The 144179-nt window shown below is 42.3% G+C and overlaps 3 protein-coding genes and 1 long non-coding RNA gene across 4 annotated transcripts; 2 read left to right on the forward strand and 2 right to left on the reverse strand.

The window, feature by feature from the left end:
* Positions 1-23096: 23096 nt before the first annotated feature.
* On the reverse strand, positions 23097-24441 carry LOC109197409 (uncharacterized). Its single transcript, XR_002058523.2, has 2 exons — positions 23543-24441; positions 23097-23456 (listed from the first exon to the last, which is right to left on the reverse strand). It is a non-coding gene; the product is annotated as an uncharacterized LOC109197409 (long non-coding RNA).
* Positions 24442-30433: 5992 nt separating this feature from the next.
* LOC109196963 (uncharacterized) lies at positions 30434-75890 on the forward strand. The gene is made up of 7 exons (XM_025905226.1): positions 30434-30976; positions 43146-43493; positions 47408-47740; positions 47836-47946; positions 48652-48659; positions 75017-75272; positions 75883-75890. Exons 1-7 carry the CDS (start codon positions 30946-30948, stop codon positions 75888-75890), a joined length of 1095 nt encoding a protein of 364 aa, XP_025761011.1. The 5' UTR covers positions 30434-30945.
* On the forward strand, positions 48945-56381 carry LOC109201217 (butyrophilin-like protein 2). The gene is made up of 3 exons (XM_019356833.2): positions 48945-48978; positions 55679-56005; positions 56080-56381. The coding sequence occupies exons 1-3, from the start codon at positions 48948-48950 to the stop codon at positions 56169-56171; spliced, it is 450 nt and encodes a 149-aa protein (XP_019212378.1). The 5' UTR covers positions 48945-48947; the 3' UTR covers positions 56172-56381.
* A 40010-nt stretch (positions 75891-115900) lies between the features above and the next one.
* LOC109196964 (NACHT, LRR and PYD domains-containing protein 12-like) lies at positions 115901-128439 on the reverse strand. The gene is made up of 6 exons (XM_019351678.2): positions 128363-128439; positions 128058-128234; positions 124453-124629; positions 118912-119085; positions 116631-116807; positions 115901-116051 (listed from the first exon to the last, which is right to left on the reverse strand). The coding sequence occupies exons 1-6, from the start codon at positions 128437-128439 to the stop codon at positions 116036-116038; spliced, it is 798 nt and encodes a 265-aa protein (XP_019207223.1). The 3' UTR covers positions 115901-116035.
* Positions 128440-144179: the final 15740 nt, after the last annotated feature.

The following is a 144179-nucleotide window of genomic DNA, read 5'->3' on the forward strand; positions in this document are numbered from 1 at the left end:
TTTTGTCAACGCCGTCCGTTCGCTCTCTTCCAGGCCTGCTTAGAACAAAAATGAAAAAAGAGAGCTGATTATTAGCTCATCAAAGTACAAAACAAAATCACCTGACAGGTTTTTTCTAAGTGCACTGTTATAAAAACTATGGGCCCTTTTAGACATGTCCATGTTTATCAAAACTCCCTCTATTAAAAATAAAACAACAACCTCAAAAATCTTCAACAATCTGAAATTTCACCCGTTCGACACACTGAAAACCTCGCCAAAAGCTGCACCGTTTCGTACACAACAATAACCCCGGTTAGGCACTTTACCATACTCAGATTCAGCCTAACACCTTATAACAATGTGTCCACACTAATTTATAAACCTCTTAATCAAATTTGCACCTCTGAACAATCTACCCCTCCTTTAAGGCCTCAATCACACCCACACAGCAAGCTCCTCTGTCCACATTCACACGAGCTCTCAAACTTTTTCCATACTCAGCCATATCTCAACAATTTAACTTGGCAAAAGAAATACCTTTTTAAACCTCATGCCACTATTCAATTATTTTCATTTTCTTTCTATACTAATCACTTGTTTTGATCACTCAGTGCAAAAGCACTGCTAAGTCACCCTTTTAAACCAGTTTAATCAGTTTATTCAACATTCACACCATTCTCTCACTCATACAAGCAGCAAGCAGATCTTCATTGCATATGCTTATGTTCTTAGCCAGGTTTTTAATCAATATCTGTTCATTAAGCTTCAGGAGCTTGTCTTTATAAGGTTAATGCATTTTCTGTTTGTGTGTGTATGGGTATATGTTATTTTGCATCTATGACTTCACAGTCTCCCAGACTTCTTCCCAACTCTCCAGTTAAGCAGTCAGTTTTCTTTTTCCCCGAGTTACTAACCCACATTTTGATTTCCCACCTTAAATCACCGCCCTCCTGGTCTTCAGCCAGGAGCTGGGGCTTGCTTTTCAGGTTCCTGGACACATCATGCTGTGAACAATTCAACCAGAAACTTGCCTTAACTTATCCATAGATGTTAACCTCTAACTTTCTTCCGACTGCTGGATCTGGAGAGCCGGTCCAAGTCTGCTTTACTCCTGAAAATAACAAAACTAAGACATTTTCATTATTATCACCAGTGGTTAAATAACCCATTTCTCTTTTTCTAGTCAAAATACCAATTATGCCATGTATGTAAGCGTGTTCTTCCTTGCGTTATGTGGTCATGTAAATGCAGTGTAAGCTGTTTTCTTCATTGCATCCTTATATATTCATTGCATTTTCATGTATTCATATTTAATTTATGCATCTTTTCACTGAGCTCTAGATTCAAACTATCTCACTTCTGATTCGTTTCAAAAATAATCTCACATGTAACAATTGGTATATGTGTGTTTTCTGTTCATTAATATAATTGTCAGTTATTTTGATTATCTTTACCTTTTGTATTGTTTACCTCTTTGTTGTGATATGGTGGACATCCCTAAACTATCACGAGTTCAGGGTTCAATTTCAATCCAATCATCTCCTATCTTCTCGCAGTCAAACTCGTCCAGCTTCATCTCTCACTGGTCCTTTTTCATTCACAGTGTCCTGTTCGGGCTTCAGAGCCCCAGCAAACACAGTCTGTTTCTCCTCTGTTTTGATCTTTCAGTATTTCCTCTTCCTTCAGTCTTATTTTCATTTGCTCTGTTTTCTTCTGCATCCATCTTTTCAGTCTTTTCTTCCAAGATTGCTCCAAGCTTGGCAAATATGACAGTCAGTGCCTTCAAGCAGACATATCACGCTGTTCTTCACCAGCATGCATGTTGCATCTCGTGCTTTCTGTCATGCTGCTGGACTCATCAGTCGTTGTCAGTGTTACTGCTTTCGCGTGCACTGTCTTTTAGCTTCCGTTACTTCTTCACGTCCACGATGTTCTATCGATCTTCATCAGGAAATTGACTGTCCTTTGCGTTTCTTCTCGGGTCAAGGACAAAGTAAGAGCTCAAGCTGCACAATTTCGAGCCAAAGACTGGCTTATTTTCTCCCAATTCTTTTAATCTACTTTTCTGCTGCTGAACTCAAAGTTGCAAAGTTGAAAGACGCCCACCTGTATTGACACACTAAACCATATAATTAGTATCATATTCATTTTTATCTTAAAACCTCCCTTTTGCTTCATCTGCCCAGAGTTAAATCTCTCTCTCTACTCTGGGTGCACACTTGTCACCGTGAGCTTCCCTTTTTATGGGCATGCATTTCCTGTCCCACACACACACACACTTCCTGTTGCAGCAGCCTCGGTACACAGAGCCATATTTCCTGTTCCTCAAACTAATCTAACTCCTTTGTTTTTTGTTTTCTTGAATTAAAAGCACTTTCAAACTTTAGCACATCCTACTTTTCATCACACAAGAAATATATTTCACACTCCTTTATTCCATACACACCTTTTAAATGCTCTAACCTCTTTCAGACGCCATAAATCGTCTCACACGCACTGCCTTTCTCTCTCTCAAACTTCCCCTTTTCACTTACTCAGACAAATCACCCAGTCACTCAAATCAAATACTGACAGCATTCACACAGTTAAAATCACACAAAATACGCTTTCATACGAGTATTTTGGACATGCCTTCCATGATCAGAAAGAGCAAGTCAAAAGAAAAAAGAAAAAGAAAACTGAAACCTCTCATAACATCACTGAAGGTCAAATATCTTCATAGACCCAAAAGTAAGCATATTATTTCCCTAGTCAAAAGTCAAACCGTTCCTCACAAAGTAATTTTTAATCTAACAGCCTTTGTGTTTTGAAACTAAAAAGAGGAAGGAACAGCGCCCAATTTAAACTGCGCATGTTGTCACTCAACAACACACACACAGAAAATGTAACTGTATATATCATCTCAAACTGAAACAAAACCCATCTAAAAATCCTAAAACATCTTACTTCGACACCCCAAAACACACATCGCTTACAGACATCTTTTTTAATTAAATTATCTCAAATTCAATTTCAGTTCTTAGAACCCAGATAACGGTCTTAAGTATCAACAGTTTATGTATCCTATCTCAAAACCCCTCAAAAAGTCATACAGTCATGGCAAGAAATAAAACTTTACTTACATATTGTAATAAACAAAACCAGCGTCTTAAGTACATGCATCAGCAATGTCTAGCAGTCCCTATTAACTTCCTCATACTCTATGGACCTCTCAGCTGCCTTATTTGCATTCTCACACACACACACAATCTAAAAATAATACCAGCCTGACTCTCAGACTCAGACAAGTCTCTTAATCTATTTACACAGACGTCCTATGATTACAACTGCACAGATTTTAGGCCTCTCATTTCAAAACCTACACAATTTAGACAATTTTTAAATTAACGGTCCGACCGATAAACTCCCTGAGTTTTTTGTCATCAATTATAACCAGTCTCGGCCCCGGGCCGTGGCCAAATATCTAAGACCCTACACAATTTAAAAGCATCAATCAACTCAACCCGAAAAGCCCTGTTATGTGGACACCCCACATCCCAGGCTTCCCCGAAGTTTTAAGTTAAAAGGTAGACGCCCGAAACCCGGTTTCTACTGACCAAAAAAGTGCAAACCACCGCCCCGGACGGTAAACTGACCCAGTCAGTGGCTATTTTGGAGTGTCGTAGTTCTCCACACTTGCCAAGTGAACTATCCCTCCCCGAGGCAGCTGTCGATCGTCACCGACAACTTGGAAGCGTCACCTTCCGACAAATGCACTTGTTAGACTCCCAGAGTCCCGCTCTATACCATTTAATTATTTTGAAGACACCCCAAAAATCACAAACCCACCATATCGGTGTCCAAGCCCGGCTTTATATTCAATTATAACTGTATGACCATATACAGATTTCAAATGACCTATATCCTAAATTCAGTAGTCCAACTACTTTAAATTCTCTTTCCTTAGCAGTCCAACTGCATTTCCTTTAATCAGTACTGTCACTTAACCTTACATTATCATTACTTCAACTTCAATTCTCATGAGATTTTCACCAAAATCAAAACAGACCTTTACCAGTAATTTTCAGTGAGTAGACTTTCAATTTTGTCAGAACCAATTCAGCACTGTTTGGAAATAATTCAACAGGTAGTGCCTTACCTTTGAATAAGCCGGCTTATGTCCACTCACTTCGACCACTGACTCGTGTCTGCCTGTTTGAGCACCTTGGACCCTCTCGGTCTCAACCTCCACCTTTTCTCCCTCAACCCTCGGCCAATGCACCAAATGTTACGGGTTCGAAATTGAGGATGAGAGTAAAACAATGATGGTCCAGAAGAGGTCAATCAAACAATTGATTTTAATGAATGCACGCAGCGTGGAGAGGTGTAAACTGCCAAACAGTTGTACATCTCTACCCAAAATACACTCTAGATTGCTTTTATAACATCAGGGTATTGTAACGCCCCTTCTTGCGTTTACAAGCACATAATTTGCATGTACAGAACATTCATGTATTTTAAGAATTAAATGCAAACACAGAGGTTCCTCCTTGTGGCATACTCTTCCGAACATGGTGATGACCTAAGGCCTTTGAGGTCACCATGGACTGGACATCCTTCCGTCACCTGTAACTAAGCAAACTCAAATGCAACAAGAAGCTGAATACATTCAGGCCTTTGCTCAGCTACTTTTTTACTATACCAATATACTCAGTGTTAGGTCTAATTGTTGAATGTTGCCATTGTGTTTCTTAAATTTGTACAGTCTTAGTTCAAGCAGTATTATCAAAGCTATTCCTTTGATCCTGAGCACCTCTAACCACTTTGTGTTGGGGGAGGTTTTATAGCAGATACATCCTATCTGGAAGATCTACTTCCTTTGATGTAAGCTTCCTGCGTTTACGACCCTTTGGTCAGCAGGAGGACACACACACACACACACACCTGCATGCATATACATACAGTGCCTTGTCTTTGTAACCAAAGGGGGTTGCGAGGGGAGGTGTTTTGTAAACTATTGTTTGAAGTTTGTCAATAAAAGCCAGCGAGAGGAGGCCCTCATCGGGGTCACTTCCATGCTGGACATAGACGAGGCCTCCCTTGCGCAAGTAATCGATCGATCGCTGACTGTCTTGTTTTCATTCATGATGAATAAGTCTCTAGAATTAGCGGGGTTTGTGGGAACAGACCCAACACTCAGCATATGAGTTATGATACATATATATTTAACTCAATCATTTTAAAGTAGTTATAACTGCACCTGTAATAAAAATGTTAATATTTGATTATGATAACCCCTATAATATAAATTATAACATAATGCCAGCAACTTCAATAAACACTTTGATGAAATGATAATTACTGCAATGATAAGATGATGGTTATGTAAAATAATCCCTGTAATTCCACAAGCTGAAAGTCAGAGGTCAGTGCTGTAGATACTGGTGAAAGGTCAGAGGTCATGTAGGAGTTTATTCTCTAAAAGCTTTTAGTTTGAATCTATTTTCAGTTCATTCAAATTAAATAAATTCTTTGATGTTTTGATCTAGAAGCCAAAAATGTCAGGCGGAGCAACTGTGTGTTTAAATGAACAGACTAAGAAGACCATTAAAAATGATCCTAACTTCAAAATATCCGCTAGCATGATTTGAGTTTGGATGAAATCAATTAGAAAAAAAAAAGTTCACCTTAACGTCAAAGGTGTGTGTGTGTGTGTGTGTGTGTGTGTGTGTGTGTGTGTGTGTGTGTCTGACTGTCTTGTGTCTCCTCTGCAGGGAGAGTTCAGGTCCAGGATCAAACAGGGGACATCAGGAACAGAAGCAGCTCCATTGATCCGACTCCTCTGATGGCTGATCAATCAGTTTGATCTGTTTGTTCTTTGGTTATTGATCAGTGATGTCAGAGTTGAGTCAGTGTGATGTTGTTGTTGTGTGTTAAAATAACTCAGTTGTTTGGTGGTGGCAATGGTGGAGCTTCCACAGAGGCCAGCAGCTTAATGAGGGAGAGGGGAGGCAGGAGGAGGAGAGACCCGAGGCAGATATAAACAAAGTTTAGGTGAAGTTTATTTTCGTTGTGCTGACTTTGCAGACAGTTACAATAACTCATACTGCGTACTAGCTAGCATAACGGTGTTTCTATACTGCTGGGTGGGTGGTATGATGTTACTGATAGTGAACTTTATTTCATTCATAAGGTTAGTTAGTAGATTTGTCAACTGTCCCCTAAAAAACGGAATTGTCTCGTATTCAGAGAAAATATTTCGTATTGAGGTGAAAAGGAACACAGTTTGTCCCGTACGTCAACCACAATAAAAAAAGACACAAAGCTGGAGTTATTCTTCGTTTTTATGCTGTCAGCTGCCACCTCTTCTTTCATTCTCTCACCCTCCCTCTCCTGTTTCTACTTCAATCATGAAACTGATCAATGAACAGCTGATCGGCTTTTTTCTCGCCCACTTTGCGCCAGAAAGAAGAAACCAAACGTGCTGCTGTGCTAAACAACAGCAGCACGTTTAAGCGTGATAAACTGTTAGAATTTATTTAATATTTCTAGTATCAGTTTATGTTTGCTGGAGCCACAGCCATAAACGCCGCTGGTCACCTTAAAAAGTGAACAATATAGTTCTTTAAATGAATTAAAGGATAAACTTCATTGTCATATTTCATATTTTTTGCAGTCAAATGGCGGCTCTGCTTTTGCCACGGTTTGTCACAACCTGTAGTGTGCATCATATATGGTTAAGAATACATCAAATGCAGCAAGTATACACATGTTTCATATGAATATCACCTGTAATTTTCTTTAGCCCACATAATTGAACATTTAAGTTACATAAAACTTTATAGTTTATATAATAAATATGTAGCCCAATAAATATAAACTTTTAATAGCAAAATTTGTTGTGTTAATGTGGGGTCCAAAAGCTGGCATTTTTTGACTACTTTTGATTTTACATGTGTATTTCACCTTTAAAAACTTTTTTCCTTGCTTGCTATCATTCTTTTCAGCACGACCTAACGTTTCTGAATTTACAGTTATTTTTTTATTGACATACCGTATGAACACAACTGATCTGAAATCACAAGAAACCATAAAATCCTAGTAGTACATATATATTTTTACTGTAAAATCTAGAAATATGTTTAGTGAATAATTTTCATAATTTGAAATGCAAATATCAATGTAAAAAATATGCATTTGTAAACAATAAAATTATATATAAATATTTATCTAAAAATGCAGCCAATGCATCTTGCATTTTTTGTAGAGTAGTTTAAAAATACTACTAAAACTATAATCGGAGAACAATCAGGTGTCACAATAACATGCCCCACAAATTATTTGTGCCAGTGCAAAAAATGCAGATGTAGCCAAAAGTTTTCAGAATGATACAAATATTGGTTTTTGCAAAACTTGCTGCTTCAGTTTTTATCTTGGTAATGAAAAGTTATGTTAGGAAGAGCGGTATGATTAATTAAAGGATTATGATTCTTAAAAAAAAAATTACTGTTTCTTTGTGCACTAAATGTGATGATAGTTTTTAGAGAAAAGATATTTCTTATGATTATTCTGGTTTTAGTGGCCTATCAACATATTTTAAAAACAGGTATGTAGATTTTAAGGTGTGGGCATGTCTGTCAACCCCAAAGGGTTAATAACACTCAGCTTCACTCCATTTTCAGAGTGAAACAATCATCTGTGTTAAAATTTGAACATAGCAGAGGTGTTGATTCAAAATGTGCTCTGAACAGTGCTCAGTTCTGTGTTTTCATGTTGGGCGAGTGCTGAGTATTTGTACATGTGTGCATGAGGGTGGGAATGCATGTTTGTGTCTGAAATAAACAATCCAGTTTTCCCTTTTGGTGTGTCCTTTTTTTCATTTCAAGAGAAACATTTTCTTTCAAGCAGCACGAATAAAAAAAAAAAAAAAAAAAAAAAAAAAAAAAAATGTGCAAATGTTATTTAAGTATTCATGTGTGAGATTGTATGCTAACAGTACTTAGTTCACATTTTACATTTTACCAGTCCTGGCCTCACAGATTCTGCTTTTACTGAACTATAATGGCTCCTTTTGAACTCTATGCCATCAGGTAATTTTTTTATGCAAGCTCTTCTTCACCTTTCTCTTTTGGCATCTCACCAATCTGCCACACTCCTCATCTCCTCTGTCCTGGTTATAGGAAGAATTTTTAAAATATTTAACACATTAGCTCCTCACTCCAGATGGCTTGGTTGGAAGAGGTGACACAGCGCAGGGCTGCCTCCAACTCCTGGTTCACTCGTTCGGATTGCCCGCTGCTCTGAGGATGATATCCAGAGGACAGACTGACCTTAGGGCTCAAAGAGGCGCAGAACTCCTTCCACATGCGGGATGTAAATTGGGGACCCCGGTCGGACACAATGTCATCAGGGATACCATGCAGGTGAAAGACGTGGTTGGTGAGCAGCCGTACAGTCTCTAAAGCTGTGGGCAGCTTGGGCAGAGCAACAAAGTGAGCAGCCTTAGAGAAGCGGTCAACGATTGTGAGTATTACAGTATTACCTGTAGAAGGTGGGAGGCCGGTCACAAAATCCAGAGATACATGGGACCAAAGTCTGGTGGGCGTGGACAAGGGATGAAGGGGGCCCGTGGGTGGCTGGTTTGAAGGTTTGTTTCGGGCACAGACTGTACAGGCGAAGACGTATTCTCGGGCGTCCCGGCTCAGGGTGGGCCACCAGAAGTAGTGCTGCAGGAAGGTAATGATGCGGTGTATTCGTGGGTGACAGGAGAAACGAGCTGTGTGTGCCCATTGTAATACCTGAGACCTGATGGATTGGGGAACGAACAGTCATCTAGATGGCCCTCCTCCTGGATCAGGTTCCGTTCTCTGAGCCTCTCGAATGGCCGACTCAATCTCCCAGGAGATGGCTCCCACTATGCAGGTGGCCGGGAGGATGGGCACAGGATCCGCCTAGTCCTCAGAGGTGGAGAACTGTCGGGACAGGGCGTCTGGTTTGACGTTGCGGGACCCTGGTCTGTAGATGATTGAAAAATGGAAACGTATGAAAAACAGAGCCCACCTTGCTTGCCTGGCGTTAAGTCTTTTTGCGGATTGCAGATATACTAGATTTTTATGGTCTGTCCAGAAGATGAACGGCTGAGCCGTGCCCTCCAACCAGTGCCTCCACTCTTCCAAGACGAGTTTGATTGCCAGAAGTTCCGGATGTCTTAGTTGCATTCTGCGGAGGTTGAGACGACTAGAGAAAAAAGCGCAAGGGTGAAGTTTACCATCCTTCTGTTGTGAGAGGATAGCTCCCACTCCTGTGTCAGATGCGTCCACCTCTACCACAAATTGCCACGTTAGATCGGGCTGGACCACAATGGGAGCTGAAGCAAACCGCTTCTTCAGTTTCAGGAAGGCTGACTGGGCAGCGTCATCCCACAGGAAAGGAATCTTGGGAGAGGTTAGTTGTGTTAGAGGCAGAGCTACCTTGCTATACTCCCAGATGAATCTCCAATAGACGTTAGCGAAGCCGAGGAACCGTTGTAGCTGCCGTCGGTTCTGGCCAGTCCACCACAGCTATTACCTTAGCCGGGTCAGGGCGTAGGTCTCCTCGCTTGATGATGTAACATAAGAAGGCAACTGTGGGCACGTGAAACTCACAATTGTCGCTCTTAACAAACAACCAGTTCTCCAGCAGGCATTGCAGGACCTGTCTGACCTGGATTTCATGCTTTGACAGAGATTTGGAGAAGATCAGGATGTCGTCAAGGTAGACGAAGACAAACCGGTTGATAAAATCCCTCAAAACATCATTCACGAGTGCCTGAAAAACTGCAGGAGCATTAGTGAGGCTGAAAGGCATAACCAACTACTTAAAGTGCCCAAGATGAGTATTGGAAGCGGTCTTCCACTCATCGCCCTCCCGGATCCAAACCAAATGATAAGCATTCCTCAAGTCCAATTTGCTGAAAACAGTCGCTGCCTGGAGCAGTTCAAAAGCGGAGGTAAGAAGAGGGAGCGGGTATTTGTTTTTGATTGTGATGTTGTTTAACCCAAGGTAGTCAATGCAAGAACAGAGAATCTTGTCTTTCTTCCCCACGAAGAAAAACCCTGCTGGTATAGGTGATGAGGAAGAGCAGATTGTGCCAGCAGCGAGAGACTCAGTTATGTATTTCTCCATAGCCTCTCGTTCAGGTAGAGAGAGGCTGTAGAGACGGCTCGTGTGGCAGTTGTATGGCCGATGCGGAGGTAAAGACTGAGCCCGATCTCTCATCTTTTGCGGCTGAAAGATGGGAGACTTCTTATCTGCATTGGTTGCTCTCCCCCATCAGCGCCCTCTGGGGGCCGGGTAGGACTGTGCTCCGACAAGGAGACAGCCCCTAGCTGCCCCATGGCCTCCTGGGAACTGTAGTGCCACGGCAAACGACGAGCCCGCAGTCGTTCACCCACCTTAATGCATAAAGTCATGAGATCATTAAGAGAGTCAGGGAGATCGCGCATAGTGAGCTCATCTTTCACTTCTTCGTGAACATTGTTAAGTAATGCACTTCTTAGGGCCTTCTGTCCCCAGCCTGTCTCTTCAGCCAAAATCCAAAAATCAATGGAATAATCAGACATGCTCTGCTTACCTTGGTTGAAGTTAAGCAGGTCCAGGGCTCCAGGGTTCGTGAGGGAAGGAAGGGGATCAAATGCGCTCCAAAATGGTCTCCAAATCCCTCTCTTCTCTCTGAAACTGGGTTACACACATCCACACACTCCTTCACAGGATTACATGCAAGCAGGGAAAGGTCCAGGCTAGATCTGCACGCAAAAAACTCTAGTTAGAAGCGAACTGACCAAACCAACTCACGAATTCAGATTCTCAAATTACTGAGCGACTGACGCTGTTAGCTCAACGATCCAGCGACGAGTAACACACTGCTGCCATCTTAAATAGGGCTCGGGATTGTGAAGATAGGCAGCAGGTGTGGAGGTGGCAGGTGCGTGGGCCAGGAGCGGGAGCCCATAATGAGCACCGCCCCAGCAGGAGAGAGAGAGAGAGAGAGAGAGAGAGAGCAAAACAACAAAAACACATGTTGCCTAATTCGGGATCAGCTGGTGAGGCACAGGGACCATGACAGGAGGTCTTTCTTTCTTTTACCTTTCTTTGTCAGACAACGCAGAAACACACTTGTTACACAAAATTTAAAGGAAAACAAATTAAAAAAGGAAGTGACATGACTGATGTTATAAGTCTGGTCTACTAGCCATGAGGGTCTGTTATTTTTAGAAGGCTGGAGTAACCTGTAAAGTCATATATAAGATGTAAACTAGTACTCAGATTTTTACCTTTACTATTTTGTAGAAGGTTAAAAAGGACCACAATTTAGAATTTTGAATGCAGGATATTTTATTAAAGCAATTTAACAGGAGCAAAGCAAACAAATGCAAAGCAACAATCAAATCAAGCTTAAGTTCAATAAGGTCTATGGTCTAACATCTGTCTGCTCCCAGGTTGTCATGAACTGGCTGTGTGGAGGCAGGTGAGGACACAAATGCAAAATTCATGGAAACAGAACTGAGCTCAAAACTCACTGCTTTATTGCAGGCTTAACAATGATACAGAACTATACTGGGAATGCTAAACTGAGGACCGAGGAAACACAGGGAAAATCATACAGCTTCAGGAATGAGACATTGCCGACACGACACAGAACTGAGGGAGACACGGACATAAATAAACAGAGGGTTAATGAGGGAAGTGGGATAATCATAACAAGACACGGCAGGAGTAACACAACACTGACTCATACTGACGGGAAACTGTCAAAATAAAACAGGAAGTATAGAGACAGAGACCAGAGGGGGGGAGAGAGAACACAGACATAGCGGGCTGGGGAAAACATGAAATAAAACACAAGGAAGAGAAACAAGGATTCACAGATACACAGAGGGGGGTACACAGGGGGTAAAGTCACGAGGGGAAAACTAATAAGCAACGTCTTAACAGAACAACCTAGGGACCTTAACAATACAAGGAACACAAAATACCGGGTAGAAGTCCCAGGACCATGACACTGGTGTTGCCAGCTAAACCTAGGCTTCACATCACTTCACTTTCCCACGTTGTCAAGCTGTTTGTGACATCACTGGTCTAGACCAATCATCTTTCTCCCAGTCTTCTTTAAGCCATTTAACATTCATGCCGCATACTTTAAATCTGACTGTCATTCTCCCTTGCAGATGCTTTCGTGCAACCCACCTCCTCTCCATCGCCGTCTTTTTCTTGTCACTAAGGCTCTATTCCAGCTACCATCTCTTTATCTTCACTACCAAGTCTAGACTCTGGGGGGTGGTGCTCTACTTGCTATCACAGCTGGGGTTTGGTTGAACCAAAACGGGCCATCAGAGTCTAAGCACCAAATACCTCTGTCTTAATCTGTACATCAATAAAGCATGTCATTTTCTTCCTAATGATCTCTCCTTATTAAAACAATAATGTTCACATAATCAATTCACATGAATTAAACTTATCTAATTAACCTACTCTGAGCTAATGGTGATTATGTTCTGATCTTTGAGAGGGGAAATCGAGAACAGAATGGGAACATCCGAACCAGAAGATGCACTTATGTCTTTGATCTGTGTTGATAATAATAATCCAACAAGAAAAGCAGAATTCCTTGGAAATTCAGTTCCACGGGAATACAGTGGAAATTATTGGCAGTTTTAATGTGACAGGAAAACAAGTGAATGAAAATCAAAAATGGAAATGCAAAAATGAGCAGAGACACAGCCGGAAAATACAAAATCAATTAGTTGGCCCAGAACATTTAGACATCGGTTGCTCAGGGTTGGATCTTCAGATGATGTCGTCTGCGCATCGCAAAAACAGACAACCCCAAATGATCCTAGGTGCTCTTCTTTATACTCATTGCATGTTGTTCTTGCAACACACAACTTTACCCTTTCTGTGTAGAAACAGCAGAGGCAACAAGACATTGCTGGGGAGATTAAACCAGACACTCCATGACAATAATACACATCCATTAAATTTTCCTGTAACATACACTACAGACCAATTCAGATCCCAAACAAACGTCAACACCAGCATTCCCAGTATGGTCACAATGGTGTAAAATGCCCTCTTCTTTGATTGGTCAACCCTGTCCCTGTTCCTGCCGTCTTTTCCAGGGCCCGGATGAATTAAGACACGGAGAACAGAAAGGCTGCAGAAGGAGGAGACGGTTAAAGACAATGTCAAGAGGCAAAAATTCAAAATGGCGATGATCCTATCATCTATCATTGCAAAACCTGTTATTGCAAAGCAAAGCAGCCAAATGCAGCCTATACTGATCTTTCTGATTCTGACACCTCTTTCTCTCCTTAAACTCCGATAAGTGATGGGATGAACAGCAGCCATGTAGTGCTCCACACAAGTCAGCATGTGAAAGAAAATCACTCCAAAAAAGCTGACAGAGTAAAGATAGAACCCCCAGGATAACATGTTTAAATTATTCATGACGATACCACAATAAGTGAAGATCCACGCTAAGACAGCAAACAGGTCCATGATGACGATGTTGTAGGTGAAGCAGTCAGAGTGACTCAGTACTTCCATGAAGGTGGAGCCTTTTTTCCTCCATTCTTGCAGACCATGTTGGAGGATGAGGATGCAGACAGGGAGGACAAGGAAGATGGCGGTGATGCTGAATGCACAATTGATGTAGGAGCTGGGTTTAGAGATGAGACAGTACATGTACAAAGAAAGAGAGGTGTTCATGGAGGAAAGGTGCAGATCGAAAGAGGAGTTAGTGAAGAACGATGAGTTTCGTGACATCTGGAAAAAAATAATTTAAGAAATCAGACACTTATGTTTCTGAAAGATTTGACTACTTTAATACAGATTTTAAAAATCCAAAAGAGAGATTTCTTTATCAACTTTTTATTTCAATTCCATTTCATGTATGATTTTTTTTTCTTCATGAAAAGTAGAGTACCAACTGTCCAGCCCAAACTGTGACAATGACAAACTGGGAAATACAGTTCAGCAATGGAAATTATTTTGACATAAACATGCGTCATATAGACATACACTTATTCACGTATGTCATGCATTTCTTTATTGACTACCACACACTGTACAAAATACACTATGTGCCTCAGTGTGTTTGATCCACCTGCTGCTGTTTTTTTTTTGTCCTTTCATTAGGACAATAAGTGTAAAGCATTTAAATGATGTGCAGAGTTTTGTATATTCAAATAAACCAGAGGCATTAACTGCATCATCTGTCACTGTCTTACCTCAGCTCTGATCTTAGTTTTGCATTACATGTTTCCTTAGTGGCAGGAAATATGTAAAGCTGCTTCTCTGTTAAGCACTTCAAAATCTCCCTCAAGAATTATTTGTATGTTTTTTATTTTCTTTCACAATATGCTGTTGAAAATACGCTGACTTAGAGGTTCAACACATTAAAAATTTGTGTTTCCTCTACTGATGACCTTCTTTGTTTCTTCCTAAATTTATTTAATGAATAACTGCAGTATATTACCACATGAAGCCCAGCAGAAAGATGAGAAGGTATCTACAAATGTTTGATATATAAACTGTCTATCCCCAGTGTTCAAGGTGCTTTTTTTCATGTATAGTCTCAAAACCCTTATGATATTATAATTCTGAAAATATAAAACAACTTTGACATAGTTGCAATGAACGCCAGGACCGCCACCTACAACGCGGGTCTCGCCACTGGCGATATGAGCGCCTACAAAGTGGCCTCATACGGCGCACGGTGAGAGATGCCAAACGCCGGTACCGGGAGCGTGTGGAGTCCCACTTCCACCAGGGCAACACACGGAGTATGTGGCACGGACTACGCACCATTACGGACTACAAAGCCAGGGACACTGCGCCGATCAACGCCGACTCTGCATTCACCAACGAGCTGAATCAGTTCTACGCTTGTTTCGAGGTTAGCCAGGCGGCTAATGCTATCTACCGTCTGACTACCGAGGACAGTGACGTCATCAGCGAGAGACCGGTGACCAGCATCGCGGAGCATGACGTCCGAGCGGCATTGAGGAGAGTGAACACAAGGAAAGCAGCGGGACCAGACGGCATCACCGGCCGTCTGCTGCGCTGCTGTGCTGACCAGCTAGCAGGTGTGTTCACTTCCATCTTCAACGAGTCCCTGGCGAAGTCTGTGGTCCCCACATGCTTCAAAAGATCCACCATCATCCCGGTGCCCAAGAACAGCAAACCCTCATCCCTGAACGATTACTGGCCAGTTGCACTGACCTCGGTAGTAATGAAGGTGTTTGAGAGGCTGCTGAAGAACATCATCTCCTCCTCCATCCCAGACACCACAGATCCGCTCCAGTTCGCCTACCAACCCAACAGATCCACTGAGGACGCCATCGCCCACGTCCTGCACACCACCCTCAGCCACGTGGACAAGAAACAGGGTAACTATGTGAGAATGCTGTTTGTTGATTACAGTTCAGCGTTTAACACAATAGTGCCCAGCAGACTGTTCACAAAGCTCAGGGATCTGGGACTCAACAGCCGTCTGTGTGCATGGGTGTTGGACTTCCTCACTGGCAGAACTCAGGTGGTGAGGGTGGGTAGATGCGTCTCTAACAGCATCACCATCAACACAGGAGCACCACAGGGATGCGTCCTCTCGCCACTGCTCTACTCCCTCTACACTTCAGACTGTGTGGCCACCCACGGCTCCAACACCATTGTGAAGTTTGCTGATGACACAGTGGTGTTGGGCGCCATCTCCAACAACGATGAGGCGGCCTACATGGACGAAGTGAAGAATCTGGCATCATGGTGCCAGGACAAACATCTCCAGCTGAACGTCGCCAAGACCAAGGAGCTGGTGGTGGACTTCAGAAGGAGTCAGCACAGAGACTACAAGCCCATTATCATCAATGGAGCTCCAGTGGAGAGAGTGCAGTCCTTCAAGTATCTCGTTGTCCACATCTCCTCAGACCTGACATGGGCTGCCCACATTCAGGGCCAGACCAAAAAGGCTAGGCAGCGCCTGTACCACCTACGACAACTGAGGAAGTTCAGGGTCTCTCCAAAGATCCTCAGGATTTTCTATACGGGCGCTGTGGAGAGCATCCTCACACAGAACATCACATCGTGGTTTGGGAACAGCTGTCTTAAGGACCAGAAAGCTCTCCAGAGAATGATCCATACAGCAGAACGCTGCTGCAGGATTGCTCTCCCCCCGCTTCAGGACACCTACACCAGGAGATGCCGGACTAGAGCAACGCAGATACTGAAGGACCCGTCCCATGCTGGCAACAAACTGTTCCAACTTCTGCAATCCGGTAGAAGCTTCCATATCATCCGGGCAAGGACAGAGAGACTGAAGAGGAGCTTCTATCCCCAAGCCATCCGGGCCCTAAACACCCCCCCACACACACCCCCCACACACACACACCCGCCCTCTCACATCATCTATAATTGACTGAGACAGGACTCTCTTCCAGACACTCTAAACCCACCGGCACAATGTACATTTCAAATTCCTTTAATTTTAAATATGTTTATATTGTCTATTCTGTAAAATAGTCAGATTGTCTATTCTTATTTAATTCACTTAATGTACAGAATTCACCTGCTTGCTGCAACTACTGCACATTCACCTAATGTATATACTATATATATAATGTTCTTCCTCTACCCCCCCCCCCCCCCCCATTTTTGCACATGTCGAGGAGTGTGTCAGGTTACATTTCACTGTGTGTGAAAATGCATGTGACAAATAAAGAACCTTGAACATAGTTAGTCAGAAAACTGCAAAATTTTAAAATAATAATAATAATTAAAAATAAATATTGTTTTTGTATGTCATTTAATTTTATAAACTCAAAAGGAACACCAACCTTATGGGTCCTCTCTTCTCTTCTCTTCTCTTCTCTGTTGACTCCCGTTCATGTGATTATTTGCTCAAAACATATTAGAGCTGCACTCCACCCCACCTTGTCTCTCCAAGTATAATTCAAATAAAGTTTATTTGCATTCAAATAAAACCATGTGACAATGATGAATTAACAAATGAATTAACTGATCAATGAACTATTACTTGTCTGCACAGCTGTTTCATATGTAATCTGTGTAGTGTTGCCAAGCTAGCCTGAGTATCATAGCACAAATACCTATTCGTACTCCACATACAGAACTTTATGTTTATCTGTAATACTAGAGTGAGTAATATTCTACATTCATTTGATTCAATAATGTATCAGCACATACGGTGCTCTTGTGTATTAAGATGAACACTGCAAAAAATTCAAATTCAAACAGCTTCATCATCTCTGTGGTTTGTGAGTGTTGATGTGTGTAGTTTTGCTTTTCTAAATCACACCTGTGACTGCAAACAAAAACATGTTTGATAAGGACGGTAAACAAATGTAAGGTTATATTAATATCCTTTTCAAGACTCTTCAAACTTTGCTTCATACAATAACTTTACTTAAGCATTCCACTTATTAATTTTGATGTTGATCCGTTACAAAAAAGTGATCATTTCAAGCACTGGAGTAGACCTGGTGTAGAACTGAATGTTAATACCTAACGAGAGGTATTAACATAATGAAAACAGCAGTTTTCAGATCTTGCCACAGATTTTCTTTTTCCTAATGAAGTCAGCAGTGGGTGGGTGAAAGCCGTTCATCAGAGCATAGCTTAACTGCTGCTGATGTGGGCTGGCCTTCTCTGCACGCTCTTCAAGGCCGCTATGTTTTCTGCCAACATTTGACATTTTCCAACAATACAGTGTGTTACTATAACCAACAAACAGCCAGTAAAAACAGTCTCTTTCACACATAATCAGTAAAACAGAAAAGTAGCAGCTAAAGGGTTAAGTCTGCAAGGCCCGCCCACACTCATGTAAACCTACAGTCTCCCCTCCTCTGGTCTCCGTCATCCTTCTGCTCCTGCAAAAACAAGCAAACAAACAAACAAACAAACAAAAAAAACCCCACATACATCCACCCTTTTTTCACTGTTTAGGGTGGATTAGGCATTAGAAAGGACTAATCCTAAAATAGTTACCGTCTTCTCAATTTCAAGTCAGTCACACTTAGTCCACATCATCAGTCCAGTCACAGTCCAGTCATATGCATTCATACCAGTCATTGCTGATAGTGGAAAACCGCACACAAATGTAAGTATCCACTGGCAGCAATGTTACAAAAATAAGAACAATTCTTATTGCTTTTGAAATGGATTGAATCGCTACAATCCTTTTAAACACAGGACTTACCATCTAATATGGTCAGCATCCTAGGTAGGTGAATTTCCTCAGAAGCCCATTGTAATCTAGAGAAGCTCACCTTATATTTGCTCTCAATGAAAGTATTTTATAGCGCTTTTACTCCTAATCTTGCAGGCCAGCTTTTAAATCGTCAACACACAAAATATCACCCCCAGAGGGATGGTACCTGGCAGGTTTTTTACTAAGTGCACCGTTACAAAAAAAAACATATTAGGCCCGGTCCTGAACATGTCTAAGTGTAAAAAAACCACACAAAAAAACCCAGTCTTTCTCTTAGAAAAAAAAAACAAAAAAACGACCCAAACCTAACTGGCAGAATCAGCCTGGTACTAAAACAAAACCCCAAAATCTGCCGGAAAAATCACAGGAAAAGTTTTGCTTTCAGGTGAAACAACACGCAGTAGGGATTAGAACCTGCCATGCAGTGCTGCAGTCACTGATTCTGGCTTTAATTAATAACTGATGCTTACATGGTCTGAAATCAGACTTAAGAGTCACTACCTTTGTTCATTTTCCCCACATCATATTTACTGGTTGCCCACAAGTGCTCCAGAATATCACACAATTCTGGAAAGTCTGGGGCCAACCAACAAAGTTCCACCTGCTAAATACACAGAGAAATTTTCCCCCTTTTTTTATTAGCAGCTGCACAGTTCACACAACACTAATGTTCACCATTATAAGCTTCCTAAACACTTCATATCAATGTTTTATCACTGGAATGTGAATTTCTTCCCCAGGTCTGTGCTTTTCTTTTTTTTCCTTATTTTTCATTTTCACAGACCCAATCATTTATTTAACTTTTCTTTCTTTTTGTTTCCCCCCAAACATAAAACGTGTAACATGCTGTCATGTATTTCACAAAACAAGTTTGTTCTCATGTAATCAGAGTGTATATCTGAATGCAAGCTTCACCCATACATCAGAAACAGGAAACTAATTTCAACCCTCTGCTACATCTTATTCACTTGTTTTATAATCCGGTCATCCTTCCCTGATCTAACAATCAACTAATTTGCATATCAGCTATTAACCCACCAAGTTGACAGGACAACAGAAATGCATGCTGAAAATATTATCACAAAAGAGAATTTCCTTCATACAGTAAATTACTTGTGCTGCACGAATCAAGCAGAAAGCATTTCACAATTTACTATATTTACAACTAAATTTATTGTCTGAGCACTGGTCGGTCATACCAGAATCTCTCTTTTTTTTTCCCTTTACAAAAGTTAAACTCTTGTCCTGCAACCTAGAGAGTTAATTGTCAGCGTTTGATAACAAGTGTCTGTTAAATTTACGCTGATGGGAGATAACAAGCTGATCTTCTTTGCATGTGTGTGTGTTAGTAGGCAGGTTTAATGGATGTGTGTGCAGTGGAGCTGCAGATTCAGCAGGGCATGTCCTTAAAGCTGCCTTTCCCTTCACATTTCTCTGTTTATGTGTGTTTGTGTGTGTTTTATTTTTACCTTTGTTGCGATCCTACGGACTCTTTATCAGCCTCCACAAGACAGCCGGCCACAGTTTTCCAACCCAATTTTCATGTGTTTTCACATTAACAATAGGCTTCATTTTTCCTCCATGTTCTCTTCTCCCCACTTCTCACAGCTTCTGTCTCTCTCCTGCATCTGCAGCAGTTCACAGTTGTGGCGTGTCAGGGGCCCAGTGGGCCGTTCTTCTTCAGCTTTGCCTTTTGTCTTTCACTCTTTTCAGTCTCTTCCTTTGCCATTTCAGCTCCCAGTATAGCAAATGTGAAACTCGGACAGTCTTCTCAAGTCCATTCACACACAGTGATGTCGCTGGTGAACCTCCCAGCTTGTGATTGGGAGCACATGCTTCCATCCACGATAGCGTTTGTACATGCTGCTGAACCCTTTAGGGTTTAGGGTTTACGGCAGTGTTGCTGTGTGTTCACATTCTTGACTCCTGAAGTCGACGCTGTTGCTCTCGAACTGCATTTTGTCTTCAGGGAAAGATTGATTGTCCTCGAAGCTTGTTCAGGTTATGGTGTACATGGAGTGAAGCTGTGTAATATTTAGCCAAAACACGGGCTGGGTGTGGTTCCAATTATGTTAATCTTACATTTTGCTCCAGCCGCTGTGCTTGTGGAGGGCGCTGATCCAGTTCCGTAGCCACCTGTACTAACACACTAAAACATTTATTTAATATCATTTTCATCACTTAAAACTTTCCCTCTCTTATTCTTCTATCCACATTTTAACACATCTCTTTCCATCACTCTCGGTTATACACTGTGAGTACAAGAAAATAATTATTACTATATGATGTGTTAAAGTTGCTTAGATGAGAGGGTCCAGCAGTAGATCGGAGGAATAGGGAAGGATTTGTCTGTGTTTCAGTTGGCTTAGCTGTAGGCTTGAGAGTGTGTGTAATTGTGTAGAGGGAAATGAATTTATGGACACTGGGGGTCAGCCTGTCATAAAAGGAGACAGGAAGCTACAGTTGGGAGATGCTGATGCTGATGTTTGTACCTTTAATAAAAGCTCATAATTGTCATAACTTAGAAGCAGGTTTGCAGGAGACTCTCCACATGCTTATCTCTAAATGTAAGACAACAAGAGGCCAACAGCCCAGTGGATGCAGAGTGGGGGTCTCAGTGTTTGTAATCTGTTAACTCTGTTTTGTATGTTGTCTAAAGGAATTTGGGGTAGCTTGGGTGAGGAGATTACTTTTATGACCGTCAGGAAGTCACATACACAGAGACACACACACAGTGCTTTAACTGTTACGCACCCACACCGACATGCACACTCACTCACGTGCACTCACACATACACACAGGTATGCGCACACACAGGCACTCACGTGCTTGTGCATACACACACAGACACAGAGTTTGCAGCACACCATGGGGGTTTTATGATGGGGTCGCTTCTATAAAGCTGACTGTAACAAACAAAGGAGTGGAAGATCTACAGAGGGACACCGGCCTTGCACATCTCTCCTTGTAGAAGATGCATGCTTAAATGAAGATGAATAAAGGTTTTTGTGAAATGACTACTGAGTCCGGTGCCGTCTCTGGATGCCTGAGGAATAAAAAAGAACTGGGGTGAAACTGATTTCGTAACAACACACACCCACAGCACTTCTTACACACTCTTTACTGCATTCCTCAGTTTCTACACACTTCACACTGCATGTATTCTTTCCCATATTTCTGAAAGAGGGGGGGGGGGGAAATCATCCAATCAAAACATGGATTTGCCCGGACAACCTGGAGGGATGTCCCTTATGGCCCCCTTACTGGCCGTTTTACTGATCTCAGCTTTGCGGACAAGCGCGTTCACCGTCCAGCCTTTTCCTTCTGGTGCAAAGTGCTAAACACCGTAAACTAAGGACAGAGTCCTTCCCATGACAGTCCTGAAATCAGGCGTCGCATTCCTATGGTTTCCCTCCCAGTGGTCCGTCCAAAAAACAAAACAAAAAAACCCTCTTCTCTCTGTTGAAAAGAGGGTTTTGAACAGACTTGGATTTTTTTTTTTAACCAGACCAAACTCTATGGCCAAAGAATTAAAATAAAACAAGATAAAAAATTAAAATTGGGTTTTCACCCAGACCACCTGTAGGGACGCCCCCATTTGCTGGGCCCAGCTTCCATTGTACGAACAAGCGCGTCCACTGTCTGGCCTTTCTGCCTTTTTTCGCTGGTGCAAAAGTGCTAAAAAACCATACACTAGAAGGCCTGCACTTACTACTGCAACAAGGCGCAATTTCTCACACTAGAATACCCAAACTGAGTGTCTAGGAACCTGCAACCAATAATTGCAGCTGTAAGGAAGCGAGGCTTTCCCTGTTGGTCCAATTGAAAATTCTCCCAAATCAAAACAGCTCACTGTTGCAGATCCTTTGCAGTGCATCTCTTGGTTTTTTTTTAAAAGTTCCTGCATGTGTGAGTCGCTGAAGCACACCCCGCGGTTCCCCCTTTTTGAAAACAACGGTGGGACTGAGGCAAATTTACCTCCGGATGGCCAGTCACCGCGTGCCTGTGATTCAGCGAAACTCACTGGAGGAATCCTGCCCGACAACGCTAAACGCTGTCTCTACTGTTTCAACTGTAACTGTCAGGATATATATTTATTCCAGCTCTCATAGGGCAAAGAAATGACTCAGACTTGTCAAATGTTCTTTAATTAGATACACAATATGAACTTCACAATTTTCTTACAAATAAAACTATGACAAACATGAACAGCTGTGCTTATTTCTGAGACATGATTTTTTTGAACGTGTTCATATTTAACAGTGTGCATTTGTATGCTGAAACTGTAATGGTGAACCTGAGGTGATGGTCAACAGAAGGCAAATATACATAAATATAAAACAATATTGAAGTAATGTCTTTACCCTTTGCAGCGTGTGGACGCTGTGCACGCAATCACCTTATTCACTGTAGTAAACGTGCACCGCTAGCTCACGTGACTGACTGTCTCCATGGTTACATCGTATATTATTAGCTATGTAAACAGCTTCCAAAGATACCGCCATAGCTCTCTGCAGCTGTAACACTTTCACACTTTACAAATCATTTCACGTTTTTGATAGTTATGGATAAAGAATGTGTTTTAAAGACATGTTAGGCGGTTGCTATGGTGGTTGCTGTGGACTAGGGTGGACCGCGTCCGATTCCTGTTGTTAGCTGTCCGCCGTAGGAAGGCTGCGTTCTGTTTAGAAGTAGCGACAGTCTGCCGTAACTCGAACTCAAACCCCGCTTTGTTCTGTAATTAAGGGGCTTTTATAGCCGTTCATGACACGCACGCACACACATAAAGCACTTTGCCTCACCATGAGAATGCAACTTTACTAAAACCTTTAAAGTATCTGATATAGGATAGAAAAATGAAGCAACCAGAGATTTAATGATGAAGACTGTTGCTGTTTAATTTTTTACATTACTTACTGTTACTGTGTTATGTCATGATAAGGTTTACCTGCTGGGGGTTTGATGGATCAGCTGGACAATACAGTCAAAGACAGACTTCATCCATCATATGTGTCACGGTCTGGCAGGCAGACCGTGGGGATGTGAGGAATGAGGACCCAAAATGCAGGACTTGATGACGAAGGCAGTGCGTTTATTTACAGTGGTGAAAATCCAAACAACAATAAATCCCCCGTGCGATCCCGACTCCTGTTCCGTGTCTTGTCCCTTATCCCGTGCTCCGTGCTCTGTCTCCGTTCCCTGTGTACTGCCTCCTGGTCGCCACAATTCCTCCTGGGGAAACGCGCATACAAAAGGCAGCCGTGAGTACAAAACCTAACGGCAGACTGCACTAAGCTTGCACATTGACTAAGACTGACGGGAAGTCACTCAACGATCCAGCGTCGAGGAGCTCTCAGCCACACTGTTTTGAAGCTCCTCTGACGAGGCTTGATCGGCGCCATGTGTGCGTGGATTCCTGGGTGTGACCGGTCAGCTGGCAGGGCCACACCCACCAGGCCTAAAAGTGCCTGCCACGACCGCACCCTCACACACATGCACACACCCATAAACACCTGACAGTACACAAACATGGAACACAGGACAGCAGACACAACCATAATAACAATAATAACAATAATAATAATAAAAATAATAATAACTACAATAGTAGTCCACACTGCTCACGGACCCCGAATCCCTGGAGCTGGGTCCGTGACAGTACCCCCCCTCTACGGGTCGAATCCTAGTTGGATTTTTGTTTTCACTCATATTTTAGAACCAAATATTGAAAACAACTGTGACAGACTGGATACCTGGTCAGGGTGTACATTAGCTTTCACTCAAGGATCCCAGGACAGAGCCCTGCCCCACCATGAGCCTGGGTGGATACGTGGTTATAATATAAAACGACTGATACTAAATATGAATATTTCATGAATTATAATACAAATTCCTAGGCGTTTGTTCCAGCAAGAGTAAAATTGATTACATATGTCTGAATTGCTAACCCTAACCCTAGCTCAACAGACCACAATGCCCTGGACTGTCACTATTATTACATGCTGTGAACATAAGTAGCTTTGATCACAGTTTATGTTGTAAAACGAATATTAAAAAAAGATCAACATTGTGATATTATTTCTTCCAAACTGACCAGAAACATGCTTGTCAGACTCTCACAGCACAGGATCAGACTCACTGTGCATGACGGCTCAGGCCAGTAATGTTTGTTAGATTGTCAGTTGTTTAGTGCTTCTGTACAGTTATGGTCACCATCTCTATTTCAGAATAATTAATATGTAGAAAACAATTGATTTTCTTCCAATATTCTAGCATAATTAAAAAACTTTGACTTTGTAAGTACATATTGTTACAGTCCTAATGCCAGTATGATTCTTCATAACGCCTGCTTTGAAATACTGAACTTTAAAATTGACCTGATGAAAGATAATTTACAGTGGCAGTCTGTCAGGATAATTCTGACTATAAGATCACTGTATTAATCTGAATCCTTCTGACATGTGCTGTGAATGAATGCTGATGCAACTCACTGTGGGAAAGCTGTTAATAAAATGAATCTGTGACACATGCAACACATTCACAGAGGAAGAGGACACAAAGGGAGGACACGCAGAGGCTGTGTTAAAGTCAGAAATCAAATCTTTAGTCAAAAACAGGCGGCGGTTACAAACAGGAAGACAAGCAGTCCATTAAACAGTCTACAGGGTCAAACATGCAGAGAATTCGAACAACAGTAAAAAATAACTGGACACTGAAAAACTTAAAGCAATGTGAGACGCAATAAAAGGAAGCGGCGCAGTATATTCACTGAATTATCATCAATTACAAAAGAGAAAAAATATATATATATACATATATATACGTATATATATATAAAGGTACAATACCTTTGGCCAGGGATTAATCTGGTACATCTCTTCACTGTAATCTTACGTATTTTCCCCACACCTGAATTAAAAAATACTGATATTTACATATAACAGATTCAGCTGATGCAGCCTGACTCAATCTGATTCTAGATGTTCAGCACACACAGAGACACAGAGGTACTGTTTGAAGTTTAGTGTTAACCTGAGTCACTGATCATTTACAGTATTACAGAGTCTGGCAGTCTTTGCATGATGTCCACCTTACTGTAACTTTCTAGCTGACTCTCAGGTGTGACAGGTGTGCCAGCAGGAAAGAGTAATAATAACCTGCATCCTGAGGTTTGTCATGCAGGATTAAAGGAGCCAGGCTTTGTTCACACAGCTAGGATTGTATTTTACACTGACCCTGGGTCAGTATAAGTATCATACAGTTTAAACGAAGCACTGAAACTTGCACATATTTATTACAGATGCATTGAAGCTAATCGGGATATTTACTGTCAATCTGTGGCTGCGATTAATCACTTTACTGGAAACTTTATTAACTAGTAACTTCATCAGTCATGACAGAAGCTAATATTTCTGTGCTAACATCGTTTCAACAGTAACAGCTTTACTACAATATAAGCTAACGTTTACACCGTAACTTTAAGCTAGCACCATAAAGACGGTAAAACACGTAATAATATCTGCAAATGCATCTTAAAGCTGTTATATTAGCACTCGGTGTATTACTAACATAACCACATTAACATTATTGACACTCGCTGACTTTTAATAATCCTTCTATAAATGCTGTCCGTTTAAATGGTCTTACCTGTAAACACTGCTGTATCCACCGGATTCCAGCCAGAGTGGATTCTGGAGTCTTCCCACGCTCCTGTTACTGATCCTCCATCTGGATGGATGATAACAACCTTCTGAACAATCTAGCAGGTGGATGGCCCATATCTATGGGACTGATTTCTGCTAATAACGGTGAAATGGCAAATGGTAAGCGCTTTCTAGTCCCTAAGGACCCCAAAGCGCTTTACATAACCTGTCATCCACCCATTCACACACTGGTGATGGCAAGCTACATTGTAGCCACAGCCACCCTGGGGCGCACTGACAGAGGCGAGGCTGCCGGACACTGGCGCCACCGGGCCCTCTGACCACCACCAGTAGGCAACGGGTGAAGTGTCTTGCCCAAGGACACAACGAACGAGACTGTCCAAGCCGGGGATCGAACCGGCAACCTTCCGATTACAAGGCGAACTCCCAACTCTTGAGCCCCGATCGCCCCGGTCGATCGAACGGTGAATAAAGTCACCCAGTCGCTAGCTATGCCATTACCCAGCATACACCACTCCCTCCATAAATGCAATAAACGATCCAACAGTAATAGCCTATAATTAATTTATCTGCTGTATCTGCTGTTTGTCAGGTAGTTGTTTACATTATATAATATGTATATGTATATGTATATAATAATTGTGTTCAGTACACGTCACTACAATGTGATTTCGGAAATATATAAATATACGGACAACAGGCTCTTCCGCGGCAATCTCTTGTCGTCAATAAACAACGTTTAAGGAGATCTATAGTATTCAATAAGAGGGGGGTACCCTGCGCGTCGATAAGTGAAGCAGAGGGAGCCTGACCATGCGTCACACATTTGACGAGTTGGGAGTGAGAATGTGTTGGATTTGTCCATGACCAGTTTTTAACCTGTGCCTTAAAGAAGTTGAATGTAGAGCATTTTCTAATGGACTGAGGAAGACTGTTGCACAGATGGCCACCCTGGACAGAAAGGACGTTCTGCCCAAATGCTGTCCGTCTGTGGGGTATAAACAAGTCGTCTTGGGTTGTAGCTCGAGTGGTCCTGTCTAAGCTTTCACTTCCTGTCACTGTGAGCATCAAACACTTTACAGTAAGATGAGTTTAATGTGACATCATCACATCTCAAACCATAAAGCATTTAGATTCTTTTATTTCTGAAACTCTAATCTTTGAAGCCACTGCTGCTTTCACAAACATTTAACTAAACCTGCAACTTTACTCTTCCACCAGCAGAGGGCTCTAGTGTTCTGCTCACAGCACTGAACAGCCTGTAAATAATGGACAGAAGCAGCAGTCTCCACTTCAGGCTGTTAGGCAGCATCTATGGCTGTATCCCAATTCAGGGTCTGCAGCCTTAAAGTACGCAGCCTTAACGCTCCTCAAGGGCCGCGTACTCAAAGACCGCTAAGGTCGGAAGTGCAAGACTTGTAGGCTTGTGAAATGGGACCGTCTAGCCTCTGTCGCGCTGCCCAGGTTGCCTAGCAACCATGATACTAACCGCTGGAAAAGATTCATACAGCTTTGTTTGACAGAAATGAAGGAGAACATATTTTGTTCATTTGTTTCTACATGAGCTCTGTGTGATTTGATAAGTATCTGAGGCTGAGACCACAGGACTGTAAAACATGATTGTTGGACTTCGTTTCTGTACTGAACAGTCATTTTAAGATTAGCTAGTAAATAACAATAAGCAATTGTTGTTCATGAGACTAAAGTCGTCTCACCTTGGTAATGTAAATATAATATGGCCAATATTATAGTTATTACATTAATCGTTATTAGTTATTACAGCAGTGAGTTTGAACTCTGTGTCAAATACTGAGTTTCAGTAAAGGTTCAAGTTGCAGTTATTTATATTTCCTATCATGTTAAATCTTCACTCAAAGACAAGTATCTTTGACAGTGTATATATAGATGTATTATATATAAGAGACACATATTGTTCTTTTAATATGCTGGCATTACTAAATTTGGCTCAATGTTTACATATATGTGTAAAAAGAAAATGTACGAGCTGTGATAACTGTTTCTGATAAAATGAAGATCAGACTGATATATTAAATATTTCTTTATTGGGTGAGAAAATCAGAGCATGTCATAACTGCTTTAAGTCATACAGAATAGATATCAGAGCCTTAAACAGGCTGACTTCTGCTAAATGGGTCAAACTGGGCAGAAAGTCTACAAACACATAACATCCTTATAGAATATGATGTAACACTATAGATCAACTTACCTCAGAATATATAAAGCATATAAACAATTACAGCAATATGATGCAACAAACACAGCAGTGCTACTAATCCAAAATACTCAAAGCTTCATAGAACTGCAACTAGCAGTCCTTCACAAACAGGGAACAGTCTGTCTGTTCTCTCCATCTGTCAGCTGCTGCTGGCTCTTCCTCCTCCTCTTCCTCACACACTGCTGAGTTTGTCCTGGTGGATCATCAGGGGTGCAAAGCCTCACAGATGATGTGCAGCAGTGGGTCCCTCAGTCTGTCCTCACTCTGGACACTTGCAGTCGTCACACATGGAAATCAAATGTGTGATAAGCTGCAGGATTCAAACACAAGTGTAACTTATAAATACATGTTCATACTTTTATTCCACAATCAGAGAGAAAGAAACAGAGAGAGAGTGCAGGACAGACAGACAGGTGACAGTCTCAGGTGTACACACTGCTACAAAACAGCACAAGAGAAGGAGGATTTAGTGTTTGTGTTATTACGAGTGCTAAACAAGAAGAGTTCCAGATGGTCCAGTGGACACATGTGTGACTCCTGTGATTAAAGCATCTTTCTTTCAGCTTAACGAGTGAACCGTCAGCTCGTTCAAACACACGTTAAAGTCCGTTTGGCTCGACACCACCGAACAGAGGCAGCAATATAACATAGCTAACATTAACAGTGCAGTGAATCCTGCTTGTGCCGTCATATTCAGGACTGCAAACCGAGCAGCATCACTGACTTTCAGCTTGTTGTGTTTGTGGATATATGACTGACTTTAATTATCCATAAAATCATCACATTCTCTGTAATGAATTTAATAATGTAATGTTTTAATGTTCTTCATTATTCAACATTTGCACATAAATAAGTGACATAATATTCAGTACTTACTTTTGAAAGTTTACTCTTCGGCTGCTCCACTTCCACCGTTTTTTTCGGCAAAATTATCCACACCCACCGCCGCGCACTACAGCAATTTAAAGCAGTGCCATCAGCAAATAAGGTCAATGTTAACCATTTAGACACATTGTGCATCATTTGTGTACAACACAAACAAATTAGGGACCAACTCTGTACATAATGATGTAATTCCATTTAATATTGTATCTCTCAAGCTTTTCCCTCAGTAATCTGGGCTCTATTTGACCAAATCAAAGAACAGAGCAACCTGTCTGCTTTAAATTCACACTTGTGACAACTCAATAAAATTTAGTTTCCAATGAAATGATGATGCCTTGATCTGTGACTGTAGAATAGATGTTTATCTATTATACCAATTCTGCTTTATAGATCTTTAAGCTCATTCTGGACACACTGCGGTCCAGAGAAAATAACTAAATGTTGCCAAGATAGTATCAACACTTAAAGCATTTTGTACATAGAGTGAGTTTCTGTTCTTTCTGAGCTTGTAGTCTGAAGAAAACTGGGTTTTTGCCCTGAAGTCAAGTTTCTCAGTTCTCAAACTATACATATGCCTTCATGGGGATGATGGAGTCATCTCCATGCATCATCAGGATCCAGTTATCTGTCTGTTATTACTGATACATGCTGCAGTAAAGCACACAGGCACAGAGGTGAACCATGTGCTGTATATCAGGGTTTTAGGAACCAGCTGAGTTTTAAGTGTTTAGCATTTGTTTGAAGGCCTGGCTGTCTTACAAAATTTAAACACACATCTTTAGGAGAAATATCAACAATAATGATAATCATGAAGTCCAAAGTGTATTTCTTAAACTAAAAAACATGAAACAAACTCATACATCTGTCTCTGTTTATTTCCTGTGAATGCGAACTTTAAGATGTTAAACTGTCTGCCCTTTATTATTATTGTGGTTAATAAATTGTAACAAAGAACAGGAACTGTGACTAAAAAAGCAGGACTTTAAAGCTACCGGCAGTGTTTCTATCTTTTATTGCAAAGCAGTGAAACACCAAGGCTTTAATGAAAGGCAGATTAAAGTGGGTGAGGGTTTGATTAAAGGGTCCATGTGGTGTATTGTTCTTCACAGCTGGATTCTCAGTCTTTAGCTGCTGTTTGTTGCTGCAGCACATGTTCTAACAGACAAGCTTTAATTTTTGTTTTTCAACCAAAAAGTCAGAAGACAGCACACAAACCTTAAAATGTCTGGTAACAAGTATCTTCTCTGAAATGAGCTCCATGCTGGCTGGATGTCCTCACTCACAGTGTGAGATCTCTGCAGGCTCCCACAGATGCAGCAGAATCTGGATGTTCTTCAGTCACTGCTGTGAGTGTTATAACTGTGGTATGAGAACAATAATGAACGTGAAATAAAAGAGCACGTACTGAAGAACTGAAAACTGCATCTCTTAGATTTCTTAATAAGTCTGTGGATGATTTTTAATTTGACTTCAGATGAATGTACAGATCAATGCCAGCCTAATTACTGATAATTAGATCAATAATATCAGGAGACTCAGTGGAGATGTGAGGCAGGTCACGTGGTTCAGTCCTAATGTAAATGTATATAGAATATGTTATGGTGTGGTGCCAGATTCAGTGACCATGTGACCCGGTAACAAACAGCCCCATCAGTAACACTGACACAGCACCAACAGGCTTACCAGGTGTGCCTAATAAAGTGGCAGGTGAGCGTAGATAACAGAAGCAGAGGGGAGGCCAGAGCAGCTGAAGCTTCATGTTTCTGTGAGCTCCACAAACTTTAACAGCTGACACAGACCATCAGCATCACTGACCGTCTGACTCACACCGACACTTCCGGTGAAACCGAAACTAACCTGCGGTCAGAGTCACAGCTGGAGGAGGAGCAGTGTGTGGGAGCGGCTCCGTGGGAATTTCACGGGACTTTAAAGGAGGATGAAGATGCTGCTGCTGCTCCTCGTCAGCGGTAAGAACCTCTCTGTTTAACCCGCAGTTTGAACCTCTTCATAAGGATACACGCAGTTTTTTTTAAAACTCCCCCGACATCGTGCGAGCGCATTTTGGGGACTGCATGGGAACCGATCGGGTTTCTGTTGCCCATTTGTGGCCAGTAAGGGCGCCCTCCGTTTGCGAGGTGCGCCTGCTGCTTGCCGCAGAGTGACGAGACGGGCGGGGCGGCGGCGGGGGAATGAGGGTGGGGTTTGGGCGGTTTCTCTGGTTGGAGTGGCATCTAATAAAATTAAAGAAAAGAAACAAACACAGAAGCAGCAGACATCATGATACAGAGTTATAAACTAGGGCTGGGTATCGTCACTGATTTCTAGAATCAATTCGTTTCTGATTCACAAGGTCCCGAATCGATTTGAACCAAGATTCGATTCAATTCGATTTGAATCTGGGAAATTTTGACAGTCAGAAATATTATAATTCAGATCAGTACATTTACATATTGTTGTATCTATAAAAAGGAAGCTGACACACGCAAGACTTTATCAAAGGTGTGAGCGTCACAGCAGATGCCTTTGTGTCAAAGTAGCTGAAGATAAAACACAGAAAAACATGAGGGTGATTTTTCTGGCCTGGGATTTTATAAAAATATTCTGCAGTACATCAAAAACGAAAGAAAACCATCTGACGTTACAGCGGTTTTATTAGAGACACGGCTAAGCGTTTTGCATTTTGCATAATTTTAAAAAGTTTAAATTTGTTCAGTATTGAACGGCAGAAATTAGGTTTTCTTTTTGGAAGTATGTAAAACGAAAAAAAAAAAAGAAACAGCGGCCGACAGCGCTGTAAACAACGGTAGACTTGTGCGTAACAAGCAAGCGAATAATGCAGAAAACAGATTTTTAGACGGGAAACTTCTTGAAGTATGAGAGAGAGAGAGAGAGAGAGAGAGAGCTGTGCATGAAGTGTGATTTTATCATGGTGGAAGCAAAACAGTAAAAGTCAGAGTGATTTCATGACGATGTTTATGTGAAGCGTAGTTTGGATCTTCTTTTGCTGCTGGTTCGGTCAATATTGTTTGGAGAGAAATAAAACCTGCAGCTTCAGAATCAGCGCAAAAAGGGTGTGAACACAAAGCGTGGACGCGCCGACAGATCAGAATCAGCGAGCTGTCGGCTTTCAGCCCCGACCGTGTCCGTGCCGTCGTTTGAGAAAGGCGACATCTCACTGATTCTGATCCGCGGGTCCGCGCTGTGTGTTTACGTCTTTGTGCAGAATCCGTGTTCCTGCTCTCATTTACTGTCTTAGCTGTTTGGTGGTTGTTGAAATTTTGTGAGGTTTCACCTGAGATTCTGGCATTTTGGGCAAAATAAATTTATATTAAAAAATCGATTCAGGATTTTAATGAATTGATTTCAGGTTATCCAAGCCAGAATCGATTTTAATCGATAAATCGATTACAAAAACCCACCCCTATTATAAACCCACATATACGTGAGCGCGAGGGCCCTCAGAGCACCTCCGTGCTGCTCACACACAAACACCCTGTAGAAACGGGTGTTTGTTTTAGACTTTGCGAAATTGCAGAAAAAACCTAATACAAACCGAATCTGTGCAGTAAGGCGGAGGTCTTTTAATTGGTGCTGATTCTCGAGTTGGGGTTGGGTGTTGATATTGGAGAGCTGTTTCTTACACTATTAGGCTGTATTACCTAGGAAACTTATCTTACTGTAATTACTAAGTAATGCATGACTTCCGAACAATGACGTTGTCATATTCATTAAATGCTTTTTATACATATAATTCTGAGTATTTGATAAACTGTGCAAAATGATATGTTTGTTTTAATTATTTGCATGTTTAATTAATTGCATGTTTCAGAGTTTTATACTGGGTTTCTATTCAGGAGCACTTCTGAAATATTTTGGAGCACCCTCTGCTACTTCCCATGATGAGGGGCCGTCCACCTCCTCAGCCACATCTGTGTGTCCACAAATGTCTGATCCCGAGGATGGCGACCCAATTACGGGATCCCTTTCCAGACGCCTTAACGCCCAGTCACATCCTGGGCCTTTTGACCTCAGGAAATCACATGATACGGTGGGGCTCGGTTCACAATGAGTTCACCCGAAACCCTGCTGATTGCAACCTATACCCGTTTTTACATCTTTACTCGTGTGATTAAGTAGAGGATGAATAGGGGGTCCATGTCCCTTTTGGGGGACCCTCCCATGGCTTAAATCTGGGACTCTCCACCAAGTGAGCTTAGAGCTGAAGAAGAGAGATGAGATGAGAGTTGAAATGTCTTTAAGCAACTTAAAGAAGTCCAGACGCTTTTCTTTCCAAGCTCCATAGACTAAACACACAGAACATGGAACACAAGACTTTCACAATAAAACAGGAAACAATGGAACACAAGACTGACACATGAGCTTGACACAGGAGTGGAAGAACGCCAGACAAGAGGGAGCCAGGGAACACAAGAGAGAAACACAGTGGACTGGGAAACATGGATAAATATGATAGGAGAACATGGAACAAAACACAAGGAAAGGAAACCAGACACAACGACACACACAACCCACATAAACTCAGATTCACAGAGAGCGACACAGAGGACAAAGACAAAAAGGGAACCTAAATCAAGGAACTAAAAGGGAATTAGGGGTGTGTGATATGATGAAATATATTGGATGACGCAAGGAAAACATCTGTTGTTTCATATTATACGCTATCATTTGTTTAGTGGTGTCGCAAAATACACTGTTTAAAGTAGAGATGGACCGATCCAATATTACGTATCGGTATCGGTCCGATACTGACCTAAATTACTGGATCGGATATTGGTGAGAAATAAAAAATGTAATCCGATCCATTAAATATCAAAAAAGCACCTCACAAAACTTGCGACACGGCGTAACTCGGCTCATAACCGTAGCATGTCGGAGCAGTATGCATGACGTGATAGAGCGGCTGTGTGTATTTGTAGCCTCGCTACCAAACCAGCATTTCATCTCCGAGGAAGTTATCCCAGAGAGAAGTAAAGCAAGTGTGTAAGTTCATCTCTGAATGTTTATAAAGCATTCCCATGTTAAGCTTAACAACCGATATATGGAGCGACTGCCTCTCTCTCTCCCCCTACCTCTCCTGCTGCTACTTCAATCGATGATCAGCTGATTGGCTTTTCTGTCGCGAGTCCGTCTCTCTTCTTTGTTTTTGGCCCACTTTGCACCAGAAAGAGGAAACCAGCAGCTGAACAACAGCAGCACCTTTAAGCTTGATAAGCTGTTGTTAGAATTTATTTAATATTACTTTCTACACCAGGATCCTTTTCTACGTAGCTGACGGCTGGTAACTGTGCAGGGGCGGATCTAGCAAAGTTTAGCCAGGGGGGTCGATAGGGCATTAACAGGGAAAAGGGGGCACAAAGACATACTTTTCTTTCTTATTCTCATTTAAAATGTCTAGCTTTTAATAAATAATTATCTGAATCTTACACCCAGAGTTTTAATCTGATGTAAAATGTATAGAAGTCCATTACTGTATACAGTAACTGTTAAGTCTAATATACCCTAGTAAGCTATAGTACTTTTTCCTTTGGGAAGATACCATCTGTGCAGTCTGCAATTCTGTTGAAGAAAGATGTTGAATCTATTTAATCATTCTTGAAAAATAATTTGTTTCTGTGCATTTTTTTTTCACCCTGCATCAAATTAAAGTTGATTACATCGATTAAGCATCATGAGGTGGAGGGTGGGGTGTGGTTCCCTATTTTTTTTTTTGCTGGGAGTTTGCAACCCTATTAGTTAGGTTGCTTAATATTTCTGCTAAGTACTCTTTAAAATACCAGAATAGGAAGGATGGAGCAGGTTTAAGTTTATTAGATTGATCAGTATTGCTGAACTATGAAATATTTTGGGCGCAGTGTATTTTTTACATACAGGTATAACAGAATAGCTTTAGTGTTATTGTTTATTTAAACTTGAGTATGAACTTATACAAAATGCAGCAAGATATAAAAAAAAACAGTTTTATTGATTAAAAAACACACTATATCGGATTCATATCGGTATCGGCAGATATCCAAATTTATGATATCGGTATCGGTATCAGACATAAAAAAGTGGTATCGTGCCATCTCTAGTTTAAAGCAATATTTTTTCAATGTTTGGATGGTCACATTGTGGATGCAGGCACAGAGAGTACCAGCTGAAAGAGTATGCGGAGAGTTTGGGGATGAGAAGCAAAAAATGCTATCAGGTGCTCAAAATAAATCTTAGACTCAAATGTTAGAACAGGATTTTCCTTGCAGCATGCCATCTCATAAATACTCACAAAGAAAACTTCATTTAAATGTGTATAGTTTCATGCATCGATCAAAACACTTGACTCCAGGTACACATTGCACAGCTGAAAACACTTCACACAAGTTGAGTTGCCTGAGATTCACAGAATTTACAGAAAATGTATAATATATATCGTTATATATGTATATATATATATATATATATATATAAAAACACCCAGCACGCCCCTGCGGGCGGTTTATCCTTCAAGCTCGGGTCCTCTACCAGAGGCCTGGGAGCTTGAGGGTCCTGCGCAGTATCTTAGCTGTTCCCAGGACTGCGCTCTTCTGGACAGAGATCTCCGATGTTGTTCCCGGGATCTGCTGGAGCCACTCGCCTAGCTTGGGAGTCACTGCACCTAGTGCTCCGATTACCACGGGGACCACCGTTACCTTCACCCTCCACATCCTCTCGAGCTCTTCTCTGAGCCCTTGGTATTTCTCCAGCTTCTCGTGTTCCTTCTTCCTGATATTGCTGTCATTCGGAACCGCTACATCGATCACTACAGCCGTCTTCTTCTGTTTGTCTACCACCACTATGTCCGGTTGGTTAGCCACCACCATTTTGTCCGTCTGCATCTGGAAGTCCCACAGGATCTTAGCTCGGTCATTCTCCATCACCCTTGGGGGCATCTCCCATTTTGACCTCGGGACTTCCAGGTTATACTCGGCGCAGATGTTCCTGTACACTATGCCGGCCACTTGGTTATGGCGTTCCATGTATGCCTTGCCTGCTAGCATCTTGCACCCTGCTGTTATGTGCTGGATTGTCTCTGGGGCATCTTTACACAGCCTGCACCTGGGGTCTTGCCTGGTGTGGTAGACCCCAGCCTCTATGGATCTTGTACTCAGAGCTTGTTCTTGTGCTGCCATGATTAGTGCCTCTGTGCTGTCTTTCAGTCCAGCTTTGTCCAGCCACTGGTAGGATTTCTGGATATCAGCCACCTCCTCTATCTGCCGGTGGTACATACCATGCAGGGGCCTGTCCTTCCATGATGGTTCCTCGCCTTCCTCCTCTTTCTTGGGTTTCTGCTGCCTGAGGTATTCACTGAGCACGCTGTCAGTTGGGGCCGTCTTCGTGATGTATTCGTGGATGTTTCTTGTCTCATCCTGGACTGTGGTGCTGACACTCACCAGTCCCCGGCCCCCTTCCTTCCGCTTAGCGTACAGCCTCAGGGTGCTGGACTTGGGGTGAAACCCTCCATGCATGGTAAGGAGCTTTCTTGTCTTTATGTCAGTGGCTTCTATCTCCTCCCTTGGCCAGCCTATTACCCCAGCAGGGTACCTGATCACGGGCAGGGCGTAGGTGTTGATGGCCCGGATCTTGTTCTTACCGTTCAGCTGACTCCTCAGGACTTGCCTGACCCGCTGCAGGTACTTGGTGGTTGCAGCTTTCCTAGCGGCCTCTTCATGGTTCCCATTCGCTTGCGGGATCCCCAGGTACTTGTAACTGTCCTCTATGTCTGCAATGTTGCCTTCTGGTAGTTCAATCCCCTCAGTTCTGACTACCTTCCCTCTCTTTGTTACCATCCGACTACACTTCTCCAGCCCGAATGACATCCCGATGTCATTGCTGTATAGCCTGGTAGTGTGGATCAGTGAATCGATGTCTCGTTCACTCTTGGCATACAGCTTGATGTCATCCATGTACAGGAGGTGGCTGACAACCGCTCCGTTTCGTAGTCGGTATCCGTAGCCAGTCTTGTTAATGATCTCACTGAGGGGGTTCAGGCCTATGCAGAACAGCAGTGGGGACAGAGCATCTCCTTGGTAGATCCCGCACTTGATGGTGACTTGTGCTATGGGCTTGGAGTTGGCCTCTAGTGTTGTGCGCCACATCCCCATTGAGTTCCTGATGAAGGCTCTTAGGGTCCTGTTGATCTTGTACAATTCTAGGCATTCCAGTATCCAGCTGTGGGGCATTGAGTCATAGGCCTTCTTGTAATCAATCCAGGCTGTGCACAGGTTGGTCAGTCTGGTCTTGCAGTCTCGGCTGACTGTTCTGTCTACCAGTAGCTGGTGTTTTGCGCCTCTGGTATTCTTGCCAATCCCTTTCTGTGCCCCGCTCATGTATTGACCCATGTGCCCGTTCATCTTAGCCGATATGATGCCTGACAGGAGCTTCCATGTAGTACTGAGGCAGGTTATTGGTCGGTAGTTGGATGGGACCGGTCCCTTCTTGGGGTCCTTGGGGATCAGGACCGTCCGACCTTCAGTTAGCCATTCCGGGTGTCTCTCGTTAACTAGCAGCTGGTTCATTTGTGCTGCCAGACGCTCGTGGAGTGCAGTCAGCTTCTTCAGCCAGTAGGCATGAACCATGTCGGGCCCTGGTGCTGTCCAACTCTTCATACTGGAGACCCTTTCTTGGATATCTGCCACTGTGATGGTTACTGGACCCTGTTCAGGGAGGTTGCTGTGGTCTGCCCTCAGATCCACTAGCCACTGAGCATTGCTGTTATGGGTTGCGTCCTTCTCCCATATGCTCTTCCAGTATTGCTCCGTCTCCAGCCTTGGTGGTGCTGTTCTCTTATTGTTCCCTTGCCACTGAGAGTACACCTTTGCTGGTTCTGTGGAGAACAGCTGGTTTATTCTCCTGCCTTCTATCTCTCTGGTGTACCTCCTCAAGCGGCTTGCCAAGGCTGTGAGTCTTTGCTTGGCAGTTTCCAAGGCCTCAGGTATGGACAGATTGCTGTATTTCTTATGCACCTTCTTTGTCGCGCCTTTCTGCAACTCCGTTAGTTGGCTAACCTCCCTCCGTGCTACTTTGATCTTGCCCTCTAGCCTCCTTCTCCATGGAGGGTACTGCCCCTTGTGGCTGTTCAACTTGTAGCCAAGCATCTCACTGATCACTGCTGCCGTAGTGTAGATCAGCTTGTTAGTGTCGGTAATCGTGGTTGTAGGTGTCATCCGTAGTGCTGCATTAACATCATCTAGCAGACCTTCTGAGGGTACTTCACGTAATCTTGGTAACCGGCTACGGGGGATCCAGGTTTCAAGCTTGGCCATGATCCTATCTTTCAGGTCAGTTCCTCTCGCACTCAACGATCCTTCTCCTATCGCACTTGGGGCTATGTACCCAATCTTGGGTGGGGGTGATGATATCTCCCCCCTGACCTGGCGTCCTGACTCCTCCTTGCCGTAGCATTTATGTTGTACCTCGTCAATCTCTAGCTGTGAGATATATATATATATATATATATATATATATATCGTTATATATATAATATATATCGTTGTCGGGATGAGAAATGTCTCATATCGGGATATGAGAATTTGGTCATATCGCACAGCCCTACAGGGAATATAAGAAACTCGCCCCTGAGGTAAGAGCATCTGCAGTGCGAGAGACCACACCAAAGACTCAGTCATAAAGACTGAGGCCCAGTCTTTGTCTGAGGAGGTGGGATCATATCGAATCAGCATTTGTACAGTTGTATGGTATGACATCCTGAATCAAACCCAGTATATGAGCATATGAGTCTCCCAGCATGCATATGGATGTTGCGGTCAGTTTCCAACTACAAAGTACCAGGCTTTGAATCTGCACAAGTGTCAGCCAAGGATATGTGTGAGGACATGAACAGAGGCTGTTCGGAAACAGGAAAAGACTGAGATCTACGAGGCAGCACTTCTCTTACGAATCATTTGATTAGCCATTGAGTGATGCCCTAAAGGAGATGGAGGTGACCTTTGTAATGTTGTTGTTGATGCTGCAGTGTCTTCCATCCAAGACAGATTCACCACATTGGAAATTTTGGGAGAGAAATTTGGAGTACTGACACAATCTCTCAAATGATGACCTCTCTGAACAGTGTAAGGCTCTCAGCAATACTTTGCTTTTTCAGTACCAATCAGAGCTTGCCAGAGAGCTTGCACAGACAAGTAACAATTTGCCTGACTTACCATCAAAATTTATGAGCTCTCTTGAGTTGCTGAACTTTGTGCATGGCAGTGAACTTTCAGAAATACACCTGTAACTGTGGCTTCAGCAGAGGAGCTTTTCAAAGCTGAAACTGAGACATATTTGAGGTCCACTCTGTCTCAGGAACGCCTCACTGGCCTTGCCATCATCAGCATCAATCATGCAATTGCTGACCAGATTTCCTATCATGACATTATTTATGACTTTGCATCAAAGACGGCAAGAAAGGTCCTGATTTAGAGGGGGTGGTCTCCCAGGGCATTAAACAAGCTAGGACACTCGCTGGAGTGTGGCCGCTGTAGAAAACAAGACAGTGTTATGTTTGACCCACAATCAATAAAGATAAGGATCAATTCAAATAATAAATAATGAAGAGAAGCCAATATGGGAGAAATATGGTCTCTTTTTCTAGTCCCTATCAGGACTCCTGCTGCAGCATTTTGGATTAATTGAAGGCTTTTCAGAGTTTTTAGGACATCCTAATAATAATGAATTGCAGTAGTCCAGTCTAGAATAAATGCATGAACTAGTTTTTCAGAATCACTATGAGGCCGGACATTTCTAATTTTAGAGATGTTGCACAAATGGAAGAAAGCAGTCTTACATATTCTTATGTAAACATATGGCATAGAAACTGAACATTTAGTTTCCTGAAAACCCTCTCCTGTCTGATCATTTCCTGATAAGATTTACATTTACAATAATTGATTACACAGCAGTGGAGAGCAGACTTTATCACAGTAGATGTCTTTCTGAAAGTGCTGTAACTAAGTTTAAGAATATAATCCACCCACTGTTATCATCTTCAATGCCCTGTACCAACATAGAGCAGAGCAGCTATCTGAACGCTACTCCAACAGAGGTCGATTAATAATTTTACCTCCTCACTACGTACGACTCTGGATACTGTAGCTCCTGTGAAAACTAAGGTCTCAAATCAGAAGTACCTGACTCCGTGGTATAATTCTCAAACACGTAGCCTAAAGCAGATAACTCATAAGCTGGAGAGGAAATGGCGTGTCACAAATTTAGAGGATCATCATTTAGCCTGGAGAAATAGTTTGCTGCTTTATAAGAAAGCCCTCCGCAAAGCCAGAACATCTTACTATTCGTCACTGATTGAAGAAAATAAGAACAACCCCAGGTTTCTCTTCAGCACTGTAGCCAGGCTGACAAAAAGTCAGAGCTCTACTGAGCCAACCATCCCTTTAACGTTAACTAGTAATGACTTCATGAACTTCTTCACAAATAACATTTTTATCATTAGAGAAAAAATTACCAATAATCATCCCACAGATGTAATATTATCTACAGCTACTTTTAGTACCATCGATGTTAAGTTAGACTCTTTTTCTCCAATTGATCTTTCTGAGTTAACTTCAATAATTAATTCCTCCAAACCATCAACATGTCTTTTAGACCCCATTCCTACAAAACTGCTCAAAGAAGTCCTGCCATTAATTAATTCTTCAATCTTAAATATGATCAACCTATCTCTAATAATCGGCTATGTACCACAGGCCTTCAAGGTGGCTGTAGTTAAACCTTTACTCAAAAAGCCATCTCTAGACCCAGCTGTCTTAGCTAATTATAGGCCAATCTCCAACCTTCCTTTTATATCAAACATCCTTGAAAGAGTAGTTGTCAAACAGCTAACAGATCATCTGCAGAGGAATGGCTTATTTGAAGAGTTTCAGTCAGGTTTCAGAGCTCATCACAGCACAGAAACAGCTTTAGTGAAGGTTACAAATGATCTTCTTATGGCCTCTGGCAGTGGACTCATCTCTGTGCTTGTCCTGCTAGACCTCAGTGCTGCGTTCGATACTGTTGACCATAATATCCTATTAGAGCGATTAGAACATGCTGTAGATATTACAGGTACTGCACTGCAGTGGTTTGTATCATATCTATCTAATAGACTCCAATTTGTTCATGTAAATGGAGAGTCCTCTTCGCACACTAAGGTCAGTTATGGTGTTCCACAGGGTTCAGTGCTAGGACCAATTCTATTTACATTATACATGCTTCCATTAAATGATGGGCAAATGTACATATACACTGATAAGGGTAGTATAAATGGTGGAATAGTTATGAACAGATAATGTACAGAGAGAGCAAAATACAGATGAACTACAGACAAATGTACAGATGTGCTGTGTATACATATGTACAGATATACAGATGATCTGTATAGCTCTTGGGGGTCTGTTGGTCAAAGTCCATGATTCATTTACAGATTGAGTTGCTGATTCCAAGAACCACATGTTTTGTGATCAGCTTGGAGGGAATAACTGTATTGCATGCTGCACTGAAGTCAACAAACAGCATTCTTGCATTAGTATTCTTGTTGTCCAGGTGTGAGAGTACTCAGTGAAGCGCTGTGGATACAGCATCCTCTGTCTTCCTGTTGCTTCAATAAACAAATTGGTGAGGATCCAGTGTGGGGGCAAGCATGTCTTGAGGTATGCTAGGACCAGTCGCTCAAAGCACTTCATAACTATGGGCAACAGGGCAGTAGTTGTTCAGCCATGTTGGTAATGAGTGTTTTGGCACTGGCTGGTACTACTGGCTGGGCAAGTGACAGGTTAAAGAGGTCTCTGAAGACCCCTGCAAGCTGCTCAGCACATGTTCAAAGCACACATCCGGGAATGCCATCAGGGCCAGCAGCTTTCTGAGCGTTGATACTGGTCACTGCATTATGACCATGGTAAGAATAAGGTTATGGCAGTCGTCATGGAGTAGTGTTTTGGCAGACTTTCCCTTGTTGTTCCTGTCAAAACGAGCGTGGAATTAATTTGGCTCATAGAGAAAGGACACATTCGTGGCTGTCTGTGTGGAATTGCTGTGCTTGTAGTCAGAGGTGGCCTGAATGCCCAGCCAAACGTGTCATGGGTGACAGATGACAAAATGTTCCTGCAGCTTCAGCTTGTGGTTGTGCTTGGCCTTATTGATGCCTCTCTTCAGTTTGCCTTGGACATACTGTAGGCCTGAGCATCTCCTCATCTGAACACATTGTTACGTGCCTTTAGTAGAAGCCACAGTTCCTTGCTCATCCATGATTTCTGATTAGGGCACATTGTAATCTGCTTTTCTGTGGTAATGCTGTCAATTGTGGTGTTGACGTATTCCAGTACTGAGTGGGTGTAAAAGTCTATGTTGTGAGAGCCACAGGTGGCCTGAGAGGTAAACATGCTCCAGTCCATGTTTTTAAACCTGTCCAGGAGTACATGCAATAAATGGCCTGTTCAGAGGTACATGAGACAGGTATTACACTTTTTATTTGGAGAACTGGAACAGCTTTAGTTATGGTGGCCATACAGATATGCCCAGGTCATGTCTCTCAGTGAGGAATCCATCTGAGCAAAATAGACTTTTGAAGCGCACCTATAGACCGGACAGTGGAGTCAGCTAACAGCACACACGGTACTCTGCCTTACAGGGAACAGTGCAGACTGGGGAAGTCTTAACCAAATTAAAACACTAAAACAAAATAATTTACAGGCCTTTTTGCTCCCTCTAGTAAATCTGTCTGAATAAGGGAATATTTTAGAAGATGAGGAGGGATGAACACCTTCATCCCTCCTCACAGAAACAATGCTGAGGAGCCCTGAAGCTGACCTGGTGACTCACAGAGTCCCAACACCTTACTAAGGCGCTTCATGTTGGTTTTTAAGTTGGTTGGTTTTTTTTTTTTCCTATTTGTGCTGAAAAACATGTTGGCTGTCTTTACGTGACTCATTCTGCCAGTTGGTGGTTTAGTTTGGTCTGTCTCAGAGAGATGGACCATCAGTTAAAAGTAAACATGAAGGCAGACTGTGTTTGAGCGTTTGACTGTAAAACTGGTCTCTGTGTCCTGCTGATAAATGTGGACTCTGAGACAAACCAATAGCATGCAGTTAATTTGTGTTTATGTGTCCTCAGTTTCCCAGCATGCCTTGGCTGTGGTGGTGGAGGTAAATGAGGGGGAAAAATCTGTCCTGCTGCCCTGTCAGTATTCAGGTATTATATCCGATGACCTCACAGTGATGTGGACTCACAATGATCTTCATCCCAAATCTGTCCACCTACGACGAGAAGGAGGTGATGCCCTTACAGGACAAAACCAGCGTTACAGCGGGCGCACATCGATGAAGTCTGATGCTCTCGACTCTTTAGACTTCAGCCTCACTCTGAGGAAACCAACAAAGACCGACAGTGGCAACTACACCTGCTCCATCAGTGATGGGAGAAAAGAACTGAGACTGGGAGAAATACAGCTGCAGGTCACCGGTCAGTAATAAACCTCTGCTATAATTACAGGTCAAAGGTCAGTCAGACCTTTGGGTTGGTTAAAGACATGAGGGGTATGTTTACTAAATTGTTATGACTCACCTGAAGAAACAGCAGCAGCATGTAGCTCAGAGCTAACCTCAGTGGAAACAGGACCTCACTGCTACAACAGCTGGAGTCTTTACTGCATGTGGAGGGTTACACTCAACACTTCCACACTGTACACAGTGGAGAACATGAGCTCTAAGGCTCACTGCAGCTCACAGAGCAGCAGGAAGTGTTCTGATGTTGTACAGACTCAGACTGGAGGAGCTGCTGTGAAACACAGACAGAGCTTTTAGAAGTGCAGCAGAGATCATCATGTTTCATCCAGCTGGTTCTGATGTCAGTGAGACTCTCAGGTTAATATGTAGTGTGAATCACAGTGTGGTTCAGGTAACTGAGGGGACTGCAGAGTTAGTGACAAAGCTGTAGAAGTGATGTTTAGATTTTGATATATTTCTGCTGATTTGAATTTAAGTTTTTATCTGTTACACTTATCAAACATTATCTCAGACAGCTGCTGCCTGACAGAAACACTTGCAATAGTTTCCATAGACTAGACTTTCCAGCAAGTTTATTATACACACGACAAAGTATTTACTCCTTTGAGACATTTGTAAAAAATAAAATAAATAAATAAAAAGGATGCTTTTCAGTGGACTGCTGTGCCAGAGAAAGATTCAGTCAATGGTTTATGAAACTATTCAGGAGGATGAGCAGAAGATCCCAGACAAAGATTCCCAGACAGGCAAAACGTGAACTAAAAGACACTGCTTTATTGCAGGCTCGGAAGTGATACATAAAAAGAACAAAACTAAACTGAAGTGAACTAAAACTGTGTCCCAATCCAGTGACCGCACGCTTCGTAGTACTCGCACTTCGCAGACTACGTGGGGCAGGTACTCTGAAGTGCGAGAAGTGCGGAAGTGAGAGGCTTGCGAAATGGGACGGTCTGCCCTTCATCGCCCTGCTCAGGTTGCCTAGCAACCATGATACTATCCGCGAGAAACATTTCATATGCCATTGTATGACAGAAATAGAGAAAGTTGTGTTGTTCATCTGTTTGTTTATGAGCTTTCTTTGATTAGTTGAGTATCTGAGGCTGAGACCACAGGACTGTAAAAACATGATTGTTGGGCTTCATTTCTGTACTGAACAGTCATTTTAGGAGTAGCTAGTAAATAACAATTAGCTTAAGTTGTTCATGAGACTAAAGTCATCTTACTTTGGTAATGTAAATATAATATGAACAATATTAAAGTTATTAATATATGAATCATTATAAGTTATTACAGCAGAGAACTTGAACTCTGTGTCAAACACTGAGCTTCAGTAAAGATTCAAGTTGCAGTTATTTATATTTTCTATCACTTTAAATCTTCACTTAAAGACAAGTATCTTTGACAGTATTATACATAAGAGACACATATTGTTCGTTTAATATGTTGGCATTACTAAATTTGGCTCAATGCTTACATATATGTGTAAAAAGAAAATGTACGAGCTGTGAAAATTGTTTCTGATAGAATGAAGATCAGACTGATATATGAAATATTCCTTTATTGGGTGATAAAATAAGACCATGTCATAACTGCTTTAAGTCATACAGAATAGATATCAGAGCCTTAAACAGGCCGACTTCTGCTAAATGGGTCAAACTGGGCAGAAAGTCTACAAACACTTAACATCCTTATAGAATATGATGTAACACTACAGATCAACTTACCTCAGAATATATAAAGCATATAAACAATTACAGCAATATGATGCAACAAACACTTCAGTGCTACTAATCCAAAATACTCAAAGCTTCATAGAACTGAAACAGACAGGTGACAGTCTCAGGTGTATACACTGCTACAAACAGGAGGATTTAGTGTTTGTGTTATTACGAGTGCTAAAGAAGAAGAGTTCCCAGATGGTACAGTGGACACATGTGTGACTCCTGTGATTAAAGCATCTTTCTTTCAGCTTAACGAGTGAACCGTCAGCTCGTTCAAACACACGTTAAAGTCCGTTTGGCTCGACACCACCGAACAGAGGCAGCAATATAACATAGCTAACATTAACAGTGCAGTGAATCCTGCTTGTGCCGTCATATTCAGGACTGCAAACGATGGGGCGATCGTGGCTCAAGAGTTGGGAGTTCGCCTTGTAATCAGAAGGTTGCCAGTTCGAGCCCCGGCTCGGACAGTCTCGGTCGTTGTGTCCTTGGGCAAGACACTTCACCCATTTCCTACTGGTGGTGGTCAGAGGGCCCGGTGGTGCCAGTGTCCGGCAGCCTCGCCTCTGTCAGTGCGCCCCAGGGTGGCTGTGGCTACAATGTAGCTTGCCATCACCAGTGTGTGAATGTGTGCGTGAATGACTGGATATGTAAAGCGCTTTGGGGTCCTTAGGGACCATAAAGGCGCTATATAAATACAGGCCATTTACCATTTGCAAACCGAGCAGCATCACTGACTTTCAGCTTGTTGTGTTTGTGGATATATGACTGACTTTAATTATCCATAAAACATCACATTCTCTGTAAGATTAAGGTCGACTATTGAACAGCATTTATTTTAAAGGCTTTAAAACCAAGTAAACGCTGAAAGTACAAACATCACTAATGTCACATAACTTTGCCGACATGTGACCAACAGTAATGTTTTAATGTTCTTCATTATTAAACATTTGCACATAAATAAGTGATGTAATATTCAGTACTTTTAAAAGTTTACTCTTTGTGTCTAATAACTGTCACAAACCTCATATTTTATTTAGCATTATTAACTCAGTTCTTAATCTGCCTACCGCCACTCCCCATGTAGCATCGAGAGCAGCATGTGAAAACCTTTTAAATTCTTCATTAATCGGGTTGCGGATATCAGGTCTCATATTATCCCTACCAACCCATCTGTTCACACAACAACTTCGGCTGCTTTTGATCACTTTCAATTCAATTTTATTTATATAGCACCAAATCACAACACTCAAGGCGCTTTATATTGTACAGTAGATCGCACAATAGTAAATACAGAGAAAAACCCAACAATCATATGACACTTTGACCTGTGTCCTTTTCAACACCTTGAATCCCACAAGATGTACTCTGGCCATTGTTCCATCTCGTTTACTGAAAGATGTTTTTGACACTGTTGGTATGTGTTTGCTTTCTCTCATTATCAGTGACAGTCTTCAGGCTGGGTGTGTCCCTGGTGACATTAAACATGCTGTGGTGGAGCCTAGTCTTAAAAAGCAGAACTTGGATCCAACAGTTTTATCCAACTACAGACCAATTTCTTATTGTCTTTTCTTTCTAAAGTCCTGGAGAAAGTTTTCCTTCTTCAGCTTCAGACCTTTCTAGATAAAAATGGAATTAGTGAAGTATTTCAGTTTGGTTTTAAAGCGCACCGCACTGAAACTGCTCTTTTAAAAGTTTTTAATGACCTTTTAACTTTTATTGACTTGGGAGATTCTGCCATTTTGATACCATTAGACCTCAGGGCTGCCTTTAATACTGTAGATCATAGGATTCTTATCTCTCAGCTTGAACACTGTGTCAGAATCAAAGGAACTGCATTGGAATGGTTTAAATCTTACCTGTCCAACCAAAGTTTTCCTTCAGTTTGCCATATGGCTGATGGGTTTTTCCTTTTTACACAGAATTAATGTGCAGAAATGTGTGTGTGCTTCACAGGGAGACTTGGTCGTTTGTAACCATAGCAACATCTCATTAGATCCACTTTAGTTACTATTGAGACACAAAGAGTCAGAGGACATTATTATCTATGATCACTGTTACAGGACAGAGTCAGAGGTCAGGACTATAAAATACTCAGTTGTGCTTCAGTTACCATCTGTGTGACTGCTGCTGCTTATTTTCCTTTCAGACCTGCAGGTGGAGGTGAAGGTGGAGGAAGGCTCAGACTCCATCATACTGCCCTGCAAAACAACACCTGACCTGCCTGAGGACACCACAGTAGAGTGGACTTACTCTGACCTGGAGCAGATAGTGGTCTGTGTGTATCCAAACAGAAGTGACCACCTTAATCACCAGGATGGTTTTTACAGAAACCGAACAAAGATGAACAAAGACCTGCTGAGAACTGGAGACCTCAGTCTGACCCTGAAACACCCCACAGAGAGAGACAGTGGAGGATACATCTGCACCATCTACAGGGACAAAGACATCCTGAGACAGAAAGTAGTGCTGCAGGTCAAAGGTCAGAGATGAATATAAATGGCAAGAGTCAGTGTTATAGCTGCACATCAGAGTTCAGAAATAATGTTTTTTTTTGTTCTTTGTATTTCTCCACAGAACAGTTTCCATTCTGGGCCACAGCTCTCCTGGTTCTCCTGATTTTCCTGGTTCTTGTTCTCATTGTCTCTGGAGGTCTTTTATTTTATTTTCGGCACTATTTCATGTCAGGTGAGTGTCTCCTACTACACTACTCATAATGCCGATGGTTAGCAGGTGTCCTCTGGTGGCTCCTTGACTGCGGCTCACACAAACTTGTTCCAGAAGCTGAAAGAGTTGAGAGTTACAAACAGCTGATACAGAGAGCTGAAGAGAAACTTCCAGGTTTGTTCCAGAAGTCAGAAAACCTCCTTCAGACTCAGTCATTGATCAGTGAAACAGCTCCACAACATGACTTTACTAAACAGTGTGTGTGCTTCACTGCATTGATCTGACACAGAGGGCAGCAGAAGTTAAAAAAAAAACAAAAAAAACCCCAATACAGTTCAACACAAATATGTGAATAATATACAATAACTTTACATTACATTGTATAGAACCAATTATTGTTCTGGCATTTTATTGTTTTCTAATATTTTTAAATATATTATGTCAGCAGAAATAGTCCCAACACAGAACTCGATGTAAATCCCTGCCTAATATTTATTTGTCAAGGAAATTCCTCATTTACATGAATAAAATGGAATCAATTAGATAGATTTGATTCAAACCACTGCAGTGAATTTCTTTTTATAAGTATGGTGTGTTTTAGTTTTTGTAGTAAAATGTTGTGGTCTACACTGAGCTCAAACCAGAAATAACTCCTCTGTAACAGGTCATAAGGAGACCATTAGTAACCTTCACTACAGCTCATGTTGTGCTTTGTTGTCCTCTCAGTCCCCTGGGTGGGGGTGGATTCAGGGGTGGAGTCTGTCCAGCTGATCTGCAAAGCCATAGTTTGTATGCCCAAAGATACTAAAGTGGAGTGGAAGGACAAAGACAACAGGAAGGTCCACGTGTATAAGAACGGCTCTGACCAGCCTGAAGAACAGGACGATAAATACAAGAACCGAACAAAGATGAAGAGAAACTTGCTGGAACCTGGAGACCTCAGTCTGACCCTGAAACACCCCACAGATAGAGACACAAACACCTACACCTGCACCGTCTACAGAGGGGAGGGAAACATCCTGATGGAGAAACAAGTGGAGCTGAAAGTCAGAGGTCAGTGCTGTAGTTATAGGTCAAAGGTCAGAGGTCAGACTCATGATGGTGGTTCAGTCTCAGTGGGCTCCATCCAATAATGTTACAGTGTTAGCATGTCTGATGTTTGTGGCTGTTTTGGTTTTTATTTGATTTCCACCCAAATGTAAAAGCTTCAGCAGATGAACTGTAGGAGCAAAGTTCATGTGTGAGACTTCATCTGAAAGGTAACATCTTCTAGTTTCTGAACATGTGTTTGTTTAGCATGTGGCTAAAACACAGGCTAAGCTAAGTTAGTTCAAATCTCAGTAAAAACCTTCTTTGGTCCTCATCTATAATCAGTCATATCTGAGTCACAATAACTAGAAGATGATTTCTAGCAGAACTGTGAAAATCTCCACATCCTTTCTCCATGTTATCATCCAAAGCTGTGTGAAGTTTCAGAGCTCTGCAGCTAACAGAGACTTTCAGTTTGCTGCTCTCTTCCTCTGACAGCTCCATTCTTAGGGAGCGTTAGTTCTCTGTTTCACTTTATTCCACTTATTCAGTCTGATGTTCTCTGATCTGTTTCTCTTGTTTAGTGTCTTAAATGCTGCCAGTGCCTCTCTTTGCTTTAACCAACCTTTCTCTTTATTTCTGAGCTTTTTAAGGACTTTAACTGATGCATCAACCTTTGAAAATGGAAAGAAATCAGTCAGATTCATGGCTATGTTACACCGCTGAAATGATGGGCCAACTCATCTCCCGTGCAACATATTTATTTTTACAGAAAAACTGTAAAAACAGAAAAATGTCTGATTAATCAGTTCTTTCGGCGCGCAGGTCGTACGCTGCCTCTTCACCACTGACACTACTTCTTCTAGTGTAGCAAACAAGTAACTTATACAGTTTCATAATCACATGCACCACTTGATAAACTGCTTAAATCACAAAAATACATTTTATTACACACATGAATAACACAGTGAACTCTCATTACAGTTTTGTCTTGTTTTTACTACTGTTCTAATCTATTTATGAACCTCTCTTCTTAACCGTATTTATTAAACTAGATCTCTTTCAAATGTTTTTCTTAACAATTTTTACAGCATTTACTCTTCATGAACTAAACATAAAGCAATTCACATTTTCTCTTCTTGTGCAAATATATATCTTGTGGCTTTAACCCAAAAAATACCTGCACCGAGCTCACAGAGTTTCGGGACAGTCTAACACTTGGATCGGCACAGGCTAACAACAGGATCAACTTGGAAATGAGCTCTGTAGCTTAACATTCGCCACACACAAGACATTTATCATTAATCGCCACTGCTGTCTGTCACTTTTATAACCTCTGTTTCCTATTCTCAACCACCCAGCTTACCTGTAAAAACAGAAAAATGTCTGATTAATCAGTTCTTTCGGCGCGCAGGCCGTACGCTGCCTCTTCACCAGACACTACTTCTTCTAGTGTAGCGTCAGCTACTGATGCGTACGAGACTGAGCGCCCTCTGCTGGTGGAACTTATATAACAGTAAAACTGACATTACAGTGGCCTACTAAACGAAAGTGTCTCTGAGCATAAAATAAAATGGGGGGCTACTATTTTCATGTCTCTGTCTTTAACATAGTGCCACAGCTGCATCAAAGTGCCACATGTAGTTCTCCCACATCAGCTGGATTATATCTATAGCAGCAAACAGCAGCTGATCCACAAATCTTTGTCTGTGTTAATAAAGTTGGATCAGTTCAAATAGTTTGTTGCTCTGCACTTGAAAGCAGCAGTTTTTCTAATGCACCACCTTCATGTTTCCTTCATATTTGAATCCCCCTGTAGATACTGACAGGTAACCATGTCACACAGAGCTCAAGCCTTTGAATCCAGCTGTGATTGTTGATTTTCTATTGAATGGACTTTTTCAAATCCAGCTGTAGGCCTGTGTTTGTGAGCTCATTAACAGCTGTTTATTTAGAGATACGTGGTCCTCACAGGACAGCCACTACAAACATATGATTTTATAGAATATGATGCATTACTGCAGATTCAACACAATAGAAAGGATTTGAAATGAGCTCAGCCTTAAACATGTGCAGCAGTAATATTGATCCATAGACACTGATGGGAACATTTTTCTGCACAATAAGTACTTTGACTTTTCATACTTTATGTCCAATTTGCCAGTACTGCAGTTTTGTGTGTAGTGAGGTGTTTTCATGGTGTTTTATTGGTGCTTTTACTAAAGGAAGGCTTCTATCAAATTCTTCCAAATGCTGTCAAACTGAGCTGTGTGATGAAGTGAGTGTGACAGAAACACTCAGACTGTGTTTCTCTGCTTCATCAAGTCAAATCTGGTCCTCAGAGACTGAATAAAGTCCTGTCCCACTAACAGCAGCTCCAACAGTCTGTTCACTGCTTTCTTCCTGTCAGTCTTCATCTTTCTGCTGCGTCTCCTCTTCACACTGACCACTTTCTATCTAACAGTGAGCTCCCAGTGAAGCAGCAGCATTCAGCCTGTTAGAGTCAACACAAATGTCTCCATCCAAGCTCATGTTGTGCTTTGTTGTCCTCTCAGTCCCCCAGGTGGAGGTGGATTCAGGGGTGGAGTCTGTCCAGCTGCCCTTCAACACCACACTTCACCTGCCTGAAGACGCTAAAGTGGAGTGGAGAGACAGGTATTACTACTACAACAACAGGAAGGTCCACGTGTATGAGAACGGCTCTGACCAGCCTGAAGAACAGGACCAGTTTTACAGAGACCGAACGAAGATGAATGAAGACCTGCTGAAAACTGGAGACCTCAGTCTGACCATGAAATACCCCACAGATGGAGACAACTCCACCTACACCTGCACCGTCTACAGCAGAGAGGGAAACATCCTGCTGAAGAAACAAGTGGAGCTGAAAGTCAGAGGTCAGTGCTGTAGATACAAGTCAAAGGTCAGAGGTCATGTAGGAGTTTATTCTCTAAAAGCTTTTAGTTTGAATCTGGGTGTTTGTGGCTGGATGAAAATGTCAGGCAGAGCAACTGCGTGTTTAAATGAACAGACTAAGAAGACCATTAAAAATAATCCTAACTTCAAAATAAAAGCCTCTGGCATGATTTAAGTTTGGATCAAATCAATAGTTTTGTTAGTTTAGTCCAAATCAATGTAAATGTATAAATATCAATAGTTTTAAAGCTGCTGAGATCATTCAAACACTTTGATCCAGTCATTTGGATGTTGTCAAATGTCACTGTGGAGCAGCCATAGATATGAGGCTTTTATTGTGAAGTGAAAATGATGAGTGTGATGATCCAGAGGAGCCCATGGGGTGTTTGTGGCTGGATGAAAAGGTTTGTAGCTCTCCTTGTAAAGAGAAACAGCTTGAAGCTACAGAGGAGCGTCTGCAGAAGAAGACAGGGGAAAGAGGAAGAAGCTGAGGCTGCTGGAGAAAAGACAGGAAAAGAAAATCAGCTTTATTTGTTGGAGGCCGTTTGTTCATCACACTGAAATATTCCCACTTTAGAGACATGAAACAAAGTGAAGATATTACTAATGTCACTCAAAGGCTCTCTGTGTTATCTTGGCTCCAGCTGAACTAAACAAAAACTAAGAAAAACAGTCCCAAGCCCGGCTGTAAAACAAGGATGGTTGTCACCCGGCCAAAACGACGAGAATCAGGCATCTGGGGAAATGAGCCATAAAAGTGTATGGACCCAAACCGATCAATGTCACACGTTCAAGCTACCATGTTCAGCCGATGCACCAGCACTGGGGACCCAGGATGCTGGAGAGAAGTGGACTTCTGGCCAAGGTGACATTAGAATTTCACAAAAAATGGTGATCAACGTTGGCGTATGGGACATCCATACGGAGACTTACATTGGTCAGAAAGAGACCATCGTGCAAACATCTAATGCTGCAACATCCAAATCGCCACGTTTTTCGAACTTTGTCTAACAGGATCAGGTACCACCAATATCAAGCCTTTGTCCACCAATGATCTGATCTGCCTCTGTTATTCTCGGGGAGATAAGCAAGAGTCAGGGGTCTGATTGATGGTCAATCGCAGAATTCCATCCAGCATCCTCAACTTTCATCCCATCTCAGAACGACTTGACATCCCACCATTAGTGGAACAATCAAGACGCACATCGTCTCTGCCTATGCACCAACAGAGATCAGCTTGGATGTGGCCAAGACCAATTTCTACAACCACCTTCAGCTCAGAAGACTGACCTCATCATTGATGCCAGCGATCTGAACGTCCACATTGGATCAGCTGGGAGGCCGCCCTGGGGCATTTCGGCCAGCGACAATGGACTTCGTCCTCTGTCCTTTGCTGTGACCAACAAGATGACGATATTTTCCAGTACCATCTTACTGGAGAAATCTTAGTGGAAAGGATTCGGTGATCCTGGACTATGTGCTAATAAACACCTGATTCCAATCATCTCTTCAAGACGTCCATCTAATAAGGGGCCCAGAATGTGGCTCTGATCACTACCCCATTTGCACTTGACTACGATTGAAACTCCAGCATGCCAAGTGGACTCCAAGAATTCCAACTCACTCTGTTGAATTATTTTGCCCTGCTGTCCGATTTGGACAACAGGGTATGAAAAAGAGCAAAAACCTGAGGGGGCCACCATTGAAAGTGCCCGCCCACTGTACCCCCTGACTCGGCATTGCAGCCACTTTTGGATATCTGACAAATGTGTCTTTAGGATTCCTTGTAGCAGAACTCAAGAAAGCAACACTGGTAAACCTTGATCGCTACCGCCTACTCAATCGAGAAGCAGGCAGCATGATGAAGAGGGACCGAAAAGCTTACTGGGACCAAGTGGAGACCTTGAAGAAGCGTCATTGTGACATGAATATCACACACTCTACTGGACGTTGTGTGGTTTAAGCAGCAAATCGAAGTCCACCAAGGACAACATCAAGAAAGCTGATGGTACCTTCTTATGCTCAGCAACTGAACGCCTGCGTCAAGGGAAAGAATTCTTTAAAGGCCACTACAATCATGACCTGCTGCAAGTGTTCATTTTTGGAAGCAACCGAGGGGAAGGGACATCCCAAACTTCACTCAGTCATGTTCTTCCATCTCCTTTCTGCCCTCCAGCATTGTCTTTTCAGACTATGAATGTCTCTCTGAATCCAGGGTAGCGAGCTAGCACGATGTTTAGTCCTGATCTTAAAAGGTGCTGTTGAATCTAAAGTGGACGTACAAAGGATCTTAAAGTCAGCAGCTCAGATAATGTGATCACATATAAGAACCATGGAGCAGGAAAAATCTGAGAGTTCAGCTGCTATTTGTGTTCTCCACCATAACATTATTAAGGTTTGGCCAGTTTAATCTGTTTCACACTTTACTTTAACAAGCAGCACCTCCAAACTAAACCCTTCATACACCTTAATAGAGGAGCATTTGAAGCCAAACATTCACCCACCCAGCCACTTTCTCTGGGCTGACTAAAACAATCATATGCAAGGTCAGAGTTCACAGATTAGACAGTCCTCTCAAGATTTCATCATGTTTCTGTTCAAAACATCAAATCACGCTGATGGGACGTTGTAAAATCCTTCAGAATAAAAGTCACACTATTCAGAGAGAAAAGTGAACCAAGGTGGATGGAGGCAGCAAAGAAACTGTAGGGTGGAGCTGAAGAAACGCCCCATTCCATGGCCACAGGGGGGAGTGGAGCTGAAGATACAAACACTACGGTGGGCTTGTTTCACAGCCTCTCAAAGACACACATAAAGTCCAGTTTGAGGAAGTGGGAGCGCTGTTTGGTATCCATTTTGTGCCCATGGGGATAAGGATGGTGTCGGCCTCCGGACGGGATCGTATTCTGCCAGGAAACTTGTCTAAAATGTCCCAGAGCGTCGGGCCGGGAAAAGACAGAGCGTACGCCTCCTTTATTGTGAAATTCCTCACCATGGTAACTGAACACATCAGCTGGTCTGCAGCAGGTTATGTTCAGAGTTTGAGGCTCAAATTGGCTCAAAGTGTCCCATTTTCACTGATTGTTTTCCCGACGACATGCTTCAAGTGTGATATGGATCCTCTGCTGAAGGAATCTGCTTTCTATCCACAACCTGTTGATCCGTATCTGACTAACAGCAGCGCAGGAAGCCCTGCAGTTATAGAGAAACTGTCTGAGTCGCATTGTTGCTGCAATTTACCTGCAACTGCTGATGAAGAAAAAGTCTCAATGTGTTTGTGTTTGGTCCTAATCTGCTGCCAAGTCTGTTTGACACTGCTGGATTTCCAGCTGATAGATGACAGATTAGAAACTGATCAGTCTATTGATCACACAATATTCCATCAATAGAATTGATTTGACTTTGATTTGTGTAACAAAGTGATTTCCACGCCTCCTTCATGATGTGACAGTGTCAGAGCTGAATGCACTTGTAGAGTATCATGTTTTTATGGCTCACATTTAAAGTGTTCCAGCTCTAATGTACAGCTGTCATATTAGAAATAGAAGCAGCTCTGATTTTAGTGCTCAAATAAATCTATGAAGTGATGAATTCACACATGAACAGTTTTCTGCAGCGTTCCTCTCGGCCTTATTTGCAGCTCCACTCTTGTTTTTGCTCTAATAATTATTTCTCTCCATGAGCTGTTTCTCTGCCTGAAGGAGGCGCCACTCCATCGCTTCATTTAGTGCAGAACAAGAGTCACATGATGCTGCTCTGTCAACACCAATCACACTTTGTACAGCTCATGTTGTGTTTGTTGTCCTCTCAGTCTGTCAGGTGGAGGTGGAGGAGGGGGCGGAGTCTGTCCAGCTGCCCTTCAACACCACACAAAACCTGCCTGAAGATGCTGAAGTTGTGTGGAGACGCTATGAACCATACAGGAAGGTGCGCATGTATAAGAACGGCTCCGACCAGCCTGAAAAACAGGATCAGGATTACAGAGACCGAACAAAGATGAATGAAGACCTGCTGAAAACTGGAGACCTCAGTCTGACCCTGAAATACCCCACAGACTGGGACAGTGGAGAATACAGATGTGATGTCTGGAGGAGCATATGGTTCATCAGAAGAAAAACAGTGCTGCTCAAAGTCAAAGGTTTGTATTTCTGTGTGTGTATGTGCGTCTGTTTGTGTTTGTGTGTCTCTGACTGTCTTGTGTCTCCTCTGCAGGGAGAGTTCAGGTTCAGGATCAAACAGGGGACATCAGGAACAGAAGCAGCTCCATTGATCCGACTCCTCTGATGTCTGATAAATTAGTTTAATCTGTGTGTTCTTTGATTATTGATCGGTGATGTCAGAGTGGAGCCATGTTGTTGTTGTGTGACTGAAGCTGTGTCCCAATCCAGCAAGCGCACGCTTCGGAGTACCCGCACTTCGCGGACTACGTGGGGCAGGTACTACGAAGTATGAGAAGGGTAAATAAAAAAGGTAAATGGCCTGTATTTGTATAGGCCTTTACTTAGTCCCTAAGGACCCCAAAGCACTTTACACAACCAGTCATTCACTCATTCACACACACATTCACACACTGGTGATGGCAAGCTACACTGTAGCCACAGCTGCCCTGGGGCGCACTGACAGAGGCGAGGCTCACACACACACATCTGTCTCCAGCAGCTGTCTGAGCTGCAGTCTGTATTGTGTGTGTAATATCTTCATATGTTTCTAATATTACAGTTTTATCTTCAGGTGTAAAATCAGCTGCTCTGCTGTCTTATCCCCTGATCCTGTGTGATTGATTAGATCCTGCAAACACCACAAATTTCATTTCAACTGCTATTTGAAAGCCAGCGAGTAAAAGGATTAGCGATAGTTTTCAGAGCGATGCCAAAGCTTGGATTCCTCTCCTACAGGAGCTTTTCTTTTCTTTCTTTTCTCTCCCTGTGAAATACACCAGCTGGACCTTTACCCAGTTTGAGTACAAGAAAATAATGATTAGAATAAAATGTGCTCAATTTGTTTAGATGACAGCGTCCAGCTGTACATCAGAAGAATAGGAAATGATTTGTGAATATGTGTGTGTTTTAGGTTGGTTTACCTGAAAATTCTACTTAAGTACAGTAACAGAGTATTTGTACTTTGTTACTTCCCACTTCTGGCCCTACCGTTTTATCTCATATTACTTCTGTGTTTGGTCAGTGGAGGGGTTTTTTAATGTCTATTATGATCTCACTTGCCACATTTATTGCAATATTAGGAACCCGTGGATGTTGTATTGCTTCCCAGGGCAGCAAACATGTATATTAAAATCACCAAGCAGAAGGATCTGATCATAGCATGATGCACAGTTGGCAAGAAACTCTGAAAACTCAGCCAAGAACTTCTTATTATATTTAGGGGGCCAATAAACAATCGCACGTAGCAATGAGTGCGAGTGGCCCAGCTCACACAAACAGAGTTTGAAGCTGGTGTGGGGAGTAAATGTGGATAGCTTTTATTTTCTACTTGCTTCAGTCAACCACTCACCCAGAGGATCTACTAAAGCCAGGTAGGGGCTGGCTGGATTCAGCAGAGCAAACATCTAATGTAGTCGTGGGCTCACAAGTTTCTCTCTGAATGCTGTCATGTTGTAGTTGCCATGGTTACACAAGGTTTGGCCCTGACCAAAGCGCTCGGCACAGACATGGTAGAGAAGGCCGTCACTAAATGATGGAGGCGGGGAAGCGAGACTCAGAGGGGGTCAGGTATCCTGGTGTTACTGAGGAGAACTCTGCTCTCTCTTTCTAGTCCCTGTTATTTACTCACACTGTCCCATTTAAAGCAGCTGAATCCTCTGTGATGCTGTTCACACAAATATGGTTGGATCACGCTGAGACTGAAGGGACTCTGACTGTCAGCTCACTCTTGAACACACTGAGTTTCTGGGAGTCTGGCAGATATAAGACCCTCTTCAGGAACTGACTCAAAGAAGAAAAAGTGTGGATTTTTTCATGTGTCCAGATTGTCATTTTTCACTGGACGTGGGTAAAACTCCTGGATATCAAAGACATTCTGAGGATCACTGAAGTTAAACGGCTGTTGCTGAAAGTTTAAAGAGAATTGTAAAATGATAAGATAATGATTGACTAATAAGATTATCTGACAGGTCCTTAAAGTGGCCCCTTGGTGGAGCTCAGCAGGACGACAGGTGGCTGTGAGCTCATTTTAAAATAATCATAGAATAAACAGAAACATTAGCAGATGACGTTTGAAGGCTTTACATGTGTTGGATATGAATGTTTGGAGCCCGGATCATCATTTGTCTTGTTTCAGTGTGAATGTTTTTCTCCATGTTGGCCTGAGGGTGGTGCTGTTTAGCCTGTACTGAGTATTTGTCACTATGCTGAGTTGTGGGTGGAGTCAGTGATTGGCTGAAGGTGCCTTCTTTAAAGCGGGAACACTGGCTCAGCTTTCCTACCTCCTTACTCCCAGCTGGACCACGCTGCATCAACAAGTGATTGTCTGTGTGTGGAAGAGTGATGCCATTGTACACACTGTAAATATCTTCTTCTTCTTCAGCTGTGTGGGTGGAGAAGCTTTTCTGTTAGGGAGACGGTGTCCTTCTCACCTTCAGACATGTGATTAGAAAGAGAGGGAGAGAGAGTTCAGATTACAGTGCAGATATGAATGAATGAATCCGTGCTCGTCCTCACGGCTCCTGCATGCTTTTAAAAAAGTGTGTGTTCAGCTCTGATCTCCAATCTGTTCTTTTCTCTCTTTGTTTCTTTCCTGGGTTCATGATCATCATCACACCCAATGTTCCCTCTAATATTTCATGTGTCTGAGCGAACACACAAACTCCCTGAGCGATCCCTTTGACCACTGTGAGCAACAGCAGACGTGTGCACTGTGGTCACGCCAGCATCTAATCCATCCAAGTTACATGGTTTATTAAAATAATCAAATTACAGCGTTTACATTTATGTTAGACTACTTTTAATTAACTGCTTTAGCCCACTTACAATGAAAATTTAAAAAATCTTGTTCATGACCTGTGTAGTATGTTAACACTATTGGAAGTAAAAATAACTTTAACTCCAATTTTGAAAACACAACTTTGTTTCTTTTCTTTTTTTTTTTTAAATAAACCTCTGACTTGTATTATGAGTCTGTGGTCTGGGAGAGAGTCTGTAACTCTCTGTCTGCAAAATACAGTATATAATGACCAATGTTGGGCAATTAATTATATAGTTACTTCTTCAAAAAAGTAACCGAGTTTTGCAAACAACAAAGTTTTTTGCAGCTGTTTACCTAAAAATGCAGCCAAGGCGTTTTTAAACAAACATTTCAAACTATTTACAGAACAATCAGCTGTTCTGCATCAAATCTGATGCCACACAAATTATTTGTGCCGCTCCAAAAAATAATTTCTCTCCACTATGAGATAAAGGAGAACAACAGCCTGATACCTGCAGGCGTGACAACAGGAGATGTATCACTCCTGTAACACCTGTAACATTCAGCAGCCGCCTCATTGTTCTGACACACACAACAAATCTATTGACTACACTACACACTAACTACACAAGATTTGCGCTAAACGGCTCAAATCTCTCACATCTCAAAACACTCAAAACACTCATCTCTCTGTATACTGGACTGTATGTAGCGGAGATGACAATAAAGTTTACTTTGACTTCAGCAGCGAGCAGGCGCACCGAGGGCTCTCGCGCTCACTTTTCGCGTATAGAATTTCGAAAAAACATCGGTGCAAATTATAAGTCTGCATCATGATGTCTGGTGTTTTCGTGTTTGTTGGTTTGTTTTTATTTTGTTTTATTTTGCAAGTTGGTTATTAGATGCTGCTCCAGCCAGCCAGAGACTCCACCGCCGCCCCGCCCTCTCCTCCCTGTGCCGCAAGCAGCAGGCGCCCCTCACAAACGGAGGGCACCCTTACTCCCAGCAAATTTATTTATTTATTTATTTATTTATTTATGAGAGTGCATGTTAATGAACATAAATGTAAAAAAAATTACATGAATGTAAATATGCCAGATTTTGCCAAGGGCTAATTTCCATCTGTTGTCATGGGCGATAGAAAACCGATCGGTGCCTATGCCATTCCCAATATGCGCTGGCTGATGTCGGCGCAGCATGAGCACGAGCAATTTTTTTTTTTTTTTTTTTTGCCGATGCCCGTGATGCCGCCCCCCACCACGATGCCGCCCCGGGCAACTGCCCGTGTCGCCCGTATCAAAAACCGCTACTGGTCAAGGGGGACTCCTGGTGGACACACACAGACATGCAACAAACAGCTGGAAACAGCTGTTGGAAAGGATTGGGATGCTTCAGACAAACACACAACGCACACTCTAACAGTCATTTATCTGACATTACTCCGCATGCATCAGCTGCTCCATCACAGTGAGAACAGACAGAACAGCCTCAGTGCTGCTGTTTAAACTCTGTCCCTTGCTTTGATGCTGTTAGGAGAAATTTTTAGGTATTGAAGAAGTGAGTTGTGTGTCTGTGTGTTGCAGACACGACTCTGCATGTGATTTCTTCTTGTTACAATCACATGTTTGAAATCTGATGTTTTTCCAAACAGCAGTGATGATGATCCACTTCAGGGATGAGCTCTTTACCTTCCTCTGTGCACACATTTGCCTTTAGGGTCCATGTTGCCTGCTGTGTGTTTATCTTTGAAGCATGCAGCACTAGTAAGATCAATATGAGTGTGTCAGATGTAGTTCCCCTACATTAGCTGGATTCTATCTATATTGAACTTCCTGCTCACAGAAATTCATCAGCACAGACTCAGTACAGAGGATGCTTCCTCTCACAGAAAGGATCCAACTCGAGTCTCACTGACGTCTCTCAGACGGTAGCACCAGAACCTACTTTGGTTTCCTCAGCTTCTGCATTTAAACACGAGAATATTAGAAGTTTATTTCACACTGTTTTTTCTGTGTTTCTCATGTTGTTTTATAGAAATTTACAAACTGATGTTGTGACTCAGTGAGAAACCAGCCTCAGTCTGGATTCTACTTCCTGTTTGCCTTTAACTCATGAGACTCACACAAATGTTCATGCAGTGTAGCTGGAGGTCCACAAACTATCTGAAAATGTCACAGTGAAGAACTTTGAATGTATTTCTGAGCTTTTTTTACAACTGATGTTTTCCAGTGTACGTCTCCCCACGCTGCGTGTATTCATTAAAATCAATTGTTTGACCAAGCTCTTCTGGACCATCATTGTTTTACTCTCGTCCTCAATTTCGGACCCTTAACACCCCCCCTCCCCTCTCCGGAAGTGTGTAATATGATCCCTAGGCGTGACGAATTGCATCCGGTGAGGGGAGGGGGGAACTCCGGAAGTGTGTAATATGATCCAGAAGTGCGACACCTGTTGTGACACCTGTTGTGAGAAAAAAAAAGTTTTCTCCCTTAGAGGGAGGGGGGTCTGTGGAGGGAGGAGAATAAAAACAGAGAGGGCGGCGCATACTTTTCTATGCGCAGACAAGATGGATCCTTTCATTCTGCAGCCCTGCGTTCCTCTGTACTTGGACGGGGAAGAGATCTGGGGATCAGAGAGGGAGGAGTTCCTGAGACATGGGGGTGACGCATCAGGTTTCTGTTGAGTCAGTGCTGTATAGAGAGACAGAGCAGCAGTTAGTTTTCCACAGACAAACTCATAGTTTGAATGTTTAAATATTATGACAATTTTCTCAATAAAGAACTATTTCTTTTTTCAATAGCGGATGTAATTTTACTTTCTTATATTACAGGCACAATAAAATAAAAAAAACTTTAAGATTATCCGACTAGTAACGGATTACATATATATATATATATATATGTACACATATATAGTGCCGGGTGGAGGTAAGCTACACCGGCGCTTGAAAAAAAAAAAAAAATAGTGACTTCCTATTGCCTGTAGAGAACCGTTTCTTTCAATAGTATTTTCTTATATTACAGATGCAATGACAAACCTTTAAGATTATCAGCCTAGCAACAAATTGCATTTTTATAGAGCGGGGTGGAGGCAGGCTACACCATCGCTTGTAATGAAAAGAAGAACTTTCTATCCGCTTATAACCTACAGACCGCCCACCTCGCATGTGTAAAGTAAGCCTTAGAGGAAAAAAAGCGCTGCGCACATATTCAGAAATCGGCCTTACTTAAACAATTAAAACACCCTCGGATGAGGTATTTTGGTTTTGTGCAGCCACTCCTTCTCAGACCAAAGTAAAGAGTTTTTCTTCATGTTTGAGCTCCTTTTACATCAGGTTTTCTCATTAGCAGAAAATAGACAGAAACCCTAAAAAGAAAATGGTCTTGTTTTACGCACATCGAGGAGGAGTCAACAACCCCTCTAATCGTTATTAGTATTTCTTAATGCCTCCGGCCAAGCAAAGAATTTCATATTGGCCTCAACTCATTGTACGTGTAAAATAACCCTTAGTGAAAAAAAGCACAGCGCACATATTGAGAACTTGAATAAATTCCGTCGGTTCATCCCGGTCAATTACCTCCGAGAGCTCAGGATGCTTCCTCCGTCTCGTACCATAAGCGTATGAGAAAAAAAAAACCTATTATTTTGGTAAGAGAGAGAGAGAGAGAGAGAGAGAGCAAATCGAACAAACTTTTCTACAACACGTTATACCACTCCGGGTCAGGAGGGGCGATATAGCACAGACCGGTCAGATGACTACACCGGATGGAAGCATAACCGGAAGCGTGGCAGGGAGTTTCCCTTTGACCTTCATCCTGCTCCATGATCAGCCATTAAATCTTTCCTCAATATTGCTGTAACGTAACAACAAAGTTAGTTTTTTAAGATCAGACAGGTCTCTAAACATTCCTCACACACAGTCACTGAATTAGCATCTGTGGCACAAATAAGTTTCAGGGACTGACTTGTTTTTTGGGGGTTTTTTTAGACCCGACCTTTGACACTTGCATGTTGGCTTAATTTTTACACAAAGAGAAATTTGACCCTAATAATAAAAAACACGATACTGTGGTGAATACTTACCTCAACTTTGATGGGTTTTTTCACAGCTATTTATTTAGAAAAAAAGTAAACAGGACACAATGCACATTGCAGAGTACATGAATGGAAATTCCTCCTCTCTATACTTACACTGCTCCCTAACAAATGCCAAGTCATCATCTCCATATTGTGTGTCCCACTTTTCAAGTTTCATTGAAGTGTATCCAAGTGCACAAGATGTAAAACAATGTATTAGTTTTTTAAGCCCCCGTCCCCGGTCTAACAAGATGCCGTTCATTTAAGAGACTAATAATTTTTTGATTTTAAATTGTGCTAACTTCAACGCAGTAACATTAAAAATAAAACATATCAGAACTCATTTTTGTTGGACACAAGAACAACTCAAGCATACTTTTTGGGAGCTGAACTAGGGCTTACAAGTTTGCCGTGCCCCTGGGGACCAGTGTGAGGTTGTGCTGCAGATGCTGGCGTGGAGGGTCCAGACACTCCCACAGTGCAGACTTTGCTATCCGCACAGAGCGTTTCTGGTGTGTCTCATGCAAAAGAGACAATACAGCGTGTTTCTCTGCTCCCGGTAAGCCTGCCCTTTATAAATATCTCTTTGATTATTTAAACAGTGTTTAAATTGTGACTCGTTTGTTATCCAAAAACATTTTATCTATGTTACTGATTTAAAATATACATATATATATTTCAAGTTTTTAGCTTAAACAGACTCTTGAGCAAAATATGTAATGGCATAACCAGTGTGCAGCCTAATGTACATCTTCGAACTGTTTGTTAATCAGTACATGAAGCGTACCTCTGAAAAGAGTCCATCATTTGTGAATTTACTGATTTGTTTTATAACTGCAGTTTTCACAAACTGTGGATGATGAAATTATTGTAGAAAATGTCTTTAAACTATCGCTGTTCCTACTTACTGAGCTACTTCTTTACTATGAGAATAAACAATTTGAACGAGAAAGGATTTAAGGACACATTGAAGCAAAGGTAAAAAAAAATTGTAATGAAATTTATGTGACCGTTCTTCTGAAATCCGACAGAGAGTGAAAATCCAAGAGCTGCTGCAAGCCTCTGCATTAATGATCTTTCTGTTTCTCTCCTTCTGCATGTGTGTGTGTGTGTGTGTGTGTGTGCGTGTGTGTGTGTGTGCGTGTGTGTGTGTGTGTGCTCACAGAGCGGAGGTCACAGCAGGAGTTCCCTGAGTTGACACGTATGAACCATAAAGTCAGTTTGGACTGAGGAGCAGTTGGTAAACTACATTCAGTGTAGACAAAATTACTTTTTTATCCAATGCATGCACAAGAATCCAAATCTCTGTATCACAATAATTTCATTAAAGCCTTATTATTTTATGGGGACAAATTACCGTAGATCATTAGTAGGGAACAAAAAAAGAGGATCACATCAGCAATGGGAGACAGAAGTCTTGACACGTGCTTATAACTTAAAACCAGTTACAGCTGGTAAGATTTATGGTATAAATCAGACTTTCACAGTCTGCATCTTTACAGGTTTTTTTCCTGCTTTTGTTCACTCCTAGTGTGATTAAAAAAACAACAACAACCACAGAGCCCACTAACTATTAGCCGCTTTTACCCCCTAAACAGTCAGTTGACTGAGAGAAATGCAATCCATTATTGTGAACGCTGAAGGAGATGTGCTCCATAGTCAAACTTATATTTCCTTAACTTACATCCTATGTTCTGTTTAATCCCTTTGATGGAAAATTGGTTAAACCGTTGCTCAACTTATGTCCGAATGACGGCAGATAATTCTGATGAAAAGGAAACTGACCCCGTAAGCACTTTGCAGCTGAGTCGAGGGCTCGTGGAAATAAGGTCAGGAGGTGTCCGGCGTGAGTGCGGCCTGACATTCCATTTGGGACATCTGACAGTCTCATCAGTGTAACTCAGGGTGTGAGCAGCAACTCCTGTATACTGAACATAAGAAAAGTAATGTGTAGTGCTAAACTGAGATTCCAGGGCTCATGCTTATATGGTTCAAAAACAGGCTAGTTTAGCTGGTTTGTGGAGTTGGTTCCCTGGTCCAGATATTTGGGATGGTTCAAATGCCGAGTCTCCAAATGCAAACAAAAGGATATTTTCCACGTTATTTCTTAAATGTGTATAAATGAGATCAGATGATGTCCGATAAAAGTAATAAACAATAAATGTAAATCAGTTTTTTTAACTGTGCAGACCCACTCCAGTGAAAGCGGTTAAAAAAAACTATCATGACTTTAAAGAGATTATGAACAAAATGCAATACATTTTGGTTTTTGCTACATTAACAACTTTTCCATCTCTGATTTCCTGCAGGGCCAACATGGACATCAGTTCAGACTGAAATCCAGTTCAGACGGCACACGCAACATGTTCAAGCTTGCACGGAGGCCTTTCAGTAAATATAAGAAGATGGTTAAGGCGAGAGATTGCTATTCTGTCTTTTACATCGGTACAAAGGGAGGACTAAATGCCAAAAAAGAGAAAAGTTTTTTTTAAAAATGACGCTTTAAAACAGTTCGAGTATCTTTGTGTTTACGGGGAGAAGGGAATAACTGCGGCTGAGGCTCTGAAAAGAGACGGTCGCTTCGTCGATGACCTGGGCTACTTTGAGCTAGTTAACATCGACGACGAATGTAAGACTGAGTGCACAGACATAATTGATTGTCTGGACAATAAGAAATTCCAGATATGTTTTCCACAGGGAGCAGATACGGAAATAAAAGATGTAGCCATTCCAGGGCAGCAGAAACCTCCACACGCATCAAATAATGCAAAGCGCAGCGGTGGAATGACATCAGTCTTAGATGTAGCACGACAGAACGGATTGAGTCTAACAATGGCAATCAAAGAAACGGGCAGCAGCATTGACCGTAAGGAGGTTTACGATCTACTTTGTCAGCAGTATCCGCGTCTGAAACGATGGAGAGTAGATTCCCCAAAAATTCTTTCCAGGAAGCACTGAAGTACAGGAAGGAGTGCTTTGGAAAGAGCCGGCAGTCTTTTACTGAAATTCGCAGTGTTATGTTGCTGCTCGAACTGAGCGAGTCAGTTTGTCTCATAACCGGTTCCTTCATAAAGCAAGGCACAGGCTTTGTGCTATTTGACAACTTTGTCTTGACCAACGCCCGCTTATTCGACTACTGGGTTAAATCAAACACACCTAACTGGCATGAATTTGTAAACGTTACCGTGGTCTTTAACTTTGAAGACCAAGAATCAGACAGGAACAACCTCAGCGCTAAGGTGTTCGTTGGCGACGATAAATTAGATTATGTCATACTTAAGCTGGAAAAAGAGAAAGTGCCGCCGGGGCTCCTTAAGAGATTTGGGCCTGTACCTTCAGACGGCGAGGCCTGTGTCGTCGGACACCCGGGAGGAGGAGTGAAAAAAATGAGTCCTACGTGGGTCGTGGAGAAAGAGAGGCAAGAGAATAATGACAATTTAGAAGACTGCGAGGAATTTTGCAGTCTTTGCAAAATCAATCAGCAGATCAAAAACGACCCGTATGAAAATATCTACGTCACCTACAACACTCTCATGTACCACGGCTCTTCCGGCTCCCCGGTTTTCGATGCAGAGGGACGAGTGTTTGGTTTGCACAGTGGAGGGTTTTTCTACGGGTTTCCGAACCTTAGCGAGAATGTGATTGAGTACGCCTTTTCCTCTGCTCACTATATTTGAAAACTTTGTGGATAATCTGAAGAAAGATGGGAATGGGGAGGCGCTGGAAAGAGTTGAGGAGGAAGCGAAGGGAAATCCTCACCTAGAAAACATTATAGCCTCTGTTGTGGGGTCAAAGCAAGGCAAACCTGACGCGTTGTTGCATGAAGTTGAGAGTAAAACAGATTCTGAGGAGATCGGTGATGGCTGTGTAGAGACAGAATGATCGCAGTAGTTTGTTTGCCTGTTTTGTACAGATGAACTCTTATTTTACAAATTCTTAGTTTTTCACTCGTTATCATTATATTGACAAAGGGTATGGGGCTCTTGACAACCATTTTCACAGTTTTTGGAAAAAGCAAGGACAATTTGTGTTTCCTTTTTTATTTTATCGTAGTTTTGTTTTTTAGTTTTGACAGACTCGATACATTTAACTTTGTCATAATTTTTTCTTTTATGAGCCTTTAAGATTAGTTTAGTGGTCGCATGATTTTTGATTGCTCAACTAGTGTAATGAAATCAGTTTTTCTACCTTTTTTTGTGTGGCCTCACTGTAGATGCTGAAGATGTTGTAATTCTTATCGCTTGTTACATATGTATTCAAGTAAAGTTTGGGATTTATTAAAGGCTGTTTGGATACAGCTTCTGTTTTGAGGCTGCGAGTTTTTTATTTATTTCACATCCCCCCACAACACAATAGATATGTTCTTGAAATGTATTTTTATTTTCTGAAGTAATATACCCAGTCTCGTTTCTTCAGGCCACGCCCTCTAATACTCATGCAGTCTCTGCGTATCTACCTCTTCACTGAGATCACAACCTGTCAGCTTTTGGCCGGCGGTCATGGGTTCCTTCCAATAATGTGACTGGCATAAAATAAATCCATGGACTGGCACTTTATTAAAGAAGGCACGTATTAACAGCACAAACACTAAAAACAAAATGGCTTCCTTTTATACTCTACCTACTCGGGTGAGCATCCGGACTAGCCCGAGGGTTAACTAATCAAAATGAAAACATTATCATACAATTACATTAGAGCACATAACAAACATATACATATTTCCAACCTCATCAATGTTGGGAGAGTCGCCGAAATACAAAAAATCTTCCCCGTCAGTGTCCATAGTCCACAATTGTGGTGGTGAGGGGGGTGGGCTCCACTCTGATACTGGTGAATACGGTGCGTCTTCACTCCAATCTTCAAATGTAGGGTTCATGGCTGGATCTTCAGAGACTAAAGATTGCCCAGCATCCCTGATACGCTCATTTCTGTTACTCTTGGCGATGCTGCTTGTACCAAGTTCTGCCACTTTGATGGTTGATTGAGCAGAAAGGATGGAAGATGTCATTATCATGGAGAATTTCAACCCCAACAGATAAGAAAGGACATTAGCGTTCTTTTCCTAAGTTTGTGCGCAGCAATCGCAAAGGTCAGGTCTCCTGCATTTTTTTTTCTTTTTTTAAAAAAAAAGAAAAAAAAAAAGAAAAAATCAGTGTTTCAGAGAAAGCATTAGCAGCCTCCTTTGTAACACTCTGTCCAACCCTACCAGATTGGCGTATGCCTCGGCGATGGCGTCAAAGACTTTCCTTACTGATTTCAGTTCGTGCAAGACAGTTTCCGCCACCATGCGGACTTTGACATCGTCCATTTTGATGTTGCGAGCAATCAGCAGACGTTGAATGGATGGAATGAAACGAGGGGTGAGGAGTCTTTTTCTGATGCTGTGATAATTTTCAGCGTAAAAGTCATCCTCCAAGACTTGCACACACTCGTGCTGTTTCTGGCTGGGGTGATCGGACTTACAGCCGTTGCATTCGTCAGTGAGGTACTTGTTGATCACCAAGTTGACTAGATGATACACAGCGGTTTTCACGGCATCGATGAATAAAGAAGATGCCCAACCGTCAAGCTTGTCGGCTTGCTGCTGCTGCTTCTCCAAGGGGCGATAGTAACCGGGGGTGTCGGGTACTATTGTGCCCTCAGCCGCAGAACTTTCCTCCTCCTCGGTGTGGCGCAGGGGTGCAGAGTCCATCCTTCTCTCTGAGCTAAAAAAGGCTTTTTTGAACGACCGCGGGCTTCCTTTTTAGTGGCAGGGAGTGGCAGCTGCTGGAGAGATGCCGTGGCCAACTCTACGGTTTTTGAAAATCGCTGCCACTCCCACCCGCTCTCTAAGATCAACCCACTTCCAGATCACGCCCCCTTCTGTTATTTTAAAAAGGAAGCTTGTCCCCTCCCGGGGAAGATGGCGGTCGACTGGACCAGCGCAGACATGCTGCAGGACCGGATGCGCTATCTACACCGGCTCTCTCTTACCCTTTACCTGCCCCTGTTGCTTGTCTTGTGTTTCTATGGTGTATTGATAGTCATGTGCTTTTTGTATGCGCTGAGGTGTTTTTTTTTCTGTTCTCAAACTGATCTCCCTGTTGGAGCTCATTCTGGGGGGGGGAGTTCTTTTTGCTCCTCATCTTTCCTCCTTTGTGTATTTTCCATTGTTATACCTCTCTGACCTGTCTTCCCCATGTGATGTTTGTGTAATGTATGTATTCATCCCAATTTCCCTCGGGATGAATAAAGTGTGATCAATCAATCATCAATCAATATGCAGCTATGGTCACTCACATGGACATCCTCCACACATACATCATGTATATTTAAACCCAGTGAGAAAACAAGATCCAGTGTGTGGCCCTTTGTATGTGTGGGGCCAGAAACATGCTGCTTAAAGTTAAAAGAATCAGTGATAGCGATGAGCTCAGCAGCAGTGTTACAGGAAGAGTCATCAATATGAAGGTTGAAGTCTTCCAATATTACAACCTTCTCCAGTTTAATGAACAATGTCAGAAGGTCATTAAATTCAGTTAGAAAGACCCCAGCAGGTCCAGGAGGTCGATAGATTAAAATACAATAAAAGGTTTTCAGAGAACCGACCTTCATCATCTGTGACTCAAATGAAGAAAAGGAGTCCGAGGTCATCAGCCTGCATGTGAATCTGTCCTGGTAAACAGCACCAAGTCCTCCACCACATCCCAAAAGACGCAGAGTTTCAATGACAGAACAGCCAGCCTGGCAGACTTCATTCAAGTGGACATGATCCTTATTTTGCTGCCACGTCTCAGTCAGACACATAAAATCTAGAGACTCTTCAATACAAAGATCATTTAGAATAAATGATTTGTTTGTTATGGAGCGAACATTAAGCAGGGGGAACTGAACTGATGACCTTTTATCTGCGAAATCTTCAGCTGACTGCAGCGGCACTTGAATTAAACACCTGTGCACACCTGTGGACCTGCCAGGCAGAGCTGGAAAAAACCTTGATTGATGAGCAGACATAGCTGTCATCAGCAAAACGGAGAATGGATGATGGACACAGAATGAGCAAACTGCTTTCGAGCCATGGAGCTCGGGTCCAAGGCGGCGGAGTAACATCCCCAGCAAACGACAGGAGAGGAACTGGTCGCAGGCATGGAGAGTCACCCCTCAACCAAGTAGCTAGCCTCTGGTACCTTCTCCCTAAAAAGTTTTTCTGTAGCTGTCCCAGCTGTCACAGTAGCTCTCCATTGAATCTGTGATGTTTAACAGTGTAACCCGATCATAAATTAAAGCAGCAGAAGCAAAGTCAGAATACAAAAGAGTAAAAATTATATTGCAAGCAACGAGTGACGACAGTGAAAAACTACACTGTCACCTCCAGCGAGCTGTAGCAGTGGCAGCTACAAAGCCAAACACAGGCGCCATCTTGCCCCGAGAAATGTAACAGCCACAGATCATCTTTGGGCTCTGTGCACTGATGTCATGTGACTGAGCGGCTGCGTTCAAACTCCATCGGCTGCTGCTTCACTCACATATATGAAGCGTCCACTTCCTGTGTTGTTGCAGGTGATGGAGGCCTATTTCCTCCTGCTGCCACATTTCAGTGCAGTAGAAAGCATGGAGGTGATGGAGGAGCACACAACAGGTCCCTGCTGAGCCACACTGTCACACTTTAGCAGAGGTGGTGTGTGAATCTGCTACTGTTTGTGCTAGAGCGACACACCCCATCCTTATTCCTCACTATGAACATCCTTGCATCCTTTGCTCTCCTCCTTGGTCCCTACCACCTGAGAGGTGAGTAGAGGAGAAGAGAGGAGTGCGGTGAGCGCGGGGGAGAAACTTCATGTTTTTCTTTCTCATAAATGTAGAAAATCTCCTAAAACTCAGCTGACTTTGTCATCAAGGGGCCCTGAGTGCAGATCACTGAGGACAACATGACAACACGTTAGAGACTAAACACCACCTCGGCCTGCTCACTCACAGGTCCACCTGTGTCTGCAGGGGTGGTGTCCTGCTGTATTTCCTCTTTGGAGTCAAATCATTGAACTGCCCTATTTGTTAAACTGTGTATTGGAGTTTTGAGTTTTCTTCATTTATGTAACTTTTATTAAATGTTGGTAAGCTGGTGAGGGGTAATTGTGGATGCTGCTCAGGTTCGTCCTCTTCCCCTGCAACAGCACTGCAGACCACACCCCGCCACAGTTTAATTTCTGTCATAAAACCTTCATCTGTTCATGATCTGAAGTCCAGAGTTCAGAGTGTTTGATTTCATGTGTAGTTAATCATTTCTTCTTCCTGCTGGGATCCTTTGTCCTTTATTTCTCTGTCGTTCCTGATTGTAGAGCTGAGATAAACATAAAGCACCACTTCTGTTTCCCTTCTTTCATTTGCAGAAGAACGTGTCTGTATGTGTTTCTGAGTAAAGTGTGCTGTGATAGAAACAGCCTGGTTTACATGTGAACACTTTAAAGACAGATTTAGAGCTCAGTGCATGAATCTGAAATAATAACACACATGTGCATTTCAGCCTTTGTGCAAACACATAGTTTCAGTGAGTTTTGTTGGTCTTTGAAACAGTTGGTTGGTCTATATCAGATGGTGTTTGGTTTCTTAGTGCTCCTGTTTGTGTTGGTGGAGGTCAAAGGTGTGTTCAGTGTCTCCACAAAGAGTCTGAAATCACAGGAGTCTGTGACGTGTCATAAAAGGGCTTAGACTGAAATCACCACATTAATCCCATAAACACTGATTTACAGCACAGAGTGAAGCTTCATGTAGTTGTGTGTGTGCAGTGTGTAGCATCCATGCTAACATAAACTCACTGAAGCACCAAAGCTTCATGTTTCAGTTTTATTGTGTTTGATTCATAAAGTTGCTCTGGGCTGGTTGTAAATGACGGTCATGTGAGCGTTGAGCTTTCTGTGTGTCGCTGTGAACCTGGAGCAGTCACACTACGAGGAGACTGAACATCCTCCTCTTTCCTCAGAAGTGATCTGTGGCCGGCCGGACTTCATTCCACAGATGTGCTTTAACAAAGTGTGAAGCTGAACTCTGAGCTGTGACAGTGTGAGCAGTGTGAGAGTGTCAGTAGATGATCAGCAGAGGAAAGTGAGAGCTGCTGTGAGCTGATGTCCTGAAGGGCTTTTAAAGAGTCTCTGAGTTTGACAGGAACATGAAGATGTTTGTGGTGTTTGTGATCCTCCTGCACGGTAAGTACACCTTCCTCTCTCTGCTCTCATCATCATCTCTCTCTCTTTAATGTGTTGAAGTGCAGCAGGAGGAGATTTCCATCAAACACTGGATTCTGATTCAGATCAAACTAACAATCCAAAGCAGCAACTTTCAAATCACTGGATTCTTCTTGGTGGCTTTCAGATGAGCTCATGTTACAATCAGCTGCTGTGTGTGTGTTGTTGTGTAGCTGAAGCTCTGACTCACATTTCATATGTGACCAAAGGAAACTTGGTGCTGTGTGACACACTTTAGATTCTCTGCTGCTGCTACACGTACACATATGAGCACAGCTGGTCTGCATGTAGTGAACACACAGAGTCTGTGTGAGCTGAATTTACACCAGTCTGTTTGTGTTCCTGTTATTTTGACCCTTTGACAAAGTAAAATGTATTTAAGCTTAAATCAAAGTGCACTTATAAAAGTGCAGTGACATCACAGTCCTGCTGATTTTCCTTTGGTGGAGGCGAAAACTTCTTTGGTGGACAGCAAACATTTTTATCTGCAGGTGAAACTCTGCAGTGACCTGAGTGTGTGCTGTTCTCTGGCATCTCTCTGAGTAATGTTGAAATGCTTGGTTTTCTTAGCAATGGGCCAGACACTCCATCCTCTATGAGTATGGAGTGTCTGGCCCATTGCTACAGGCCATTCAGTCCTTATACCACCGTTGCAAGAGCTTGGTCCGCATACCCAGCAATATGTCGGACTCCTTCCTGGTGCCTTCACCAGTGCTGCCGTTTGTCACCAATTCTGTTTGTAATCTTTATGGACAGAATTTAGGCGTAGCCAAGCAGTGGAAGGCTTTCAGATAAGTGGTCTCAGAATCTCATCTCTGCTTTCGTGAATGATGTGGTTCTTTTGGCTTCATCGGGTGATGGCCTCCAGCTCGCACTGGAACGGTTCAAAGCTGAGTGTGAAGTCGTGGGAATGAGAATCGGCACCTCCAAATCTGAGGCCATCAGGGAGCTCTCAGGGCCTCTTAGATAATTTCAATATGTACATGGAAATCTGTCCTTGATGAAATCGCCCCTTTGAAGGTAAAACATCTGAAATATAATATCAATCATGGCTCAGTAGTGGTCACAGCAGAGGTTTGGAAACACAGAGCAGAAGAGCTGAGGGGAGCTGGGAGAAAGATGAACAACCCCAGGGTTTATTTCCAGGTAGTAAGACCTCCTGGACCTTCTTGACCCTCCTGTCTGAGCTCATCCTGTTTTTATCTCATACTTTGAAAGGTCTGCTGCTTTTCAGTTAATTTCGCAAAGTTAAAGTTAAGTTAACAAGAACAGCAGAGAAATTTTTTGAAATCTCTCTCAGGTTTGTTTCCCACAGTACAGAAACAGTTCTGAACAAGTGATCAATGATTTATTGTTGCTGCTTGACCATTAATATCATTATTAGACTCTGGACTTCCTGCCTCTTCCTTTTTTATATGTGTTTGTTAAAATGTTGAATATTTCTGTCGTTCTGTCTCCTGGTTTCTGTAAATGTGTTTAACATGATTTTTACCTCAAAGTGACACATGGAGTCTCTGTCTCTGTCCTCAGTTTCCCAGCATGCCTCAGCTTTGGAGCTGTATGAGGGAGAGTCGCTTGTCCTGCCCTGTGAATTTCCCACTTTTGAACTGGACAGCCCCACAGTGGTGTGGAGTCGCTCCGACCTCAGTCCTCCAACCGTCCACCAGCGTCAGCTTCAAGGAGACGAACTGAAAGATCAAAACCAGCGTTACAGCGGCCGAACATCCATGAAGACTGACGCTCTGGAAACTGGAGACCTCAGCCTGAACCTGACCAACCTCCAACTGTCTGACAGCGCCACCTACACCTGCTCCGTCAAAGACAAGATGATAGGACAAAGGAGAGTAACAGATGTACAGCTGGAGGTCAAAGGTCAGCAACAGACACCTGCTGTAGGCACATCTGACATCACTCAGATAAAGCTTTATTATTTTAACACTGTCAGAATAAACATGATGAATCTTTGATTGAAGCATAGGCCTATTCATTAAATTCATGAATTTCATTGAGTCAGAGGTCAAAAGTCATGTTGTTACTTGTGTTTCTCCACAGAATGGTTTCCATCCTGGGCCAAAGCTCTGCTGGTTCTCCTGGTTCTTCTTGTGGTTTCTGGAGGTCTTTTATGTCATTACCGACAGTATTTCATGTCAGGTGAGTGTCTCCTACTACACAACCCTTAATGCTGATGGTTGATTAAACACCATAATCCTTTCTCAGATCTCAAGTATGCGAGTCCGTACTCGTGTTCTCAGCAAGTCCGGACTTGCCGAGGACAGATGTATGAAGTTAACACAGCTACATTCTCGCCTGAAAATAACTCAAAAGTTTATTTTGTGACCCAGAATAAGTAATCTTTAAAAGTTCTTAGCCGCGCTCCTCCGCCATTGACATGTTTGAATTTTGGACAAAATGCATTCTGGGATATTTAGCTGTACCAAGTATACACAAGTCACCACCGATGCATGCTCGATAAAATGGGTGGAGCAAGAACACATCCGGGAATTTTTCTCATTCTCGGCTTGATGCGTACTTTGAATTGGGAAAGTAGTTGGTCTCCGACTGATGATGTAACACAAGTACATCAGAATGCAAGTACGCACAAGTACGCATATTGAGACAGGTCCCATGTTTCTTAGATTTTTAAAGTCAAGTACAAAAACCAAAACTTTGTCTGAATTTGGGGGAAGAAAGAAAGAAATTCAGGTCATCCAGGCTTTAGGAGAAGCCTGGATGACCTGATTAACTGGTTGGTGTCATCCTTCATCATGACTAAATCTATCTTCATCTGTTTGGCAATGACAATGTAAGCAATAGAATAGAATACTGCACTAAGGTGAAGAAGCACAGAAATAAGTTTACTGTGAGGAGGCTATAAGAAGATCAATATTAACGTTCACTACAGCTCATGTTGTACTGTGGTCATCTCAGTTTACAAGGTGGAGGTGGATTCAGGGGTGGAGTCTGTCCAGCTTATCTGCAAAACCACAGTTTGCCTGCCTAAAGATGCTAAAGTGGAGTGGAAGGACAAAAACAACAGGAAGGTCCACGTGTATGAGAACGGCTCTGACCAGCCTGAAGAACAGAACCAGGATTATAAAGGCCTAACAAAGATGAAGAGAAATTTACCTGGAGACCTCAGTCTGACCCTGAAAAACCCCACAGAAGAAGACACCTACACCTGCACCGTCTACAGCAGGGAGGGAAACATCCTGCTGAAGAAAGATGTGGTGCTCTACGTCAGAGGTCAGTGCTGTAGATACAGGTCAAAGGTCAGAGGTCAGACTCATGATGGTGGTTCAGTCTCAGTGGCTCCATCCAATAATGTTACAGTGTTAGCATGTCTGATGTTTGTGGCTGTTTTGGATTTCATTTGATTTCCAGCCAAATGTAAAAGCTTCAGCAGATGAACTGTAGGAGCAAAGTTCATGTGTGAGACTTCATCTGAAAGGTAACATCTTCTAGTTTCTGAACATGTGTTTGTTTAGCATGTGGCTAAAACACAGGCTAAGCTAAGTCAGTTCAAATCTCAGTAAAAACCTTCTTTGGTCCTCATCTATAATCAGTCATATCTGAGTCACAATAACTAGAAGATGATTTCTAGCAGAGCTGTGAAAATCTCCACATCCTTTCTCCATGTTATCATCCAAAGCTGTGTGAAGTTTCAGAGCTCTGCAGCTAACAGAGACTTTCAGTTTGCTGCTCTCTTCCTCTGACAGCTCCATTCTTAGGGAGCGTTAGTTCTCTGTTTCACTTTATTCCACTTATTCAGTCTGATGTTCTCTGATCTGTTTCTCTTGTTTAGTGTCTTAAATGCTGCCAGTGCCTCTCTTTGCTTTAACCAACCTTTCTCTTTATTTCTGAGCTTTTTAAGGACTTTAACTGATGCATCAACCTTTGAAAATGGAAAGAAATCAGTCAGATTCATGGCTGCATCAAAGTGTCACATGTAGTTCTCCCACATCAGCTGGATTATATCTATAGCAGCAAACAGCAGCTGATCCACAAATCTTTGTCTGTGTTAATAAAGTTGGATCAGTTCAAATAGTTTGTTGCTCTGCACTTGAAAGCAGCAGTTTTTCTAGTGAGGTGTTTTCATGGTGTTTTATTGGTGCTTTTACTAAAGGAAGGCTTCTATCAAATTCTTCCAAATGTTGTCAAACTGAGCTGTGTGATGAAGTGAGTGTGACAGAAACACTCAGACTGTGTTTCTCTGCTTCATCAAGTCAAATCTGGTCCTCAGAGACTGAATAAAGTCCTGTCCCACTAACAGCAGCTCCAACAGTCTGTTCACTGCTTTCTTCCTGTCAGTCTTCATCTTTCTGCTGCGTCTCCTCTTCACACTGACCACTTTCTATCTAACAGTGAGCTCCCAGTGAAGCAGCAGCATTCAGCCTGTTAGAGTCAACACAAATGTCTCCATCCAAGCTCATGTTGTGCTTTGTTGTCCTCTCAGTCCCCCAGGTGGAGGTGGATTCAGGGGTGGAGTCTGTCCAGCTGCCCTTCAACACCACACTTCACCTGCCTGAAGATGCTAAAGTGGAGTGGAAGATCAGTTCATACACAAAGGTCCACGTGTATGAGAACGGCTCTGACCAGCCTGAAAAACAGCACCAGGCTTACAGAGACCGAACGAAGATGAATGAAGACCTGCTGAAAACTGGAGACCTCAGTCTGACCCTGAAATACCCCACAGATGGAGACAACTACACCTACACCTGCACCGTCTACAGCAGGGAGGGAAACATCCTGCTGAAGAAACAAGTGGAGCTGAAAGTTAGAGGTCAGTGCGAAGGATAAACTACGCTAAATTAGCCTTTTTTCTAACAGCTACAATAAGCATAAAAGTTACTGTACGGCTATCATTTGTTAACATGACGCTTGTTTTTATACATGTAATACATTTATTACCAACCTGAGAGTTTATCTGCTGGTCATTCGACATGATGGATGACTTCTGAAGTCTTAATTCTGCTCAAGATGCTGTAGAGTCCCGTCAGTAACACTTTCGGTCCGCTAGAAAAACATAGTTCTATTAATCTGCGCTTGATTACTCTTGAACCGGAACTAGATATAAGTCCCAAAAAACTGAATTATAGAACTGAAACTGAATGGTGAGAATTGAATCCGAAATAATTCGAGAGCTAAATTTTTATAGGATAAAATACAGTTTCAAAGCAAAGGAATTCATTTTCAAAATATAAAATTCAATTTCAATTTAGTGATGATCATTTTCAAACCAATAAATTGAATTTCAAATTCAAATTCAGTTTTTAAAAGCATTTATTCAAGTTACACTTCAGATTCAATCCAAGCTATTCAAATTCGAATTTAACTTATTCAAATTAAGTTTCTGATGGCACAGATTTCTGCCCATAAAGCTTCTGTTTTAAACATTTGATGTACTCAGCTGCATGAAGAGCACATGAGATTTTCTCTGACACAATTAAATAAAACACGATGAAGGTCAAAGGTCGTCACCTGTATGTTTCTTAGTAGATAGTGTGTTATTTACCATAAAGTGATTCAGAGGTATTCATACCAGAGTAACCAGAGAGGATCATATATTTTTAAATATATAACTTTCTGCAGCACTGAATATAATATCTTCATGTAAAAGTCCAGAGCCTCTGAGGATTATCCAAGTATTTATAACATTATTCACTAGCTGGCCCTATGTCCTCATTTTAGGTTTGACAGCGTTTTAGTAGGTAAAAGTGAATGCTTTGACATGAATTGAGCTGCGGTTTGGGGAAGGCCTCGAAGGGGACTGGTGATGGTTCCCGGGCTGGCAGATCCCCATGTACTAAACAGAAATGAAATGAAGGAGTTAAAGAATTGAGAACAAGGAGGGAGGGGAGGGAGGGTAGGGCACGTGAACGAGAATGAACAGCTCACAGAACTGGGGGTACTATTAATATCAACACTTCACCGAGTTCTTTTGATTCCTCAGAGGCATCCGATGGAAGACAAAACACTTTATTTCACTTTCACAATACTTCTAGAAGGAAGATGCGTCCTGCAAGACACGTTGCCGTGGATCTCAAAATGGTGACTGGCACCTGACAATTTTATTACCCTATTCTAGTCTAAATAACAGTATTTTTCAGTAAGTTTCCACTGCAAGATGGTTCCCTCTTATTTTCTACAGGAGTCAAGTCAAGTTTATTTATAAAGCACATTTAAAAGCAACCAAGGCTGACCAAAGTGCTGTACAATAAAATACAAATATAAAATAGTATAAAACACAGGAACATAAAATACCTCACTGATAAAACAATAAACTAAAACAATAGGTTAAACCTTGCTAAAAGCCAATGAAAAGAGGTGAGTTTTAAGAGCAGTTTTAAAAGTTCCTAGGCTTGTGGAGAATCTGATATGAGGGGGTAAACTGTTCCACAGTCTGGGTGCAGCCACAGCAAAAGCCCTCTCTCCCCTAGTCTTTAATCTTGTCAGGGTTTCTGGGTCGTTGACCCAGTATTTTCAGTTCGTCCTCACTGTTTATCTTCTGCCTGTTTCACTTCCTGTTTTATTGTGTTAACCTTGGTCCATGTGCATTATATTCAGTCCTCTTCCCATTTATCATTAGTTCATTATGTTCAGCTGTGTACTCACCAGTTTCTAATCACTCCTCACTCAGCCTGTGTATTTATGTTCCTCAGTTCAACCAGTCCAGTGTCGTGTCATTGATGTTCCTGTGATGTTGTTCCTGTCGCGTGTCCAGTTCAGTAAGCCAGCTAGTCTACCAGTCCATTAAGTTCAGCCAGCCATCCTGTCATCTTTTGTCTCCGTTTCCAATAAACCTCCTCATTCTGCACCAATAGTCCTGCGTGTGGGTCATCTCTTCCTCGCCTCCGCACACGACCCCTGACAAATCTATACCTGGGAACATCTAAAAGCATCAAGTCTGCTGACCTCAAAGATCTCCTGGGGCAGTAAATGCTAAGAAGCTCTGCCAAGTAAGGAGGTGCAGTACCGTTAAGAACCTTAAAAACCAGCAGTAAAATTTTAAAATCAATCCTAAAAGCAACTGGGAGCCAGTGAAGAGAGCAGAGGACCGGAGTGATGTGGTCTCTCTTTTTGGAACCGGTCAGCATGCGAGCAGCAGCGTTCTGCACCAGTTGGAGGCGATGCAGACAGGAACGATCTAAACCAACATAAAGGGAGTTACAGTAGTCCAGCCGTGAAGTAATAAAAGCATGGACCACCTTTTCTAGATCATTCCTGCACAGGTAGGACTTGACTTTAGCTAAAATCCGTAGGTGATAAAAAGATCCCTTGACTACGGAGCTGATTTGTTTATCAAATTTAAAAGTACTGTCAAAAGTAACACCGAGGCTCTTAATGGAGGACGTACATTCAGAAGTTAGGGGTCCCATAAAATCAAAGGAAGGGTTGGAGTCTTTAGGAAGCCCAAACACAATGACTTCAGTTTTACTTTCATTTAGATGTAGAAAGTTAAGAGCCATCCAAGTCTTAACGTCAGAAACAGGAGAATAACGGCTGCAGAGAGTCCTTACAGTCTAACCTCAGAGGGAGGTAGATCTGAATGTCATCAGCAAAAGAGTTGAAGGACACATTATGTTTACGCAGCACATCGCCCAGAGGGAGCAAATACAGAATAAACAGCAGGGGACCTAGAATGGACCCCTGAGGTACACAAGTTAAAGGAGCTCTGGGAGATGACAGTTCACCGAGGTGAACAGAGAAACTCCTGTTATCCAGGTAAGACTGGAAAAACTTTAAAACAGTACCTTTCAAACCGACAGTGTTCTAAGTGGGATAACAGTATGTTGTGATCAACAGTGTCGAAAGTTGCTGTCAGATCTAAGGTTACTAGGACAGCAGCACGACCAGAGTCAACAGTTAAAAGCAAATCATTGAAAACTCTCAGTAAAGCGGTTTCAGTGCTGTGACGAGCTCTAAAACCAGACTGAAACTTCTCATAGAGACTGTTGTTGTCTAAAAATGACTGGAGCTGCCTGAAGACAACTCGTTCCAATACTTTGGACAGAAAGGGCAGATTGGAAATGGGCCTATAATTAGAGAGTATAGATGGATCCAGGTTAGGCTTTTTGAGAAGAGGTTGAACAACAGCATGCTTAAAAAGTGTTGGGAAACAACCAGAGCTGAGACAGGCATTGATCAGGACCAGAAGGACAGGTCCAACTGAGTCCAGGACCTGTTTCAGAAGACGAGAGGGGATAGCGTCAGTGGAACAGTTGGTAGACTTGACCTTGCAGACTATTTCATGCAGCTGAGAAAGAGAAATTAGCTCAAACTGATTAAAGGCAGATTGGCACGGGAGAGAAACACAGGGATTGAAAAGAGAAGGTGGAATGGCAGACTGCAGGGAGGAAATCTTATTAACAAAGAAACATAAAAAGTCATTACAAAGGGTAGCAGAAGGTGTGAGGCGAGTGGATGTATGAGGATCAACAATGGAATTTAGAACACGAAACAAAGTCTGAGGTTTATGAACATTACTGCTAACCAGGTTAGATATGTAGGAGGACTTAGCCTCTTTAGCAGCTTTCTGATAAGTTAAAAGAGAGTCTCTCAGAATATTGAAAGAGATTTGCAGCTTGTCCTTTTTCCACTTTCTCTCAGCACACCTGCAGGAGCGCCTGAGAGCGCGAACAGAGTCTGTGATCCAGGGTTCAGCGTGAGCTTTAGGACGGAGTGATTTTAGGGGAGCGATGGAGTCCAGAATAGAAGTGCATGTTGAATTAAAAAGAACAGTTAAATTTTCTGCACACAGGGAGTCAATCCAGTTCACCGTGGAGAGCTCAGAGTTGTTAAAAGCAGCAGAAAACTGGGATGGTACATGAGTATTGATGATCCGGTGGCGACGTGAAGGAGCTTTAACTGCAGCAACAGAACAATGTACAGTGGCAAAAAACAGAACAGGATGGTGATCAGAGATACACGCACTCTCACAGATTTCAGAGACGTGGATACTCAGGCCATGGGACATGACAAGGTCCAGTGTGTGACCTTTCTCATGTGTGGAGCCAGACACACACTGAGTCAGGTTAAAGGAGTCCAGCAATGATACAAAGTCTCTGACCAGAGGTTTAGATGGACAACACACATGGATATTCAGATCGCCAACAATAAGAAAATGATCAAAATCTACTGAAAGTCCTGATAAGAATTCCCCAAACTCACTAATAAAGTCCTTATTGAATTTGGGAGGATGATACACTACTGCACACTGTAAAGGAATAGATGAGTTCAGTTTAAAAAGCTGTAGTTCAAAGCTGGAAAAGGAGAAAGATGAAATCTGATGACAGTCATAAACTGATTTAAAAACACAGGCAAGGCCTCCACCTTTACCAGAAGACCTGGGAGAGTTGAAAAAACAACAGCCTGGCGGAAGAAGCTCAGAAAAAGCCACAGTCTCACCAGCATGAAGCCAGGTCTCAGTCAGGAACATAAAATCCAGTTCATGAGAAGAGAAAAAATCCTTAAGCAGAAACGTCTTATTGGAGAGGGAACAAGTGTTGATCAAAGCCATAGATAAAATGAGATCAGTAGCTGTCATCGGGATTGATGTGCGGCTGAGTGGGCAGAGGTTTGAAATAACGGTACCAAATCTGCGGATCCGTGGCTGAAGAGGAGCCGATGACCCAACACCCGGAGCAGGAGCAACCAGCGACGTACTAGGAGAATCACGCAGGAGAGGAGCAGGCATCAGGCACGGGCCAGAGGTGGAAGAGAGTCGCTCACCTGGGCAGAACGCCACCGCCGGTATGGCGAGGAGCGAACCAGACGACTGAAGGAAGCGCAGGCTGAAAAGCGGGCCCACCGGTGAAACAGGAGCAACACCAGGCGGAGTTGGAGAGACAGTGCGGACCCAGGGTCCTCTGGGTTGGAGTGAGCCTCTCACGGTAGCAGAGTAGCAAAAACCCATTTGTACAAGGAGAGGATCAGCCAGGCAAGAAAGTGACAGGAATGCCTTTGTACGAACCAAGAGACCACTTCACTTCCCTCGTCTTCTCCAGCGTTTTCTCCAGTATAGCTTGGGAAGGAGGAACCAGGTGCGACGTAGATAAGGCGGAATGCCATCGAGCGGTGGAGGGGCACTGCTTGTTTGCCCATCAAAAACAAGGGACAAAGGTGCTGTCACTGCTGAGTCTCGGATAGTAAGAAGAGTTTTTCGGTCATAGGTCCGGAGCGAATTAATTTCCACAGTTAAGGCAATGAACAGCAAAGAGAAAACCAAAAAACAGGTGGAGTGACGGCGAGCCAAACATACTGGCGCCATCTTGACTCACAAGCCTGTGATTGATCAGGAAAACATGGGCGAGAGCCTACGACTGAAGGGCACCTATTCTAATGCCTTTATTATTCAGGGCTGTGTCCACTTAACACTACTTCTATATGATTATATGGCAGTTTTGATTAATATGAGATTAATATAAGGCACAGTAATAAAGCACTTCAGGTAAGATCATTCCAACTTCCTCACTTTTGGTCTGCCCCCATAGCAGACCAACACTACTGCAAGTCATCAAACATAATATCAGCGGATTGACCCTCCCCAGCTCCCAAAAGTGACACCATTTTATCTGCCTCGGCATCAGATCCTCCAACAGCCTGATTAATCACTCTTACCAATAATGCTCTGAGGCAAGGCACACAACAACAGCCACACGTTACCAGAATAGCTGTAAAAGTAGATAAAGAAACCAAAATACACATAATAACTTTAATAACTCTTCCATTGCCCAAAGACAGAGGTCATCCACTCTCCCAACGGATTATTGACTTATTGTTTCCAGAACAAAGTGATGAAACTGGTGGAAACAGACAGAAAAAAAATCTAGAAACATAAAAGATGAAATGACAGAACCACACACCCGAATGCTCGTGCATGGAATTAGACAAAATCTTCAGGCCTTACAACGCTCAGGTCACAGATCCATCAGGGACTATATTATTAGGAATAAAAGTGCAGCACATATTGCCAAACATCATGCAAGTGCCACCTTTTACCGCCAACAACATATCTAATGCCATTCGATTCTGCACAGTAAGAAGAGAAGTGGGTCCTAATTGTTCTGCAAACCCTCCTACAGCATCACCAATCTAAGAATATTATAATGGACGTAGTTAATACGATCCACATTCTTATTTGGAGTAATTGGAATAATTCCCGCAATCAAAGGCAACTTCTCAAACCCAGCCGCAATTGGGTTGGCCAACTTATAGTGGTCTGGCACCCATCTGGGCACACCAATGCAATCTATATACGTTGGTGAACCTATAGAAAGATCAAATGAGCTTGTCGAACGCTTCTTCAAAACATCACGTCTACGTCTGCTGTTAGCTGGGCAGTGCCGGGTTTACCCAGTCGCACCCTCTTTTCACCCACCAGTATTAACGGGGCTCCCAACTGCACTAAGGCACACAAGCCAGATGTTCCCTTTGGAATTCTCACAAACAATTGATATTCGCCACTATAATAATACAAACAAGATTGTGCCCATCAACCAATATATGTGTCCTTCTCCCGTGAGACGTTCCCCCTGACTGGAAAAATTTCGACACACCAGTCAGCGGGAATCTTGCCTGTCATAGTAAAGGCCTCCGAATTCACATATGCCACCACGCTATGCTTTCAAGACCCTCTGGATAGCTTTAGCTACTCCAGCCACATATTGTGTGCATGTTGGATGCCTCCTCTCCACGTTGTCTAGTGCAATGCTAATGTACATGAGCACATGTCTAGCTCCCCCTCTTTTCTGAAACAAAACTCCATTCACTACCCCATTTGTTTCAGAAACATGTAAAAAGAAATCTCTGTTTTAGTCCGGAACCACAAGGTCAGCGGTGCGTGATAGATCTTGTTTCAATGAAATAAAGATCTGTTCTGCTTCAGCAGTCTAATTCAATTTAGCAGTGAGGTAAATATAAAAATAACCACTGCAGCCAAAAAGAGTGCCTGACGAGCCCAGTTGTAAGTAAGCTATTAAGACTCGACTGTACACTGTGTTCGTGTTTTCCTCCGAAACAATATAGTTCTGCTGGAGCAGCCTTTTAATGCCTCTTCTGTCTCTCGCTAGTAAAGTTGACCCAGACAGTAAAGCTAGTTCCCGGCTACGAGCCTGACATGGAACCCAAAGTAGTGGTAGAGGTTTCCTTACCACGGTTCAGAGCTGCAGACCTGCCCAAGGTAACAAGAGAGTGCAAACATGTTGAGCGATTGGCTGTGTTAGTTTAGTGAGAGATTTATTTGGAAAGAAAACAATTTTCACTTGCAGTCACAAACTAATGTGTACGCTTATGCCTGCATTTTTATTTTGTTAAATACAAACAAAATTGTAGCAAAAGTGCTTCCTCGTGTCTGGCCAGAAAGAGTGTACCAGAAAGAGCTGTTTATTTGGTAGTTCAATGAAACTACTGTACTGTACTGTACTATACTGCTGAGTGACTGTCTTCTGCTTGTCAAATACATTTCATTGCAATGCTGACCCTGTGCTAACTTGCATATGACAAATGAAACTGAAACTGAAAGGCTTCAGATAGTTAAGAGTGAGAAAAAAATTGCATTCGTATTTGCAATTTTGTCTTGTTACACAATATTTGGAATTAAATTTTAAAAAAAAACACTACATTTTAGGAAATATTAGTGGGTGTTTTTGTGTTTGTTTTTTTTGTACTACTTGGACACTAAAGCAGCCCTTCAATGAGATGACGGTGCCAGAAGTCGCCCGCGGCTCATATGAGTTTGAGATCCCTGGTCTAGAGGCACTATAGCCAGCGAACATAGCCTGTGATCTAGATTATCAACCGAACGAACATGGCCCCATTGCAACATAAAGACAATTGAACGAATATACACACTCACAATCTAAAACCACTGTAGCAGGAATCCCAATTCTTAGCTCGGAATCGAGCCGGCGAAAGAACTTGGGCCCACATGCTTACAGTGTAATAAACTGTGGCAAATTTAGTCACTCGATTTCAATCGAGACACGAGTCGCAACCTCTCGCGCTTCACATGCACACACACAGCTTAGAAGTGCTGCTGCAGAGACGCCGCTCATGAACCTCCGCGGCCCATCTGTCCAGCGGAGTATGTGGGGGGCCTATTCTCATACAGACTTCAACTGTGGCAGGATCCCCGACCCTGACTGTTTCTTTAAGATGTCCTCAAGTTCAGTTTACCACTCTAGTCCTCCCGTCCTACGGGTCTCGCCCTCGCGTCCATGAGCGACTAGGGCAGCCAAGCCCAGAGCAGTTACTCTTATGCTATCACTTTCAGCCATCATCCGCAACAACCAATTAGTTTACTCGGCTTATTACACCCCAATTTAGTTGCTCTAATGCACTGGGACGGATCACACACCAACTCTTTTTCTACTGCCGCAAATTGACACTAAGAATTAGATCAACTTAGCGAACAGACAACTTAAATAAACTCCAATATGCACACTTACAGGTGGTGCCTACCTTTATTTTAAGATGACCCGAGTCGCTGTTCGCTTCGCTGGTCGAACCCCCAGACCGCCCAATCCGTCTTCCATAGCCTCCTATTGGAATCCCGGACGAGCCCCCAATTATTAATACCAACACTTCACCGAGTTCTTTTGATTCCTCAGAAGCATCCAGTGGAAGACAAAACACTGCTCAGTAGACCATTTAACACTTTATTTCACTTTCACATTATTTGCGTCCTGTAAGACACGTTGCCGCAGGACTCAAAATGGTGACGGGCATTTTATTACTGGGCACCCTTTTCTAGTCTAAACAACAGTATTTTTCAGTAAGTTTCCACTGCAAGATGGTTCCCTCTTTTCTACTGCTCTACAGGAAAACATGGGCAAGAGCCTATGACTGAAGGGCACCTATTCTAATGCCTTTATTATTCAGGGATGTGTCCACTTAAAACTACTTCTATATAATTATATGGTAGTTTTGATTAATATGAGATTAATATAAGGTACAGTAATAAAGAACTTCAGGTAAGATCATTCCAACAGTACCTATATAGATGACAACCGGAAGGAGTGTGTTTGGGGGCGTGGTCCTGCTCCTGAAATTCCGATTCCTAATCTCCGATTCACAAGCTGGGCCCACGTCCTCATTTTAGGTTTGACAGCGTTTTAGTAGGTAAAAGGGAATGCTTTGACATGAATTGAGCTGCAGTTTGGGGAAGGCCTCGAAGGGGACTGGTGATGGCTCCCGGGCCTGGCAGATCCCCAAAGAAGGCATTACCTGAAAGCAGTACTAACTGTGCATTACGAAGGTTGGTGACCTCAGCGAGAATAATTCGATTTTCAATTCAACTTATTTATACAGCACCAAACCACAGTGACAGATGCCTCAAGACCCTCTGATGATGTCTAGAGGAAAAACCCAACTATTGTATGACCCCCTATGAGCAACCACTTTGGCGACGGTGGGAAGGAAAATCTCCCTTTTAACATGAAGAAACCTCCGGTGGAACCTGGGTCAGGGAGGGGCAGCCATCTGCCATGACTGGTTGGGGTGAGAGAAGGTGAACAGGACAAAGACAAGCGCAGGGAGAGCGAATGCCAAGTGACCTTGCCACCCAGGCTAGCGAAGCTGAACAGCTCTCAATAGTCGAGGATTCCATGGAATGGAGTGGATCTTATAATGTATATGTTTTCATTTTGTGAATAACTTGAAAATCTTAGCTCAAACAGAAACAGACTGTGTTTCTCTGCTTCATCGAGTCGAATCTGGTCCTCAGAGACTGAATAAAGTCCTGTCCCACTAACAGCAGCTCCAACAGTCTGTTCACTGCTTTCTTCCTGTCAGTCTTCATCTTTCTGCTGCGTCTCCTCTTCACACTGACCACTTTCTATCTAACAGTGAGCTCCCAGTAAAGCAGCAGCATTCAGCCTGTTAGAGTCAACACAAATGTCTCCATCCAAGCTCATGTTGTGCTTTGTTGTCCTCTCAGTCCCCCAGGTGGAGGTGGAGTCAGGGGTGGAGTCTGTTCAGCTGCCCTTCAACACTACATTCCACCTGCCTGAAGATGCTAAAGTGGAGTGGAAGATCAGTTCATACACAAAGGTCCACGTGTATGAGAACGGCTCTGACCAGCCTGAAGAACAGCACCAGGTTTACAAAGACCGAACAAAGATGAATGAAGACCTGCTGAAAACTGGAGACCTCAGTCTGACCCTGAAATACCCCACAGATGGAGACAACTCCACCTACACCTGCACCGTCTACAGCAGGGAGAGAAACATCCTGCTGAAGAAACAAGTGGAGTTGAAATTCACAGGTCAGTGCTGTAGATACAGGTCAAAGGTCATGTAGGAGTTTATTCTCTAAAAGCCTCTAGTTTGAATCTACTTTCAGTTCATTCAAATAACAAATTATTTGATGTTTTGATCCAAAAGGCAAAAATGTGAGGCGGAGCAACTGTGTGTTTAAATGAACAGACGATTAAAAATGGAGTTGAAATTATCCTAACTTCAAAATAAAAGCCTCTGGTATGATTTGAGTTTGGATCAAAGAAATTTTTTTTTCAGTATATTCCAAATCAATGTAAATGTATAAATAGCAATTGTTTTAAAGCTGCTGAGATCATTCCAACACTTTGATCCAGTCATTTGGATGTTGTCAAATGTCAGTGTGGAGCAGCCATAAATATGAGGCTTTGATTGTGAAGCGAAAGAGTAATATGTCTGTGAAGGTTCTCAGTCATCCAGGTCATCATAGTCTAAGGAGCTTGTAAAGTAAAGTGTCTGGACTTCTTTAAATTGAAGACATTTCACCTCTCATCCGAGAAGCTTCTTCAGTTCTAGGGTCAAATGGTGGAGAGTTCCAGATTTAAGCCCTGTGGGAGTTTCCCCCCCCAAGAGGGACAATGGACCCCCTATTGATCCTCTACCTAATTGCACGAGCCAAGCTGTGAAAAATGGATGTAGGTCACAATCAGCCAAGGTTTCAGCTGAACTTGAGGACAAATGGCCCAGGATGTGATTGGGCGTTAAGGCATCTGGGAAGGGATCTCAAAACTGGATTATAAATGGCAGACAGTTGGTGTCGTAACAACTGCCTCTGTTCAAAGATGGTCGCTCACAGTGGACATAGATGGCTTCTTTCACTCCTCTTTCAAACCATCTGTCCTCTCTGTCCAAAATGTGAACATTGGCATCCTCGAAAGAGTGACCTTTGTCCTTTAGATGCAGATGGACAGCCAAGTCTATTGATCACACAATATTCCATCAATAGAATTGATTTGACTTTGATTTGTGTAGCAAAGTGATTTCCACGTCTCCTTCATGATGTGACAGTGTCAGAGCTGAATGCACTTGTAGAGTATCATGTTTTTATGGCTCACATTTAAAGTGTTCCAGCTCTAATGTACAGCTGTCATATTAGAAATAGAAGCAGCTCTGATTTTAGTGCTCAAATAAATCTATGAAGTGATGAATTCACACATGAACAGTTTTCTGCAGCGTTCCTCTCGGCCTTATTTGCAGCTCCACTCTTGTTTTTGCTCTAATAATTATTTCTCTCCATGAGCTGTTTCTCTGCCTGAAGGAGGCGCCACTCCATCGCTTCATTTAGTGCAGAACAAGAGTCACATGATGCTGCTCTGTCAACACCAATCACACTTTGTACAGCTCATGTTGTGTTTGTTGTCCTCTCAGTCTGTCGGGTGGAGGTGGAGGAGGGGGCAGAGTCTGTCCAGCTGCCCTTCAAAACCACACAAAACCTGCCTGAAGATGTTAAAGTGGAGTGGTGGGAGGTGAGTTCATACCACAAGCTTCACGTGTATGAGAACGGTTCTGACCAGCCTGAAGAACAGCACCAGGATTACAGAGACCGAACAAAAATGAATGAAGACCTGCTGAAAACTGGAGACCTCAGTCTCACCCTGAAACACCCCACAGAGAGAAACAGTGGAGAATACAGATGTGGAGTCTACAGGAAAAACATCTGGATCAGAGGCAAAACTGTGCAGCTCAAAGTCAAAGGTTTGTTTCTGTTTCTCTGTGTGTGTGTGTGTGTGTTCTTGTCTAGCTATCTTTGTGAGGACCGAAATCTGCATTCTACTATACTTGTGAGAACCAGCAGTCACTTGTGAGGACACACAACCCGGTAATCACATTTTTGAAGGCATTTAAAGCCATTTTTGAGGCTCAAAACGTGGTTTTAGTGTCAGGGTTACAATTAGGTTATGGTTAGGTTTAGGGTAAGGGGCTAGGGAAACCATTATGTCAATGAGGGCAGAGCTGGACTGGCCATCGGGCATACCGGGCATTTGCCCGGTGGGCCGCTGGCGATTTTTTGTTTTTATGGGCCGATGGATTTTTTTTTTGTTGTTTGTTTTTTAGGAAGGGTATATATAATGAAAGGTGTTGGATTGGCCAATTGGTCATGATCGACTCTGGGCTGGACCAATTACAGCCGAGGAGGCCGGATGCACCCTCCCCTTGTTTAGCAATCTTATAGACGAACTAAAGAAAATGGAGAACAAAAAAAGGAAAGGAGGTGTTTATGAAAATATCACTAAATCTGCCATTTATTAATTTTAATATTAATTAATGATCATGTCTCACCTCTAGTGTTCTTGGTCTTAATTTAAGGTTTTTCCTATAGCGATTGACAGATCACGTGACTTTCGCGCATTGCATGCCGGGAACTCGAGGCAAAACAATCCAAGTACCGCATCAAATGCAAGCATTTGCAGCACCGCAAAAAGTTCATTCTCTGGTTCCAATACCTTCTTGATTTTTTTTTGCCGCACAAAAAAGGAATGTACAAAACTAAGGAGAACAATGCCGGTCCGTACAAAGAGAGACTCGACGAAAAGGCAAAGAAAAGATACGAGGAAAAAATCAAAGGAGTGAAAGGGTCAGACCCTTAGGAGCACACAGAGTGGACAAAAGACGTTAGCGTGCTGCCCAACTTTCACCACGCTCAGATTTATAATTATATGGTTCTTGGAGTGAGTGCATACACTCATGAAGTTTTTAGTAACTTCAGGTCACTGCAACAAGCCCAGGTACAGTTTACCGACGGATGGGTACAGGACCTTGAAATGCACCGTGTAGAACGAAAGACCATCGTACAAACAAAGGTAAGTTTACCAGTCTCACAAATCGTCGTCATAAATACACATTCGTTAACCGTTTATTAATATAACCTTTGAGCTCAACGGTAATTAATTAGTAGTGGAAATAATTTCTGGTACGCATTACAGAAATGTAGCAGTGACAATAATATTGTATGTTGTAATCGCACTGGACAATTAGTGATACAAAACAACTGTTTTATCCTGTGAATAAAAGTATATGTTTTTGTCAGTGTACCGTGGTAATAACAGAAGCGAAACGCAATATTGTGTCAGGACAATTCACTATTTATGCACATTAAACAAAGAAGCATAGCGCGACAATTTCTGTTCAGCGCCAGACTTGCTTGTAACCTATATCACGAATTATGTTAAGAAAAGTGATGTATTAACTACTACAAAACACTGACCTTTGTGGGAATGCTTGGAGCAGACTAACGTGAGCTGGAGTGTTCTGGGACGTTATATTTGGTATATCCAGACCATCCGTTGGCTCTTACTTCAGAAACATGGCTTAAAAAATTTCTCTTCAACGACATAATCCGATAAAAAAAACGATCTCTTTACCCGTCGGCTTCCCGTGGCTGTCATGCGACCGGCTATTGCAGTTAATAATACAACAGCTTCTTGCCATTTTTTGGGTTTCTTTTTATCGCTGTGTAACTGAGTTCAATTGAAAGCCTGCGTGCGCTAGTACCTCTTGCCTCAAGTTCCCAGAATCCTTTGCGGTTTTACCCCTGAATGACGTCACATTTTCAATCTCTATCCTGGTGGGCCGGTCTCTAGTCAAAATGCCCGGGCCGATTTTTTGTCCTAGTCCAGCCCTGAATGAGGGTCCTCACTAAGATAGCTGAATGGGGTTGTGTGTGTGCGTGTGTGTGTGTGCGCGTGTGTGTGTGCGTGTGTGTCTGTGTGTGTGTGTGTGTGTGTGTGTGTGTGTGTGTCTGACTGTCTTGTGTCTCCTCTGCAGGGAGAGTTCAGGTCCAGGATCAAACAGGGGACATCAGGAACAGAAGCAGCTCCATTGATCCGACTCCTCTGATGGCTGATCAATCAGTTTGATCTGTGTGTTCTTTGATTATTGATCAGTGATGTCAGAGTGGAGTCAGTGTTATGTTGTTGTTGTGTGTTTGAGACTTTTAGTGTCCATGAAGGTCTCTGCTGCCGTAGATCCTCTGAACTGTGACAGAGGTCTCACTCTGGAGGAAACTCTCAGCACTTTCCAGCAGCTCCTCCATCATGGAGGACGTTCCCTCACTGTAACAGGTGGAGGAGAGAGGAGAGGAAGCACAGGTGGATCCTCTGAGGAAGAGGAGCGTTCATACAAACCACGTGACCAGAGGACAAGCATGTGTAGAAACACATTAAAGTCAGCCTGTAAACACGTTTGTGTAAATTCTAGTCGTGTTTTTCTGTTACATTCAAATAAAAGCAGAGAAAGCAGAACAAATGCTGAAGCTGTTTCTGTGAAATAAAGGAGTTAACGTACTCTCTCACACACACACACACACACACACATCTGTCTCCAGCAGCTGTCTGAGCTGCAGTCTGTATTGTGTGTGTAATATCTTCATATGTTTCTAATATTACAGTTTTATCTTCAGGTGTAAAATCAGCTGCTCTGCTGTCTTATCCCCTGATCCTGTGTGATTGTGGCGTTTGCAGGATCTAATCAAATTTCATTTCAGCTTTTATTTGAAAGCCAGAGAGTAAAAGGATCAGCGATAGTTTTCAGAGCGATGCCAAAGCTTGGGTTCCTCTCCTACAGCAGCTTTTCTTTTCTTTCTTTTCTCTCCCTGTGAAATACAGCAGCTGGACCTTTAGCTGCAACACACTGTGAGACAAACTGCACACAAACAGTTTGTGTGTTTGCTGATGTTTGTTGAGCTGATAGAAACGCTGCATTTGAAATGAGCTGACACTTCAAAAACGTTCCTCCCTTTATGCTCGCTCCTCTTCAGCAGGGCTAGCTAGATGCTAAAGTAGCGCTAACACAACTTAAACCTAACCTGCAGTCGTTCAGGTGTTGTCCCAAAAACATATCAAATAAAAACATGGCCCACTTTAAGCCCTGACTGTGACTCACAGTTTTACTCCTTGGTCTGTTTTTATGTGATTAATAAATGAACAGGATTTCCTTTCATGTGTTTCATTCCTCTCCGTTGTCTCTCTGTTGTCCTGCTGGGAGACTTCAATGCTCACGTGGGTAACAACAGCGAGACCTGGAGGGGCGTGATCGGGAGGAACGGCCTCCCTGATCTGAACCCGAGTGGTGTTTTGTTATTGGACTTCTGTGCAAATCACAGTTTGGCCATAATGAACACCTTGTTCGAACGTAAGAGTGTCCATAAGTGCACGTGGCACCAGGACGCTCTAGGCCGCAGGTCGATGATCGATTTTGTAATCGTATCACCAGACCTGCGACCATATGTTCTGGACACTCGGGTAAAGAGAGGGGCTGAGCTGTCAACTGATCACCACCTGGTGGTGAGTTGGATCAGGTGGCGGGGGAGGACGCTGGACAGACCTGGTGCACCTAAACGTGTAGTGAGGGTGTGCTGGGAACGTCTAGCAGAGGCCCCAGTCCGCGAGATCTTCAACGCACACCTCCGGCAGAGCTTCAACAGCATTCCGAGGGAGACTGGGGACATTGAGTTCGAATGGACCATGTTCAGCGTCTCCATCGCCGAAGCTGCTGCATTGAGCTGCGGTCGCAAGGTGGTTGGTGCCTGCCGTGGTGGTAATCCCCGAACCAAATGGTGGACACCAGAGGTGAAGGGAGCCACCAAGCTGAAGAAGGAGTCCTATCGGGCTTGGTTAGCCTGTGAGACTCCGGAGGCAGCCGACAGGTATCGACAGGCCAAGCGGAATGCGGCTCGGGCAGTGGCTGAAGCAAAAACTCGGGTGTGGGAGGAGTTCGGAGAAGCCATGGAAAAAGACTTTCGGACTGCCTCGAAGAGATTCTGGCAAACCGTCAGGCGTCTCAGGAGGGGAAAGCGGTGCTCTACCTGCACTGTGTATAGTGCTGGCGGAGCGCTGCTGACGTCGACTGAGAAAATTGTCAGGCGGTGGAAGGAATACTTCGAGGACCTCCTTAATCCCACTGACACGTCTTCCGAGGAGGAAGCAGAGTCTGGGGATGAGGGGAATGACCCGCCAATTTCCGGGGACGAGGTCACTGAGGCAGTTAAACAACTGCTTGGTGGCAGAGCCCCTGGTGTTGATGAGGTCCGCCCCGAGTTCCTGATGGCTCTGGACGTTGTGGGGCTGTCTTGGTTGACACGCCTCTGCAATGTTGCGTGGAGATCAGGGGCAGTATTTGAAACTCTGTTTCAAATACTGAGCCTCAGTAAAGATTCAAGCTGCATTTATTTATATTTCCTGTCACCTTAAATCTTCACTCAAAGACAGGTTCCTTTGACACTGTATATACAACTGTGTTATATATAAGACACAAATATTGTTCTTTTAATATGTTGGCATTACTAAATTTGTCTCAATCCTTGATTTAATTATCCATAAAATCATCACATTCTCTGTAAGATTAAGGTCAACTATTGAACGGCGTATATTTTAAAGGCTTTAAAACCAAGTTAGTACAAACATCCCTAATGTCACATAACTTTGCCGACATGTGGCCAACAGTAATGTTCTTCGTTATTAAACATTTGCACATGAATACGTGACATAATATTCACTAGTTACTTTTAAAAGTTTACTCTTCGGACGCCCCTCTTCCGCCGTTTTTTTTTTCCCGGCAAAATTATCCACACCCACCGCCGCGCTATGAAGTCTGGGATATGTTAGGCCATGAAGTCTACACCGCCACATCCTTAAAATTCAGGGAAATGAAGGACGCATTTCGAGCAGCCTTTGAATTGGGACAGCCTTCATTGCGTCGCTGTGACGTAATCTGCCTTAAAATGCGGCCTTTAAGGCTGCTGACTCTGAATTGGGATACAGCCTATGTGGAAGCTGAATGCCTCCTCTTTCCTCAGAAGTGATCTGTGGCAGTCTGCCATGAAATCTGGCTGCACACAATTCAGTTCAATTAAATTTTATTTATACAGCGCCAAATCACAACAACAGTCGCCTCAAGGCGCTTTATATTGTAAGGTAGACCCTACAATAATACATACAGAGAAAACCCAACAATCATATGACCCCCAATGAGCAAGCTCTTTGGTGACAGTGGGAAGGAAAAACTCCCTTTTAACAGGAAGAAACCTCCGGCAGAACCAGGCTCAGGGAGGGGCGGGGCCATCTGCTACAACCAGTTGGGGTGAGAGAAGGAAGACAGGATAAAGACATGCTGTGGAAGAGAGCCCGAAATTAATAACAAGTAATGATTCAGTGCAGAGAGGTCTATTAGGTCATAGTTTGGTCCCAACTTTGCTGTTATGATTGGTGTGGGGGTAGGGACAGGCTTAGGGCGTCGGGGGGTTCCCCAGGAGCATCTTCCTTGGAGGGCTCAACCCGGGGTAGCGGTCATGGCCTATTAAGGGCTCTGTTGGCTCTTAGCTGATGGTTTCCTTGTGGCTGCGTGCAGCGGGGCTAGGGGAGGGTCTGTGCTGATGGATGTGGGTTACTGACCTGGTAGCCTGGCTGCCCCTGGGTGGGTCCGGGACGGGCGTGGGGTTCTGGGGGCTCTCCGTGCTGGGGCCCTGGCGGGGCCTCGGGGACTTGGGTCCTGGTTGGTGTGTTGCTGGGGTTGTGGGCGGGTGGGTGTATGGGGGCCCAGCCCTGGCGCAGGGTTCCGCCAGTGCATCGAGCCACCTGGGGGGCTCTTCAACTGGTCGGGGAGGTTGTTACATCTTGCAGGAGCTCTCCTCTCTTCAGGAAGTCTCTGCAGGTGGGGGAGATACAGGAGAGGTGGAGGAAGATCTCACACTGGGAGTCTATTGTCTTGTGTAGTCTGGAACATGAGTGGATGATGGGGTGGGTGCAGTTTTCTCTGTGGTGGGGTCAGGTGGGCTGTCCCGGGCTCTGTGTAAATGGAGTGTGACTACCCGCGATTTAACCAAAAATGATAAAACAAAAGGACCCCAATAAAAATACGAGAGCAGAGTTTTATAAATGTACAACTACTGATGAAATGATAAAACAAACTGTGATTGTTGAAGGTTGAAATCTTATTTGGAATCAAAGTGCAGTCACAGAAATAAGAGAGTGGATAACAATGATTTACCTGAGCTGTGAGATATAAGGCAGACACCGCAGCAAACTCCTCACTTCACTCTCTTCATGTGAGCAGATTCTCAGCTCCACTTGTTTCTTCTCTGGTTGGAGTTTCAGCACTTCCAGGAGGATGAGGTCTTTCTGTCTGAGAGCTTTATGGACCAGACTGCAGGAGCTGACTGGAAAACTGACTGTAATGATGGAAGGACACTCAGACCTGTTTTAGTCTCATAGTCCTTCACATGGGAGTACAGATCCAGCAGGAAGTCAAGACGATATTTGTCATTGGAATTAGAATGAAGAGGAAATGTCTGATAAGAGCAGACTGGTGATAGCATGTTGAGGATCTTCTCTCCTGTCCTCTGTTCTCTCTCTGCTGCTCCAGTGAAGAGATTCATCAAGAACTTAGTTTGATCTGAGAGATTTCCTGATGACTGACAGAAACTGGAAGAACGAAAAGGAAACACGATGTGATGATTTGATCTGAGCAACATAAACAGAAACAAGCAGCACTCACTGATACCATCCTAGAAATGTCTCAGATAAATATCTGCATCACTCTGAAACTTCCAGAGTTTCAGCAGCAATGATCAGCTCTCATTTCTCTCTGGATTCACACTTTAGCATTTATGGAAATTATTACTTAAAGAAGAAAAACACGGTTGACGTTTTACAAGTCAAAGATGGAGAAACTCAAAGACAACAATCCAGGGGTGTCAAACATACGGCCCTTGGGCTGGATGAGGGCCATGAGATGAGTCACCAATAGGGGTGCAACAATACTCGTATCATATTGAACCGTTCGATACAGTGCTTTCGGTGTGGTACGCATATGTATCGAACAATACAACATTTTTAATTTATTTTATCAACTTTTCTTCTGACGATGCTGTCTGTGTTGAGCACTCAGTGGATCTGTGTTCGACTACTCCGCCTAGGCTGCACTATCGAGCGCAGATCCACTGAGCACAGCACAAGCTAGCAAGACAGAAGCTAAGCTTGTTGCAACATGGCAACTGCCTCAACGCTAGCTGAAATTAAACCTCCCCCACCCTCATTCAGATCTGGCGTTTGGAACTATCTTGGTTTTCATGTGAAGTATGACCCTGATGGTAAGCGCGTCATAGACAAAGGTAAAACAGTATGTCGGATGTGCCACGCAATGCTCAATGGGTGGGAACTAGTGCGTTAGCGCAGTTAGCTTGTTAACGTGTTGACGCCGTCCAGCCCCACACATGGGGCGCTCCGCTGTAACTCGTTAACGGAGATTTGCCGCGTTATGGCATTAATGTCATTTTAACGAGATTAACACTGACAGCACTAGTGGGAACACAATGAATATGACTGCACATTTACTCCGACATCATCCCAGTGCAAAGACAAGTGGAAGCAGACAAAAACAACAAGCACGCATGCTACAAACATTACCCGGGTCATTTAGACAGCCGTTAGCACATGATTCTCCTTATGGGGACCTGATATGTTTAATATGCTGCTGAGAATATAGCCCAGAAGAAGCGTATAGTATAGCTTTTATTTTGGAAAGAGCCATTTCTCTGTAATAAACTCTCTTTTCCAAAGATGAGTGATTTCTTGATCAGCTAGATTTATTTTTTTATTACTTTGTTGTTTCAGCAACATTAAAAACTGTACTTTTGAGTTAAAATATATATTTATAATTTTAATGAATGACAAATTAAAAAGGCATGAACATTTTTTTGTATCGAAAAAATATCGAACCGTGACACCAAAGTATCAAACCGAACCGAACCGTGAATTTCCATGAGACTCCATGAGGCAGGGGTGGGACTTTATTTTGATGAGCACACTATGCACCCGGAAACCTGGCTGATTGTGACGTACACCCGTTTTCACACCTTGGCTCATGTGATTAGGTAGAGGATTATCAGGGGTCCTTATGTCCCTCTTTTGGATGCTCCCACTGGGTTTAAATCTGGGACTCCCCACCATTTGACCTTAGAACTGAAGAAGCTTCTCGGATGAGAGGTGAAACGTTTTCAAGCAACTTAAAGAAGTCCAGACGCTTTTCTTTCCAAGCTCCTTAGACTATGCAGCCAATCACACGTAAACACAGACTAAGCTCATACCATTATGTGAAAGAAGGAGGGGGGCAGATGTTCCACAGACAGCAAGAGTGGTGGTATAGGCCAGGTATACAAAGGAAAAGCCGATTTAAATTAGGGTTGGGTATCGATTTCAATTTTTGTAATCAATTCAATTTGGACTCAGACAGTTAGAAATATTATAAATCTGATCATTTATCAGTACTGACACTTGCATCACAGCAGATGCCTTTGAGTCAAAGTACCTGAGGATAAAACACAGAAAAACATGAAGGAGATTTCCTGTTCTGGCTTTTTATAGCAGATAAACTTAAACATATTCTGCAGTAGAACAAAAACTGAAGAAAACCCATGAATCAACATCTGAACATTACCTGATGCTGCTGAAGTGAAGCAGAGCAAAGTTACAGAGGTTTGATTACAGACACAGCTAAGCGTTTTGCAAAAATTTTAAAAAGTTCAAATTTGTTCAGTATTGAACAGCAGACAATAGGCTTTTTTGTTGGAGGTCATTTTTGAAAAAGAGAGAAGAGAGAGAGACAGCTGTGCAGGAAGTAACAGCAAAAGTCAGAGGGAATTAATGACGATGTTTATCAAATGTGAAGCGTAGCTTGGATCTTCTTTTGCTGCTGGTTCAGTCAGTTTTGGTCAGAGTGCAGCAACCTGCAGCATCAGAGTCTGTGAGATGTCAACTTTCAGCACTGACGGCGTGTCTGTGTACGTGCCGTCGAGCCAACGATCCACGCTTTGTGTTTACATCTTTGTGTGGAATCCGTTCACCCGTTCTCCTTTGCTGTTTTAGCTGTTTGGTGGTTGTTGAAATCGTTTCGTTAGCTTTAAACTGAGATTCTGGCATATTAACCCTTGTATGGTGTTCGTATTTTTGTTACTCAGCCAGTGTTCATGGGTCTGGTGGACCCGCTAGAGTTTTGGCTTTCCAATTAACACTATCAAACAATTTTATGTTAAATTACTCAACAGATGTTTACTTTATCCCAATTGCGAGCCATGTGAACAGCAAACATGGTTAATTTTTTCCTTTTACCTTTGTTCAATCACATTTATGAATTAATGTGCTTCTCGTTTTTTGTCAATAAAATGTTATAAAAAAAAAATAAAATCAGTTCTAATCAAATGTACATATCTTTATACCATATTTTGCAGGTTTTGATGGTATATACTGCCTAAAGGGGCAACAGCCTCTAAATGGCATGGGTCTCACAGACCTGAACACCATACAAGGGTTAAATATATTCATTTATATTCATTTATATATATAAACTTATATAAATATATATAAATTTATTTTTTTAAATTTATATTTAAAAATCAATTCAGAATAAATCGATATCATGTTATTCAAGCTAAAATCTATGTGAAATTCCCATTTGTCGGGAAAAGATACAGAAACAAGTGAAAACATAAAATGAGAAACATCTGACTGCATTTCAGTGAAGTTGGATAATCAAACCTGACTGCAGAAGGTTTAACTCTGTCTTCAAAAGTTTTAGAGCTTTCTTACTGATAAAACCTCATTATGAACATTCAGACAACACAAAGTCTTTAAACAATAATGAAATGACAGAAAAAGTTTGCTTTTCACTTTCTTCTATAGAAACTTGTTTGTTTACGACTACAGTTACAGTAAAACTGGACAGTCTGAGATACCAGAACTTAATTTTACACTTTGATTTCTTACAGTTTAAGTCCAAAGAGTCGCACTGACAGATTTCTTTCTTTGTCACAGCAGCTTTTTTCTTCATCATGGAGAAAAACAGCTAAATATGTGACTTCTTTATACTGACAGAAATGATGTGTTATTTTTACTGTTTGACTCTTATTAAATATCATTTCATTACTGTCACACAGACAGAAGACATGTTTCAAAGTGGAAACTGATTTAGTAAGTCAGACAGTGAAGCTTTAGAAAAACAGCTGAACTCTCTCATTTTAATGTCCACAGGACTAAAAAAATCGTGTTAACAACAACTGAATAATAATAAGAAAACACTGAATCTTCATCATTAATGAATTTACAACATTTAAATGAAATAAAGGATCAATGTGGATAAAACTAATGTGTCAATATAAAACTGATGACAGAGAAATATCATGTGAATACAGAAAATGTACTTATGTACTTCCGGCGCCGCTCCGAGCTGGCAGCCAGTATCAGCAGCTCCGACCTGACAGAGTCCTTTTTTCTCTTTAATATATGTTTCTTTGTTGTTCTTGTGTTTCTTGTTTTTGTTTTTCTATTGTGGACTGCTGTCCCCCACAATGGAGCTCAGAACTTTATGGACAACCGTGTTTTTTAATCACATTTTTTACAGCATCTGTGTCCAAAGAGCACGTGGAGGTCCGACCTCCTGTGGAGTTTAGATAAATATTTTGCTGCTACTATTTATAATCATCATTACCATTGCATTAATTATCATTCATCAAAGCATTTATTGAAGCGGTTGGCCTTATGTTAAAACTTGTATTACAAGTATTGTCATAATCTCATATTAACATTTTTATTACAGGTGCAGCTATAATTATTGTATACACATATTGCATTTCATGAAGAGTTGAAGCTCAGTCTTTGAGCTATGGAAAGAGCACGCTTACAAAACACATATATCAGGTTATCCATTAGTATTTCTTATATTCATTTATATCCTTTTTATAAAGCTTTGAGTAGTGGCATTTTGGTGAAGCATTTATTCAATAGATTACATATGTTCTTAGTTAAGATTACTACACATATCACAGAGAGCTTCTGTCTGGCAAAAGGTCAGAAGCGTCAACGGGCGGAGTGAGGCCGAGTGGATGCTTGATACCGAGTGGATACCATACATGCATTGAAACTTATGCATGTATGGTATCTGCTTGACGCATGAGGGGGCGTCATAAACAATACCCTGATGTTATAAAAACAACTGCTTGTTTATTATTGGGCGGAGATCGACGCTGACTGTGTGCAGTGTTCATCTCCCCACGCGTGTGTTCATTAAAAATCATTGTTTCACCGACTCTTCTGGACCAATTGTTGTTTTTGTGCTCTCCCTCAATATTTGAACCCGATTTTAACATTTTGGGGGCTCTTTCAGTAATTGAGGAGTAAGTGAGTTGGAGGCTTGGACGGAGAAATTCGGGGTCCAGAGAGAGGTCAGATGCACGGGCACGATCCAGTGATCGAACTGAGTAGATAAACCCGGCACATATAAAAAGGTAAGGCACCTACCTGTTGAAGTATTTCAAAAGTGTGCCAAATTGGATGTTTAAATTAAAAGTCTGCTCACTAAATTACTGGTAAATGTCTGTGGTGATTTTGACAGGTGAAATAAGTTTGAAAAGATAAGATAAGATAAGATAAGATAAGATAAGATAAGATAAGATAACCTTTATTAGTCCCACACGTGGGAAATTTGTTTTGTCACAGCAGGAAGTGGACAGTGCAAAAGTTATGAAGCAAAAATTAGAATAAAATAAAATAAGAATAAATACAGTACACAACTGTACAGAATAGAATAAAATACTATATACAGTAGAATAAAATAGAATAAAATATACAATGAGATAAAAATAGAGTACAAATGCTATATACAATTGAGTAAAAATACAACGATGCCAGAAAAGATTATTGCACATTAGTGTTATTGCACATTTGTGGATGTGTGTGTTTGATCAGTTAAAGTCTTTATTGTGGAGTCTGACAGCAGTGGGGAGGAAAGACCTGCGAAATCTCTCCGTCCCACACCGTAGGTGCCGCAGTCTCCCACTGAAGGAGCTGCTCAGGGCTGTCAGAGTCTCCTGCATGGGGTGGGAGATGTTGTCCAGCAGTGATGACAGCTTAGCCGCCATTCTCCTGTCACTCACCACCTCCACTGGGTCCAGAGGGCATCCTAGAACAGAGCTGGCCCTTTGGATCAGCCTGTTCAGTCTCTTCCTGTCCCCAGCAGAGATGCTGCCGCCCCAGCAGACCACACCATAAAAGATGGCTGAGGCCACCACAGAGTCATAGAAGGTCTTCAGGAGTGGGCCCTCCACTCCAAACAACCTGAGTCTCCACAGCAGGTACAGTCTGCTCTGCCCTTTCCTGTAGAGGGCGTCTGAGTTATGAGTCCAGTCCAGTTTGCTGTTCAGATGAACACCAAGGTACCTGTAGCTGTCCACAGCCTTGATGTCCATACCTTGGATGTTCAGTGGTTGCAGTGGAGGATGCTTGTGCCTGCGGAAGTCTACCACCAGCTCCTTGGTTTTAGTGGTGTTGATCTGGAGGTAGTTCAGCTGGCACCAGTCCACAAAGTCTTGAGTCAGTCCTCTGTACTCCTTGTCGTCCCCATCAGTGATGAGGCCGACTATTGCAGAGTCATCAGAGAACTTCTGCAGGAAGCACTGGGTGGAGTTGTGGGAGAAGTCTGCAGTGTAGATGGTGAAGAGGAACGGAGCCAGAACCGTTCCCTGTGGGGCCCCCGTACTGCAGACGACCCTGTCCGACACACAGCCCTGAGTCCTCACATACTGTGGTCGGTCGGTGAGGTAGTCCAAAATCCAGGTAGTGAGGTGATGGTCCACTCCAGAGTTCTCCAGCTTGTTCTTCAGAACCGAGGGAAGAATGGTGTTGAAGGCACTGGAGAAATCAAAGAACATGATTCTCACAGTGCTCCCAGCGGTCTCCAGGTGAGCGAGGGAACGATGTAGGAGGTGAATTACGGCATCATCCGCTCCAATGCCAGGTTGGTAGGCAAACTGAAGTGGGTCCAGTGATGAGCTCACCAGGTGCCGAAGCTGAGCCAGGACCAACCGCTCCAGGGTCTTCATCAGGTGGGATGTCAGAGCCACCGGCCTGTAGCTGTTGAGGTCCTTGGGCCGTGAAGTCTTTGGCACTGGTACAACACACGAGGTTTTCCAGAGCTGTGGGACTCGTCCCAGCCTCAGGCTTAGGTTGAAGAGGTGCTCCATCACCCCACACAGTTGGTCCGCGCAGGACCTGACGACCCTCGAGCTGATGCCATCTGGACCCGCTGCCTTCTTGGCTTTAATCCTCCTCAGTTCCCTCCTAACCTGGGTGGTTGAGAGAGACAGGCTGGAGCCTTGTGTTGAGTGTGTATTGGATGCTGTTGTTGGGGTGGGGAGGGGTGAGCAGGGTGAATAGAGGAGGTACTGAGTGAAAGAGATAAAGTAATAAAGACTGAAAATAGAGAAATGCTTAAGAGAATATAGAGTAATAGGTAATTGGTGAATTGTTTGTGACAATAAAGTCTCAATTGATTATAAAGCCGGGCTTGGACACCAATAAAGTTGCTTGGGAGATTTTGTGTTTGTGTGTGGTGTTTTTTAAAGTAATTAAATTTGTAGAACGGAACTCTGGGAGTTCTAAGAAGCGCAGGGCTCAAAGGTGACGCTTTCTCCTTGTCGCGAACGCACGACATTGACCTATCGGCGAATAGGGTTAGTCCAGTTTGGCAAGTAGGTTGCGCTTGTTTGGTCAACAAAATTCGTAACTTGGGCGTGCTACGCTTTTAAATTGCGTTAGGGTTCTAAAAATCGGGCTACCGTCCGGGACGGATACTGGTTAATTGATCGCAAAAAAGTTTGACTTTATCCGCTGGGCGGTTAATATTAAATTTGTCGAAATTGTGTAGGTGTTAATAGGCCTGATAATCTCTGCAGTTGTAAATATAAGACGTCTCTGTAATATAAAATAAGTGAGTTTGGTGTGAAAGGAGGCTGTGTGTGTCGACAGGGCGCTGCAGCGCTGCGAGCTATTTTTAGACAGTGTGTGTAAATGCAAATGAGGAGGCGGTGAAACGCTTAGAGTATTAGCGGCTTTATAAAGACTGTTGCAAACAATGATACATGCCTGTAATTAAGACGCTGATTTTGCTGATTATAACATTACAAATAAAGTTTTGATTGATTACGGTGAATGTTTGATGTTTGGCTGGGTCTTGAAATAGAAGAGACAAATCGTGCATGATTTAGACCGGCATTTCAGTCGGCAGGGTAGGATTGAGTGGAGGAGTTTGAGTGATAAATACGGGGGTGATTTGTTTCATTTTTGTGGTGTGAAGCAGGATTTATATGATTTTTAAGTGGTTCTTGTTTCAGTTCAATAATATAAGCAGTTACATTTGATTTACATTTACATTTGACTGGTTTTTTTGTTTTATCATAATATAGGGTGTGATTAAGCACGAATTTCAGCACTAGATGTGGTGTAGTAATTTCATTTTATTTAGATAAAAGGCAGGGTTATTTCGGGGTCGTGCCGAATTGAAATTTCACCTATAGGGGATCTTCTTTACATGAATTGCATTTGTCACAGTGAGTATGAATAAATGATTAAATACAGTGAATTTTCTTGAGGGTGTTTGTGTTTCTAGGGATAATTGCTACTGGTTTTATACATTCATATTGAAGAGCGGATGATTGTGGCTGAGTGTGTGTGTGACAGGACCCATAAAAGGCAACTGCCGGACTGTGTGAAATGTGCACCCAGAGAGAGAGAGTAAAATCTAGGCAGATGGAGCCAAAGAATGTCTTAAGAAAAGAAATACTAATTGAAGGCAAGTTTTTGGCTAAATTGTTGTTAGCACTGTAGAATTACAGGGATTATTTTATGGTTACTGTTCATAACCACCATCTTTATCATTGCATTAATTATCATTTCATCCAAGCATTTATTGAAGTTGCTGGCATTATGTTATAATTTGTATTACAGGTGTTATCATAATCAAACTGCTTTGGCTCTCGGAGGAGGCGGACGCACTTTTTCTCCTCTCCCTTATCTTCCCTGCTTCCCTGCTTATGTCCCTGTCTAGTCTTGTGTTTTTTGTCTTTTGTCTTTCACTCCCTGGAACACTCTCTCACAGTCTGTATCTAAAACCTAAAGAGAACTATGGATTTGATCAACTGGTCTCTGAATGCTATTGACACCCTCTTCTCCACGAGAAGTCTGGGCTCGGGAGAGCCCGAGTGCCCTGGAGGGACCTTCCCTGCCGGATACGCGATGGACGGGTGGCAGACATGGAGGATCGTGTGCCTGGCGGGACTGTCGATCGAGGACGCTGAAGATATCTACCTATTCGGAACCATGATAACAGGGTTCTTGCTGATCGGAGCTGGCCTGGCCCTGGCTTATCAGAGAATTAAGAAAGCGGAACCGGCTGTCCAAACCGCCACAAAGCTGCCCGCTGAGATTGACTTGACGGGACGAGGTGCGGGTTTTGAGAAAGGGCTCACAGACAGGGACATGGTCAAGAGCTTGGAGGCAATTGCGGCTGCAGTGAATACTCAGAATAACATCTCTGAGCGGATATTGGGACACATCAGGGAAGAATCCGCTCAAATCAACAACTATGGGCGGAAGTTGGAATACATCACGGATCAGTTGGCTGCGGTCGCGAGGTCTCAGAATCTGCTCTGTGAGCAAAAGAGTGACAAGATCTCGGATTCGAAGGTAAATAACATCATGGAAAAACTCGCAGCTATCCAACGGATGATGGAGGGACCAGTGTCGGAGTGCTAAAAGAAACAGCTCGAAATTCTCATGAGTTGGTTGGAAGACAATTGCTATCATAATCTGGCTACCCCTCCGGCGCCAGCTGCGGGCTCAAGGCTGGAGCCGATCAAAACAATCCCTGATAACGACTATGTTGAGACTGTTCCTTCCCATCCCATGCAAGGCCACCTGGGTTGGCTGGAAGACTGTTTACTTAGCCTGGCAGGGCGAAGGACACTGTCTCAGCTGAACTCTGGACACGCACACACATACATATACTGATACTGATAAGCACTCACCGACGCATCACCCTCCCTACCCCGGATCCAATGCCACCTCCAACGCTTACCTCCCCTCTGATGTGGACATCGGGTCAGCTGGAGGCGCAGTCGAACGATTGCAGCGGTCCCAGATCAGATGTACACACTGGAACTCTTCCCCATGTTGCTCGTCTGTGTTTTATTGTGCTATGGTGTGTTGATATCTGTGCATTCCTGTATTATCCTTTTGTGTTACACATTTCGATGTTTTTTCCTCGCTACCTAGCCTGACCTGTCTCCCCAATGTGATGTTGTGTAATGTATGTACGGTCGGCAAGGTCTGTCATCTCGGTTGCGGGCAAAAGACCTGCAACTGACAAATAAAGGCTATCTCATCTCATCTCATCTCATCATCAAATATTAACATGTTTATTACAGGTGCAGTTATAACCACTTTAAATCGTTGAGTTAAATCTAGAATCTTAAAAGCTTATATGCTGAGTATATTGTTACAGTAAAATAGTAGCTGAGCAAAGGCCTGAATGTATTCAGCTTCTTGTTGCATTTGAGTTTGCCTAGCAACAGGTGACAGAAGATGGGCCAAAGAGGAGGACAAGTCCATGGGGACCTCATCACCATATTTGGAAAAGGATGCCAGAAAGGGGAACTCCTGTCTCTGTAGTTATCTCTTAAGATTGATCATTGTCTGTAAAAGAGGCAAACAATGTTCTTAAGATGCAAATTATGTGGTTGTAAACGCAAGAGGGGGCGTTATAATACCCTGATGGTATAAAAGCAATCTGAAGTGTATTTTTGGACGGGGATTTACAACTGATGTTTTGCAGTTTACATCTCCCCACGCTGCGTGTATTCATTAAAATCAATTGTTTGACCGACCTCTTCTGGACCATCATTGTTTTACTCTCGTCCTCAATTTCGGACCCTTAACAGCACCATGGGTCCCTGAATCTCACAAGCAAGCTCTAACTCCTGGCTGAAGACAAGGAATGCTGTTATTTAAGGTGGGAAATCAAAATTTGGGTTAGCAATCTTGGGAAAAACACTGACTGCTTAAGTCGGAGAATTGTGAAGGAGTCTGAAACTTTGCAAAAGAAACATATAAAACACACACACAACCAGAGAAATGTATGAGAAAGGCACCTGTTAGGGAAATGCCTTTTTTGAGAAAAAAGTTAAAATAACCCACCTACAAACGCACACACGTAATGAAAAAACAGCTTGTACTTATGAACATGTGAAGATTTTTCAGCAAGGTTAAAGCAGCGAAATTTAACATACATCATTCAACTACTGGTTTTATACATTCATATTGTTGTTGAATGATGGAGTTTATCCACTACTAACAAATAAACTCTCTGGGTTGCAGGACAACAACTTAACTTCAAAAAGAAAGAGACTGGTATGACCAACCAGTGATGAAACAACAAATTTAGTGGTTAAGAGTCAAATTGTGAGATGTTTTCTGCTGATTGTATAATACAAGTGATTACTGGATGAAGGAAAATTCCCTTATGGTGAGTTTAAACATGATCTTAAGAATTTTAACATGTACCTGTGTTGTCCTGTCAACTTGGTGGGTTATGAGTTGATTATATGGTGAGAAAAAACAAAAGGGGGGAGAGAAGGCTGACAAAGGGCCTGGCCCGGTGTTTCTCCCCTCTCTGAATAACACAGCCAATACAACATCATTTTCCTGTTCTTCTGTTTTTGTTTTTTCTCTTTATGTTTAATTACAGGCTGCTTTGCCGGCCCTGAAAGCCGAGGCTGACCTGGACTCCTGCTCTCCCCTCTACCATCTTTGACGTGACCCTGACCAAATGCTGCAGCAGCTGGACCCACAACTACAACCTGAAAATGTCAACAGTGCTGCAGGAAAGCGATCTCATGCAGCAGAGACAGAGAGCGTTAAACTCAAGGCCCGTTTCACTACACGGGGGAAATTTCCAGACAGCTTCTGCTGACAGAGCTGTGACGAGACGCCCATTAAGCCCAGATGAAAAGTGAGGGCGAGCAAAAGAATGCTGACCTTAACAACTCTGCATTAAAACTGTGCAGGACAGTGATGGACCAACACGGCAGCAAAAAAAGAAAGGCGTGCCAGAGACAGAAGGAGCTACTGAGGTCAGAAGGCACCTTAGAATGGACAAAAAACACAGAAGAAGATGCAGATTACACCTGCAGTGAGCATGGACACTGGAGAAAAGGACTGCCTCAATTGGGGCCAGAGCCAGGATGGACTGAACGTTGAACAGCAGCAATGGTGGCAAACAGACTGAAAAGGAGGAGGGCAGGACCCCAGGGCACGCTTCAGGCCGTGGTTTACCCAGAACACCAGAACAGGAAAGTGATGAACACACACACACACACACACACACACACACACACACACACACACACACACATCTACACACACTGACTCAGAATGAAAAGAAACACACACATGAACAGATGTGCACTCGTTGATTGAGTGAGAAATGACACACACACACGCACAAATCGAAATGCTGATTCAATTCACTGAGAAGTGATCCACACACATACACATGCACATGCTCGTGCAATGAAGAATGCTTTGCTAACAAATGCTTATGCTGATACACAAAATGCGGCACACAAACATCCAAATACAGAATCTGTTACAACAACAAGAAGCCATTTATTGTTTATTGGTTAAATGCGTTTCATGTCACCCAGAGGGCATTTGTGCAGATTTAAGGGACAAGGTCTAAAGCAGGTTGGTTATGAAAACAATGTCTGTGCGTGATGTCTGTTTATGGCTCAAGGCCTCGACTGAATTGTTTACTGTGCTTCACACAGCCTGATGAGGAGCAGTGGTACAGAGTGAAAAGTTTTATTTTGGAGCGCCACATTTTCTGTGATTGAGATGTTTTTTTTCAGTGCAAAAAGGAGTTACGGTACCTGTATTCCTACACAATATTGTCCCAGGAGGGAGAAAAAACTATCTGATGAAATTTTGGTTGATTTTTGGGTTTTGCTTAACACTAGGTTGATTTTATCAGTGAGGTTTGGATTTTTTTCTTTCTCTAAGAGAGAGAAAGATGGTTTTATGCTTGGACATGTCTGCAACGGGCCCTAGTGTTTGTTATTATATGAGTATTTTGTTGGTTACGTTTGTTTTTGCTTTTGTTACAGTGCACTGAGATAAGAGCATCTGGGAGGTGTGATCCACCGGTGGTGATATTTGGTGAGTTCCTGATTCAACAAATCAGCTCTTTAATCCAAGCCTGAGAGATTGAACTTTAAAGAGCTATGAAATATTCTTACTGAAAACAATTGCAAAGTGTTTCTCCGTGATTATAATGGGCTTTGGAGAAATTCACTTATATGGGACATTGATCACATGAGAAGTCCTGAGCCTAAAAGGATTGCAGCGAGTCAATCCAGTCCAAAAAACAAGGAACTGTTTTCCTTTAAAAATAATGACGTCATCTTGCTGGTGATGGATACTTGAATAGGTTGCGCGTGAGACTCCATTATCAGCAACATCTGGTATGAATGTGTGTGGATGTATGCATGTAACTGGACTGTGATGGACGGACTAAAAGTTTTTACTGACTCGATACGGAGACAAAAACGACACAGACTTTAGGATTAGTAAATGTGGAGCAACAATTCACCCAGCCTGCAACAGATGGGTGGATACTTTGTTTTGTTTTGTTTTTGCAGGAGCAGGAGGATAAGAGAGAGCTGAGGGGGAGACTGTAGCTTCACATGAGAGTGTGGAGCTGCAGACTGAACCCTTTGGTTGTTAATTTTGAGTTACTGATGTTTGCAATAAGAAAATTGTGTTTTATTAGCTGTGTTTCGATTAATGTATCACATTATATTGTTGGGAATGTCAAATGCTAAAGTGAAGAAAAGGTTTGATTTCACTCATGACTGAACATGTTATTATTAACCACAGCAGGCCACTGTAAAAAGTCAATTAACTTTTATAGAGGAAAAAGCCAAAAACTCTAATAATATCTATGAACAACAGGGAAATGTTAGACTTGTCACATTCAAAATGGAGATATGTAATAACAAACACGGGTCCATGTGATTTAGGTTCTTTCTTGAAATGGTCAGCAATTTAAAAAGTAGAATATAACCGACAGGGGCATGTGATAGGATGTGGTACTGCAAAAGAACAGGAGCAAAATAAATAAAGAAAACCTATTGTGTTTAGTGTATTTTATAAATTTTTGATAAATTCAGATTAAAATGTACCATTACACTCAGAGGATCAATATGAAATCAAATATATGCAAATTTTGCATGAAGCGCATGACTGGTGACTGTTCTGTCCTGAGCTTTTGTTTTTACAGCACCCACTTGACCACACCAACAGCTTTTCGCCACCAAAGGAGGGTAATTTCGAATATTCAAGGGAGGAATATCATCAAAAGTGGGAAAGGTAAGCCCCGATGGGGGTGATAACACCATAAATTTCACTTATGGTCAAATTCTTAAAATTTGACCCCAAACATGAAAATTCTTGAAACATTTAGAGACAGAGTGGAGTTCTAGATAAACATCATGTAGCAGACCACATAAGGATGGAGCGTTGGAATCGATAAGATGATAAAACAACACGCAGTAAAAATATTGACCATGTTGATTATGTTTATTCCAGTGTGCAGAGATTGGCTAATCTGACCAGGAAATAAATAAATAGGACTGTTGGAGAAGTTGGTGTTAAAATCATATTTGACAGTCCAGACTAAGATGGCGTTGGACATCTTCAGGGTGGAAAAGGGTTGGTGTGACCAAGGTGTGGTTTGGCTTGTTGTATATTTCAGGATGATATGGCTCTGGATAGCCCAGTTACCAGGGCATGGAAGGATGACAGACGTTATTAAATGAGGAGAAGGAATTTTCTGGGATTGAAGATCCTCTGGGTAAGTGGTTGACTAAAGCATGCATAAAATAAAAGCTATCTTTTGTTATTGATTGGTAATAGATTGATAATTGGCCACATTTACAGCTGTATTGACTTGTCATAGACTCAGTCTACTTGATGTTGAAGGACTGTAATTAACAGATTGAAAACAGTGATATTAAGGGAAAATAGCTGGATTCATGGCTGAATCAAGACATAGATTCCCCTGCTGTGGTCAGTGAGGGAAAACCAGGGGGAAATAAAATTTAAAAAGACGGTTTATATGTGAAGTTCATATTAATACAGGTTTTGTTTCTAGGTAATTCTGCGGACGCAGGCTCTGGGCGGAGCCAGGAGTGTAACAGATCTAACATGATAATTAAATTGATTTCATTCCCTAACACAGGATGACAAGGCTGGAGCAACGATACTGGAGAGGAGAATTCTGATACTTTCTGAGATATGATGTCACTAACCTTTTCTTTTAATTTTCTAGCTCTGTTGAATATTTGACACACGGGAATGTGTCAAAAAAGGGGGAAAGTTGGGTTTTAACATCAAACAAGGGTTATATGAACATTTTTATGACTTCATTTGTGTTTTTAATAATTTAGGTATGGTAAAACTTAAGCTAATAATGACCCAAAGGTTTCCAGACTTTTTTAGAGAACCAGTGAGAAGCATAAATCATTATTTCCATGTTTAAGCATTAATTATTGAAATAAACTGAATAGCGTTTAGAAGATAACATGCCTGTGTTCACAAGAAGCTGAGTACCACGCTGGAGAGGAGACCGTGGGACGGTAGGCTGAAGGAAACACATGATTTTTGTGAAAAGGGGGGCAAATGTTAGAAGTATAAATGGTTGATTTGTTTTTGATAATAATTTTCATACACACATTGCAAATGTGCTCATGATGAGTTGGCACTCGGTCTTTTGAAGGTCATAAGCTTCGTTCGGCGTGATGTCCGAACTGATAAAGTGTAGGAAATGCCTTGAGTGCAGAGGGCTAAATGCAAACATGCTTATACACACATAAATTATGATTAGAATAAGTCACTGGTCAGGAAGTCCTGAACATGATGTGCTAAACCGATTATGAATCACTAGAGGAACAATGGATAACAACATTAGATTATTAGGGCTAGGAAGAGAGGTGTGTTGGATTTCTGTCTCTTACGGAGAAAAGAACAGACACCAGACGAGGCCACAGAGATACGAGAATCCTTCGCAGCAGGGACAGACACAGAGACTGTCAAGACACGAACTGGGTTCAAGTGTCATGGCGTTTGGGCTCCGACTAGTGACCTGGAGAGGATGGATCCCATAAACACAGCAATAACCATGAAGGGGTTGGCGAAAATCCAGGAACACCAAACCAACGAGGTTCGAGAGGCTCTTGGTAAAAAGGGGGTAGTTTTAATTTGGATTATTCTCCTGAATTAGAAGAAGGTGATAACTATTACATTTGTTAAACTGATTTGACATGACGAATGACTTCTGAATATTTAATCTATGCCCACCAGCTCAAGATGCTGTAGGTCCGCTCAGTAACACTCCGCAGGTACAACGTAGCTCTATTAACCCGTACTCGATTACTTCAAATTTGAATTTAGCTTATTCAAATTCAAAAAAAGTTTCCGATGGCACAAAGTTCTGCCCATAGTGTGGTTAATTCTTCAGAAATACTCAAAAACAAGCGTTTTTTTATGCCTGTTAATTAAATAAAATCATTTCTGCTCTTTAATACCTAAACAATTCAACTGATAGATGGTGTCCAATGTGTGCCAAAAGTGGCCTTTCTGTACAACGTCTAGATATTTATGTATTAAAAGTACTGTAATTTTTCACTGTTTCACTTTTAAAACATAAATCTTTGCACATATGACGTTTATGTGTTGGTTACTGCACTTCGGAAATAAAATGTGAACTACCCTCTCTGCTTTCCCTCATATCTGCTATGTTCTACTACTCACTTACCACTGGAACTGTTCCTGCTCCCTTCAAATTTGCGGTAATCACCCCAATACTGAAAAATAAACAGGCTTAGATCGCAATCATTTTGATAATTTTCATTCTATCTCCAATTGACCATTTCTATCAAAAATTCTTGCACAGATAGTCGCCACACAGCTCCACTCATACTTAACTAATAATGAACAGTTCCAGTCTGGTTTTCGCCCCTTCCATAGCACTGAAACTGCGCTAATGAAAATAACCATTGATCTTCTCATGGCTGCTGACCCTGGTTTACTCTCCATTCTTATTCTTCTCGATCTGACTGCGGCTTTTGATACTATTTCTCACTCAATTTTCCTCAGTAGGCGAGCCTCCATCTGTCTCTCCCATATCCCACTAGCCGGGTTTGAATCGCACTTGTCTGATTGCACTCAGTTTAATTGACTTAAATCTTTCACTTCTTAGTCCTTTCCTCTGGTCGCAGGTGTGCCCCGGGGATCTGTCCTGGGGCCCCTTCTTCTCATTATCTACCTTCTTCCCCTTGGACACATTTTTTGTAAATACAATATTCAGTTTCACTGTTATGCTGATGACACCCAGCTTTATTCGTCTACTAAACTTGATTCTGTTCTTACCCCGAACTCCCTCACCCTTTGTTTAGCCCAGAGGTTCCCAAAGTGTGGGGTCCGCCCCCTAGGGGGGACACAGAGCCATTGCAAGGGGGGCGTGGTATGAAAAGAAAAAAAAAAAAAAGAGCGCTTGGACACTGTGGACAGGTTTTTGACGGGGCTCCCACACAAACGCAAAGCAGGAGATGAAGCATCGCCAAATATGTTTCCAAACCAACTTCCTTCCAAGCCAAAGACAGGAAAATATGGTGAAGGAGGGACAGTAACTGCGCGTGTATATGTAAGCATGTAAAACCTGAAGATAGTCAGATTAACAGTATTTTGTCTCTATCTGCCATTCTGCAATTCATCTCATGTAAACAATAACGTGGCGCACAGCGTGATGTGAAAAGAGGCACATACCTTTGTCGTTGCGTGACGAACTCTGTATTCGTCGTCCACACGTAAACGCAAAAAAGGAGTTTTAAATAATCACCGTTTTCGGTGAATCGCAACGCCGTTTACGTGTTGACGAAAAGCCCAAACGCATAGAAACAGCTGCGCTTTCAAAAATACCCGTGTAGGTGTGGACGTAGCGTAAAAGAGTTAGTAGTATATTTTATTACTACCTGTAATTTATTGCCGTTTACTTGTATTTGCTTAATTGTTTACTAAATGTTTGAGGTGTGAAATAAACCGCAATGGAGCAAAATATGGGTGTGTGTGGTTGGAGGATTCAATTCAATTCAATTCAATTTTATTTATATAGCGCCAAATCACAACAAAAGTCGCCTCAAGGCGCTTTATATTGTACAGTAGATAGCACAATAATAAATACAGAGAAAAACCCAACAATCATATGACCCCCTATGAGCAAGCACTTTGGCGACAGTGGGAAGGAAAAACTCCCTTTTAACAGGAAGAAACCTCCGGCAGAACCAGGCTCAGGGAGGGGCGGCCATCTGCTGCGACCGGTTGGGGTGAAAGAAGGAAAACAGGATGAAAGACATGCTGTGGAAGAGAGACAGAGATTAACAACAGATATGATTCGATGCAGAGAGGTCTATTAGCACATAGTGAGTGAGAAAGGTGACTGGAAGGGAAAAACTCAATGCATCATGGGAATCCCCGGCAGCCTACGTCTATTGCAGCATAACTAAGGGAGGATTCAGGGTCACCTGGTCCAGCCCTAACTATATGCTTTAGCAAAAAGGAAAGTTTTAAGCCTAATCTTGAAAGTAAAGATAGTGTCTGTCTCCCGAATCCAAACTGGAAGTTGGTTCCACAGAAGAGGGGCCTGAAAACTGAAGGCTCTGCCTCCCATTCTACTTTTAAATACTCTAGGAACAACAAGTAGGCCTGCAGTGCAAGAGCGAAGTGCTCTAATAGGGTGATATGGTACTACAAGGTCATTAAGATAAGATGGGGCCTGATTATTTAAGACCTTGTATGTGAGGAGCAGGATTTTGAATTCAATTCTGGATTTAACAGGAAGCCAATGAAGGGAAGCCAAAACAGGAGAAATATGCTCTCTCTTTCTAGTCCCTGTCAGTACTCTTGCTGCAGCATTTTGGATTAGCTGAAGGCTTTTCAGCGAGTTTTTAGGACATCCTGATAATAGTGAATTACAGTAGTCCAGCCTGGAAGTAATAAATGCATGAACTAGTTTTTCAGCATCACTCTGAGACAGGATATTTCTAATTTTAGAGATGTTGCGCAAATGGAAGAAAGCAGTCTTACATATTTGTTTAATATGTGCGTTGAAGGACATGTCCTGGTCAAAAATGACTCCAAGGTTTCTCACAGTGTTACTGGAGGCCAAGGTAATGCCATCCAGAGTAAGAATCTGCTTAGATACCATATTTCTAAGATTTTCAGGGCCGAGTACAATAACCTCAGTTTTATCTGAATTAAGAAGCAGAAAGTTAGCGGCCATCCAGGTCTTTATGTCTTTAAGACATTCCTGCAGTTTAACTAATTGGTGTGTGTTACCTGGCTTCATGGATAGATAGAGCTGCGTGTCATCTGCATAGCAGTGAAAATTTATGCTATGTCTTCTAATGATGTTGCCTAAGGGAAGCATGTATAATGTAAATAGAATTGGTCCTAGCACTGAACCCTGTGGAACACCATAATTGACCTTAGTGTCTGAAGAGGACTCTCCATTTACATGTACAAATTGGAGTCTATTAGATAGATATGATACAAACCACTGCAGTGCAGTACCTGTAATACCTACAGCATGTTCTAATCGCTCTAATAGGATATTATGGTCAACAGTATCGAATGCAGCACTGAGGTCTAGCAGGACAAGCACAGAGATGAGTCCACTGTCAGAGGCCATAAGAAGATCATTTGTAACCTTCACTAAAGCTGTTTCTGTGCTGTGCTGAGCTCTGAAACCTGACTGAAACGCTTCAAATAAGCCATTCCTCTGCAGATGATCAGTTAGCTGTTTGACAACTTCCTGTCCTGTTGTGCGGGGGGGGGCACTCTCTCACGATGACAAGCTAGCCACCATGGGGCGCATGGGGTTTTCTGCTGCTCTGTCCCCCGTCTTTGGAACTCCCTTCCTCCTGAGATAAGAAACATCACTTCCCTCCCTCTTTTTAAGTCCAGACTCAAAACTCACCTTTTCCCAATAGCCTATTCCACATAAACCTTTACACCCTGCTACTTTAATTTATTATATTTACTTGCTTTACATTTTATCCTTATAATTTTGTAAATTGTTATGTTTGTTGTTGTTATTGCTTGTGTACAATGTCCTTGAGTATTTTGAAAGGCGCTTTCTTAAAAAAAATGTATTATTATTATTATTATTATTATTAAAAGCAGGAAAAGATTAAGTCCAAGTCATTCCTTTGATTCCAATCAGCACATTTATTGATCATTAGGATCCACATTAAACATTAAGCAGTGATTCATCCACTGAGGCTCCAACTGCACAGACACATGAAAACATGATATTTATCTTATAAAAACATGCTGTTTATTATTCAGAGGTGTTTGAAAGCCTTTCCAGGTGAGTTTGATCCAGGAGGGTCTGAAGCCAGAGTCAGACAGAGACTGTGCAGAGACTGTAGAAGGACAGAGCAGCAGCAGAGCAGTCCAGATACACTGATGATCCTCTGTCAGATCCAGAGGGATACACAGGGATGATGCTGGACTCTACATTGTGTCTGACAGTGGAGCTGTTCTCAGAGCAGTTCACTCTGCAGCACTGACAGTCATCTGCACTTCTTCTCATTCCTCTGTCAGTCACTGCTGGATGAAGCTCTCCACTCCACCTCCCAGTAACATGGCCCAGTCAGAGCGTCTCTACACACAAGCTGCTGCTGCTTCAACCTCTCTGGATCATCAGGACACAGCTGCTCCTCTTTCAGCACACACACCATCCTGTTTACAAATAGCCCCACCTGCAGAAAGAAGAAAGAAGAGCAGAGGAGATAAACGAGTGTTTCCAGAGACTCTTCATCAGCTGTCAGTCAGTGATGCAGCACATCCAGTATAAAGAGCAGCAGGGACTTCAGTGCTGGGACTGTACTATGACTCATTGTTGCTTCACTTTTTCTAATCTTTGGATTTTTATTGAAGTTGATGAAAATGTTTTTCACTCTTAGTTTGAGTTTGGACTTTCATTCATTAGAAGAACCTTGGTGTGTCCACTCTGAGCTCTGTAGGAACCCCAACAACAAGCCCAACAATCCAGATGGACGGTTCCAGCTGTTAACTGGAGGAATTCCATCCAAACATCTGCTCTCACTAAATTCTTCCTCACCTACAGACTGTGTTCTTCACTGCTTTAAACTTGGAAATGAATGCAGTCATTGGTCTGCGTGCTGCTTTGTTCAGAGAGCTGATTGGCTGTTTTCCTTCTCACAGCTTCACTGAGAAGCTGCAGCGCTACAGGAAACACTGGATCTTTGTTTCATACTGACTGTGTTTAGTACAATACTGCTGACAGCACCATCCACTCATTCCAACACTCTACTTACCAGAGAGTCTCCAGTCTGCAGTCTGGACTCTTCTTGAGATCAGACAGCTGCTTCACATCTCGATGTTTCAGGCTGTAGTTCCCTCTCAGGTCCAGCTTTCTCAGATGGGAGGGGTTGGACTTCAGTGCTGCTGCCAGATAATCACAGCTGATCTCTGAAAAACCACAGTTTTCCAATCTGTATAAAGAATGAAAGATGTAAGTTTATCAGACAAAGTGGAAGCTTGAAATCATTCAGTGTTTCATAATCTGTTCCGAGCTGAAGAAGGTTCAGAATGTAGAAGTTTAGAAAATGGAAACTCCAAACAGCTGAAGCCAACAGGAAGCAGCTTCAAACAGGAAACTGTGCACAGTTTCAGACTATATGCCCGATGAAGCCAGTTTGATTTTGGAGATTTTATTCTCTGTTCTATGACTAAGTCCTTGAATCACCTCTTCCAGTTTGTCCAACAAAAAAGACTAAGTATTGGAAATGTGTTGTGGCTCCATTAGGGGAGCTTCTAAATGTGATGTGATGGCCCCTCTGGGACTGAGGAGAGCTCAAACTGAGCACAAAGTTGTTCCAGTCTGTACCAAAGACTATTTACTGGAACTGAGGGACTGCACCACCTGGGACATTTTACTCACTTAGATCATCGATTTTTACTTACATTTCTTTCTGGGAAAAATGGGGATTACTTTGAAAACAGGAACAATTTTCCCCGATAAGCAGCCCTGGATTAGTAAATCAGTCAAACATGTTCTCAGTCAGAAGAAGCTGTCTTGTTATGAGGGATAGAAGAAAAAGATTGAGGCACATAAACTTGTTCAAAGAGAGATAAAGCAGCTAAAATCAGGACTAAAGGTAAACCAGACGATGAGCTGAATAAATGACACTCAAGGCTGGCTTGGAATGGAATGAAGTCCATGGTGGGGATGCAGAACAAGGACAAAAGATGACTGTGATGCTGAATAAGCAGAAGAGTTGGACTCAGTTGATTTCACCTTTGATATCATTTCAATGAAGAGCTTTGTGATTTTAGGAAAGCTGGTAGCTCTGAGAGTCACACTGATGAGGTGTTTGTGTGTAAATGTCTTAGTGGGACCAAAGAGAGAAAAAGCCCTGGTCCTGATGCTGTGGGAGGGAAATGATTGAAGTGTGCTGTGAGGAACTGACTGGGAGATTTTCACACATTTTCCAGTCCTCCTTGGAACAACAGGAAGTTCCCAGTATATGGAAACAAAGGTTAAGTGTCCTATGGCACTCAGTGATGATGGTCCTTTGGCCCCACCCCCTCCACCTCTTTTTAAAGGAACTAACTGTAATATGAAGCTTCAAATAAAACTAAGACTTCCTCCACTAGGTGGCAGTCTCTGACGTGAACGTGTAAAGTGTTAGTGTAGTTGGCCTGTAGTCAGAAACAGCAAAATGCAGAATTTGGGCTGAAATTGGGAGAAGTGGTTAGCACTAGTGCCTTTAAGCAAGAAGGTTGTAGGTTGAAGCTTGTTGGTCAGCTGGGCCTTTCTGTGAAGGTTGGACGTTCTCCCACAGTCCAATGAAATGCTGCTTAGGTTCATTGGTGCTTCTAAATTGGCTGTAGGTGTGGACGTGAGAGAGTGCTTCTCTGTCTCTCTCTTTTGGCCCAGTGGTGGACTGCTCACCTGTGCTGGTGGACCATGCCTGTTATTAGCCTGCTATTAGCATCATCAAACAGAAAACTGATAGAAACTAACAGAGTTGATAAAGATTAAAGAGAAATGTGATGATTTAAAGCCTTTGAAGTGCTTCAGATAATCTCTGTCCACTTCTGTCCACTCATTCATTCATGTAAGCTTCTAATCCAGCTTTGATCTTCACAGTCTGCTTTATGAAACTCATTCTAACCCTGAATGTCAGAGTGTTCCATCTCTTTTCCCATCATTCATGCTGGCAGTGGAGGAGATTTGGATGTTGGACTGTGTTTTCGAAGATGTGTGTATGTTTTTTGTTGGACTGCTGTCTGTAAAGCAAACGACCATTTTGGTTTGGATTTCAGAGTCAGACAGACTTTAAGGTGGAATAAAGAGTTTTAGAGTTTCACAGTGAATTATCCAGTGGCATTTTTTTCTTCTTCTTTGAAGGTTTGAAATGTGAACATTGTTGTGCTACAGTCAATGTACGAAACTAGAAAAGAAGAAAACAGACTTTACCATGAGGATCCTCAGTTTGGATCAGTATAATATCAGCCTGATGTCTGCAGTTTAGTGTCAGCACAACTTTGACATCATATTCATCTCAGCACAACTAAAACATGCTGACTGACCTCAGAGATTCAAGTCCACATCCTGGACTCTCTAGAAAACCACACAGATGCTTCACTCCTGTATCCTGCAGGTTGTTCTCACTCAGGTCCAGCTCTCTCAGATGGGAGGGGTTGGACTTCAGTGCTGCTGCCAGATAATCACAGCTGATCTCTGAAAAACCACAGTCCCCCAACCTGTTTAAAGAATGAAAGATGTAAGTTTATTAGACAAAGTGTGTGCTTCAAATCATTCAATGTCTCATTATCAGTTCAGAGCTGAAGAAGGTTCCGAATGAAGTAGTTTAGAAAATAGAAACGTCAAATAGCTGATGCCAACAGGAAGCAGCTTCAAACAGGAAACTGTGCAGAGTTTTCCGACTATAAGCCTTGAAGCAGCCAGTTTGATTTTGGAGATTTGAATCTCTGTTCTGTGACTAAGTCCTTGAATCATGTCTTCCAGCTTTTCCAACAAGACAGACAAAGTATTGGACGTGTGTTGTGGCACCATTAGGGGAGCGTCTGAATGTGATGTGACAGCCCCTCTGGGTCTTTCAGATCACAATACTGAAGAGAGCTCAAACTGGGCACACAGTTGTTCCAGTCTGTATCAAAGACTCTATACTGGAACTGAGGGACTGCTTTCACTGTACCCACTGGGACTTTTTAAAGGCTCATGTTCTCACTTAGATCATCGATTTCTACTAACATTTCTTTCTGGGAAAAATGGGGATTACTTTAAAAACAGGAACTATGTTCACCAATAAGCAGCCCTGGATAAGTAAATCAGTCAAACATGTTCTCAGTCAGAAGAAGCTGTCTTGTTATGAGGGATAGAAGAAAAAGATTGAGGCACATAAACTTGTTCAAAGAGAGATAAAGCAGCTAAAATCAGGTCTAAAAGTAAAGCAGAGGATGAGCTGAATAAAGGACACTCAAGGCTGGCTTGGAAAGAAATGAAGTCCATGGTGGGGATGCAGAACAAGGACAAAAGATGAATGTGATGTCGAATCAGTAGAGGACTTGGACTCATTTGATTCCAGCTTTGATATCATTGATTTCAATGAAATATGACATTTATATCACTAAATTATTATGAGCCATTTTTAATCTTTTACTTGGGACAGAACAGATTTCAAAGAAGAGCTTTGTGATTGTAGCAAAGGGCTGGTAGGCTCGGAGAGTCACACTGATGAGGTGTTTGTGTGGAAATGTCTTAGTGGGATCAAAGAGAGAAAAAGCCCTGGTCCTGATGCTGTGGGAGGGAAGTGGTTGAAGTGTGCTCTAAGGAACTGACTGGGAGATTTTCACACATTTTCCAGTCGTCTTTGACACAACAAGAAGTTCCCAGCATATGGAAACAAAGGTTAAGTGTCCTATGGCACTCAGTGATGATGGTCCTTTGGCCCCACCCCCTCCACCTCTTTTTAAAGAAACTAACTGTAATCTGAAGCTTCAAATAAAACTAAGACTTCCTCCACTAGGTGGGAGTGTGTGGTGAGAAAGTGTTAGTGTAGTTGGCCTGTAGTCAGAAACAGCAAAATGCAGAATTTGGGCTGAAATTGGGAGAAGTGGTTAGCACTAGTGCCTTTAAGCAAGAAGGTTGTAGGTTGAAGTTTTTTGGTCAACTGGGCCTTTCTGTGAAGGTTGTATGTTCTCCCACAGTCCAATGAAATGCTGCTTAGGTTCATTGGTGCTTCTAAATTGGCTGTAGGCAGTGTTGGGAAGGTTACTTTTAAAATGTATTCCATTACAGAATACTGAATACATGCCCCAAAATGTATTCTGTAACGTATTCCGTTACGTTACTCAATGAGTGTAACGTATTCTGAATACTTTGGATTACTTAATATATTATCATGCTGTTTACAACTACGTGAATGTACTATTGCTGTGATTTATTACTGTTACTGAAGGTCCGCGGCTCCGAACCGTAGTAAAGGGACCTCGGGCTAATACAGTGGGTTCCGTGTAGCCGAAAAATAGCTTTACTTTGTTGTCTGGGTCAACTTTGCTTGCCAGAGACAGAGAGAGGCGTTGAAAGGCTGCTCCAACGGAACTCATTTTTTCCGGAGGAAAACACGAACACAGTGTACAGTTGAGTCTTAATAGCTTACTTACAGCTGGGCTCGTCAGGCACTCTTCTTGGCTGCAGTGGTTATTAGGGCCCGAGCACAAAAGTGCGAAGGCCCTATTGTATCTGCTCTGTTTCTTCTTCTTCTTCTTCTTCTTCTTATTATTATTATTATTATTATTATTATTATTTCGGCAAATGAATTGGCCTTTTGAGGGCCTAAACATGCTCAAAAACTCATGAAATTTTGCACACGCGTCAGGTCTGGTGAAAATTTACGTATTTTAATGTCCGTAGACATGTCCAGGGAAAATTGGCTCAGTAGCGCCACCTAGAAAAATGAGAAACGCGAGCCCCCGAGATGGGTATGACCTACATGTATAAAACTCGGAACACATATCTAACGTTCGGAGACACACAAAAAAGTCTATTATGGCCATGTCCTAAACCCAACAGGAAGTCCGCCATTTGGAAGTGAAGGTGACATTTTGGCTCTAATTTTGCCATTTCCATGCCTCGAACTTTTGCGAACTCCTCATTGGAATTTCATCGTACAAGCTTCATATTTGGTCAGTGTCAACTACACACCTGGGCCATGTTAAATTGCGGAGCTTTTGAGTTTTCGGGTTACTGTGAGGCCGTGGCGCCACGGCGAATTTCGATGACTCGCCATGAAAATCTTATTGCCTCTCGTTCTGTCATACATTGTCCGACCTTGACCAAAGTGGACACATATGATAAGGCTCCACCCCTGAACATATTTCAACTGCCATATTTGACATCAGGGACAGCGCCACCTAGTGGGAACAGGAAATGTCATGTTTTACACTTTGGGGTACAGTATTGTAATGGGTGACATCTGCAGCCTCAAATTTCTCCAGGAAAGCCTTAAGGAGTTGGTCTTGGGTTACAGAGAAAACTGTGAGTTTTCGCTGAAGGGTGTGACCCCAGCAGCATGGCGAACATTGAGGTCTCGCCATGAAGAAACAAATTAGTGTAACTCAATGAAATCCAATCTGATCAGTACCAGATTTTACAGGGATGATGTCAGACCCGCCCTGAACAGATTGATATGCCCATTGTCAGGAATACGTAGAGCACCACCTAGTGGCACCAGGAAATGTCATGTCTTTCATTTTGTTGTACTGATTTTCACAGGTTCATCGTGGCCACCTCAAAAGCGGTGAATATCACCATCAGTCCCTCTTGATGCTTCAGTGAGAAAATTGTGACTATAAACTGAACGGCGCACCCTGGTGGCAGCGCAGTTCACCATGAAAGATGAAGTGGCTTTTGAGGGGCTTGAAAAGTTTAAAAAGTCTTGAAATTTGGCGCACAGCTCTAATGTGATGAGGGATTTCTTTTTATATGTTCATTTTCCTTGAACAGCGCAAAATGGCTCCACAGCGCCCCCTACAAAATTTCAAAACAACAGCCCCTGCTCTGTGTTTTATGTATGAGTTTGAAACCTGGCAAGCTTATTGGAGATATCAAGATGTACAAAAAAGTCTCTTGGAGCAATATCCCAAATCCAACAGGAAGTCAGCCATTTTAAAATTAATGTGTAAATTTGGCGACATTTTCCCCTCTTTTCAGGCCTCATACTTTGACGAACTCCTCCAAGGGATTTCATTAGATTTACGCGATCTCCTGTGTGTGGAATCTAAAGACCTTTGTGATGTTAAATTGCGAAGCTTTTTACGTTCAGGGAAACGGGGTGGTCATGGCGGCACGTGGAGTTTCAATCACTCGCCAAAAAGCAGTAACCTGCTGTCGCTCAAAAACACAATGTCCAATCTCTCCCAAAGGTCACAGGCGTGATGAGACTCGAGCTCGGAAATGTTTGTTATGCCATTTGTCAGTAATGGTTAGAGCGCCACCTAGTGGGACGACTATAATAATGGTTGAATGAGATGAAATTTTAGCTGGTGGTTAAATGCATGAATTCCATCAATGTGACATCAGATCGGAAGCGCTGGTTTTAGGTGTTGGGCTTGGCTCGACGCGCCGGGGGTGCAAGGGCCCTCATATCGCTGCTTGCAGCTTTAATTATTATTATATTTACATGCTTCCAGCTCCCGTTTTTGCTCCGTGACAGCTCGGACTTTTCCTTTCTCTCCCTCCCTCGCTCACAGACGCATAACGTGTATGGCAGTCCATTCTCCCTGCAGCACGGACTACACTGCCCATGAGGCTACATTCTTTAGGGCCATGCCTGTAGCATTCTGCCTTTTAGCTTAGCACAACAACAACAAAAGCGCTCTCTCACCCAGGAAACACGCAGAGAGAGAGCGTCACCCTGTAACCATGGCAACCGTAACGCTGCCGCCTGGAACAACAGAACATAGCTGTCAAACAAACCCAAACAATCCTGACCCGCGACAATATGAAACAGGAAAGTACCGCCGTGTAATCCATTTATTTCAACAAAGTAACTGTATTCTGAATACCACCTTTTTAAACGGTAAGTGTAACGGAATACAGTTACTCATATTTTGTATTCTAAATACGTAACGGCGGTACATGTATTCCGTTACTCCCCAACACTGGCTGTAGGTGTGGATGTGAGAGAGTCCTTCCCTGTCTCTCTCTGTTGGCCCTGTGATGGACTGCTCACCTGTGCAGGTGTACCACGCCTCTTGCCCTATGACAGCTAGGGCACAGGCTCCAGCCCTGTGAGCCTCAGCTGAATATAGCAAAAATTATTCACAGATGGTCTGAAATTCACCAGTTAGCAATTTGGTAGATAGCTATGACATGCTAATCCCATCCAGCAGCTGTATTCGAACTGTGAGCTGATCCCTGCTGAGCCAAAGCACCGGCACTTTTTAATATACAAATGACAACCTTTAATCGAAACCTATTGGGCAGCATCTTATTAGCCTGCTGTTAGCTTCATTCCACAGAAAACTGAGAGAAACTAACAGAGTTGATAAAGAATAAAGAGAAATGTGCTGATTTAAAGCCTTTGAAGTGCTTCAGATGATCTCTGTCCACTTCTGTCCACTCATTCATTCATGTAAGCTTCTAATGCAGCTTTGATCTTCACAGTCTGCTTCATGAAACTCATTCTAACCCTGAATGTCAGAGTGTTCCTCCTTCTCTTTCCCATCATGCTGGCAGTGGAGGAGATTTGGATGTTGGACTGTGTTTTGGATGATGTGTGTATGTTTGTGTTGGACTGCTGTCTTTAAAGCAAACGGACATTTTGGTTTGGATTTCAGTGTCAGACAGACTTTAAGGTGGAATAAAGAGTTTTAGAGTTTCACAGTGAATTATCCAGTGGAGGATTTTTCTTCTTCTTTGAAGGTTTGAAATGTGAACATTGTTGTGCTTCAGTCAATGGACCAAACCAGAGCAGAAGAAAACAGACTTTACCATGAAGATCCTCAGTGTGGATCAGTATAATATCAGCCTGATGTCTGCAGTTTAGTGTCAGCATAACTTTGACATCATATTTTTCTCAGCACAACTAAAACATGGTGACTGACCTCAGAGTTTCAAGGCCACATCCTGGACTCTCCAGAAAACCACACAGCTGCTTCACTCCTGAATCCTGCAGGTTGTAGTTGTCACTCAGGTCCAGCTTTTTCAGATGGTAGGGGTTGGACTTCAGTGCTGCTGCCAGATAATCACAGCTGATCTTCAACAAATCACAGCTCTTCAATCTGTATAAAGAATGAAAGATGTAAGTTTATCAGACAAAGTATGAGCTTGAAATCATTCAGTGTTTCATAATCAGTTCAGAGCCGAAGAAGGTTCAGAATGTAGAAGTTTAGAAAATGGAAACTCCAAACAGCTGAAGCTGTTTTCAGGCTTTATGCCCTGATGCAGCCAGTTTGATTTTGGAGATTTGAATCTCTGTTTTGTGACTAAGTCCTTGAATCATCTCTCCCATTTTGTCCAACAGAAAAGACTAAGAATTGGACATGAGTTGTGGCTCCATTAGGGGAGCTTCTAAATGTGGGTCTGTCAGATCACAGCACTGAAGAGAGCTCAAACTGGGCACACAGTTGTTCCAGTCTGTACCAAAGACTATTTACTGGAACTGAGGGACTGCTTTAACTGCACCAACTGGGACTTTTTAAAGGCTCATGTTCTCACTTAGATAATCGATTTCTACTTATATTTTTTTCTGAGAAAAATGGGGATTACTTTGAAAATAGGAACAATTTTCCCCGATAAGCAGCCCTGGATTAGTAAATCAGTCAAACATGTTCTCAGTCAGAAGAAGCTGTCTTGTTATGAGGGATAGAAGAAAAAGATTGAGGCACATAAACTTGTTCAAAGAGAGATAAAGCAGCTAAAATCAGGTCTAAAGGTAAAGCAGAGGATGAGCTGAATAAAGGACACTCAAGGCTGGCTTGGAATGGAATGAAGTCCATGGTGGGGATGCAGAACAAGGACAAAAGATGAATGTGATGCTGAATCAGCAGAAGAGTTGGAATCAGTTGATTTCAGCTTTGATATGATTGATTTTATACTATTATAACTGCGTGTTGGATACAGTGTGTATGTTAACGCAGGTCAACAGCAAGCCAAACTCAATTTTCATGAGCCAGGAAACTGAGCGTCTTGCTCCTTTATTACGGTCTTCTCGACAGCTTACAATCTTTTACAATTGTGGCTTGAATAGCTCGATGAAAGTGCTGAGTGAAAAGCCATTGCTTTCGATGGTGTATATAAAGGTTCAGGCCACAGGAGATGAAGTTTAAACACAGAAAGGCAGTTTTTCGGTACAATGTTTTTTCCAAACTGACTGCAGCTTCTGCTTCCCACAATGCATTGTGAACACAGATTACTCTTTCAAAATAAGATACAGAAAAACTAATGCTGAATGTATAGAACATATTTTTAACTAAATGACTCTCTTTTTTAACATAAATTACCACAGATGAAATATGATATTTATATCACTAAATTATTATGAGCCATTTTTAATCTTTTACTTGGGACAGAACAGATTTCAAAAAAGAGCTTTGTGATTGTAGCAAAGGGCTGGTAGCTCTGAGGGTCACACTGATGAGGTGTTTGTGTGGAAATGTCTTAGTGGGATCAAAGAGAGAAAAAGCCCTGGTCCTGATGCTGTGGGAGGGAAATGACTGAAGTGTGCTGTGAGGAACTGACTGGGAGATTTTCACACATTTTCCAGTCCTCCTTGGAATGAAGTTCCCAGTATATGGAAACAAAGGTTAAGTGTCCTATGGCACTCAGTGATGATGGTCCTTTGGCCCCACCCCCTCCACCTCTTTTTTAAAGGAACTAACTGTAATCTGAACCTTCAAATAAAACTAAGACTTCCTCCACTAGGTGGCAGTGTCTGATGAGAAAGTGTTAGTGGAGCTGGCCTGGAGTCAGAAACAGGAAATTGCAGGATTTGGGCTGAAATGGGGAAAAGTGGTTAGCACTAGTGCCTTATAGCAAGAAGGTTGTAGGTTGAAGCTTGTTGGTCAGCTGGGCCTTTCTGTGGAGGTTGGATGTTCTCCCACAGTCCAATGAAATGCTGCTTAGGTTAAAACGTCTTGATGCATTCTCAATCATCCAGGAAAGTAAATCTCCAAAAGTTGAATCTGTTCATCTGGACGTAGCGTTTTGTGGGAGAAACGTTTCGTCACTCATCTAAGTGACTTCTTCAGTCTCAGCTGACTGCAGGTTTCCCCAAACCTTATAAACAGTACATTTGCATAATGACTGAAACCAGCCCACTGAAGGAACAATGGGCTGTGAGGTCAGTTCCTTAATCATAATTATGCAAATTCCCATGACCATTGATCAACAATCACTGACCAAAACCCACTGATCAAAGAACACTGATCAATGGCCATGAGTACCATTCACAGAGAGTTGGGGAATGGCTGCAATCACAGCATTGTAAGATGCTGTGATTCAACTTTTGGAGAAATGCTGCTTAGGTTCATTGGTGCTTCTAAATTGGCTGTAGGTGTGGATGTGAGAGAGTGCTTCCCTGTCTCTCTCTGTTGGCCCTGTGATGGACTGCTCACCTGTGCAGGTGTACCACGCCTCTTGCCCTATGACAGCTAGGGCACAGGCTGCAGCCCTGTGAGCCTAAGCTGAATAAACACTTAGCAAAAATGATCCATAGATGGATCATTTTTGCTAAGATATAATCTCTCCAGCGCGTCCGGGGCAGACCCAGGACGTGCTGGAGAGATTATATCTCTCGGCTGGCCTGGGAACGCCTTGGTGTTCCCCCGGATGAGCTGGAGGAGGTAGCTGGGGAGAGGGAGGTCTGGGCTTCTCTGCTTAGGTTGCTGCCCCCGCGACCCGACCTCGGATAAAGCGGATGAGGATGGATGGATAGATGGTCTGAAGTTCCCCAGTTAGCAGTTTGGTAGCTAGCTATGACATGCTAATCCCATCCAGCAGCTGTATTCTACATGTAAGCTGATCCCTGCTGAGCCAAAGCACTTTTTCATATACAAATGACAACCTTTAATCGAAAACTATTGGTCAGCATCTTGTTAGCCTGCTGTTAGCTTCATTCCACAGAAAACTGAGAGAAACTAACAGAGTTGATAAAGATTAAAGAGAAATGTGCTGATTTAAAGCCTTTGAAGTGCTTCAGATGATCTCTGTCCACTTCTGTCCACTCATTCATTCATGTAAGCTTCTAATGCAGCTTTGATCTTCACAGTCTGCTTCATGAAACTCATTCTAACCCTGAATGTCAGAGTGTTCCTCCTTCTCTTTCCCATCATTCATGCTGGCAGTGGAGGAGATTTGGATGTTGGACTGTGTTTTGGATGATGTGTGTATGTTTGTGTTGGACTGCTGTCTGTAAAGCAAACGGACATTTTGGTTTGGATTTCAGTGTCAGACAGACTTTAAGGTGGAATGAAGAGTTTGAGAGTTTCACAGTGAATTATCCAGTGGAGGATTTTTCTTCTTCTTTGAAGGTTTGAAATGTGAACATTGTGCTACAGTCAATGGACGAAACTAGAAAAGAAGAAAACAGACTTTACCATGAAGATCCTCAGTGTGGATCAGTATAATATCAGCCTGATATCTGCAGTTTAGTGTCAGCACAACTTTCACATCATATTCATCTCATCACAACTAAAACATAATGACTGACCTCAGAGTTTCAAGTCCACATCCTGGACTCTCCAGAAAACCACACAGATGCTTCACTCCTGAATCCTGCAGCTTGTTGTTCTCACTCAGGTCCAGCTCTCTCAGATGGGAGGGGTTGGACTTCAGCGCTGCTGCCAGATAATCACAGCTGATCTCTGACAAACCACAGCTCCACAATCTATATAAAGAATGAAAGATGTAAGTTTATTAAACAAAGTGTGAGCTTGAAACGTTCGAGGAAACTTTCTTATTTCCACACTGATGAAAGCATCATGTTTTGATTTAATGTTGTTTTCATCAAGTCACACTGTGAAACTGTGCTGAGCCACAGCTGAACCAGCATCCCTGTACAGCAGACACTTACAGCACTTGGCTGCTTCCATTGAACCCTCTGCACAGAGCTTCAGTTTCCTCTTCAGGTCCCAAAGTGCAGAACAACAAGGTTTCAAACAACTTCGTTCCAGCAGCATCAGCCACAGAAATGCAGAGAGAATCCTTTGGATCTCTTGGTTGTGTTGTATGATTCTGTGTTTGCATATCTGGTGTCTGTGTTACTTTGTGAGGATGGATACCTCATCTACTGCAGCTCCAGATAAACAAGCTGGACCTAAACCTGGTAGCTTCACTTAGAAGACACTTGTGATGAGAATGTGTGAGAAGTTTTGTGCAGACAAGTGTGGATTTAGAGTCTGGGACAAGCTCTCCACAGTCTTTGTGGAGATCCACATTCTGCATACTGCCTGTGAGAAGCTGCAGACATTTCTCCTCCAAATCCACTGAGCAGCTGCTCGTGGTGGTATTAGCTTCATGTGTGCGTGTTAGCATTAAGCCTCGGTGACACTCTGCTGTGGACACAGTCACGGACAGCTGGACGCGTGATGGACGAGTCATCCTTCCTGTTAAACTTCTTTGAGATGAGCTCAAAGCTGCTGCTTGGGGCGTATGCACAGCTGGTTATTGTTGTGGAAATGTTCTGCAGATGAGTCCACGCACTCAGAACAAAGCTCAGTGTGGATGACGCTGTGCACGCTCCAATGCTGATTGGTTGGAAAGTGGGCGGGAGCAGGGAAGAGAGCGACAGCAGCGTTCATCAGAAAAATGCAGGATCAAATCTTGTAAATTAATACACAGAATTTAGCCATCTAAAAAATTATCTTAAAAGCAGATTCAAATTAGACATTGATACAAGCTGTAGCTTTTGTAAAACTTCCAAGGAATCTACTATAGATCTTTTTTGGTTTTGTAAACTTGTGCAAGATTTTTGGCAGAGTTTATGTGTTTTTATCTCAGAAAATGTATTTAAAGGATTTGTACTGTTTTGGAAATATGTTTTATTTGGTCTACACAAAAACCAAAGACAATTCGACTTTGATAACAGATTAACTTGTTAATTTTAATGGCTAAATTTCATATTCACAAGTCCAAATGTTTAGGAAGACATCCCTCTTTTTATGTATTCCCCTTTGAACTTGTACAGTATCTTAATTCAATTAAGAACTCCGCTAACCCAAAAGCTTTAGAAACTATGGGTGGTTGTGAAAAAATCAAGACCTTTCAATCACTTTATTCTTTGGCTTGATCAGTTACTTTTCCCCTTAGCATAATTATTTTGTAGGTTCTGAATATTGTTCATTTATTTGTTTGTCTATGGCAGTGGTTCCCAAACTTTTTTTGCTGGGCCCCCCTTGTTTAACAAGAAAAATGTTCGCGCCCCCCGTCCCCCGCGCGTGCACGCGCGCACGCACACGCACAAACACATCCTTCAACCACACACACCCATATTTTGCTCCATTGCGGTTTATTTCACACCTCAAACATTTATTAAACAATTAAGCAAATACAAATAATCTGCAATAAATTACAGGTAGTAAGAAAATAAAAAAAAACAACTCTTTTACGCTCCGTCCGCACCTACACGGGTATTTTTGAACGCGCAGCTGTTTCGGGCACATGTAAACGGCGTATCGAATCACCGAGAACGGAGATTTTTTAAAACTCCTTTTTTTTGCGTTTACGTGTGGACAAGGAATACAGAGTTTGTCACGCAATGTCAAAGGTATGTGCCTTTTTCACGTCACACTGTGCGCCACGTTATTGTTTACATGAGGTGAATGGCAGATAGAGACAAAATACTGTTAATCTGACTCTGCAGGTTTTACACGCTTACATATACAGGCCATTACTGTCCCTGCATTTAGAAAGGCAGAGGCATCACGGTGTAATTATTTTACATGTAGTTGTTTTTTTTCCTGTGTAATAATGTTCAACATTGCTATCAATACATTTTTCAAAAAAACCCTCTACAAAATGGGTTCAAAAACATAAACAACTGTGGGATACTGTTTGCCCGTGATTTGAACAGCCCAGCGCTGCTCCCGATGCAGGGAAAACTAATTCTGCAGGGAGACCTACCTCAGCACTTGTGCAGGTGAAGCCAAAGGGAAGATATGCTTCACCATATTTTCTAGTCTTTGGCTTAGAATGAAGTTGGTTTGGAAACATATTCAGCGATGCTTCATCTCCTGCTTTGCGTTTGTGTGGGCGCCCCGTGCTATATTGTCCAAGCCTTGTTTTTGTTTTTGTTTTTGTTTTTTTTCCCTTTTCATGCTGCGCCCCCCCCTGCAATAGCTCTGCGCCCCCCCTAGGGGGCGGGCCCCACACTTTGGGAACCACTGGTCTATGGTATGCAGTTTTTTTTGTAAGTTCAACACCATTAATGTGTCTAATTCTATTTTGTATTGTACTGATGTTTAAATAAAGGTTTGAATTTTACAAAAAAGTATGATCAAAGAAGAAGAGCACGAGAAGCTCAGATGGAGGCTACAGTGGACACTTTTTAATTGTTTTAACACAAACTTTCACTTCAGCTTCACCAACAATGGCATAAGCAGAGCAGCCCACTCACTGCATGGCTGTGACAGCGCCCCCTGGTGACTAAACCACTACAACATGTAGACGGCTGTCTGCTGCTCATTTCTTTGCCACCATCACAGGAGCTCTTTATCGTGTTCTTCACTCTCATTGGTTCTTTGTCTGCTTGTTTTTTAGAACAGTAGTCATTGTGATTGTTAAAAGAAGACAATCAGCTGTGACTAAATGTAGCTCCTACAGCAGTGATGGGAATAACTACTGAAGCAAATCCAGTATCAAAGCTCAGGAATCAGCAGCTTCCACCTCGTTTTCTTTGAACAACTATTTTTAGCTGCTGTGTTTTTGTGTGTAGCCCTGGCTATATAAGTAGCTCATTTATTTAAATAGTTCATTTATATTCATAGTTAATTGCCAATGTTTACTGTCAACAAGGATGTATACAAATGCCTGTAAGGTATGTGATGTGTGTCAGTTAAATGCACAAACTTTTTATTTGTATTTTGAGGTTTATGTCATTATTTTTTATATGGTATTGATATGTACTACAGCTCCAGTGAACCCTGAAGTAGAGTGGTTGGGAGTATGTGGGGAGCCGTGTGCACTCTGCAGGAAGGAGAAGGGTCTGGCTGCAGCCACTGGGGAGCGCCATATTGGGACCTACACACTACCCGGAAACACGTGACCTCCACAGTAACCAGAAACACGTGACCTCCACAGTAGGCAGAAATACGTTCCTGTGTGGATCATCGACTGTGGAAACCTTGAAAGTGGATCGTAAAGGTTGGGACAGAGTCTTTCATGTATAAATTTGCCATTAATTATTATATAATTCTAGAAATCATCTCGTTTGCTAACCCTGATTACGTTGCCACTTTGTTAGCGTTACAACAACTGCCATTCCCCTGAGGTATCTAAACTTTCAAAGTTTCAAATGTATTTGATTTTTGCTTGTTATTGAACAAATTCACTTCACTACTTTTCACTATCTGTAACATCAATGCACATTGTTCCATTTACTGCATATTGCACATTATTCATGTCTCTCATTCCACCTGCAAAAACATTGTAAAGGTCGTCACAAAGAGGTTTATATATTTATAAATACTAATATTCTCTATTCCATTCTGTTCTGCTTTTTTATTGCCTAGATTTTAGTTAGCCTTTGTTAAATTGTCTTATATATGTCAATAGATATGTATGTCACAAATAAAAGTGTCTAAATTATGTTTTTGTAAAGAATTTTCTCCCCAAATCTCTTACATGCTAACTGTAACGTGTTATTTCTGCTAAAACCTGAACTTAAATGTGTATATGGTGTTTATCTGATTTTCTCTCTGTTTTAGATGCACATATCAATTTGGAATTCTGCCTCCAAGCCAGAATTGCAGGAATGCAGTAAATAAGTTGATTGATCATTAATAAATAAAGCTGGTCAAATCCATCACGTGGACACATGTGATTGTGTATTGTAGTATTGATCCCAATGCTGGTATTAGTACTGGATCAATAACACTGGATGAATGCGTTCAGCATGGAGCCCCTGAGCTGTGTTACAGACATGAATGACTCAGACCACGAGTTGGCTGTTTCACTGCCCTCTGTGCCCCACTTTCAGCCCTACTGTCAGGGCAAAGATTGAGGAGCAAATAAATGGACACATTAAAAATGCTTTGCCTTTCAAAGGTATGTTGGTATTAAATATACCTCATAGTTAAAGTTATAAATATGCTCTTCTTTTCAGCACCTCTGCAGTCTCTTTGTTGACTTAAAAGTTGCTTTTCACATTGTACAGTTCAGTGCATTCATCAGCAAGAGAAAAAAGTGTTTTCATTAAATATTTTTTTTTTCCTGTTCACATTTCTTGACAGCTCGTGTGATCCACACCATTTTGCTTTTATTATTGAGGATGGCTTGGATATTTTTGTTAATATGTACAATCTGATTGTTAGATAAACTGATTGCATTCTATACAACTACATTTAAATTACATGTTGGTTTTTTCTTTTTTTCTCTCTTACAGACAAAATGATATGCCGGTGCACTTTCACTGCCCTGTCTGTAACATGTAGTGATGTGCAATACCACTGATTTTCTTTCCGATCCGATACCAAGTAATACTCAGGGTGGTACCGACGATACTGATCCGATACCGATACTTTGTACAAAAACTTATTTTATTTATTGTATCTCAAATTATTGCGTCATAATGATTACAGGACATCAGATTACTTGTTCTTATCACTAAATAATAAAGAGTTCATCATATAGAAATAAAAAAACTGAAGTTGTGCGCTATTTGAACACGTTTCCTGCCTGCAGCACTAAAGGACTCCGTGAGAGACGTCTGCCTCGCCCTAGCACCACCTGTCCCTGTCCTCCTCTTCAGTTCATCTCAACATACGCTCATCATATTCTGTGATATGATTTACTCTGAGGTGTTTGACAAGGTTAGTGATGTTGCTACAACCATACATGCCAACCCTCCCGATTTTTCCGGGAGAATCCCGATTTTCAGTGCCCCTCCCGAAAATCTCCCGGAGCCACCATTCTCCGGAATTTCTCCCGAATTTCAATTCAATTCAATTCAATTTTATTTATATAGCGCCAAATCACAACAAAAGTCGCCTCAAGGCGACAGCAACACTCATCTGCTTCAGCCCTGCTCCCATCCTCATCCTCACCTGGTTCCTGCACCGCTCCACTCACTGTAACGGAGCACGATGTCAGACGTGTGCTCCTAGCAGTGAACCCCAGGAAGGCGGCCGGTCCAGACGGAGTACCTGGCAAGGTACTAAGAGCATGCGCACACCAGCTCACCCTCATCTTCACCAGACTCTTCAACCTCTCACTGGATCAGGCAGCCATCCCATCCTGTCTAAAATCAGCCACAATCATCCCAGTGCCGAAGAAGTCTCCCATCACCAGCCTGAATGATTACCGCCCTGTGGCCCTCACACCGGTAATCATGAAATGCTTTGAGAGACTAGTCCTTCAGCACATCAAGGATTACCTCCCCCCAGAATTCGACCCCCACCAGTTTGCATACCGCGCAAACAGATCCACAGAAGACGCCATCGCCACAGCCCTCCACGCTGTGCTGAGTCACATAGAGCAGCGGCAGAGCTACGTCCGAATGCTCTTTGTGGACTACAGCTCAGCCTTTAATACAATCATCCCGGACATCCTCATCAACAAACTGGTCACTCTTGGCCTCCCTCCTCTCACATGTGCCTGGATAAAGGATTTCCTCACAAACCGGCCCCAGACTGTAAGACTCTGTGCTCATCTCTCCTCCACTCGCACACTGAGCACCGGCTCCCCACAGGGCTGTGTGCTAAGCCCCCTCCTCTATTCTCTCTACACCCACGACTGCAGTTTGACCCACAACAACAATCTCATCATCAAGTTTGCTGATGACACCACGGTAGTCGGACTCATCTCAAAGGGAGACGAGGCAGACTACAGAGAGGAAGTCCTGAAGCTGGCAGCATGGTGTTCAGAAAACAACCTGGCACTGAACACCAAGAAAACCAAAGAGCTCATTGTTGACTTCAGGAGACACAACACCGACTTGGCCCCCCTACAGTCTACATCAACGGGGAGTGTGTGGAGAGGGTCCACACTTTCCGGTTCCTTGGTGTCCTCATCTCTGCTGACATCTCCTGGACGGAAAACATCTCAGCGGTCATCAAGAAGGCCCAACAGCAGCTGCACTTCCTGAGAGTCCTCAGGAAGTACAAGCTGAACTCCAACCTGCTGCTGACCTTCTACCGCTCGTCCATTGAGAGCCTGCTAACCTACTGCATCACGGTATGGTACGGCAGCTGCACCAAGGCAGATAGAGCGAGGCTTCAGAGTGTGGTCAAGACAGCACAAAAGATCATCGGCTGCCCTCTCCCCTCCCTGATGGACATTTATTCCTCCCGCTGCCTCAGCAGAGCAGCAAACATTATCAAGGACAGCTCCCACCCTGGTTTCAACATGTTCAGCCTGCTTCCCTCAGGGAAGCGCTACAGGTGCATCAACACAAAAACCCACAGACTCAAAAACAGTTTCTTCCCCAAAGCGATAACCACCCTGAACTCACACATGCACCGATAACACAGCCCCCCACTTCCTCCATGGACCACCACTATTTATACCAATTCTATGTGCAATAACTCAACTGTACATACATAACACTATTTATTACATATTACTTACGGCTTGTAAATTGTACATTTTATATATATATACACATCTTCTTCCATATGTTAATACTGTCCATATGTATATAGCGCTGCAGAACTGTACCCCCCCCAGCATGTTTACACTGAGTAGGAGATGCTCTGTATCTCATTGTACAACTGTATAGTGACAATAAAGGCATTCTATTCTATTCTATTCTATTTAGTATTGTACAGTAGATCGCACAATAATAAATACAGAGAAAAACCCAACAATCATATGACCCCCTATGAGCAAGCACTTTGGCGACAGTGGGAAGGAAAAACTCCCTTTTAACAGGAAGAAACCTCCGGCAGAACCAGGCTCAGGGAGGGGCGGGGCCATCTGCTGCGACCGGTTGGGGTGAAAGAAGGAAAACAGGATAAAGACATGCTGTGGAAGAGAGACAGAGATTAATAACAGATATGATTCGATGCAGAGAGGTCTACACCCGGACACCCAACAAAATTGAAAAACCATATCGCAGAATTCATAGCACGGCCCAGCCAATTCCAGTTTCCAACAACGGCGGCAGCGACTTAGTTTTAATATTACTCTTATTTATCTTTCTGGGTCGCAAAAAAACTTATTTTCATATATTTTTAGGTGAGAATGTAGCTGTGTCAACTTCAAATATCTGAGCCGACTGACACATCATTTTCAAACCCCCGCGGTCTTTCGCTACTCGGGTTAAACATGATATATAAGTCACTTTGATAACTTAAAAATGTTGTTTAGGTTTTTCAGTGGTTTTTTTTTTTTTTTTGTTCATGAGTAAATCGGTTTGGCTGAGAATAAAGTTATTAGATTAGATTAAATTAAATTAAACTTTATTAATCCCTCGGGAGGGTTCCTCCAGGGTTTTCACACAGCTGAATAAACGTCAAACAGAAAACTAATTAAACAAAGTGTGAGACGGTCGAGAGTTTACGCCAGGGCCCAGTTATATTTTATACAGCAAGGAGCAGACGGCAGACTTTCACTCCACCGAGGGAGCTCGTGATGTACTACCCGGCTTTCTTTAGACCACGAAGGTCGGGTCCTCAGGTGGAAGCAGCCTCTGAATTTGGACACCCCCGCTGTTTCCGGGCTGGCCAATAATAACGGTGACATTTAACGTATTTTATCCGATAAATAAACACTGTAAAATTTATTTATCTCCCCCCCAACAGCCCCTTTGAATGTCTCCCTAATTCTGAGGTCTCAAGGTTGGCAAGTATGGCCACAACACTTCACTTTTTTGCCACATGTATTGCAAACCACGTCTCAGCTGTTTGTGGAGGTAAAATATGTCCGCACAATTACGCTCAGCCAAGGGGCTGCAAGACATTTATACAGCCGTATTTTGCACATAACTATGAAAGGCAGAAGAGGAAGTAGTTCCTTTGAATGTAGACAATACGAATGTTATAGTTTCTTTCCACTGTGTTCCTGTTAATGATAAACTACAATTTTACCCTAAATTACTAAAATATTGATATTTTAATATATTTTAATGTGGAAATCGATTCTAGAACATAAATGATTGGTATCGGAGGAATCGATATTTCAGGATCGATCCGCACACCACTAGTAACATGACAATCGTGGGGATATGGCAACGCAGTTATTGTCATGTCAGCATTCAAGACTGCTCCCCACTGAACTCTCCGTGGAGCCCCATCTCCCTCTCGATGTCTCCAGCATCTAAACCATTTTCTATATCTTTGGAAGAACATTCATGTGCTCTACCCTCAATGCTAAATGAAACTGTGGCTTGTGGAAAGTCCATGAAAATAAAATGCCCTCACTGTGCTCTTAGTCTTCTTAAAAAAAAATTCAAGGCTCACATGATGAGGAGGCATTCAAACAGATCAATAGATGTTTGCCTGGCCTGTTATCTGCAGTGTTTTTGTGTAGAGGGACTTCTTCCTCTGTTTTTAGTTTGCAGAGGACATGGAGCTCTTTTTAAATGTGCTGACGAGCACGGACTACAGGTCAGTGCGATGTTTGACATTTAATGGACAGATGAAGGCCCTGGCTGTTTGTATGTGGTTTTTATAGGTTGTTTGTTTTTCAGTGTACAGAATTCCAGTTAAACTTATTTTTTTTATTTATTTTTTTTATTCATATTTTGGATGGACAGAAACATTAACAAATATACAACACAAATAATCATACTGTCAGTTCTCTGTCCGTTTCTTAACAACAACGAAGAAATAAGGACTAATAGTAACTAAAGACAAACAAACAAACAAAAATACAAAAACAAAACAACAACAAAAACAAAAGCAATAGGGGCTATACACCCGGGTGCCTAAGAACATAACCTTGACCGCTGATAACATTAGACAATTTCTTCCCTCTGACTTTCAAAGTAAAAGAACAGACAACAAAAATACCAACGACACATGAACCCCTCCCCCCCCCACCAAAAGAGCACTTATCACAATATCTAAGAGACATTGTCGATGTACAACAAAAAAGGACCCCAGACCTGCTCAAAAATATCTTCTCTCCCCTTAATTCGGTACATAACCCGTTCATATAATGCCATCTTATACATTTGTTCAGTCCATTCCCTGAGAGAACAGGGGCTGGATGACTTCCAGTGCCTCAGTATTATCCTGCATCCTGTTATGAAAGCCAGATGCATCCACAGTCTCTGTTTTTTTGAAAGAATACTATTGTCAGGTATCAGGCCCAGGACACACACAGCTGGAGATTTAGAAAGATTAAGTTTAAAAATATCATTCACAAAGTTAATGATCCCGTCCCACAAATAATCATTTTTCCGACATGAGTACAACATATGAACTAGAGTCCCGGCTTCCTCCTGACATTTCCAACAAGTGTCATTATCCACAAGCTTCAGCCTGGCTAATTTACTGGGAGTCCAGTAATTTCTGTGAAGCAACTTGTACTGGATAAGTTGAGACTGTGTTTCAGGTGAGCAAACATACCATGATAAAACGAGCTGCTTCCAAGTATCCTCTAAAATCTGGATACCCAGATCCTTCTCCCAACACTGCCTCAGTCCCCCCAAATTGGGAGAGTGCGCCTCTCTGATAATCCCATAAAATTTGGATGCCCTGATTTTATTAATGCCAGGAGCTGCAAACATCTCCTGAATACTAGATGGAGGGTCTGGGTTATTATTCAAAATGGTTTTAATACAGTGTCTTATTTGAAAAAACCTCCAAATTTCCCTTGGATCCAGATTAAATTCTCGTCTGATTTCTGCAAACGATTTCATACCAGTCTGCCCAAATAAATCCCCCACCTGATTAATACCTGTCCTAGCCCAAGCCTCCCACCTGACTGGTTTCTTACCAATTAATATTTTCTTATTATACCAGATAGAGGCTCTAGAGGTTAGATAAGGGCTAACATTGGTGTATTGGTGAGCTCTACACCAGGTCTCTTGCATGAAAGCCAATACAGGATCTTTAAACGGTACTGGTCTTCCCTTCTGAGTGAGGAAGGCCTCTAAAGACGAAGGGGCCACAAGACTTTCCTCAATCGCAACCCATGAAGGCTTCTCTGTAAGGGAATTATGTATCTTAACTAACTGAGAGAGGGAGAAAGCATAGTGATACCAAACCATCTTGGACAATGCCAACCCGCCATTATCTTTTGCAGCATATAATTTGGACCGATTAAAAGATGGCTTTTTGCCTGCCCACACAAAACCCTCCACACATGTATTATAAAGCTTTAACAAATTATGTGGGACTGCTAACGGTAACATGTGAAGAAGGTACTGAAGTTTAGGGGCAACAAGCATCTTTACCAAATTAATTCTGCCCAAAAGGGACAGATTTATCTTAACCCAATTCTGCAACAGCGGACGAATGTTTTGAATCACTGGGGAAATATTTACTTGCATTATGTTGTCTAAACCAGGGGTCAGTTTAATCCCCAAGTAAGTCAGACCCTCGGGCATCCACTTGAACTGCCATGAGCTCCTCATGACTGGAGGACACAATTTAGAAATGGGCATAACTTCCGATTTAGACCAATTTATGGTGTAGCCAGAGATTACAGAAAAGGAATCAATAATTGAGGAAATTGCAGGAACAGCCTGTTCTGGGTTACTTGAGATCAGTAAAATGTCATCTGCATACAAAAAAGTTTTATGTTCTTCTTGACCCATATCCACCCCTCTGATTTGCTTACATTCACGTAATGCAATAGCCAAAGGCTCCAAAAACAGGGCGAAAATGAGTGGTGATAAAGGTGAGCCTTGTCTAGTACCCCGACTTAACGAAAAGGAGGGTGACATTATCCCATTGGTAGTAACTGTAGCCATTGGATCTGTGTATACCACCTGAATCCACTGCCTAAAAATGGGACCAAAACCGAATCTCTTCAACATATAAAACAGAAAGGGATACTCAACTTTATTGAAGGCCTTCTCTGCACCTAAGGAGAACGCGACGACAGGGTCTAGATTAGTCCTGCTCTTCCAGAATATGTGCAATAACCTACGTAAATTATCTGCAGAACTTCTGTTTTTCACAAAACCGACCTGATCCCTATGAACCAAACAAGGAAGAACTTTCTCAAGCCTAAAAGCTAGTATCTTGGAAATAATCTTTTCGTCCACATTAATTAATGAAATTGGGCGGTAATTCCCACAATGCTGTGGGTCTTTCCCTTTTTTATATAATAATGTGATCCCTGCCGATCGCATACTAAATGGTAGTCTCCCTCTTTGAAACGCATCTTGATATACCGACAGTAGTCTTGGAGCTAATTCGCCCACGAACACCTTATAAAATCTGATGGAAATCCATCATTGCCTGGAGATTTGCCCAATCTAAGACTGCCAATTGCCTGCTTAACTTCAGTTAGTGTAATCTTACCTTCTAATACAGTTCTTTGGTCTTCAGACAGGCTGGGAACTTTAATAGAAGAAAAGAAATCTGACAGCCTCTGTTCCTCCACCAATCCATTGGAAGTGTAAAGCTCCTGATAGAATTTAGTAAAGGCATCATTAATTTCTTTTTTACTGGTGGTCAACTTATTATTATTACTAGGAACAAAAATAGATGGTATAAGGTTGCTAGATTTTATCTGCTTAACCCTGTGTGCCAACATTTTACCTGTTCTCTCCCCTTGTTCAAAATACTTTTGATTTAAACAAAACATTGCATATTCCGCTTTTTTCTCCAGTATACTATTCATCTCAAATTTAAATTTAATTAATTTGTTCCATAATTCCCTCTCTGGGTGCAGCATGTGTTGTTTTTCAAGCTCCTTGATATCCTGTTCCAGCTTCATCAGCTTGTCCCTCTCAGCTTTTTTAATCAAGGAGCAATACTGGATAAGGCGCCCCCTCAGGTAGGCCTTAAAAGCATCACAGGTCATTCCAACATCGTCAATAGAGCCCTCATTGTGCAACCAAAACTCCTTTATCATTTCCCTTATACATTCACAGTGACCTTTATTCTTCAATAGTGAGTTATTCAGACGCCACCTAGGTGACGGTTTAATATTATCATTACCAGAAAGAACAAGGTCAATGGGAGCATGATCCGTTATAGCAATATTACCAATAGAGGACCCAATAGTTAGACTCACCAGAGAACGAGACACCAAGAAATAGTCTATCCTGGAGTAGGTTGAGTGAGGATGCGAAAAAAAAGTATAGTCTCTTTCATGAGGATGAAGAAGTCTCCATATATCTACCAGGCTCAGTTCTTCTGACATCACGTCCACCGCCGCATTTACTGGGTCCTTACTTAGTCCAGTACGGGAGGATTTGTCCAACAATACATCCCTGACCCGGTTAAAGTCTCCCCCAATTACAATATTTGTATCACCTATAGCCCGCACAATGTTACAGACTTCATGAAAAAAACTGTGGCTGAGGAGAATTGGGAGCATATATGCTGACCAATGTCATTTTCCGCCCCTGTAAACATGCGTCCAAATCCACCCATCTACCCTCCTGATCTGTATAATGCTTAAAAACCTGAAAATCCAAGTTTCTTCTAATCAATATGACCACCCCTCTTTTTCTAGCAGAAAATGCACTAACATAGACTTGAGCCACCCAATCTCTTTTAAGCTTTAATGATTCCGCCTCATCAAGATGGGTCTCCTGAATCAGGGCTATGTCTGTCTTTTTCTGCTTCAAGTATGTGAGGATTTTCTTCCTTTTAATAACATTATGACAACCTGCTATATTCCACGACACTATTTTACATAACTCCATAACACCACGCGAGCCAAGTTATTGTACAGATTTATCCAGAAGAAAATCCAGTATACCCATATAACAAATCTTAAAGCCAGTTACATGAAACAACCCAGTGGTCCAAAAAATAGGTCTATACAGTACAATTGGCACCATAACATCAAAAGGAACAACAAAACCAAAGTCAGTTAAGAGCAAAGAAAAAAAACAAAAAGAAGAAAGAAAGAGAGAAAAAAAATCATGAAATCGTTGGTCCGTAGCACTCAAAATTCCCATAATGGCATCCCTCCTCACGCCCCCCCCCCCAAAAAAGAATCTCAACCGAAAGGTCGAAAGGTGTAACGAAACCCCAATCCAGGAATAAACCACAGAAGTAAACTGACCCTTAACTTAGAAATCCTCTTAGTCACCCGGAATGTTAGCCGAATCCAGGCCGCTCAGAAAGTGCTTAGCCTCTGCTGGGTTGGAAAACTGATAATGCTGGTTATCCACTGAAAAAGTCATAACAGCCGGAAAGCGAAGTTAAACTTATTATAAAATGGTCACTTGTTTCCATGTCCAAACTTATAGTAAAAAATTTAAGTGTAAATGTAACAGCATTGTTTATACTTGTAACTTCAAAGTAAAAAGCTTACAGTTGCTATTAACATTAATATATTATCTTGTAATCAATGATATTTTTATACATCTTACACATTAACCCTCTTGGCTCTATCCTGGCCATTTGTGGCCACTTTTTTTTTTTGACATTGCAACGCAAATATGTATTTGCAAGATAGACTGGAATAAATTATGACACATCAAAAATTACACAGGCTGCAGTGAATTTTTGTTGATACAGACTATTGAGCTTTGAGTTTCCCAGTCAAACTTAGCTTTGAAGCACATGCTAAAAACACTTTTACTCTTGTATATTTTGTAACAAGACACTGCCTGTTGATAGCAGGTAGGGCATTAACAGGGAAAAGGGGGGCACAAATACATGCTTTTCTTTCTTATTCTCATTTAAAATGTCTAGCTTTTATTAAATAATTATCTGATTATGTTATTAATGCAATGGTAATGATGACGATTATGAACAACAGCAGTAAAATATTTCCTTGATCTCCACAAATCCTACACCCAAAGTTTTAATTTGATGTAAAATGAATAGAAGTCCACTACTGTATATAGTAACTATTAAGTCTAATATACCCCAGTAAGCTATAGTACTTTTTCCTTTGTGCAGTCTGCAATTCTGTTAAAGGAAGATGTTGAATCTATTCAATATTTCTTGAAAAATAATTTATTTCTGTGCATTTTTTTTTCCCACACTGCATCATATTAAGGTTGATTATGTCGATTAAGCATCATGAGGTGGAGCGTGAGGGGTGGTTCTAGGGCTGGGCGATATATCGAGTTTTTTAAAAATATCGATATATTTTCATACGAGATATAAGATGTGACAATATCGTTTATATCGATATAGTGTATGTTACGTTATAATTATACTTGTGGAGCCACAGGTTTGCCTCTCTTTCGTCCACTTTTGTCTCTACGCAACGTTACTCGGCCTCGGCTCTCCTTCACTGAACACAACTCCTCCCCCATAGCTTCACCTGCAGGCAATGACAAGATGAATTCGGCAAATCTCCGTTAGCGAGCTACCGCGGATCGCCCCGTGTGTGGGGCTGGACGGCGTCAATGTGTTAGCGAGCTAAGGAGCTAACCGCGCTAACAACATGCAGCCCACAGGGGCTGCACGGCCTAAAATCCTTTCATTTTCTCAAAAATCGACAGTGCGCCTTATGTATGAATTCTGGTTGTGCTTACTGACCGCGAACCAATTTTATGTGGTACACGGCGCTCAGCAATCTGTCAAAAATGTTTTAGTACGACTTTGGTAAGCTACGGGGCTGTACCGCTTGATGGATTGTCGGAGGATTACGGCTACCGTAGTCTGGAGCCTTGCGGAGTGATACGTACTGTGCTTTAACGTAATATCACCGTATTGTGTGTGTATAAGGGCCATAAATGTCACCTGTTAAGAGACATGGTTACGAAGAGGATTTCAATCTCCAGGCTGTCAGTCACACAGTAGAACTTGGGAACAGAGCAGCTGTGAAATCTGTCTCTTTGTTATTATGCTCAGCGTCTTTTAGTTTACATTTTGACTGCACAATTGTGAGCTTTTTGTTATGCACAAAAAAAACATTGTTTTCTTTTATTTATGGAGCATTATTATTTAATAAATGCTGATAATTTATTTTTGATTAATTTCTTCATGTACATCTATGCTGTATGTAAATAAAAGTGCCTGTGTGACATCTGAGACACAGTGTGACTAAGAACTCTCTTTTTGTTCTTAACTTATGGCTTTAAAAAAATATCGAGATATATATCGTATATCGCCATCCAGCAAAAAAATATCGAGATATGAATTTTGGGTCATATCGCCCAGCCCTAGGTGGTTCCCTATTTTTTATTTTTTTGTTGTTGCTGGGAGTTGGAACCCTATTAGTTAGGTTGCTTAATATTTACGATAAGTACTCTTTAAAATACCAGAATAGGAAGGATGGAGTAGGTTTAAATTTATTATATTGATCAGTATTGCGAAACTATGAAATTTTTTTTTGCATACAGGTACAACAGAATAGCTATATTGTTGTTGTTGTTTTTTTAATTGAGTATGAACTTATACAAAATGCAGCAAGATTTAAAAAAACGTTTTGATTAAAAAACACTATATCGGATTCATATCGGTATCGGCAGATATCCAAATTTATGATATTGGTATCGGTATCGGACATAAAAAAGTGGTATTGTGCCATCTCTAGTATTTTGTAAATATAATAATAAACGCGAATTCACTTTGTAATTGTG

The sequence above is a fragment of the Oreochromis niloticus genome, linkage group LG3 (assembly GCF_001858045.2).
Source record: "Oreochromis niloticus isolate F11D_XX linkage group LG3, O_niloticus_UMD_NMBU, whole genome shotgun sequence".
Classification (NCBI taxonomy): Eukaryota; Metazoa; Chordata; class Actinopteri; order Cichliformes; family Cichlidae; genus Oreochromis; species Oreochromis niloticus.

Coding starts and splice junctions, on each gene's coding strand:
- LOC109196963 (XM_025905226.1), top strand. CDS start 30,946: ATGAAGATGCTGCTGCTGCTCCTCGTCAGCG. Junction 43,494..47,407: donor AATACAGCTGCAGGTCACCG/GTCAGTAATAAA, acceptor TTTTCCTTTCAG/ACCTGCAGGTGGAGGTGAAG. Junction 47,741..47,835: donor AGTAGTGCTGCAGGTCAAAG/GTCAGAGATGAA, acceptor ATTTCTCCACAG/AACAGTTTCCATTCTGGGCC.
- LOC109201217 (XM_019356833.2), top strand. CDS start 48,948: ATGGAGAAACAAGTGGAGCTGAAAGTCAGAG. Junction 48,979..55,678: donor AGTGGAGCTGAAAGTCAGAG/GTCAGTGCTGTA, acceptor TTGTCCTCTCAG/TCTGTCAGGTGGAGGTGGAG. Junction 56,006..56,079: donor AGTGCTGCTCAAAGTCAAAG/GTTTGTATTTCT, acceptor TCTCCTCTGCAG/GGAGAGTTCAGGTTCAGGAT.
- LOC109196964 (XM_019351678.2), bottom strand. CDS start 128,439: ATGGAAGCAGCCAAGTGCTGTAAGTGTCTGCTGTACAGGGATGCTGGT. Junction 124,630..128,057: donor TGTGGACTTGAAACTCTGAG/GTCAGTCATTAT, acceptor TTCTTTATACAG/ATTGAAGAGCTGTGATTTGT. Junction 119,086..124,452: donor TGTGGCCTTGAAACTCTGAG/GTCAGTCACCAT, acceptor TTCTTTAAACAG/GTTGGGGGACTGTGGTTTTT.